Source organism: Pseudophryne corroboree, assembly GCF_028390025.1.
Source record: "Pseudophryne corroboree isolate aPseCor3 chromosome 3 unlocalized genomic scaffold, aPseCor3.hap2 SUPER_3_unloc_79, whole genome shotgun sequence".
NCBI classification, from domain to species: Eukaryota; Metazoa; Chordata; class Amphibia; order Anura; family Myobatrachidae; genus Pseudophryne; species Pseudophryne corroboree.
The window spans coordinates 74,875-215,544 of NW_026967573.1; the positions used below are offsets into that span (position 1 = coordinate 74,875).

Here is a 140,670-nt window from a genome sequence, read left to right on the forward strand (position 1 = left end):
GAGGTGGAGGGGGAGAGAGAGAGAATACTTACAACTTACCGCTCTTCATGTCCCGCCGACTCACGTCCCTCGCGCCGTCCGCCTCCTCCTTCGATAGTTATCTCCAGTACTCTCCTCCCTCTCTCTTCCCCCGAGCGCTCATGCTCGGGGGGCAGGGCTTCGCGGAATGACGCGTTTGCATCGTGACGTCACGACGCAAACGCGTCATTCCGCGAAGCCCCGCCCCCCGAGCAGGAGCGCTCGGGGGGAGAGAGAGGGAGAGGAGTAGTCACAAAGTGCTGCGGCGGGCGCCCCCGTGCGGTTGCACGGCTCGCCTGCCGCTAGAAACGGCACTGTTCCAGACATTGGGCCCAGTTCGGGTCTTTTGCCTCACAGAGGGCTAATCAGGGCTTAGGGCTGCTAGCCTGATTAGTGTGGGGGAGATTGCCTGGGGAGAGACTGCAGAATATCTGTGAGAGGAGCTTCCTTATACAAGTGAGCTATACAGTGTTTACTGGAGAACTCTGTGTTTTTGTTTAGTGATAGTTAGGAACGTCTTATGTTTAGTTAGTGCCGGGCAGGAAAGGTATTTTCTTTTGATGTTTGTTTTGTTCTGTTCAATAAAACTGGTCGTGGCCAGTTACACCCCACACTGGACTTGTGTGATTCCTCAGCTGCTATTTACCCCACGAAACGGCACTTTGTTCCCTTACAGTGTTACAACTTGGTGGAGAATGCGAGCATGCCGCTCTGCGCATAAGTGAAAGCAGCAGCTTTATGAGGCCTGCAGAAAACGGTGGTTTATGCAGATACAGCCCAGTGTGAAGTTACTGAGACTCACCCCTGAGGGTTTGATATATGTCCTGGGTGAAAGCAGCTACAAAGCCGCCTGAAAAATCTGTCGACATGGAGGAACTGCTTAAAGCCCTGCTGCAAGCTACAGCGGCTCAGCAAGAGGCCAACAGACAGCAGCAGGTGGCTATGGCGGAAAATTGGAGACTACAGCAGGAGGCCAACAGACAGCAGCAGGTGGCAATGGAGGAAAATTGGAGGCAACAGCATCAGGATAGAGAGGCCTTAGCAGAAGTGGTGCAGAGACTTGTAGTCTGGATTGGAGATGTGGCCGTCAGTGCTCCGACCAGCTCTAGTTCTATACGGGCCAGTCACATCCTGCAGAAAATGACAGAGGCTGATGATGTGTAGGCCTACCTGACCACGTTTGAAAGGACTGCCGATCGTGAGAACTGGCCGAAAGCACAGTGGGCCAGTCTGCTGGCACCTTTTTTGTCAGGTGAGCCCCAAAAAGCGTACTTTGATTTAAGCCCTGCTGAGGCTCGGGACTATGATAAACTAAAGACTGAGATCCTGACCCGCCTGGGAGTCACGCTGTCAGCACGAGCACAACGGGTGCACCGTTGGGTGTACGCCATGGAGAAGCCTCCGCGCTCCCAGATGCACGACCTTATTCAGCTAACAAAAAAATGGCTACAGCCAGAGACATTAACTGGTCCCCAGATGGTTGAAAGAGTCGTCATGGACCGCTACTTGAGATCTTTGCCCATAGTCCTGCGCAAGTGGGTGAGCCATGGAAAATTAGTGGACATGGTAGAGAGGTATATGGCAGCAGAGGAATTACTGATGACCACCCATCAACCCATAGATCCTCGACAGCGCCCTTCAGTAAAAACTGGTAAGACTGTTCCGTGGGAACACGTTGCTGGGCGGTTAAGAGAACGCAAGGCTGGAGAGACTGTAAACACTGGCCCTGGAGACAGGCCAATGGGGCTAGAACGGTCTATGTTGCCCAAACGGGTTGATAATCGTGTGGTTAAATGTTTTAAGTGTGGTATGACAGGTCATGTTATTGCCAATTGCCCAGTCATGCAAGAACCCATGCAATATGATGCTGCCTTTGAATGTCGCAGAATGTCTTTCTTTGCTAGGTTAGCCTGTACTGTGGTACCTTCACCTGTGCTGGAAAAACAAATGTGTGATGTGTTCTTAGAGGTAACCGGGTGGAGGCCTTGCTAGAGTCAGGAAGTTTAGTTGCCCTCGTGAAAGCTGGGTTAGTGAACCCCTTAAAGGTCCAGCAAATACCTATTGGGGTAACGTGCATACATGGGGATACCCAACATTATGTCACTGCTGAAGTGAATATAGAAACTTGTTGTGGGTCAGCAATGGTTAAAGTAGGACTGGTCCCCACCTTGGTGCACAAGGCCATAATAGGGAGGGATTTTCCTCATTTTGGGAAACTGTGGGAATCACGTTTATCAACAGATGTGAGAAGTAAAGAGCCAGTTGATAATACCGGTGATTGTATGGATGTACGTGTGTCTTCGGAACTTTCTCACGCTTTGCCTTTTGCCAGTTTGGCTGGGGAAGTGACAGATGGGGAGTCCAGTGAGGACCCTCTTGCTGGGAACAGAGACATAGTAGTTAGAAATGAAAGCGTTCTTGACCTGGAGGTAAAGAAGGATCTGTTTGCATCTGAACAGTTAAAGGATCCTACCTTGATAAAGGCTAGAGAGAATGTTAAGATTGTTAATGGGGAACCTGTGGTACCAGGTGACAGGGTAACGTATCCCCACATGGCCATCTGTAATGAGCTCTTCTACCACATTGTCAAAAAAGATGAGGATGTGGTGGAACAGCTGGTAGTTCCCCAGCCTTATCGGAGAACGGTACTAGATTTAGCTCATAGTCACGTTACCGCAGGACATTTAGGGGCAGAAAAAAACACTGAAAGAGTTTTACAAAGGTTCTTTTGGCCAGGGGTTTATAAAGAAGTGTCTGAATATTGTTCTTCCTGTCCTGAATGCCAGTATCATGCCCCTAGACCCCATTTCAGGAGCCCACTAGTTCCCATGCCTATTATAGAGGTCCCGTTTGACAGAATAGCCAAGAATCTTGTGGGGCCCTTGTTAAAGTCTGCTCGGGGCCATCAGTATATCCTGGTAATTATGGACTATGCCACTCGATATCCTGAGGCTGTCGCTTTACGCACTATCACAACCAAGGCGATAGCTAGGGAGCTGGTGCAGTTTTCAGTAGAGTGGGAATACCAAAAGAAATTTTGACTGACCAAGGTACTCCATTTATGTCAAGGATCATGAAGGAATTGTGCAAATTGTTTAAGGTCACTCACCTCAGGACGTCCATCTACCATCCCCAAACTGACGGGTTGGTGGAAAGGTTTAATAAAACATTAAAAAGTATATTAAAAAAGGTTGTTGAGAGAGATGGGAAAAACTGGGATTGTTTGTTGCCCTACTTGTTAATGGCCATCAGAGAAGTTCCTCAGTCCTCTACAGGGTTTTCTCCATTAGATTTGTTGTATGGTAGGCACCCCAGATGGCTGTTGGACATTGCCAAAGAGACGTGGGAAGGACAGCCCACTCCTTATAGAAGCGTTATTGAACATGTAAAACAAATGCAGGATAGGATTGCAGCCGTGGTACCTATTGTCAGAGAGCACATGGAACAGGCCCAAAGTACTCAACAGAGGGTATATAACCGGAGTGCCAAGATACGGGAATTTTCTCCCGGAGATAGAGTTCTTGTTTTGGTACCCACTGTGGAAAGCAAATTCCTAGCTAAATGGCAGGTTCCATTTGAGATTAGGGAAAAAGTGAATAAGGTTAATTACAAAGTATACCAGCCGGGAAAGAGAAAACCCGAACAAATCTACCATGTTAACTTAATCAAACCCCGGAAAGATAGGTCGTCTCTGTCAGCGAAGCCTTGCCCTTCGGTGTCTTCACCTCGGTTGCTTCCCGCATTAAAGGTGTCAGAGACGTTATCAACTGATCAGAACAATCAGGTTAAAGAATTTCTCATCCAAAATAGGGAGATATTTTCAGAGCTGCCTGGCCGAACGACCATAATAAAACATGACATTGTCACAGAACCAGGGGTCAGGGTTCATTTAAAGCCATATAGGATTCTTGAAGCTCAGCGAGAAGCTGTTTCTAAAGAAGTTAAAACCATGTTAGAACTTGGAGTCATAGAGGAATCTAACAGTGAGTGGTCCAGTCCCATAGTTCTCATCCCAAAGCCCGAAGGTAGCATACGCTTCTGTAATGACTTTCGTACGTTAAATTAGGTGTCCACGTTTGATGCATACCCCATGTCCTGTGTGGATGAGCTTATAGAAAGGCTGGGGGAACAGCCAGGTTTCTCACCACGTTGGACCTGACCAAAGGTTACTGGCAAATACCTTTATCTGATAGCGCAAAAAACAAACAGCCTTTTCGGTTGCGGAGGGGCTGTACCAGTATAAGTTGTTACCCCTTTGGGTTGCATGGGGTTCCAGCAACCTTTCAACGGGCGATGGATAAAATTTTGAGGCCTCATAGAAAATATGCAGCTGCCTATTTGGATGATGTGGTAATTCACAGTACAGACTGGGGGTCCCATTTGGTTAAAGTACAAGCAGTACTGGACTCAATCAGAGAGGCAGGGTTAACTGCTAACCCAAAGAAGTGCTGCCTCGCAATGGAGGTCAAATACTTGAGCTTCACCATAGGCAGAGGTCTAATTGGGCCCTAATTGAATAAAATGTATGCTATTCAAAACTGGCCTCGTCCAGTGAATAAAAAAACAGGTAAGGGCTTTTTTGGGAATAACTGGGTACTATAGATGGTTTATTCCCAATTTTGCGACCACAGCTGTGCCGTTGTCAGACCTTACCAAAGGGAAGCAGTCAAATATGGTGAAATGGAGCTCTGATGCAGAAAAAGCATTCCAAGCGTTAAAAGTGGCTTTGTGTTCACAACCGGTATTGATAACACCAGATTTTTCAAAAGAATTTGTGGTACAGACAGATGCCTTAGAGGTAGGGATTGGGGCTGTGCTGTCCCAAACCAGAGATGGGGAGGAACACCCTATCATTTATTTGAGTAGGAAACTCAATGAGTATGAAAAAAGGTATGCCATTGTGGAAAAGGAGGCTTTGGCCATTAAGTGGGCACTAGATACCTTGAGATATTACCTCTTGGGTAGACAATTCAGACTAGTGACAGATCATGCCCCTTTAAAATGGATGTATGTAAATAGAGAGAAGACTGCTCGTGTAACTAGATGGTTTCTAGCGTTGCAGGACTTTAAGTTTACTGTCGAACATAGACCGGGAACACAATTGGCCAACGCAGATGCATTGTCCCGCATCTTCTGTTTCGGGGCTAAAAGTGTTCCGACCCCTAGGTCGAAACAGGGGAGGGGGATATGTGACAAGAACACTGGGATAGTGTTTGAGGGCAGGTATGTTTGTCCCAGGTTCTTGTATTTTCTAGGAAAATGCTTTTGTTTTGTTAGAACCTTTTCAGTTTGCTGGAAAAGCTGGATAAGGGCCCTGAGAGAGATAGGGCGAGTTCCAGACATTGGGCCCAGTTCGGGTTTTTGGCCTCACAGAGGGCTAATCAGGGTTTCAGCTGTGCAAGAGCCTTATAGGGCTTCTAGCCTGATTAATGTGTGCAGACTGCCTGGGAAGACTGCAGGATTTCTGTGAGAGAAACATGCTTCCTGATACAAGTGAGCTATACAGTGATTGCTGGAGAACTCTGTGTTTTTTGTTTAGTGATAGCTAGGAACATCTTGTGTTTAGTTAGTGCCGGACAGGCAAGGTATTTTCTTTTGGTGTTTGTTTTATTTTCTGTATAATAAAACTGGCTGGGGCCAGTTGTACCAGAAACTGGACTTGTGTGGTTCCTCAGCTGCTGCGTGGTGCCAGTTACCCCAGGAAATGGCACCTTGTACCCTTACAGCGTTACAAAATATATATTCTAAAGTTAGATCACCTTTTGAGTTCCATGAAGAGGAAGTTTTGGCAACTCCTCAGTAAGAAGGGGAACTGGATTGGGAATGGGAGGATTCCTCAAATTAGGAGGATGATTCTCACCCCAATTCAGGGGTGTCTCTTTTGGTAGATTTGGTCCGGGAGACCTTGAATTTAAAGAAATCCAGTGTGCCAGTGGCCAGTTCAAATTCTTTCTTCAAACGGAAGAAGAAGCAGGTATCTGTGTTTCCAGGTTTCCCTCACTTTGGTGAAATTCTAGGTGAAGCACGGTTAACACCAGATTCAAAATGGAATATTCCAAAAAGGATCAAATATCTTTAGCCCTGTTTCAGAAGAAGATACTAGCCTTTGGAAAAATCCACGTATGGTGGATGCACCGATTGCTAGGTTGGTGAGGAATACAGTTATTTCAGCAGTTCAATCTGTATTCAATATGTAAATCTATTTGGACCTGAATTGATATAGACTATTTCCCAGATTACAGGTGGGAAGATTGTGGATTTACTGGTATCAAAACAAAAAAGTCCCAGGTTCAGTTCCTGTTGTCCCCAAGGCAGGGGAAGATTCCAGACCTTTCAGGGTATGCCCAGAAGTTTCCATAGAAGTGCCTTCAGAGGGTGAGGGGCTCCCAACAGCCATTGTCCTGCTGAAAAAGTCACTTTACAATCCACTTGACTATATAGGAACAGGGACCTGGCCTCTGGTGGGAGCTCCTTTACTGAGGTTCAGGGATACCTGGATGCAATCCAGCCCAGATCAATGTTTAAAGGCTCTGGTAACCAGAAGTTACAGGTTAGACCTAGAGGCTCTCATTTCATAAAGAATCTTTTACACTCTCCTTCCAATAAGTCATTACAGAAGATCGGCCATGTCGGGTTTCCTCACATAAGCCATCAATGTTTATAAGATCCTTTGTGAATATATTTAGGGTGATGTTGATAGGACAAATGGCAGGCAGGTACATTGGAAGTGTATGCCCTGAAGACAGAATCTGAGAAACTTTCAGCTTTGCTGATTGACTGGCACGTGAAATTAAGCATCTCTTAAATTGATTGAGGCTAGGAAATCTTTTCTTCTGAAACCTGCAAGGATCAATTTTAATGTTTCAAAGCAGAACGGTTTTCTTTCATGAACTAATTCAATTCCTTGAGGTTCAGAATTGTCCTGAAACCTTCTGTATTTTTTCTTTAAAAGAAATAAAAGCTTTTTGTTCTCTTTTTTTGAAAAACTGGCACTGGTTCCACAGCCTGGAAATCTGACAGGTGTCCTAAACTTTGTTTCAACACTCTCACCTGTAAAGGTAGGCTTGGCATTTTTGATTCTACAAATCCATTTCCTCTTGGAATCTTCCAAAAAACTCTATATGGTAACCGTTTGATACATTATTTAAAACCCAAATGTCTTCCACCTTTCTGCAAATTTCTGAAGCCTTGCTCCTACTGGAAGAGGGCAGTAGTAGTCATTGTCTGGCATTATTCTTTCTATATGCCAGACGAAAGGACTGCCTATACACACATATTGTCTGCCAAGCCTAGAGGTCCATGCTTCTTTAAACTATTGTCTGGATGATGAGGGTAGGGCAGTGGCTCTCAAACTGTGTGCCGTGGCACCCTGGGTGCCTCAGGACACTAGCAGGGGTGCCTCGGGTTGGTGGTCCATCACCAATTCAAATTATTTATGGTAATTGAAATAGGTTACCTACCTATCTAATCGCTCCTTCAGTGCTCTCTTCTCTGAATCTACATCCTCTTCGCTACCTCTTTCAGCTGGAGTACCGCAAGGCTCAGTCTTGGGTCCTCTGCTTTTCTCCATCTATACCTCATCTCTTGGTAAACTCATCAGCTTTTAGATTTCAGTATCATCTGTACGCAGATGATACTCAAATCTACCTATCCTCTCCTGACTTGTCCCTATCTGTACTGGGCCGTGTCACTGAATGCCTTTCTGCCTGAATGACATCTCGCCACCTCACACTTAATATTTCAAAGACAGCGTTAATTATATTTCCACCGGCCAATAGTAGGTATGAACCTGATATCTCCATCACTGTTGAAAACTCGACTATCTACCCTACCCCACAAGCCCGCTGCCTAGGTGTCATCCTTGACTCTGATCTGTCCTTTGTTCCCACATTTAATCTGTCTCAAAATCATGTTACATGCATCTAAAAAACATATCCAATATACGGCCATACCTTACACAAGACACTGCTAAAACTCTAATCCACGCTAATCTTCCTCGCTAGACGTTCATCGTCTGCTGATCCACTCTGTTAGCCCCTCCACTGGTTTACTGTATTCTACCGTATTCAATATAAAATACTTTTACTCACACACAAGGCCATTAACCAAACTACACCAAATGACATCACTTTGCTTATCTCAAAATATCTCCCAACCCAATCTCTTCGCTCTTCACAAGACCTACGTCTCTCATCCACACTCATTACTCGCTCCCACTCACGATTGCAGGACTTTCATCGGGCTGCGCCCACTCTGTGGAATGCCCTACCACGCACAATAAGACTCTCCTCTAGTCTCGAAACCTTCAAGGTTCCCTGAAAACTCACCTCTTTAGGCAAGCATATCAAATTCCAGAACCGCCCACATAACTTTCCTAAACCTTCCTATCAAACTGCATCCATTCTGCACAGTCCAAACATTCTCACATGTCTTCTCATTCTTCACTTTCCCTTCCTCTCAAACCCGGTTCATCATTGCTGTATGACCATATCATACAGCTCTCCAAGAACCTGTGCAATCTGGCAGACAACTATGTAATAGATAGCTCCTATCCTTGTATATACATGCCTATTTCCCTATAGAGTGTAAGCTTGCGAGCAGGGCCTTCCTACCTCTATGACTGTTTGTTATTACCCAGTTTTGTTATATCATTGTTATTTCCAATTGTAAAGTGCAACGGAATTTGCTGCACTGTATAAGAAACTGTTAATAAATAAATAATAAATAAATGGAGATCTCCTCCAGACTCCGACCTCTGAATTCAACCATTCTCCCTTGCACGAGGGTCACAGAGCTTGCTTAACTTGGCCAACTGCAGGGTACCTTCTTGAAGATGGTAATACTGTAGCCGGCCAGGCTCCTGATGGCATGCACCACATTTAAGAAGTTGTATGGGTGAATGGAATCTTCCATGCTCCACAATGGAGTGACCTTCATCACATGCATCAGGAGCCACCCCACCTCCCGGAGCTTATCGCGGATGTACTCGTGCTTGCTGACATCAGACCCCAGTCGGTTGTAGAGGTGCTGCCCAAACTGCATGATGCAGTGTTCCTCCTTGATCCCGGGTACGACATTATCTTAATTCATTTGGATCAACAACTTCCACGGGCTGGTGCCAACACCTGGTGGAATGGGGGTGTTGTAAGTGCACAGGGACTGGACTCTACCGGGTTTGGGATGGCCACCCCTGTTGCGAAGCAGGCACCTCTTCACATGTTACCACAGGTGTCGCCTGGAGAACAGACCTTGGCAGTCTGCTCAGTGCATGAAATCTTGCGGAGCTGCTGCTTTATCCGGCTGCTTGTATGGTAGTAAGACACCGCTGCCTTCTCAGAGAACACCGATATTATGTGCAAAGTTCCCCCCGGTGGAGAATCAGGTCCAGCTGCACAATTTTTGTCAAAGCTCAGTGCCATTGCTACCTCCGACTCACTGCGGTGGACAATTTCCACATGCTTTGCAATTTTTGAGTATGGCATCTCACAGTTTTTCTTCTTACTATATGTTCTGGAACCTTCCCCTTTTCGGTTAAGAACCTGGACTGACATGCCGTGATGCGTCTGTCAGTTCAGGCTGCCCCCTGTGGAGGAAGCCGTTGCCTCTTCCAGTGACTGTGTCCCGTGACAAGATGTTTCTTCCCCGCTGCTGTCATCTGAACTGCTCAACTGTCCAGTATCCCCATCCGCTGCTGCAGCACCAAGAGGAAAAAACAAAATAAAAAAACAAAAATGAACCTTCCCTTCAAAAAATAAAACTAACCCCCAAAAAATTAACCCCAAAATATAGGATTTTAATTACCTATCGGTAAATCCTTTTCTCGTAGTCCGTAGAGGATGCTGGGGACCATATTTATACTATGGGGTATAGACGGGTCCACCAGGAGCCATTGGTACTTTAAGAGTTTGAGAGTGTGGGCTGGCTCCTCCCTCTATGCCCCTCCTACCAAACTCAGTCTAGAAACTGTGCCCAAGGAGACGACATACTTCGAGAGAAGGAAATACACAGATAGTGGCGAGATTCATACCAGGCTCACCCAACAGGCAAATCCATCCAACATGCCGAAAAACTCAGCAACAGCTGAAACAGTACTGAAACAGTAAAGAATGCAGAACTTACCTGGGAACCAGGCAGTACTGAACTAAATAACCAATGCAGGAAAACAAAGCGCTGGGCGGGCTCCCAGCATCCTCTACGGACTACGAGAAAAGGATTTAATGGTAGGTAATTAAAATCCTATTTTCTCTTACGACCTAGAGGATGCTGGGGTCCATATTAGTACCATGGGGATGTACCAAAGCTCCCAGAATGGGAGGGAGAGCGCGGAGGCTTCTGTAAAACTGCTTGACCAAACTTGAGTCATCAGAGGCCAAAGTATTGAACTTGTAAAACTTAGCAAATGTGTTCGACCCAGACCAAGTAGCTGCTCGGCAAAGTTGTATAGCTGAGACACCCCGGGCAGCCGCCCAGGAAGAGCCCATCTTACAAGTAGAGTAGGCCTTTACAGATTTTGGACATGGCAGAATATGCATGCTGGATGGTGAACCTGATCCAGCATGCAATCAACTGCTTAGAAGCAGGAAACCCAATTTTCTTGGGATCATAGAGGACGAACAGAGTCAGATTTTCTATGACGAGCTGTCCTCTTCACATAAATCTTCAATGTCCTCACAACATCCAAGGCCTTTGAATCAAATGAGGAGTCAGTAGCCACTGGCACCACAATAGGTTGGTTGATATGAAAAGCTGACAAAACCTTAGGCAGGAACTGCGGACGATTCCTGAGTTCCGCCCTATCTTCATGTAAGACCAGATAGGGACTTTTACAGGACAAAGCCCCCAATTCCGACACGCGTTGAGCAGAAGCTGAGGCCAACAAAGTGACCGCCTTCCACGTGAGAAATTTGATTTCAGCCTCCTCTAGAGGCTCAAACCAATCCAATTGCAGGAACTGTAATACCACATCAAGATCCCAGGGTGCCGTTGGTGCCACAAAGGGAGGCTGGATGTGCAGAACCCCTTTCAAAAAGGTCTGAACCTCAGGGATGACAGCCAATTGTTTATGGAAGAAAATGGACAAAGCTGAGATCTGGACCTTGATGGAGCACAATCTCAGACCCATATCCATACCCGCCTGCAGGAAAAGGATAAAACATCCAAGTTGAAACTCCACCGCAGGAAATTTCTTGGATTCACTCCAAGACACACATTTTTTTCCAAATTTGATGGTAATGTTTAGACGTTAGCCCCTTCCTAAACTGTATCAGGGTAGGAATAACCTCGCTCAGAATACCCTTTCGAGCTAAGATATGGTACTCAACCGCCATGCCGTCAAACATAGCCGTGGTAAGTCTTGATAAGCGAATGGCCCCTGCAGCAGCAGATCCTTCCGAAGAGTTAAGGGCCTTGGATCTTCCAGCAGAAGATCCAGCAGATCCGCGTACCAAGTCCTCCTTGGCCAGTCTGGAGCAATGAGGATTAACAGAACATTTGTTCTGTTTACAAGTTAAAAAACTTTTGGAATCAGAGGAAGGAGAGGGAACACCTACACGGACGTGAACACCCACGGTGTTACCAGTGTGTCCACCGCCACTGCCTGCGGATCTCTCGACCTGGAACAGTACCTCCGCAACTTCTTGTTTAGGTGGGAGGCCATCATGGCTATGTGAGGAACCCCCCCACCAACCGGTTACCTCCTCGAACACCTCCGGATGGAGGCCCCACCTCTCCTGGATGGAGATCGTGTCTGCTGAGGAAGTCTGCTTCCCAGTTGTCTACTCCCGGGAATGAAGGTTGCCGACACCACCGCTGCGTGTCTTTCCACCCAGAGGAGGATTCTTGACACCTCTGACATTGCAGCCCTGCTCTTAGTTCCGCCTTGTCGGTTTATGTAGGCCACGTTGTCCGACTGCACCTGAACAGCCCAATCCTGTAGAAGGTGTGCTGCATGAAGAAGGCCATTGTATATGGCCCTTAGCTCCAGGATGTTTCTTGGGAGAAGGGATGCTTGATCCGACAACCTTCCTTGGAAGGTTTTCCCCTGAGCGACTGCTCCCCAACCTCTTAGACTTGCATCCGTGGTTAGAAGGATCCAGTCCTGAACTCCGAACCTTCGGAAGGTGTGGTAGTTGTAGCCACCAGAGGAGCAAAATCCTGGCTTTCGGTGACAGACGTATCCTCTGGTGCCTATGTAGGTGAGATCCCGACCACTGGTCCAAGAGATCCAGCTGAAAGGATTGAGCATTAAACCTTCCGTACTGTAGAGCCTCGTAGGAGGCAACCATCTTCACCAGAAGGCGGATGCACTGATGAACCGATACCCGGACAGTCTTTATTGAGACTTTGGAAGGTTCAGGATTCAATCTTGCTCTTTGAGCAGATGTGTCGTGAGAGCAATGGATCTTAACAACTTCTCCTTGGAAGACGCCTTGATCAGAAGATCATCCAGATACGGAATTATGTTCACCCCTTGCTTGCAGAGAACCATCATCTCTGCCATCACCTTGGTGAAGACCCTATGTGCCGTGGAGAGACTGAACGGCAGTGCCTGAAACTGATAATGATCGTCTAACAGTGCAAACCTGAGATATGCCTGATGCGGCGACTAATTGGGAATGCGGAGGAACGCATCCTTGATGTCCATGGACACCAGGATCTCCCCCTCCATCAGTCCTGAGATGACAGCTCTCAGAGACTCCATCTTGAATTTGAACTCTGTGAGATAAGGGTTCAAAGATTTTTGAAGTTCAGAATTGGCCTTACTGAACCATCCAGCATTGGTACCACAAAAAGGTTTGAATAGTAACCTTTGTTCCACTGATGAGGCGGAACTGGAACAATGACCTCGGACACTACCAATTATCGGATTGCATCCAGAATTGCTCTGTCTGACGGCAAAGCTGGCAAGCTTGATTTAAAGAAACGGTGAGGCGGAAGAGTTTGAAACTCCAGCATGTACCCCCTGGACACGCTATCTTTTATCCAAGGGTCCAGGCCAGACGTGGCTGAATTGACGGATCTTGCTCCCACCTGACCTTCCTCCAGACTGTATGATCCACCGTCATGCGGAGGCCTTGGGGGCATCAGAAGCAGGCTTCTGGTCTTGGGAACCTGCGGGAGCAGGCTTTTTGGCTTTAGCACAACCACCTCTGAAGGTGTGAGGAGGCTTGTTCTTTGTAGGGCTTGCAGGCCGAAAGAGCTGTGACGTGGCGGCCGTAAAAGGCTTCTTAGTAGCCGGTGTAGCTGAGGGGAGAAAAGGAGACTTAACCGCGGTAGCCGTGGCAATCCACGCATCCAGTGCCTCCCAAAATAGATCCTGACCTGTATAGGGTAGTTTCTCCACACTCTTCCTGGATTCCGCGTCTGCAGACCACTGGCACAGCCAGAGACCCCTGCGAGCCGAGACGGACATGGAGATCACCACAGCCATGGAACCCAGATCCTTCATGGATTCTACCAGGAACCCCGCAGAATCCTGTATGTTACGTAAAAACAAATCAAGGTCACCTCTATCCATCGTAGTCAAGTCCTCTTGCAGAGTGATTGACCACTTGGCAATAGCTTTAGAAATCCATGCACAGGCAATAGTAGGCCGTAGTATAGCCCCTGAAGCTGTGTATATGGATTCGAGCGTAGCATCCACCTTGCGATCTGCCGGGTCCTTCAACGCGGGAGATCCCAGGACTGGTAAAACTACCTGTTTTGACAGCCTGGAGACAGAGGCGTCAACATAGGTGGAGACTCCAATTTTTTTCTATCATCTTCCGGGAAGGGAAAAGCAACCAGAACCCTTTTAGGCATCTGGAATTTTTTCTCAGGGTTTTCCCAGGCTTTTTTAAATATAACATTTAATTCCTTAGATGCTGGGAAGGTGAGTGAGGCCTTCTTACTGTCCGTGAAAAAGGCCTCCTCTACCTGTTCAGGTTTGTCAGAAATATGCAACACATCCCACATGGCCTCAATCATCTCCTGCACCCCCTTAGCAAGTGATGCCGTCCCCCTCGACCCATCACCGTCTGTTGTGTCAGAGTCAGTATCCGTGTCATCCTGCAAAATTTGGGCAAGAGCACATTTCTGAGAATGTACCGCAGGGGACCCTGAGAGAGCAGTATCAGACCATACAACCATAGAGGATTGCAATACCTGAGTGACATGCTCAGTTCTTGTAACCCTTTCAGAAATCTGAGAAAAAGTCCCCCTAAGAGAGGCTAACCACTCCAGTTCTCTAGCTGGGATCTGCGCTACAACAGTGCAATCCTGATTATATGGGATGGGATCTTCCTGAGAAGATAAAGCCTCTGCAGCATATGAAACAGAGTCTGTAGACATGTTTGCTAATACACCCCACATACACACAGGGTACAGGGCAGACAGAGTTTCCTCCCCAAGAATGGCAGAGAGACACAGAGATTGGAGCCAACCCACACACAGCGCTATTATAGGTATAGGGAGACCCTAAACCAGCGCTGACTGTGTCCAATAATAGGTGACAGTCTTACACAGCCTCCCCTCCCTTCTACACCCCCCTGGTACCGTACAGATAGCTGGAGTTGCACTGAAGGGACTGTTCTTCCACTTGCATCTGACTGCAGGCAGGAAAATGGCGCTAAAACTCTGCTGGGTCCACTCTGAGAAGCTCCGCCCCCTTAATGGCGCTATCTTCCCGCTCTTCTTAGATTTTACTGGCCTGAGGATTTTGTGCTAGCTGAGATCCGCAGACCCCAAACAGGCTTTTTTGGTCAGTGTAGGGTTCAGGCGCTGGCTCAGGATGTCCCTCACAGCGCCGTGCCCAGGTACCGCTGAGCCGTCCAGGAGTGCAGTTAAAACTGTGCTCCTACCCTGATGCTGTCATCTTCACACCGACCCCCCCACTTGTTAGGGGGGACGGTGACTCACTCGCCACACTTCAGATCTGCAAGGGGGTGGCGGCATGCTGCTGGGGTGAGCGTTCCCCTGCGGTGGGGAGCGATCTGTCCCCTCTGGAGCTCAGTGTCCAGTCAGCGGAGACAGTGGCTCAGACCCCACAGGGTGGACACTGCTCCCCCCCTCAGTCCCTTGATGCAGCGAGGCTGTTGCCAGCAGCCTCCCTGTAAAATAAAAACTCTAAAATAAACTTTTTCTAAGAAAGCTCTGTAGAGCTCCCCTAGCTGTGACCGGCTCCTTCTGGCACATTTTCTAAACTGAGTCTGGTACGAGGGGCATAGAGGGCGGAGCCAGCCCACACTGTTAAACTCTTAAAGTGCCCATGGCTCCTGGTGGACCTGTCTATACCCCCATGGTACTAATATGGACCCCAGCATCCTCTAGGACGTAAGAAAAATAAACAGTATGGGAAAAATGCATGGGCTGGCAGTGGGGTTAAGCAGTATCCCAATCTGCCACTGTTGTGCCTGGGGCAATAACATAACACACACCCCCTTAAAAAAACATCCCCCCCTGCAACTATTAAGCAGGAGAGCAAGGGTACAGGCTGAGTATTAAGCCAAGGGAGGGGGGGACCGGTGGACCAGGGGAGACCCCCCCAACACCCGCGCGCCAACCGGGGAGTCCCTAGTCTAGTTCCCAGAACAGTGTATGAATGAAGTGACAATAGTGTTTTGGGTTTACATATGATGTTACATTACCACCAAGCAAATTTAATTTTGGTAATCACATATGATGCGTTCTGTTTTGAATGGTGCCAGGTGACCGCGGATGAAAGTGACCTAACCCAGAACGCGCATATCCCACCAGGAAACATTGCGTGATCTGACCTCATCCTGCTGTGATGATCTATCAGTGACCATTGAAAGACACTTTGAGAAAGGATTTATTCGAAACGTGGCATGGTTATAATACCTGGAAATACGGTGGACATAAGGTTCTTTGATGATTAATTAGATTGTTATCAAGCCCTGGCATGGAGGCAGAAGATAGTCTTTAAAAACCACTCTGAGATGCCCAAAGAAACCTTGGAGGGTGACCAGGTTACTGAACAGTGGAGTATAGAGGAGATGCAGAATGAAGAAAAAAGATTTACAAGCAAAAATACAGTTTAGAAGGAAGATAAACTGTTGCTGCAACTGGGAGAGAGTTCCATGAAATGAGGAGCTGGTGCAGCTGGGAGAGAGTTACATGTAATGAGGAGCTGGTACAGCTGGGAGAGAGTTACATGAACTGAGGAGCTGGTGCAGCTGGGAGAGTTACATGGAATGAGGAGCTGGTGCAGCTGGGAGAGTTACATGAACTGAGGAGCTGGTGCAGCTGGGAGTTGCATGGAATGAGGAGCTGGTGCAGCTGGGAGAGTTACATGGAATGAGGGTCTGGTGCAGCTGGGAGAGAGTTACATGGAATGAGGAATTGGTGCAGCTGGGAGAGAGTTACATGGAATGAGGAGCTGGTGCAGCTGGGAGAGAGTTACATGAACTGAGGAGCTGGTGCAGCTGGGAGTTGCATGGAATGAGGAGCTGGTGCAGCTGGGAGAGAGTTACATGGAATGAGGAGCTGGTGCAGCTGGGAGAGAGTTACATGGAATGAGGAGCTGGTGCAGCTGGGAGAGAGTTACATGGAATGAGGAGCTGGTGCAGCTGGGAGAGAGTTACATGGAATGAGGAGCTGGTGCAGCTGGGAGAGAGTTACATGGAATGAGGAGCTGGTGCAGCTGGGAGAGAGTTACATGTAATGAGGAGCTGGTACAGCTGGGAGAGAGTTACATGAACTGAGGAGCTGGTGCAGCTGGGAGAGTTACATGGAATGAGGAGCTGGTGCAGCTGGGAGAGTTACATGGAATGAGGAGCTGGTGCAGCTGGGAGAGTTACATGAAATGAGGAGCTGGTGCATCTGGGAGAGAGTTACATGAAATGAGGAGCTAGTGCAGCTGGGAGAGAGTTACATGGAATCAGGAGCTGGTGCAGCTGGGAGAGAGTTACATGGAATGAGGAGCTGGTGCAGCTGGGAGAGAGTTACATGGAATGAGGAGCTGGTGCAGCTGGGAGAGAGTTACATGGAATGAGGAGCTGGTGCAGCTGGGAGAGAGTTACATGAAGTGAGGAGCTGATGCAGCTGGGAGAGTTATATGGAATGAGGAGCTGGTCCAGCTGGGAGAGAGTTACATGGAATGAGGAGCTGGTGCAGCTGGGAGAGTTACATGAAATGAGGAGCTGGTGCAGCTGGGAGAGAGTTACATGAAATGAGGAGCTGGTGCAGCTGGGAGAGAGTTACATGGAATGAGGAGCTGGTGCAGCTGGGAGAGAGTTACATGGAATGAGGAGCTGGTGCAGCTGAGATAGAGTTACATGGAATGAGGAGCTGGTGCAGCTGGGAGAGAGTTACATGGAATGAGGAGCTGGTGCAGCTGGGAGAGAGTTACATGGAATGAGGAGCTGGTGCAGCTGGGAGAGAGTTACATGGAATGAGGAGCTGGTGCAGCTGGGAGAGAGTTACATGGAATAAGGAGCTGGTGCAGCTGGGAGAGAGTTACATGGAATGAGGAGCTGGTGCAGCTGGGAGAGAGTTACATGGAATGAGGAGCTGGTGCAGCTGGGAGAGAGTTACATGGAATGAGGAGCTGGTGCAGCTGGGAGAGAGTGACATGGAATGAGGAGCTGCTGCAGCTGGGAGAGTTACATGGAATGAGGAGCTGGTGCAGCTGGGAGAGTTACATGGAATGAGGAGCTGGTGCAGCTGGGAGAGTTACATGAAATGAGGAGCTGGTGCATCTGGGAGAGAGTTACATGAAATGAGGAGCTAGTGCAGCTGGGAGAGAGTTACATGGAATCAGGAGCTGGTGCAGCTGGGAGAGAGTTACATGGAATGAGGAGCTGGTGCAGCTGGGAGAGAGTTACATGGAATGAGGAGCTGGTGCAGCTGGGAGAGAGTTACATGGAATGAGGAGCTGGTGCAGCTGGGAGAGAGTTACATGAAGTGAGGAGCTGATGCAGCTGGGAGAGTTATATGGAATGAGGAGCTGGTCCAGCTGGGAGAGAGTTACATGGAATGAGGAGCTGGTGCAGCTGGGAGAGTTACATGAAATGAGGAGCTGGTGCAGCTGGGAGAGAGTTACATGAAATGAGGAGCTGGTGCAGCTGGGAGAGAGTTACATGGAATGAGGAGCTGGTGCAGCTGGGAGAGAGTTACATGGAATGAGGAGCTGGTGCAGCTGAGATAGAGTTACATGGAATGAGGAGCTGGTGCAGCTGGGAGAGAGTTACATGGAATGAGGAGCTGGTGCAGCTGGGAGAGAGTTACATGGAATGAGGAGCTGGTGCAGCTGGGAGAGAGTTACATGGAATGAGGAGCTGGTGCAGCTGGGAGAGAGTTACATGGAATAAGGAGCTGGTGCAGCTGGGAGAGAGTTACATGGAATGAGGAGCTGGTGCAGCTGGGAGAGAGTTACATGGAATGAGGAGCTGGTGCAGCTGGGAGAGAGTTACATGGAATGAGGAGCTGGTGCAGCTGGGAGAGAGTGACATGGAATGAGGAGCTGCTGCAGCTGGGAGAGTTACATGGAATGAGGAGCTGGTGCAGCTGGGAGAGTTACATGGAATGAGGAGCTGGTGCAGCTGGGAGAGTTACATGAAATGAGGAGCTGGCGCAGCTGGGAGTTACATTGAATGAGGAGCTGGTGCAGCTGGGAGAGAGTTACATGGAATGAGGAGCTGGTGCAGCTGGGAGAGAGTTACATGAACTGAGGAGCTGGTGCAGCTGGGAGTTGCATGGAATGAGGAGCTGGTGCAGCTGGGAGAGTTACATGGAATGAGGGTCTGGTGCAGCTGGGAGAGAGTTACATGGAATGAGGAATTGGTGCAGCTGGGAGAGAGTTACATGGAATGAAGAGCTGGTGCAGCTGGGAGAGAGTTACATGAACTGAGGAGCTGGTGCAGCTGGGAGTTGCATGGAATGAGGAGCTGGTGCAGCTGGGAGAGAGTTACATGGAATGAGGAGCTGGTGCAGCTGGGAGAGAGTTACATGGAATGAGGAGCTGGTGCAGCTGGGAGAGAGTTACATGGAATGAGGAGCTGGTGCAGCTGGGATGACCTGGAGGAAATCACAGGAACTATACTGGAGCTGCAGCAAGTAAAGAGTAAAAAGTTTTCCCAAATGCTGCTTCCATGGAGCTGTCTGAGACCGGTCGGAATGTTGATGCAGAGGAGATCCAAGCTGGGGATGAAGGAGACCTGGAGAGTTCCAGCTTAGTCGTGGAAAGCCATGGAGAGGTGGCTCTCCAGGAGAAAGTAGATCTGCTGGTGGGTGACAAATGTGGATCCGCTGGTGGCTGTGGTCTCTCAGGGTCTGGTCTAGGATTGGCAATCAACCATTGACGTTCAGGAATAATTGATGGTCTATACCTGACGTTAACTAGTTTTACAATGAAAGGTGGAGAGTCAGTTAGTTCCCCGCCATCAATAGTAGACATGGGCCAGATGTTTTTTCCCATCATTTGCAGACTGCTGCCGCTGTACAGAGCTGCTAAATTGTCAGCCAGCAGCCCTACCTCTTACAAATAGTGTGCTGTACCAGCTGGGAATAAGATGCCCCATCCACCTCACTGAAGTGACAGGCTCAGCTGTTAGTCATGCAGCCCCACTGCATCCACTCTGTCCATTCTTCTCCATACATGCCTTCCTGGGAGTGTGTCTCCTCGTCTCGTCATGGTTGTTAGTGAGTGTCTCTGGCACAGCTGTGTAATGTTTGTGCTCACAGCTCCGCTGCAGTAGAGCAGTGTGATGGGGTGGGAGGGGGGAAGGGGTTGCGAAATCAATGAGTGAAGGAATGGAGTAGTTGGATGGGACTCTGGCCGCTGCAGTCAAAGTGAAGTAAAATGAAAATAAAGTCATTAAACACCACACACCAGGTGGTGGGACCTAGAAGGGATCAGTGAGGGTAGGGACTCTCAAGGAAAATTGGAGTGGGATCCCACAGGTACCAAACTGGGTAAACAGCAGCTCTTAGGAAGGAAATAGGTAAGCCAGACCCTGTGGTTGACCCTTCTTTGCCTCATGTGGGTGGATCATTGGACTCTCCAGTTCCTAGGGAGTCTGTGGATTCTTCTTGCCCACTACCTGGTGGTTCTGTGGTCATCTCAGGCCATGAATCTCTCAGATACCAGGCCTCCAGATAAACATGAAATGGTCATGCAGGTGGTCCTGGGCTCTGGAACAAGCAAAGGAAAGTTGTGTCCCTTCTGAAGGGGCAATGGTGGACATTGTGAATGGTGAAGGGAAGGTTTTGTGGGCGAAGAGGGAGTTATGCCATACATCCCAGAAGTATGGGTCCTCAGCTTATATGATGTGCCACCATTAATGTGGCTTCTGTCTTGTCCGACCAAGCTTGATTTATGGGCTTTGTAATTTTTTTAAGCAGGATTAAGGCTGTTTTTTTTTATTTCTGCAGTAGACTAGAATAAGTCCAGAAGTACCACTTTCATTATACCACTGAAATGTGACAGTGACCACCGTGCCATCACTTACATGTATTCTTACACGAAACAGAATGATGGAACACTTACACGGTTTCTTTACATCTTCTGGTGTCCACTCCGAGATTAAACATTATGGCGTAATTACTCAGACGGGAATGTAAAACAGAATGAAAAAATAAGATTTTAAACCTACCAGTAAATCTTTTTCTCCTAGTCCGTAGAGGATGCTGGGGACTCCGTAAGGACCATGGGGTATAGACGGGTTCCGCAGGAGATATGGGCACTCTAAAGAACTTTTAGTATGGGTGTGCACTGGCTCCTCCCTCTATGCCCCTCCTCCAGACTTCAGTTAGAGAAACTGTGCCCAGAGGAGATGGACAATACGAGGACAGGATTTTGTAAATCTAAGGGCAAGATTCATACCAGCCCACACCAATCATACCATATAACATAGAATATACGCAACCAGTTAACAGTATGAACGAAAAAAACAGTATCAGTCAAAGACCGATTCCAACTGTAACATAACCCTTATGTAAGCAACAACTATATACAAGTCTTGCAGATTTAGTCCGCACTGGGACGGGCGCCCAGCATCCTCTACGGCAGTGGTTCCCAAACATTTTGAGTCACGGCGCCCTAGAGTATCAGTATTTTTTTCACGGCACCCCTAGGCCAAAAGTTTCTTATTGAGAAATTTTGAAAAAAATATTGAATTAAGTAAAATGTACTTATATGTCATCCTTAGGTTCAATTATGTGGTGAGGGACAGGATCCACTTCTGGTTGTCCAAATAATTTGTTTGGAAGATACCAGCACTAGTTTTGCCTATTACATTGACCATAAATATTTGAATTGGTTCTTGACCACCAATCCAAGGCACCCCTGCAAGTGTCCCGAGGCACCCCAGGGTGCCTAGGCACACAGTTTGGGAACCACTGCTCTACGGACTAGGAAAAAAAGATTTACCGGTAGGTTTAGAATCTTATTTTCTCTTACGTCCTAGAGGATGCTGGGGACTCCGTAAGGACCATGGGGTTTATACCAAAGCTCCAAACCAGGAGGGAGAGTGCGGATGACTCTGCAGCACCGATTGAGCAAATGCGAGGTCCTCATCAGCCAGGGTATACTTGTAGAATTTAGCAAAAGTGTTTGAACCCGATCAAGTAGCAGCTCGGCACAACTGCAATGCCGAGATGCCTTGGGCAGACACCCAAGAAGAGCCCACCTTCCTAGTGGAATGGGCCTTTAACGAATTAGTTACCGGCAATCCAGCCGTAGCATGAGCCTGCTGAATCGTGTTACAGATCCAGCGAGCAATAGTCTGCTTAGAAGCAGGTGCGCCTATCTTGGCTGCATACAGGAAAAACAGAGCCTCTGTTTTCCTAAGCCTAGCCGTCCTGGCTATGTAAATTTTCAAGGCCCTGACCACATCCAAGGACTTGGAATCCTCCAAGTCAGGCGTAGCCACAGGCACCACAATAGGTTGGTTCAAATGAAACGAAGACACCACCTTAGGCAGAAATTGAGGACGAGTCCTCAACTCTGCCCTATCCACATGAAAAATCAAGTAGGGGCTCTTGTGAGACAAGGCCGCCAACTCCGACACCCGCCTTGCAGATGCCAAGGCTAATAACATAACCACCTTCCAGGTGAGAAATTTTAATTCCACAGTTTGAAGATGTTCAAACCAGCGTGACTTAAGGAACTGTAACACCACGTTAAAGGTCCCATGGCGCCACTGGTGGCACAAAAGGAGGCTGGATGTGCAGCACTCCCTCCACGAAAGTTTGGACTTCTGGGAGAGAAGCCAATTCTTTTTGAAAAAATACAGATAGGGCCAAAATCTGCACCTTAATAGAGTCTAATTTTAGGCCCAAATCCACTCCCATCTGTAGGAAGTGGAGAAACCGGCCCAGATGGAAATCTTCCGTAGGAGCATTCTTGGTTTCACACCAAGATACATACTTTCTCCAGATACAGTGATAATGCTTCGCCGTTACCTAATTTCTAGCCTTTATCAAGAGTAGGGATAACTTCCTCTGGAATACGTCTCTCTGCTAGGATTCGGTGTTCAACCGCCATGCCATCAAACGTAACCACGGTAAGTCTTGGAACATGCAAGGCCCCTGTTGTAACTGGACTTCCGTGAGCATTTCCTGAAGATCCGAATACCAGGCCCTTCAAGTATTGCTTGCACTCTGATTCTCAACACTTTTGAGATGAGAGGAAGAGGAGGGAACACATAGACCGACTGAAACACCCATGGTGTCACTAGGGCGTCTACCGCTACTGCCTATGGGTCCCTTGACCTGGTACAATACCTCTGAAGCTTTTTGTTGAGGCATGATGCCATCATATCTGTTTGAGGAAGTCCCCAAAGACTTGCAATCTCTGCAAAGACCTCTTGATGAAGTCCCGACTCTCCCGGGTGGAGATCGTGTCTGCTGAGGAAGTCTGCTTCCCAGTTGTCTACTCCCGGTATGAAGACTGCTGACAGAACACTTACATGGTTTTCTGCCCAGCGCAGAATTCTTGTGGCTTCCGCCAATGCCACTCTGCTCCTTGTCCCGCCTTGGTGGTTTACATGAGCCACTGCTGTGATGTTGTCTGATTGAATCAGAACCGGTAGGTCGCGAAGAAGACACTTTGCTTGTCGTAGGCCATTGTATATGGCCCTTTATTCTGTAGATGGGACCCCGACCATTTGTCGAGTAGGTCCCACTGAAACGTCCTCGCATGGAACCTGCCGAAGGGAATGGTCTTGTAGGCTGCCACCATCTTTACCAGAACTCAAGTGCATTGATGCACCAACACTCTTTTTGGTCTTAGCAGGTCCCTGACCATGTTCTGGATGTCCTGGGCTTTTTCTATTGGTAGAAAACCCATTTTCTGTTCCGTGTCCAGAATCATGCCTAGGAAGGATAGTCGAGTCGTTGGAAGCAACTGTGAGTTTGGCAGATTGAGAATCCAACCGTGTTGATGTAACACTCTCAGGGAGAGGGACACGTTTTTCAGCAATTGATCCCTTGATCTCGCCTTTATCAGGAGATCGTCCAAGTACGGGATAATTGTGACACCCTGCTTGCGCAGGAGCACCATCATTTCTGCCATTACCTTGGTGAAAATCCTCGGGGCCGTGGAAAGCCCAAACGGCAACGTCTGAAACTGGTAATGACAGTCCTGTACTACGACACATAGGTTACCTTGATGAAGAGGAAATATGGGGACATGAAGGCAGGCATCCTTCACGTCCAGCGACACCATAAAATCCCCTGCTTCCAGACTGGATATCACCGTCCGGAGTGATTCCATCTTGAATTTGAACTTTTTCAAGTATAGGTTTAGTGACTTTAGATTCAAAATTGGTCTGACCGAACCATCCGGCTTCGGGAACACAAACATTGTTGATGTGTAGACAAGCCCCCTGGCTTGACCATATCCCCTGAAAATTTCTTCCTTTTGCGACTGCTCCCCATCCTCGGAGTCTCGCGTCCGTGGTCACCAGAACCCAGTCTTGAACGCCGAACCTGCGACCCTCTAGAACAGGCATATCCAAACTGCGGCCCTCCAGCTGTTGAGAAACTACACATCCCAGCATGCTCTGACACAGCTTTAGCATTCTCTGACAGCAAAACTGTGTCAGGGCGTGCTGGGATATGTAGTTTCACAACAGCTGGAGGGCCGCAGTTTGGACATGCCTGCTCTAGAAGGTGAGCACTCTGCAGCCACCACAGGAGAGACACCCTGGCCCTGGGGGACAGGCTTATCTTTTGATAAAGGTGAATAGTACCCTTTTCGCTGTTGGCCTAGGGGAACCTTGACAATCACTTGCTGTTGACACAGCTTTTGAATTGCATCTAATACCACTCCCCTCTCTGGGGAAGAAGATGGCAAGGCCGACTTGAGAAATTGGTGAGGGGGCACCTCTTCGAACTCCAGTTTATAACCTTGGGATACAATTTCTAACGCCCAAGGATCCATACCCGATAGGACCCATACTTAGCTGAAGAGTCGAAGACGTGCCCCCACCGGTGCGGACTCCCTCCGTGGAGCCCCAGCGTCATGCGGTGGATTTAGCAGAGGCCAGGGAGGACTTCTGCTCCTGGGAATTCGCCGAAGCAGGTGTTCTCTTACCTCTACCCTTACCTCTGGCGAGGAAAGAGGAACCCCGACCTCTTCTGGACTTATGCGACCGAAAGGACTGCATCTAATATTGTGGGGTTTTCTTGTGCTGTGGGGGAAAAGGCAAAAATGTAGATTTACCAGCGGTAGCTGTGGAAACCAGGTCCACTAGACAATCCCCAAACAAAACCTCACCCTTGTAAGGTAAAACCTCCATATGCTTTTTTGAGTTAGCATCACCCGACCATTGGCAGGTCCACAGAGCTCGCCTTGCCGAAATTGCCATGGCATTGGCCCTGGAACCAAGCAGCCCCACGTCTCTTTGAGCGTCTCTCATATACAAGACTGCGTCCTTAATGTGGCCTAAAGTCAGGACAACAATATCCTTGTCCAGGGTATCCATGTCAGCCAACAAGATATCTGTCCATGCTGCAACAGCGCTACAGACCCATGCCGATGCTATTGCCGGCCTGAGTAAAGCCCGTGTATGTGCATAAATAGATTTTAAGGTAGTCTCCTGTCTACGATCAGCAGGATCCTTAAGGGCCGCGGTGTCTGGAGACGGTAGCACCACTTTCTTGGACAGACGCATTAATGCCTTGTCCACCCTGGGCGAGGATTCCCAACGTACCCTGTCCTTTGCAGGGAAAGGATACGCCATAAGGATCCTCTTGGGAATCTGCAGTTTTTTGTCTGGAGTTTCCCAAGCTTTTTCAAATAATTTGTTCAGTTCATGAGATGGAGGAAACATTACCTCAGGTTTCTTCCCCTTAAACATGTGTACCTTGTGTCAGGAACAGAGGGGTCATCTGTAATATGCAAAACATCTTTTATTGCCACAATCATATAATGAATACTCTTGGTCACCTTAGGGTGCAACCTTGCCTCATCATAGACGACACTGGAATCAGAATCCATGTCGGTATCAGTGTCTACTATTTGTGATAAGGGATGCTTTTGAGACCCTGACGGGCCCTGTGACTCAGCCAAATCCGCGGATTGACTCCCTGCTGTTTCCTTGGACTCAGCTTTGTCCATTCTCTTATGTAATAAGGTCACATTAGCATTTAAAATATTCCACATATCATACCAATAATGTGTCGGCATTGCCGACGGAGACACCACAATCATCTGCTCCACCTCCTCCTTAGATGAGCCTTCCGCTTCAGACATGTTGACACACGCATACCGACACTCACACACACACAGGGATCTATCTATAAGAGGACAGGTCCCCAACAAGGCCCTTTGGAGAGACAGAGGGACACCCAGCGCCACTGGACACTGGAAACAATTCCCAGATATAGCACTTTTATATTATGTCAACCGTGTAATACACTCACTACGCCAAAATGTGCCCCCCCCCCTCTTTTTCACCCCTTTATCACCGTTCTGCAGGGGAGAGTCTGGGGAAACAGCTTCTCTTCAGCTGGTTAGTGCTGTGCGACCAAGCTCCGCCCCCTCTAGTGGCGGTCTTCGGTCCCGCTCAAATTTACAATTAATGGCGGGGAAAAACATATTCACTGACTCCGCAGCCTATATGTGTCTAATATGCCAAAAAAAATAAGATTTTACTCACCGGTAAATCTTTTTCTCGTAGTCCGTAGTGGATGCTGGGAACTCCGTAAGGAACATGGGGAATAGCGGCTTCGCAGGAGACTGGGCACAACTAAAGAAAGCTTTAGGACTACCTGGTGTGCACTGGCTCCTCCCACTATGACCCTCCTCCAGACCTCAGTTAGGATACTGTGCCCGGAAGAGCTGACACAATAAGGAAGGATTTTGAATCCCGGGTAAGACTCATACCAGCCACACCAATCACACCGTATAACTCGTGATACTATACCCAGTTAACAGTATGAAATATAACTGAGCCTCTCAACAGATGGCTCATAACAATAACCCTTTAGTTAGGCAATAACTATATACAAGTATTGCAGACAATCCGCAATTGGGATGGGCGCCCAGCATCCACTACGGACTACGAGAAATAGATTTACCGGTGAGTAAAATCTTATTTTCTCTGACGTCTTAGTGGATGCTGGGAACTCCGTAACGACCATGGGGATTATACCAAAGCTCCCAAACGGGCGGGAGAGTGCGGATGACTCTGCAGCACCGAATGAGAGAACTCAAGGTCCTCCTCAGCCAGGGTATCAAATTTGTAGAATTTTGCAAACGTGTTTGACCCTGACCAAGTAGCAGCTCGGCAAAGTTGTAAAGCCGAGACCCATCGGGCAGCCACCCAAGAAGCGCCCACCTTCCTTGTGGAATGGGCTTTTACAGATTTAGGATGCGGCAGTCCAGCCGCAGAATGCGCAAGCTGAATTGTGCTACAAATCCAGCGAGCAATAGTCTGCTTAGAAGCAGGAGCACCCAGCTTGTTGGGTGCATACAGGATAAATAGCGAGTCAGTTTTCCTGACTCCAGCCGTCCTGGAAACATAAATTTTCAAGGCCCTGAATACGTCAAGTAACTTGGAATCCTCCAAGTCCCTAGTAGCCGCAGGCACCACAATAGGTTGGTTCAAGTGAAAAGCTGATACCACCTTAGGGAGAAACTGGGGACGAGTTCTCAATTCTGCCCTATCCATATGGAAAATCAGATAAGGGCTATTACACGACAAAGCCGCCAATTCTGACACACGCCTGGCCGAAGCCAAGGCTAATAGCATGACCACCTTCCACGTGAGATATTTTAAATCCACGGTTTTAAGTGGTTCAAACCAATGTGATTTTAGAAAATCCAACAGCACGTTGAGATCCCAAGGTGCCACTGGAGGCACAAAAGAGGGCTGAATATGCAGCACTCCCTTTACAAATGTCTGAACTTCAGGCAGTGAAGCCAGTTCTTTCTGGAAGAAAATCGACAGAGCCGAAATCTGGACCTTAATGGAACCCAATTTTAAGCCTATAGTCACTCCTGACTGTAGGAAGTGCAGAAATCGACCCAGCTGAAATTCTTCTGTTGGGGCCTACCTGGCCTCACACCACGCAACATATTTTCGCCAAATGCGGTGATAATGGTTTGCGGTTACTTCTTTCCTAGCTTTAATCAGCGTAGGAATGACTTCCTCCGGAATGCCCTTTTCCTTCAGAATCCGGCATTCAACCGCCATGCCGTCAAACGCAGCAAGTCTTGGAACAGACAGGGGCCCTGCTGCAGCAGATCCTGTCTGAGCGGTAGATGCCATGGGTCCTCTGAGATCATTTCTTGAAGTTCTGGGCACCAAGTTCTTCTTGGCCAATCCGGAACAATGAGTATAGTTCTTACTCCTCTTTTCCTTATTATCCTCAGTACCTTGAGTATGAGAGGAAGAGGAGGGAACACATAAACCAACTGGTACACCCACGGTGTCACTAGAGCGTCCACAGCTATTGCCTGAGGGTCTCTCGACCTGGCGCAATATCTTTCTAGCTTTTTGTTTAGGCAGGACATCATCATGTCCACCTGTGGCCTTTCCCAACGGTTTACAATCAGTTGGAAGACTTCTGGATGAAGTCCCCACTCTCCCGGGTGTAGGTCGTGTCTCCTGAGAAAGTCTGCCTCCCAGTTGTCCACTCCCGGAATGAACACTGCTGACAGTGCTAACACGTAATTTTCCGGCCATCGGAGAATCCTTGTGGCTTCTGCCATCGCCATCCTGCTTCTTGTGCCACCCTGTCGGTTTACATGGGCGACTGCCGTGATGTTGTCTGATTGGATCAGTACCCGCTGGTTTTGAAGCAGGGCTCTTGCCTGACTTAGGGCATTGTAAATGGCCCTCAGTTCCAGAATATTTATGTGTAGGGAAGTCTCCTGACTTGACCAAAGTCCTTGGAAGTTTCTTCCCTGTGTGACTGCCCCCCAGCCTCGAAAGCTGGCATCCGTAGTCAACAGGACCCAGTCCTGTATGCCGAATCTGTGGCCCTCTTGGAGATGAGCACTCTGCAGCCACCACAGCAAAGACACCCTGGTCCTTGGAGACAGGGTTATCAGCCGATGCATCTGAAGATGCGATCCGGACCACTTGTCCAACAGGTCCCACTGAAAAGTTCTTGCGTGGAACCTGCCGAATGGAATTGCTTCGTAAGAAACTCCCATCTTTCCCAGGACTCGCGTGCAGTGATGCACTGAGACCTGTTTCGATTTCAGGAGGCCTCTGACTAGAGATGACAGCTCCTTGGCTTTCTCCTCCGGGAGAAACACTTTTTTCTGGTCTGTGTCCAAAACCATCCCCAGGAACAGTAGACGCGTCGTAGGGACCAGCTGTGACTTTGGAATATTTAGAATCCAACCGTGCTGTTGTAGCACTTCCTGAGATAGTGCTACCCCGACCAACAACTGCTCTCTGGATCTCGCCTTTATTAGGAGAACGTCCAAGTATGGGATAATTAAAACTCCCTTTTTTTGAAGGAGTATCATAATTTCGGCCATTACCTTGGTAAATATCCTCAGTGCCGTGGACAGCCCGAACGGCAACGTCTGGAATTGGTAATGACAATCCTGTACCACAAATCTGAGGTACTCCTGGTGAGGATGGTAAATGGGGACATGCAGGTAAGCATCCTAGATGTCCAGCGATACCATGTAATCCCCCTCGTCCAGGCTTGCAATAACCGCCCTGAGCGATTCCATCTTGAACTTGAATTTTTTTATATATGTGTTCAAGGATTTCAAATTTAAAATGGGTCTCACCGAACCGTCCGGTTTCGGTACCACAAACATTGTGGAATAGTAACCCCGTCCTTGCTGAAGGAGGGGCACCTTGACTATCACCTGCTGGGAATACAGCTTGTGAATTGCCTCTAGCACAGCCTCCCTGCCTGAGGGAGTTGTTGGCAAGGCAGATTTGAGGAAACGGCAGGGGGGGGGGGGGGGGGGGGGGGACGTTTCGAATTCCAGCTTGTACCCGTGAGATACTACTTGTAGAATCCAGGGATCCACCTGTGAGCGAGCCCACTGATTGCTGAAATTTTTGAGCCGGCCCCGCACCGTACCTATCTCTGCCTGTGGAGCCCCACCGTCATGTGGTGGTTTTGGAGGAAGCGGGAGAGGACTTTTGTTCCTGGGAACTGGCTGTATGCTGCAGCTTTTTCCCCCTACCTCTGGGCAGAAAGGAAGCTCCTTTTCCCCGCTTGCTCTTCTGGGGCCGAAAGGACTGCGCCTGATAATATGGTGCTTTCTTTGGCTGTGAGTGAATATGGGGTAAAAATGCTGACTTCCCAGCTGTTGCTGTGGAAACTAGGTCCGAGAGACCGTCCCCAAATAACTCATCACCCTTGTAAGGCAATACTTCCTTGTGCCTTTTAGAATCTGCATCCCCTGTCCACTGCCGAGTCCATAACCCTCTCCTGGCAGAAATGGACATTGCACTTATTTTAGATGCCAGCCAGCAAATATCCCTCTGTGCATCTCTCATGTATAAGACTGCGTCTTTTATATGCTCTACGGTTAGCAATATGGTGTCCCTGTCAAGGGTGTCAATATTTTCCATAGGGAATCTGACCACGCAGCTGCAGCACTGCACATCCATGCAGAAGCAATAGCTGGTCTCAGTATAATAGCTGAGTGTGTATATACAGACTTCAGGACAGCCTCCTGCTTCCTATCAGCAGGTTCCTTTAGGGCGGTCGTATCCGGAGACGGTAGTGCCACCTTCTTTGACAAGCGTGTGAGCGCTTTATCCACCCTAGGGGGTGTTTCACAACGTGACCTATCCTCTGGCGGGAAAGGGTACGCCATTAGTAATATTTTAGAAATTACCAGTTTCTTATCAGGGGAAGCCCACGCTTCTTCACACACTTCATTTAATTCATCAGAAGGGGAAAAAACCACTGGTAGCTTTTTCTCCCCAAACATAATACCCTTTTTAGTGGTACCTGGGGTAAGATCAGAAATGTGCAACACATTTTTCATTGCCTCAATCATGTAACGAGTGGCCCTATTGGACATTAGATTAGTCTCATCGTCGTCGACACTGGTATCAGTATCCGTGTCGACATCTGTGTCTGCCATCTGAGGTAGCGGGCGTTTTAGAGCCCCTGATGGCCTTTGAGACGCCTGGGCAGGCACGAGCTGAGAAGCCGGCTGTCCCGCATTTGGCATGTCGTCAAATTTTATATGTAAGGCGTTGACACTTTCACGTAATTCCTTCCACAAATCCATCCACTCAGGTGTCTGCCCCGCAGGGGGTGACATCACATTTATAGGCATCTGCTCCGCCTCCACATAAGCCTCCTCGTCAAACATGTCGACACAGCCGTACCGACACACCGCACACACAGGGAATGCTCTGAGGACAGGACCCCACAAATGACTCTGGGGAGACAGAGAGAGTATGCCAACACACACCAGAGCGCTATACAATACAGGGACTAACAATTATATCCCCTTATAGCTGCTATATAGTTATACTGCGCCTAAATTTAGTGCCCCCCCTCTCTTTTTTTTACCCTTATGTAGTTGTAACTGCGGGGGAGAGCCTGGGAGCGATCCTTCCAGCAGAGCTGTGAGGGAGAAATGGCTCCAGTGTGCTGAGGGAGATAGCCCCACCCCTTTTTCGGCGGACTTCTCCAACTTTTTCTGTAACCCTGGCAGGGGTATTTTTACACCTATATAGCCTCTGGGACTATATATGGTGTAGATTTGCCAGTCAAGGTGTCTAATATTGACCTCAGGGCGCCCCCCCCGGCGCCATGCACCCATCAGTGAACAGAGTGTGAGGTGTGCATGAGGAGCAATGGCGCACAGCTGCAGTGCTGTGCGCTACCTTGAAGAAGTCTTCTGCCCCGATTTTCCAGACTCTTCTTGCTTCTGGCTCTGTAAGGGGGACGGCGGCGCGGCTCCGGGACCGAACGATCGAGGTCGGGTCCTGTGTTCGATCCCTCTAGAGCTAATGGTGTCCAGTAGCCTAAGAAGCCCAAGCTAGCTGCAAGCAGGTAGGTTCGCTTCTTTCCCCTTAGTTCCTCGTAGCAGTGAGTCTGTTGCCAGCAGGTCTCACTGTAAAATAAAAAAACTAAAATATACTTTCTTTCTAGGAGCTCAGGAGAGCCCCTAGTGTGCATCCAGCTCAGCCGGGCACAAGATTCTAACAGAGGTCTGGAGGAGGGTCATAGTGGGAGGAGCCAGTGCACACTAGGTAGTCCTAAAGCTTTCTGTAGTTGTGCCCAGTCTCCTGCGGAGCCGCTATTCCCCATGGTCCTTACAGAGTTCCCAGTATCCACTAGGACGTCAGAGAAAGTATATATTGCTGGCCAGGGCGCCCTGCACCCATCAGTGCCTGCCTTGTGTGTAACATGCGGGAGCAATGGCACGCAGCGTTACCGCTGCGCGCTTACCTCAGTGAAGCTCAGAAGTCTTCTGACGCCTGAGACGTCTTCTTTTTTCTTATACTCACCCGGCTTCTATCTTCCGGCTCTGCGAGGACGGCGGCGCGGCTCTGAGACGAACGGCAGGGGGAGACCTGCGTTCCGATCCCTCTGGAGCTAATGGTGTCCAGTAGCCTAAGAAGCAGAGCCTATCATTTAAGTAGGTCTGTTTCTCTCTCCTCAGTCCCACGATGCAGGGAGCCTGTTGCCAGCAGTGCTCCCTGAAAATAAAAAACCTAACAAAATTCTTTTATCAGAGAAACTCAGTGGAGCTCCTGTAATGCACCCATTCTCCTCTGGGCACAGAATCTACCTGAGGTCTGGAGGAGGGGCATAGAGGGAGGAGCCAGTGCACACCCATACTAAAAGTTCTTTAGGGTGCACATATCTCCTGCGGAGCCCGTCTATACCCCATGGTCCTTACAGAGTCCCCAGCATCCTCTAGGACGTAAGAGAAATAAAAGCTATACATCTATAATTAGATGCAAACAAAAGCTTTTATTATGAAATCATACAGGGGAGTATCTGCACCATATAGATGTAACATACAACAAACCACTGCAGATGGAACCCGGGTGACTAATGCACATGATAATGTACAGGGTATATATGGACAGGATCTTGTATCAGAAAACACTCAACACTCCTTATCAAGATGAGTGTCTGCAACAAGTTAGGCAAACTAGAAGTGACAACACGTTCCAATGGCCGCCATACTGTCATGCAGCAATACAGATTGTGGAAACTGGCATTAGACATTCACATTTACACAAAGCACAAGATACAAAATAAACAGCAGAAAAAAGACCTAAGCATTTGGAATGTTTTATTTAGGAACTAAATAGAGGTACATTAATGAAAAGCGTGAGTAACAGTCATCAGTCTGCTTGTGAAGGTCTCTAGATTGGAGGCCTCTTGGACTGTGCAAGGCAGTGAGTTCCATGGTCAGGGCTGCAAAGCTAAACGTTCAACCCTTAAATGAATGACAGAGGATTCTTGGTACTGCTGGTAACAGTCCTTCATCTTTAGAAGTAAGCAAGCGGGGCAGTAAGGAGGCAGAAGCTGCTTCTAGTACCTTGGACCATGTAATGCTGGGCTGGCATCATCAACCCCTGGCGCTCAGCTAGACAACCATTTAGGATTGGTATTAGGTTCTCAGTACATGGAGCAAAAAGCAGGTCATCTGCATAGCAGTGGTAGACCAGGCCATGATGTCTGATTATATAACCCATGGTAGCATGTATATTTTATAAAGCATAGGAGATAGGATTGACCCTTGAGGAACATGCACGACAGTGATAATTATACTCCAGAAGATTTAAATGGTTCCGTGCTTGGGTAATGTCTAATATGTTCAACAAGAGCAGATTTATTTATCTCTCAGCATGAAAATGGATTCTCACTTGTGAAATCGCTGATGTTTAACAAGAACTGATTTCCATGCAAAACATTTCCCACACTCAGAACAGGAGTACGGCTTCTCACCTGTGTGACTTCTGTGATGTGTAACAAGATCTGATTTCTGTGCAAAACATTTCCCACACTCAGAACAGGAATACGGCTTCTCACCTGTGTGACTTCTCTGATGTGTAACAAGATATGATTTCGATGCAAAACATTTCCCACACTCAGAACAGGAATATGGCTTCTCACCTGTGTGACTTTTCTGATGTGTAACAAGATATGATTTCGATGCAAAACATTTCCCACACTGAGAACAGGAATATGGCTTCTCACCTGTGTGATTCCTCTGATGTGTAACAAGATTTGATTTCAATGCAAAACATTTCCCACACTCAGAACAGAAGTACGGCTTCTCACCTGTGTGACTTTTCTGATGTGGAACAAGATGTGATTTCTGTGTGAAACATTTCCCACACTCAGAACAGGAATATGGCTTCTCACCTGTGTGACTTCTCTGATGTGTAACAAGATCTGATTTACGTGGAAAACATTTCCCACACTCAGCACAGGTATATGGCTTCTCACCTGTGTGACTTTTCTGATGTATAACAAGACCTGATTTCAATGCAAAACATTTCCCACACTCAGCACAGGAATATGGCTTCTCACCTGTGTGACGTCTCTGATGTATAACAAGATGTGATTTCGATGCAAAACATTTCCCACACTCAGAACAGGAATATGGCTCCTCACCTGTGTGACTCTTCTGATGTGTAACAAGATTTGATTTATATGCAAAACATTTCCCACACTCAGAACAGGAATATGGCTCCTCACCTGTGTGACTCTTCTGATGTGTAACAAGATATGATTTCGATGCAAAACATTTCCCACACTCAGAACAGGAATATGGCTTCTCACCTCTGTGACTTTTCTGATGTATAACAAGATATGATTTCGATGCAAAACATTTCCCACACTGAGAACAGGAATATGGCTTCTCACCTGTGTGATTCCTCTGATGTGTAACAAGATTTGATTTCGATGCAAAACATTTCCCACACTCAGAACAGAAGTACGGCTTCTCACCTGTGTGACTTCTCTGATGTTTAACAAGATTTGATTTCCATGCAAAACATTTCCCACACTCAGAACAGGAATATGGCTTCTCACCTGTGTGACTTCTCTGATGTGTAACAAGTTCTGATTTCCGTGGAAAACATTTCCTACACTCAGAACAGGAATATGACTTTTCACCTGTGTGACTTCTCTGATGTGTAACAAGAGCTGATTTGTGTGTAAAACATTTCCCACACTCAGAACATGGAAATGGCCTCTCACCTGCCTTAGCTGGCTGATGGGTAATACGCTTTGTGTTCTGTGTAAAACATTTGGCATCTATAGAACAGGGAAACACTGTATCTACTCTCAGAGCTGTAACAGATGCACCAATATCAGAGTGATCAGGAGAATATTTCCCAGGATCAGGGGGATCAGCTGATAGAGCTGGATGTTTAATTGCGGTAATGGGGTTAGCTCCTGGAGAATCCTGTCTACTGTCATCTTTTATGTCACAATCCGGGGATAACATTAGATGTCCTTCTGTGATATTCCTCCTTGTGTGTCCATCTGCTGGAAATAAAATACATTAAAATATAAAATGACCCAGGGTGTTACAGATTACAATATATAATTCTATAACTGACATTTTTTTACCTGTAATCATTAAAAAACAAAAAAGCTAGGATGCTTAGACTGGACCTTGATCATGTGGGATTACTAGAGGTGACACAGACGCTTGTGTGGGATTACTAGAGGTGACACGGACGCTTGTGTGGGATAACTAGAGGTGACATGGACGCTCACGTGGGATTACTAGAGGTGACATGGACGCTCACGTGGGATTACTAGAGGTGACACGGACGCTCATGTGGGATTACTAGAGGTGACGCTTCTCTGAATCTACCTCCTCTTCGCTACCTCTTTCAGTTGGAGTACCGCAAGGCTCAGTCTTGGGTCCTCTGCTTTTCTCTATCTATACCTCATCTCTTGGCAAACTAATCAGCTCTTTTGGTTTTCAGTATCATCTGTACGCAGATGATACTCAAATCTACCTATCCTCCCCTGACTTGTCCCTATCTGTACTGGACCGTGTCACTGAATGCCTTTCTGACATCTCATCCTGGATGACATCTCGCCACCTCAAACTTAATATTTCAAAGACAGTTAATTATATTTCCACCGGCCAATAGTAGGTACCAACCTGATATCTCTATCACTGTTGAAAACTTGACTATCTACCCTACCCCACAAGCTCGCTGCCTAGGTGTCATCCTTGACTCTGATCTGTCCTTTGTTCCCCACATTCAATCTGTCTCAAGATCATGTTACATGCATCTAAAAAACATATCCAAAATACGACCATACCTTACACAAGACACTGCTAAAACTCTAATCCACGCTCTCATTATCTCCCGCATTGATTATTGCAATAGTCTCCTAACTGGTCTTCCCAAAACAAGACTCTCACCACTACAATCCATTCTGAATACAGCGGCGAGGCTTATCTTCCTCGCTAGACGTTCATCGTCTGCAGATCCACTCTGTCAGTCCCTCCATTGGTTACCTGTACTCTACCACATTCAATATAAAAATAAGAATTTACTCACCGGTAATTCTATTTCTCGTAGTCCGTAGTGGATGCTGGGGACTCCGTCAGGACCATGGGGATAGCGACTCCGCAGGAGACAGGGCACAAAAATTAAAAGTTTGACCACTAGGTGGTGTGCACTGGCTCCTCCCCCTATGACCCTCCTCCAAGCCTCAGTTAGGATACTGTGCCCGGACGAGCGTACACAATAAGGAAGGATTTTGAATCCCGGGTAAGACTCATACCAGCCACACCAATCACACTGTACAACTTGTGATCTGAACCCAGTTAACAGCATGATAACAGAGGAGCCTCTGAAAAGATGGCTCACAACAATAATAACCCGATTTTTGTAACAATAACTATGTACAAGTATTGCAGGCAATCCGCACTTGGGATGGGTGCCCAGCATCCACTACGGACTATGAGAAATAGAATTACCGGTGAGTAAATTCTTATTTTCTCTGATGTCCTAAGTGGATGCTGGGGACTCCGTCAGGACCATGGGGATTATACCAAAGCTCCCAAACGGGCGGGAGAGTGCGGATGACTCTGCAGCACCGAATGAGAGAACTCCACGTCCTCCTTAGCCAGGGTATCAAATTTGTAGAATTTTACAAACGTGTTCTCCCCTGACCACGTAGCTGCTCGGCAGAGTTGTAATGCCGAGACCCCTCGGGCAGCCGCCCAAGATGAGCCCACCTTCCTTGTGGAGTGGGCATTTACAGATTTAGGCTGTGGCAGGCCTGCCACAGAATGCGCAAGTTGAATTGTGCTACAAATCCAACGAGCAATCGTCTGCTTAGACGCAGGAGCACCCAGCTTGTTGGGTGCACACAGTATAAACAGCGAGTCAGACTTTCTGACTCCAGCCGTCCTTGAAATATATATTTTTAAGGCTCTGACAACGTCCAACAACTTGGAGTCCTCCAAGTCGCTAGTAGCCGCAGGCACCACAATAGGTTGGTTCAGGTGAAACGCTGAAACCACCTTAGGGAGAAACGGAGGACGCGTCCGCAGTTCTGCCCTGTCCGAATGGAAAATCAGATATGGGCTTTTGTACGATAAAGCCGCCAACTCTGACACTCTCCTGGCCGAAGCCAGGGCCAGTAGCATGGTCACTTTCCATGTAAGATATTTCAAATCCACCGATTTGAGTGGTTCAAACCAAATGGGATTTGAGGAATTCTAAAACTACGTTGAGATCCCACGGTGCCACTGGAGGCATAACCGGGGGCTGTATATGTAGTACTCCTTTGACAAAAGTTTGGACTTCAGGAACTGAAGCCAATTCTTTCTGGAAGAAAATCGACAGGGCCGAAATTTGAACCCTAATGGACCCCAATTTGAGGCCCATAGACAATCCTGTTTGCAGGAAATGTAGGAATCGACCCAGTTGAAATTCCTCCGTCGGAGACCTCCTGGCCTCACACCACGCAACATATTTTCTCCAAATGCGGTGATAATGCTGTGCGGTCACTTCCTTCCTGGCTTTAATCAGGGTAGGGATGACTTCCTCTGGAATGCCTTTTTCCTTCAGGATCCGGCGTTCAACCGCCATGCCGTCAAACGCAGCCGCGGTAAGTCTTGGAATAGACAAGGTCCCTGCTGAAGCAGGTCCCTTCTTAGAGGTAGGGGCCATGGATCTTCCGTGAGCATCTCCTGAAGTTCGGGGTACCAAGTCCTTCTTGGCCAATCCGGAGCCACGAGTATCGTTCTTACTCCTCCTATATTTATGTGAAGAAACGTCTCCAGGCTTGACCACACGCCCTGGAAGTTTCTTCCCTGTGTGACCGCTCCCCAGCCTCTCAGGCTGGCATCCGTGGTCACCAGGACCCAGTCCTGTATGCCGAATCTGCGGCCCTCTAACAGATGAGCACTCTGCAACCACCATAGCAGAGACACCCTTGTCCTTGGAGACAGGGTTATCCGCTGATGCATTTGCAGATGCGACCCGGACCATTTGTCCAGCAGATCCCACTGAGAAATTTGTGCGTGGAATCTGCCGAATGGAATTTCTTCGTAAGAAGTCACCATTTTCCCCAGGACTCTTGTGCATTGATGCACAGACACTTTTCCTGGTTTTAGGAGTTTCCTGACAAGTTCGGATAACTCCCTGGCTTTCTCCTCCGGAAGAAACACCTTTTTCTGAACAGTGTCCAGAATCATCCCTAGGAACAGCAGACGTGTCGTCGGGATCAGCTGGGATTTTGGAAAATTCAGAATCCACCCGTGCTGTTGTAGCACTACTTGGGTTAGTGCTACACCGACCTCTAGCTGTTCTCTGGACCTTGCCCTTATCAGGAGATCGTCCAAGTAAGGAATAATTAATACGCCTTTTCTTCGAAGAAGAATCATCATTTCGGCCATTACCTTGGTAAAGACCCGGGGTGCCGTGGACAATCCAAACGGCAGCGTCTGAAACTGATAATGACAGTTTTGTACCACGAACCTGAGGTACCCTTGGTGTGAAGGGCAAATTGGGACATGGAGGTAAGCATCCTTGATGTCCAAGGACACCATAAAGTCCCCTTCTTCCAGATTCGCTATCACTGCTCTGAGTGACTCCATCTTGAACTTGAACTTTTGTATGTACATGTTCAAAGACTTCAGATTTAGAATAGGTCTTACCGAGCCGTCCGGCTTCGGTACCACAAACAGTGTGGAATAATACCTCTTTCCCTGTTATAAAAGGGGTACCTTGACTATCACCTGCTGAGAATGCAGCTTGTGAATGGATTCCAATACCGTCGCCCTGTCGGAGGGAGACGTTGGTAAAGCAGACTTCAGGAACCGGCGAGGGGAGACATCTCGAATTCCAACCTGTAACCCTGAGATACTACCTGCAGGATCCAAGGGTCCACTTGCGAGTGAGCCCACTGCGCGCTGAAATTCTTGAGGCGACCCCCACCGCACCTGAGTCCGCTTGTAAAGTCCCAGCGTCATGCTGAGGACTTTGCAGAAGCGGTGGAGGGCTTCTGCTCCTGGGAGGGAGCTGCTTGCTGCAGTCTCTTACCCTTTCCTTTGCCTCGTGGCAGATATGAATGTCCTTTTGCCCGCTTATTCTTATGGGAACGAAAGGACTGCGGCTGAAAAGACGGTGTCTTTTTCTGCTGGGAGGTGACCTGAGGTAAAAAGGTGGATTTTCCGGCTGTTGCCGTGGCCACCAAGTCCGATAGACCGACCCCAAATAACTCCTCCCCTTTATACGGCAATACTTCCATATGCCGTTTGGAATCTGCATCGCCTGACCACTGTCGCGTCCATAAACTTCTTCTGGCAGAAATGGACAGCGCACTTACCCTTGATGCCAGAGTGCAAATATCCCTCTGTGCATCTCGCATATAAAGAAATGCATCCTTTAAATGCTCTATAGTCAATAAAATATTGTCCCTATCCAGGGTATCAATATTTTCAGTCAGTGACTCCGACCAAGCCACCCCAGCACTGCACATCCATGCTGATTCGATAGCTGGTCGCAGTAAAACACCAGTATGTGTGTATATACTTTTTAGGGTATTTTCCAGCCTCCTATCAGCTGGGTCTTTGAGGGCGGCCGTTTCTGGAGACGGTAACGCCACTTGTTTTGATGAGCGTGTGAGCGCCTTATCTACCCTAGGGGGTGTTTCCCAGCGCGCCCTAACCTCTGGCGGGAAAGGGTATAATGCCAATAACTTCTTTGAAATTAGCAGTTTTTTTCGGGGGTAACCCACGCTTCATCACACACTTCATTCAATTCATCTGATTCAGGAAAAACTACAGGTAGTTTTTTCACACCCCACATAATACCCCTTTTTGTGGTACTTGCAGCATCAGATATATGCAAAGCCTCCTTCATTGCCGTGATCATATAACGTGTGGCCCTACTGGAAAATACGTTTGTTTCTTCACCGTCGACACTGGAGTCAGTGTCCGTGTCGGTGTCTGTGTCGACCAACTGAGGTAATGGGCGTTTTACAGCCCCTGACGGTGTTTGAGACGCCTGGACAGGCACCAATTGGTTTGCCGGCCGTCTCATGTCGTCAACCGACTTTTGCAGCGTGCTGACACTATCACGTAATTCCATAAACAAAGCCATCCATTCCGGTGTCGACTCCCTAGGGGGTGACATCACCATTACAGGCAATTGCTCCGCCTCCACGCCAACATCGTCCTCATACATGTCGACACACACGTACCGACACACAGCAGACACACAGGGAATGCTCTGATAGAAGACAGGACCCCACTAGCCCTTTGGGGAGACAGAGGGAGAGTTTGCCAGCACACACCCAAGCGCTATAATATACAGGGACAACCTTTATATAAGTGTGTTCCCTTTATAGCTGCTTAAATATTATAATTATCGCCAAAAGTGCCCCCCCTCTCTGATTTTACCCTGTTTCTGTAGTGCAGTGCAGGGGAGAGCCTGGGAGCCTTCCTACCAGCGGAGCTGTGTGGGAAAAATGGCGCTGTGTGCTGAGGAGATAGGTCCCGCCCCCTTTTCGGCGGGCTCTTCTCCCGGTTTTTTCTGGATTCCTGGCAGGGGTTAAATACATCCATATAGCCCAGGGGCTATATGCGATGTATTTTTAGCCAGCTTAGGTATCTACATTGCTGCCCAGGGCGCCCCCCCCCCCAGCGCCCTGCACCCTCAGTGACCGTTGGTGTGAAGTGTGCTGAGAGCAATGGCGCACAGCTGCAGTGCTGTGCGCTACCTTAAGAAGACTGGGAAGTCTTCAGCCGCCGATTCCTGGACCTCTTCTGTCTTCAGCATCTGCAAGGGGGTCGGCGGCGCGGCTCCGGTGTCCCATCCAGGCTGTACCTGTGATCGTCCCTCTGGAGCTAGTGTCCAGTAGCCTAAGAAGCCAATCCATCCTGCACGCAGGTGAGTTCACTTCTTCTCCCCTAAGTCCCGCGTTGCAGTGAGCCCGTTGCCAGCAGGACTCACTGAAAATAAAAAACCTAACATAGGAGAGCCACCTAGATTGCACCCTGCTCGGTCGGGCACAAAAACCTAACTGAGGCTTGGAGGAGGGTCATAGGGGGAGGAGCCAGTGCACACCACCTAGTGGTCAAACTTTTAATTTTTGTGCCCTGTCTCCTGCGGAGCCGCTATCCCCATGGTCCTGACGGAGTCCCCAGCATCCACTTAGGACGTCAGAGAAATACTTTTACTCACACACAAGGCCATTAACCAAACTACACCAACGTACATCACTTCGCTTATCACAAAATATCTCCCAACCCGACCTCTGCGCTCTTCACAAGACCTGTGTCTCTCATCCACACTCATTACTCGCTCCCACTCACGACTGCAGGACTTTCATCGGGCTGCACCCACTCTGTGGAATGCCCTACCATGCACAATAAGACTCTCCTCTAGTCTCCAAACCTTCAAGCGTTCCCTCAAAACTCACCTCTTTAGGCAAGCGTATCAAATTCCTGAACCGCCCACATAACTTTCCTAAACCTTCCTATCAAATTACATCCACTCTGTACAGTCCACACATATCCTCACATGTCTTCTCATTCTATGCAATAGATAGCACCTTTCCTTGTGTACATATGCCTATTTCCCTATAGATTGTAAGCTTGCGAGCAGGGCCTTCCTACCTCTATGACTGTTATCACCCAGTTTGTTATTATTTCAAATTGTAAAGGTGAACGGGATTTGCTGCGCTATATAAGAAACTGTTAATAAATAAATAAATAAATAAATAAATAGGTGACACGGACGCTCATGTGGGATTACTAGAGGTGACATGGGCACTCATGTGGGATTACTAGAGGCGACATGGACGCTCATGTCTGATTACTAGATGTGACATGGACGCTCATGTGGGATTACTAGAGGTGACATGGACGCTCATGTCTGATTACTAGAGGTGACATGGATGCTCATGTGGGATTACTAGAGGTGACATGGACGCTCATGTCTGATTACTAGATGTGACATGGATGCTCATGAGGGATTACTAGAGGTGACATGGACGCTCATGTGGGATTACTAGAGGTGACATGGATGCTCATGTGAGATTATTAGAGGTGACATGGACGCTCATTTGGGATTACTAGAGGTGACATGGACGCTCATGTGGGATTACTAGAGGTGACATGGACGCTCATGTGGGATTACTAGAGGTGACATGGATGCTCATGTGGGATTACTAGAGAGGACATGGACTGTCATGTGGGATTACTAGAGGTGACACGGACGCTTGTGTGGGATGACTAGAGGTGACATGGACGCTCATGTGGGATTACTAGAGGTGATATGGACGCTCATGTGGGATTACTAGAAGTGACATGGACGTTTATGTGGGATTACTAGAGGTGACATGGACAATCATGTGGAATTACTAGAGGTGACATGGACGCTCATGTGGGATTACTAGAGGTGACATGGACGCTCATGTGGGATTACTAGAGGTGACATGGACGCTCATGTGGGATTACTGGAGGTGACATGGACGCTCATGTGGGATTACTAGAGGTGACATGGGCTTTGCAATAATTAAACAGCAAAGAAGAGAAAGTGCTGTCCTGTTTGCGCACTAAAATAATATATAACCTTTATTAAGTACAGTAAAGTATGTAAGATAAATCAGTGATATATAAAACACAAAAGTAAATGTATAAAGGTGAATAAAGTAATAAAAAAAACAAGTGTATTTGTTATTAAACATTGGCATGTATATTATATTGGGTGATAACTGATTCAGTGCTGGTAATCCTGTTCAGTAAGAATATATTAATATATTACACCCATACGAGGACGGGCTAAATTACACATTCAATAATATTGTGGCAGCGTTTGCTCCAGCGGAAATCTCAATGTAACATCATACTGTATGTGTAAACACTTTATGGGGGGGATCAGTTAATCGCAAAAAATTCCCTATCCATTTAGCCGCTAATAGTGGTGAAAATTCTCCATAGGTTTTACTGCAAGTTTTTTTATTTTGCGCACAAATGTCTGCGCACTGAGCAGTTGTGCGGTGTTAGGAGGAACTCGTATAAAAAGCCTTTTTAAATGTTTCCTACTGTATTGTCTTACTGACCTATAGTTTCTTACTGTATTCTCTTACTGACCTATAGTTTCCTACTGTATTGTCTTACTGACCTATAGTTTCTTACTGTATTGTCTTACTGACCTATAGTTTCTTACTGTATTGTCTTACTGACCTATAGTTTACTACTGTATTGTTTTACTGACCTATAGTTTCCTACTGTATTGTCTTACCGGCCTATAGTTTCTTACTATATTGTGTTTCTGACCTATAGTTTCTTACTGTATTGTCGTATTGACCTAGTTTCCTAATGTATTATCTAACTGACCTATAGTTTCCTTCCATATTGTCTTACTGACCTATAGTTTCCTTCCATATTGTCTTACTGACCTATAGTTTCTTACTGTTTTGTCTTACTGACCTATAGCTTCTTACTGAATTGTCTTACTGACCTATAGTTTCCTACTGTATTGTCTTACTGACCTAGTTTCTGACTGTATTGTCTTACTGACCTACAGCTTCCTACTATATTGTCTTACTGACCTATAGTTTCATACTGTATTGTTTTACTGACCTATAGTTTCTTACTGTATTGTCTTACTGACCTAGTTTCCTTCTTTATTGACCTAGTTTCCTTCTTTACTGACCTATAGTTTCTTAATGTATTGTCTTACTGACCTATAGTTTCCTTCTGTATTGTCTTACTGACCTATAGTTTCCAGGAGAAAAAAAGAAGAATGTGAAATGCCCTATAGTGGTGCACAGAATCTTATACTAAAATATAACTTTTATTGAAATATATATTAAGACCAGCGAATATTAAAAGGAAAGTTGCATACTGTAAATAGAGAAGAAATCGTGTTTTAAAATGAAAATGCTGCGCACTAGAGGTCACCAGATTCGCTCATATATTGCTAACAAAATCTATAAATGGTCAAGAGTAGAGTTCTCAAACTCGGTCCTCAGGACCCCACACAGTGCATGTTTTGCAGGTAACCCAGCAGGTGCACAGGTGTATTTATTACTCACGGACACATTTTTAAAGGTCCACAGGTGGAGGTAATATTTCACTTGTGATGCTGTGAGGAGACCTGGAAAACATGCACTGTGTGGGCCCCCGAGGACCGAGTTTGAGAACCTCTGGTCAAGAGTGTATCAGAAATATTTCATATGTGTTATATTTCATATATTAGACAACTAAGAAGGCTCCAAGAATAGGTGTCCCACAATTATATATATTCCTTCCCAGGATTCCAAATATAGGAGCGTTGAAGCCAGATTCCAGATGTCACCATATAGAACGCTAATGGTTTGCTATATGTCATGCTGAAATATCTCTCAATAGACTAATCAAAATACTAAATGTGTACTGTGTCTCTCTATATCTCACAGTTAATATACAAGCTCTGTTATAAGGTCTCAATAACACCTGTGTGTTCCAGTGGCGTGCAGTGAGGTCAGTGGCTGGTGAGGCATGCCCACTAAAGCCACAGCTATGGCCGCTGCCAGAGGCGAGATTAGACCTCGTGGAGCCCTAAGCAACACACGGATTTGGGGCCCCCTTCCTCGTACAATCCATAGCACTATATCATGTAATCACAGCCCCTGGCTGTGCCTGCTGTGCTTGTGTCTCCTTCCTGCACTACAGCAGTAGGGGGCAGATTCTGGAGCCTCCTCTCGGACAGCATGGGGACAGACTCTGCTCACCTCCATTCTCCTCCAGCAGCAGCAGGTCTCCCAACAGCTGCGCTGCTGCTTGAGTTGGAGGCTGGAGACAAGCAGTCATCCCTGGCCAGCAGTACCAGTCTAGGAATGGGCTCTACCTGGTGCAGTTTAAGAACAGGCTGCAGGCAGGGAGGGTTGGGGGGTTTGTTGGGATCCTGCACATCAGGATGACGCTGTCGGTATTCTGACCGTCGTTATCTCAAGTGCCAGGATTCTGATACCATCCCTCACAGTGGTCGAAGTGGAATTTTGAAGTTGGGATATGGAAAAGTGAAGGTTGCAATTATGTGCGCGCCGAAGGCGCATGCGCTCCGGATAAGGCGGCGTGGCCACTCACAAAGGGCGCGTGTCCTTCCATGTAGTTTACCACACCATATACCCCACAATAGTAGAACCCCTTATACTGTCTAGTACTGGTGCCCATTTCACATTATACCACACAGTATATGCGGAAATTTACATTGTAGCACACAGAATGAGACGAAATTCTTATTGCAGCACACAGAATGAGCCGAAATTCACATTGTACACACTGACTGATCCAATATTCACATTGTAGCACACTGACTGATCCAATATTCACATTGTAGCACACTGACTGATCCAATATTCACATTATAGCACACTGACTGATCCAATATTCACATTGTAGCACACTGACTGATCCAATATTCACATTGTAGCACACTGACTGATCCAATATTCACATTATAGCACACTGACTGATCCAATATTCACATTGTAGCACACTGACTGATCCAATATTCACATTGTAGCACACTGACTGAGCCGAAATTCACATTGTAGCACACTGAATGATCCAATATTCACATTGTAGCACACTGAATGAGCCGAAATTCACATTGTACACACTGACTGATCCAATATTCACATTGTAGCACACTGACTGATCCAATATTCACATTGTAGCACACTGACTGATCCAATATTCACATTGTACACACTTAATGATACAATATTCACATTGTACACACTGAATGATCCAATATTCACATTGTACACACTGAATGATCCGACATTCACATTGTAGCACACTGAATGATCCAATATTCACATTGTAGCACACTGAATGAGCCGAAATTCACATTGTACACACTGACTGATCCAATATTCACATTGTAGCACACTGACTGATCCAATATTCACATTGTACACACTGAATGATACAATATTCACATTGTACACACTGAATGAGCCGAAATTCACATTGTAGCACACTGAATGAGCCGAAATTCACATTGTAGCACACTGAATGATCCAATATTCACATTGTAGCACACTGAATGAGCTGAAATTCACATTATAGCACACTGAATGAGCCGAAATTCACATTATAGCACACTGACTGAGCTGAAATTCACATACACACTGAATGATCCAATATTCACATTGTAGCACACTGACTGAGCTGAAATTCACATTGTAGCACACTGAATGATCCGACATTCACATTGTAGCACACTGAATGATCCAATATTCACATTATAGCACACTGACTGAGCTGAAATTCACAATGTAGCACACTGAATGAGCCGAAATTCACATTGTACACACTGAATGAGCCGAAATTCACATTGTAGCACACTGAATGAGCCAAAATTCACATTGTAGCACACTGAATGAGCCAAAATTCACATTGTAGCACACTGACTGAGCAGAAATTCACATTGTAGCACACTGAATGAGCCGAAATTCACATTGTACACACTGAATGAGCCGAAATTCACAATTTAGCACACTGAATGAGCTGAAATTCACATTGTAGCACACTGAATGATCCAATATTCACATTGTAGCACACTGAATGAGCCGACATTCACATTGTAGCACACTGAATGATCCAATATTCACATTATAGCACACAGTATGAGCCGAAATTCACATTGTAGCACACTGAATGAGCTGAAATTCACATTGTAGCACACTGAATGAGCCGACATTCACATTGTAGCACACTGAATGAGCCGAAACTCACATTATAGCACACTGAATGAGCTGACAGTCACATTGTAGCACACTGAATGAGCTGACAGTCACATTGTAGCACACTGTATGAGCCGAAATTCACATTATAGCACAGAGAATGAGCCGAAACTCACATTGTAGCACATTGAATGATCCAATATTCACATTGTAGCACACTGACTGAGCTGAAATTCACATTGTAGCACACTGAATGATCCGACATTCACATTGTAGCACACTGAATGATCCAATATTCACATTATAGCACACTGACTGAGCTGAAATTCACAATGTAGCACACTGAATGATCCAATATTCACATTGTACACACTGAATGAGCCGAAATTCACATTGTAGCACACTGAATGAGCCAAAATTCACATTGTAGCACACTGAATGAGCCGAAATTCACATTGTAGCACACTGACTGAGCTGAAATTCACATTGTAGCACACTGAATGAGCCGAAATTCACATTGTACACACTGAATGAGCCGAAATTCACATTGTACACACTGAATGAGCCGAAATTCACAATTTAGCACACTGAATGAGCTGAAATTCACATTGTAGCACACTGAATGATCCAATATTCACATTGTAGCACACTGAATGAGCCAACATTCACATTGTAGCACACTGACTGAGCTGAAATTCACATTGTAGCACACTGAATGAGCCGAAATTCACATTGTACACACTGAATGAGCCGAAATTCACAATTTAGCACACTGAATGAGCCGACATTCACATTGTAGCACACTGAATGATCCAATATTCACATTGTAGCACACTGAATGAGCCGACATTCACATTATAGCACACAGTATGAGCCGACATTCACATTGTAGCACACTGAATGAGCCGAAACTCACATTATAGCACACTGAATGAGCTGACAGTCACATTGTAGCACACAGTATGAGCCGAAATTCACATTATAGCAGAGAATGAGCCGAAACTCACATTGTAGCACACTGAATGAGCTGACAGTCACATTGTAGCACACTGAATGAGCCGAAACTCACATTGTAGCACACTGACTGAGGCAAAATTCACATCTGGTGTATGACTAGGCTGCGATCACCCCCGCTGGTGGCTCATGTGGTCTATACATACATCACATGAGTCGTCAGCGGGGGTGAGCCCAGCAGTCTCAGCGGAGCCCTAGGCACAGCACTGCAGCTTCTCCCGGCCGACACTCAATGAGCCACCAGCGGGGGGTGAGCGCAGGATAGTGTCAGTGAAGCCCCGGGCACGGGCTGGCACTACAGCTTCCCCCAGCCGCCCAATACCCCAGAAACCAGGAGGCTGACTGTGAGCTGGGGGTGGAGCCATGGGCAGTAAATTCCTCAACCCGCGGCTCCACCCCCAGCTCACAGTCAGCCTCCTGGTCTGTTGCGTGTGCAACCACGGCGACATAATTATGTCAAGGCACCCACCAGCAAAAAGACAGATTGGCGCCACTGGGTGGGGGGAGTTTGGGAATTTACAAGCTACTCACCAGTCACCGGTGTCTGTCAATAGCGGCTGTGGTCTCTCACATATTCCCAGATGCTGCGGTCAAGCCTCGGCAACTTCTCCTGCGCTCCCTCCAGGTGATAGCCCAGCTCAGCTCAGCTGGCAAGCAAACGGCGGGCGGTAGTGAGGTGGAGGGGGGAGATGAGCAGCACTGGCAGTGAGCGGGGGGAGGGGTGGGAGTCCTTGGGGAAGATGAGCAGCGCTGGCAGTGAGCGGGGGGAGATGAGCAGCACTGGCAGTGAGCGGGGAGGGGCTGTGGGGAAGATGAACAGCACTGGCAGTGAGCGGGGTGGGAAGTGAGAAGCACTGGTGGTGAGCGGGGTGGGAAGTGTAAGCACTGGTGGTGAGCGGAGGGAGAGGTGGGGGCTGTGGGGAAGATGAGCAGCACTGGCAGAGAGCGGGGGGATGACCAGCACTGGCGGTGAGCAGGGGGGGGGGGGGTGATGAGCACTGGCGGTGAGTGAGGAGGGAGAGATGAGCAGCATTGGCACTGAGGGGGGGGGGATGTGCAGCACCAGCGTTTGTTTGGGGGCTGGGGGGGGGTTGGGAGATGAGCAGCACTGATGGTGAGTGGGGGGTGAGCAGCACCAGATGAGTGGGGGGGGGGGGGGAGATGATGAGCAGCACTGGCACTGAGCAGAGGGGGGGGGGGAGAGAAGATGATGATCAGCACCATGAGAGCGGGGGGGAGATGAGATGCACCAGCGGTGGTTGGGGGGGGGAGAGATGAGCAGCACTGGCACTGAGCAGGGGGAGGGGGGAGATGAGCAGAGAGATGAGCTGCATTGTTGGTGAGCGGGCGGTGAGGGGGAGATGAGCAGCACCAGGTGAGCGGGGGGGCGGGGGGGGGAGACGGGCAGCACTAGCACCAAGCGGGGGGGAGACGAGAAGCACCTGCGGTGGTTGGGGGGGGGAGATGAGCAGCACTAGGTGAGTGGGGGGGGGGGAGAAGATGATGAGCAGCACCAGCTGAGCAGGGGGGGGGAGAGAGATGAGCAGCACTGAGCAGAGGGGAGGGGGGGGGGGGGGGTGGAAGATGAGAAGCACCAGCGATGGTTTTGGGGGGGGAGAGATGAGCTGCACTGATGGTGGGGGGGAGATGAGCAGCATCAGGTGAGTGGAGGGGGAGGGAAAAGATGATGAGCAGCACCAGGTGAGCAGGGGGATGGGGCGAGATGAGCAGCACCAGCGGGGAGTTAGAGGGGGAGAGATGGGCAGCACTGGCACTGAGGGGGGGGGGGGGGTAGATGTGCAGCACCGACGGTGAGGGGGGGCGGGGGGGGGGGAAGAGATGAGCAGCACTGACAGTGAGGGGGGGGGGGATAAGCAGCACGCCATGAGATGAGAGCCACCAGCGGTGGTTGCAGGGGAGGGTAGCAATGACGGTGAGCGGGTGGGGGGGGTGGGGGGTTTGGATGAGCAGCACCAGGTGAGCGGGAGGGGGGAATGAGCGGCGCCGGTGGTGTGCGGGTGATTAGCGGCGCAGGGCACTCTACGCGGCCGCCTGGTCAGGAGAGGTCAGCACCAACGAGCGGGGGGAGGGTGCGGGGGTGATGAGCGGCGCCGGCGGTGTGACTGTGTGGGTGATGCGGGTCTGGCCGGAGGAAGGAGGATCAGACAGTACCCAATCATATCTGTCTCAGAGGAAGGGGCGTGCTTTCATATGGGCAGAAGGCACGCCCCTGTCACTGAGGCACTCACACTGGTGCCGCTGTTCCTGTTTTTTTTAATGGGCTTTTACAGCCCTCTCCTTGGCCCCCGCCCCCCGCTTCCGGACCTTTGTCATTATCTACAGGAGGCACCGCTCTCGATGCCTCTAAAAACAAATTAAACAGTTTGAAAATGTAGAAATGACTAAAATAATATAAAGCATATACTTAGGACACAGAATATGTGTCAGAAGTATCTTCTTTATATTATTGTAACAAAATCATTAATGACAGGGGAGAATGACAGGGGAGGCACTGCCTCCCCTGACTGCACGTCCCTGGTGTGCTCTCTCAGGCTTCATGAGCAGTGTTGTATCCACTGAAATAGGAGCATAAGAAACATTCAGATACAAATGTATCCACTAAAGAGAAACAATTGTTCAGCTCTGACAGTATCCAATCTTTCAGTTGTCACAAGGTTTTATCATAGCATCACTATGGCTCATTGAGAGCTGTAACAATTAGTGACAATAAGTGGTCAGAAATCTTATAACAGGATATTGCTGTACACCATATTCATTCCCTTACGTTCCTTATACTCAGATATATGTTAATGATCTAAGATCATAAGAGTAGTTTATTCCTCTATGTTATAATAGAAATGTTGAGGGCTCAGCATATTCTTATATGAATGTAGGCTTAAAATATTAATTTAAACATAGTTCATTAATGTATCATGTTATGCCTTCAGGGTGTGTGTAATAGTGAATCTTACACCTGGTACCTACATATATTAGGTGCCGTCTGCTGCCCTTTTATTTAGGAGGGTTACATATATTCAGTGAATATATAACACTTGCTGTAAATGGATCTATGATCACTATAGAGTTGTTGTAAATGTGAAACATGTCACTAGTGTCCTGACACACATCCAGCTTTTTATAGAATCATTTCTGATATAGATTTATATACACATTAAATATCTTTTGGTATGCGTATCAGGGCTTTATTATCCAGCCTTGTGAACCATTTAATACCATTCATAATACACAGTGTTATTTCGGCACAGTGAATTATTTTATCAGCGTCTGATTGTGCAGTTTCCACACTTTGCCTGGATTGAGACACTTTCAAAATAAATTATTTCTGATATAGGACATATAGACACATTAAACGTCTAATGACCATATGGATCAGAACTTTGGTGTACAGCCTTAAATATAAGGTTCAGTATGGTTCATTACACATAGTATTTTCTTGCACAGTAAGGCATTATGTTAGCAGCTGACTATGTTGTTTGCTTTCAATACTGACCTAGTTTCCTACTGTATTGTCTTACTGACCTAGTTTCCTACTGTATTGTCTTACTGACCTAGTTTCCTACTGTATTGTCTTACTGACCTATAGTCTCCTGTGGTATTGTCTTACTGACCTATAGTTTCCTACTGTATTGTCTTACTGACCTATCATTTCCTACTGTATCGTCTTACTGACCTATCATTTCCTAATCCTACTGTATCGTCTTACTGACCCATCATTTCCTAATCCTACTGTGTTGTCTTACTAACCTATAGTCTCCTGTGGTATTGTCTTAGTGACCTAAAGTTTTCCTACTGTATTGGCTTACTGACCTATAATTTCCTATTGGATTCTCTTAACGACCTATAGTTTTACTGTATTGTCTTACTGACCTATCATTTCCTAATCCTACTGTATTGTCTTACTGACGTACAGTTTCCTACTGTGTTCTTACTGACCTATAGTTTCCTACTGTATTGTCTTACTGACCTATAGTTTCTTATGTATTGTCTTACTGACCTATAGTTTCCTACTGTATTGTCTTACTGTCCTATAGATTCCTACTGTATTGTCTTACAGACTTATTGTTTCTTCTGTATTGTCTTACTTACCTATAGTCTCCTGTCGGTATTGTCTTAGTGACCTAAAGTTTCCTACTGTATTGTCTTACTGACCTATAATTTCCGACTGGATTCTCTTAACGACCTATAGTTTCTTACTGTAATATCTTACCTACCTATAGTTTTCTTCTGAATTGTCTGACTTATAGTTTCTTACTGTATTGTCTTAATGACCTATAGTTTCTTACTGTATTGTCTTACTGACCTATAGTTTCCTTCCATATTGTCTTACAGGCCTATAGTTTCTTACTGTATTGTCTTACTGACCTATAGTTTCTTACTGTATTGTCTTACTGACCTATAGTTTCCTTCCATATTGTCTTACAGGCCTATAGTTTCTTACTGTATTGTCTTACTGACCTATAGTTTCTTACTGTATTGTCTTACTGACCTATAGTTTCTTACTGTATTGTCTTACTGACCTATAGTTTCTTACTGTATTGTCTTACTGACCTATTGATGCCTACTGTATTGTCTTACTGACCTAGTCTCCTTCTGTATTGTGTTACTGACCTATAGTTTATTAATGTATTATCTTACTTACCTATAATTTCCTTCTGTATTGACTTAATGACCTATAGCTTCTTATGCATTGTCTTAGTGACCTATAGTTTCCTACTGTAATTGTCTTACTGACCTATAGTTTCCTTTTGTATTGTTTCACTGACCTATAGATTCCTACTGTATTGTCTTACTGACATATAGTTTCTTACTGTATTGTCTTACTGACCTATAGTTTCCTACTGTATTGTCCTTACTGACCTATAGTTTCTTAAGGTATTATCTTACTTACCTATAATTTCCTTCTGTATTGTCTTACTGACCTAGTCTCCTTCTATATTGTCTTACTGACCTATAGTTTCTTACTGTATTGTCTATCTGACCTATAGTTTCTTACTGTATTGTCTTAGTGACCTATAGTTTCCTACTGTATTGTCTTACTGTCCTATAGTTTCCTACTGTATTGTCTTACTGACCTATAGTTTCCTTCCATATTGTCGTACTGAACTATAGTTTCCTAATGTATTGTCTTACTGAGTTAGTTTTCTACTGTGTTGTCTTTATTAACCTATAGTTTCCTCCCATATTGTCTTACTGACATATAGTTTCTTACTGTATTGTCATATTGACCTATAGATTCCTACTCTATTGTCTTATTGACCAATAGTTTCTTACTGTATTATTTTATGACCTATAGTTTCCAACTTTATTGTCTTACTGACCTATAGTTTCCAACTGTATTGTCTTACTGACCTATAGTTTCTTACTGTATTGTCTTACTGACCTATAGTTTCCTTCCATATTGTCTTACAGGCCTATAGTTTCTTACTGTATTGTCTTACTGACCTATAGTTTCTTACTGTATTGTCTTACTGACCTATAGTTTCCTTCCATATTGTCTTACAGGCCTATAGTTTCTTACTGTATTGTCTTACTGACCTATAGTTTCTTACTGTATTGTCTTACTGACCTATAGTTTCTTACTGTATTGTCTTACTGACCTATAGTTTCTTACTGTATTGTCTTACTGACCTATTGATGCCTACTGTATTGTCTTACTGACCTAGTCTCCTTCTGTATTGTGTTACTGACCTATAGTTTATTAATGTATTATCTTACTTACCTATAATTTCCTTCTGTATTGACTTAATGACCTATAGCTTCTTACTGCATTGTCTTAGTGACCTATAGTTTCCTACTGTATTGTCTTACTGACCTATAGTTTCCTTTTGTATTGTTTCACTGACCTATAGATTCCTACTGTATTGTCTTACTGACCTATAGTTTCTTACTGTATTGTCTTACTGACCTATAGTTTCCTACTGTATTGTCTTACTGACCTATAGTTTCTTAAGGTATTATCTTACTTACCTATAATTTCCTTCTGTATTGTCTTACTGACCTAGTCTCCTTCTATATTGTCTTACTGACCTATAGTTTCTTACTGTATTGTCTATCTGACCTATAGTTTCTTACTGTATTGTCTTAGTGACCTATAGTTTCCTACTGTATTGTCTTACTGACCTATAGTTTCCTTCCATATTGTCGTACTGAACTATAGTTTCCTAATGTATTGTCTTACTGAGTTAGTTTTCTACTGTGTTGTCTTTATTAACCTATAGTTTCCTCCCATATTGTCTTACTGACATATAGTTTCTTACTGTATTGTCATATTGACCTATAGATTCCTACTCTATTGTCTTATTGACCAATAGTTTCTTACTGTATTATTTTATGACCTATAGTTTCCAACTTTATTGTCTTACTGACCTATAGTTTCCAACTGTATTGTCTTACTGACCTATAGTTTTTTTTACAGTATTGTCTTACCGACCTATAGTTTCAAACTGTATTGTCTTACTGATTTATAGTTTCCTTCCATATTGTCTTAATTACGTAGTTTCTTACTGTATTGTCTTACTGACATAGTTTTTTACTGTATTGTTTTAATGACCTAGTTTCATACTGTATTGTCTTACTGAACTAGTTTCCTTCCATATTGTCTTACTGATTTATAGTTTCTTACTGTATTGTCTTACTGACCTACAGTTTCATACTGTATTGTCTGACTGACGTATAGTTTCTTACTGTTTTGTTTTACTGACCTAGTTTCCTACTGTATTGTCTTACTGACCTAGTTTTCTACTGTATTGTCTTACTGACCTACAGTTTCCTACTGTATTGTCTTTCTGACCTATAGTTTATTACTGTATTGTCTAACTGATCTATCATTTCCTAATTCTACTGTATTGTCTTAATGACCTATAGTTTCTTACTGTATTGTCTTACAGACCTATAGTTTATTACTGTATTGTGTTTATGACCTATAGTTTCTTACTGTATTGTCTTATTGACCTATATTTTTCTAATGTATTACCTTACTGCCCTATAGTAATCTACTGTGTTGTCTTACTGACCTATAGTTTCCTTCCATATTGTCTTAATGGCCTAGTTTCCTACTGTATTGTCTTACTGACCTATAGTTTCTTACTGTATTGTCTTACTTATGGTTTCCTACTGTATAGTCTTTCTGACCTATAGTTTCTTACTGTATTGTCTAACTGACCTATCATTTCCTAATCCTACTGTATTGTCTTACTGACCTAGTTTCCTACTGTATTGTCTTAATGACCTATAGTTTTTACTGTATTGTCTTACAGACTTATAGTTTCTTCTGTATTGTCTTAGTGATCTATAGTTTCATACTGTATTGTATTACTGACCTAAAGTTTGCTTTTGTATTGTCTTAATTACCTATAGTTTCCTTCTGTATTGTATTAATGACCTATAGTTTCTTAATGTATTGTCCTACTGACCTATAGTTTCTTACTATATTGTCTTATTGACCGATAGTTTATTACTGTATTGTCTTACTGAACTAGTCTTCTTCCATATTGTCTTACTGACCTATAGTTTCTTACTGTATTGTCTTACTGACCTACAGTTTCTTACTGTATTGTTTCTGACATAAAGTTTATTACTGTATTGTTTTACTGACCTAGTTTCCTACTGTATTGTCTTACTGACCTAGTTTCCTACTGTATTGTCTTACTGACCTATAGTTTCTTACTGTATTGTCTAACTGATCTATCATTTCATAATCCTACTGTATTGTCTTAATGACCTATAGTTTCTTACTGTATTGTCTTACCTACCTATAGTTTCTTACTGTATTGTGTTTCTTACTGTATTGATTATTGACCTATAGTTTCCTTCCATATTGTCTTAATGGCCTATAGTTTCCTACTGTATTGTCTAACTGGCCTAAAGTTTCTTACTGTATTGTCTTACTGGCCTATAGTTTCTTACTGTATTGTCTTACTGGCCTATAGTTTCTTACTGACTTATAGTTTCCTACTGTATTGTCTTACTGACCTATAGTTTTATTCCTGTATTGTCTTACTGATGTATAGTTTCCTACTGTATTGTCTTACTGACCTATAGTTTCTTACAGTTTTGTATTAATGACCTATAATTTCCTAATCCTACTGTATTGTCTTACTGACCTAGTTTCCTACTGTATTGTTTTACTGACCTAGTCTCCTTCTGTATTGTAATACTGACCCATAGTTTCTTAATGTAGTCTTACTGACCTACAGTTTCTTACTGTATTGTCTTACTGACCTATAGTTTCCTACTTCATTATCTAATTGACCTATAGATTACTACTGTATTGTCTTACTGACCTATAGATTCCTACTGTATTGTCTTACAGACTTTGTTTCTTCTGTATTGTCTAACTAACCTATAGTCTCCTGTGGTATTGTCTTAGTGACCTAAAGTTTCATACTGTATTGTCTTACTGAACTAGTCTTCTTCCATATTGTCTTACTGACCTATAGTTTCTTACTGTATTGTCTTACTGACCTACAGTTTCTTACTGTATTGTTTTACTGACCTAGTTTCCTACTGTATTGTCTTACTGACCTACAGTTTCCTACTGTATTGTCTTTCTGACCTATAGTTTCTTACTGTATTGTCTAACTGATCTATCATTTCATAATCCTACTGTATTGTCTTAATGACCTATAGTTTCTTACTGTATTGTCTTACCTACCTATAGTTTCTTACTGTATTGTGTTTCTGACCTATAGTTTCTTACTGTATTGATTATTGACCTATAGTTTCCTTCCATATTGTCTTAATGGCCTATAGTTTCCTACTGTATTGTCTTACTGGCCTAAAGTTTCTTACTGTATTGTCTTACTGGCCTATAGTTTCTTACTGTATTGTCTTACTTATAGTTTCCTACTGTATTGTCTTACTGACCTATACTTTTATTCCTGTATTGTCTTACTGATGTATAGTTTCCTACTGTATTGTCTTAATGACCTAAAGATTCCTACTGTATTGTCTTACTGACCTACAGTTTTACAGTTTTGTATTAATGACCTATAATTTCCTAATCCTACTGTATTGTCTTACTGACCTAGTCTCCTTCTGTATTGTAATACTGACCCATAGTTTCTTAATGTAGTCTTACTGACCTACAGTTTCTTACTGTATTGTCTTACTGACCTATAGTTTCCTACTTCATTATCTAATTGACCTATAGATTACTACTGTATTGTCTTACTGACCTATAGATTCCTACTGTATTGTCTTACAGACTTTGTTTCTTCTGTATTGTCTAACTAACCTATAGTCTCCTGTGGTATTGTCTTAGTGACCTAAAGTTTCCTACTGTATTGTCTTACTGAGCTATAATTTCCTACTGGATTCTCTTAACGACCTACAGTTTTACTGTAATATCTTACCTACCTATAGTTTCCTTCTGTATTGTCTTACTGACATATAGTTCCTTAATGTATTGTCTTACTGACCTATAGTTCCTTAATGTATTGTCTTACTGACCTATAGTTTCTTACTGACCTATAGTTTCTTACTGTATTGTCTTTCTAACCTACAGTATCTTACTGTATTGTCTTACTGTACTATAGTTTCATACTGTATTGTCTTACTGACCTATAGTTTCCTACTGTATTGTCTAACTGACCTAGTTTCCGTCTGTATTGTCTTACTGACCTATAGTTCCTTAATGTATTGTCTTACTGACCTAGTGTCATACTGTATTGTCTTACTGACATAGTTTCCTACTGTATTGTCTTACTGACCTATAGTTTCCTTCTGTATTGCCTTACTGACCTATAGTTTCCTTCTGTATTGTCTTACTGACCTATAGTTTCTTAACGTATTGTCTTACTGACCTATAGTTTCCTACTGTATTGTCTTACTGGCCTATAGTTTATTAAGGTATTAGCTTACTTACCTATAATTTTCTTCTGTATTGTCTTACTGACCTATTCTCCTTCTATATTGTCTTACTGACCTATAGTTTCTTACTGTATTATCTATCTGACCTACAGTTTCTTACTGTATTGTTTTACTGACCTATAGTTTCCTACTTCATTATCTTACTGACCTATATATTACTACTGTATTGTCTTCCTGACCTATAGTTTCTTAAGGTATTATCTTACTTACCTATAATTTCCTTCTGTATTGTCTTACTGACCTAGTCTCCTTCTATATTGTCTTACTGACCTATAGTTTCTTACTGTATTGTCTTACTGAGTTAGTTTTCTACTGTGTTGTCTTATTAACCTATAGTTTCCTCCCATATTGTCTTACTGACATATAGTTTCTTACTGTACTGTCTTATTGACCTATAGATTCCTACTCTATTGTCATATTGACCAATAGTTTTACTGTATTATTTTATGACCTATAGTTTCCTATAGTATTGTCTTACTGACCTATAGTTTGACAGTATTGTCTTACTGACCTATAGTTTTTTACAGTATTGTCTTACTGACCTATAGTTTCCTACTGTATTGTCTTACTGACTGACCTATAGTTTCAAACTGTATTGTCTTACTGATTTATAGTTTCCTTCCATATTGTCTTAATTACCTATAGTTTCTTACTGTATTGTCTTACTGACATAGTTTTTTGCTGTATTGTTTTAATGACCTAGTTTCCTACTGTATTGTCTTACTGACCTAGTTTCCTACTGCATTGTCTTTCTGACCTATAGTTTCTTACTGTATTGTCTAACTGACCTATCATTTCCTAATCCTACTGTATTGTCTTACTGACCTAGTTTCCTACTGTATTGTCTTAATGACCTATAGTTTTTACTGTATTGTCTTACAGACTTATAGTTTCTTCTGTATTGTCTTAGTGACCTATAGTTTCCTACTGTATTGTATTACTGACCTAAAGTTTGCTTTTGTATTGTCTTAATTACCTATAGTTTCCTTCTGTATTGTATTAATGACCTATAGTTTCTTATTGTATTGTCTTTCTGACCTATAGTTTCTTACTATATTGTCTTATTGACCGATAGTTTCATACTGTATTGTCTTACTGAACTAGTCTTCTTCCATATTGTCTTACTGACCTATAGTTTCTTACTGTATTGTCTTACTGACCTACAGTTTCTTACTGTATTGTTTCTGACGTAAAGTTTATTACTGTATTGTTTTACTGACCTAGTTTCCTACTGTATTGTCTTACTGACCTACAGTTTCCTACTGTATTGTCTTTCTGACCTATAGTTTCTTACTGTATTGTCTAACTGATCTATCATTTCATAATCCTACTGTATTGTCTTAATGACCTATAGTTTCTTACTGTATTGTCTTACCTACCTATAGTTTCTTACTGTATTGTGTTTCTGACCTATAGTCTCTTACTGTATTGATTATTGACCTATAGTTTCCTTCCATATTGTCTTACTGGCCTAAAGTTTCTTACTGTATTGTCTTACTGGCTTATAGTTTCTTACTGTATTGTCTTACTTATAGTTTCCTACTGTATTGTCTTACTGACCTATACTTTTATTCCTGTATTGTCTTACTGATGTATAGTTTCCTACTGTATTGTCTTAATGACCTTAAGATTCTTACTGTATTGTCTTACTGACCTATAGTTTTACAGTTTTGTATTAATGACCTATAATTTCCTAATCCTACTGTATTGTCTTACTGACCTAGTCTCCTTCTGTATTGTAATACTGACCCATAGTTTCTTAATGTAGTCTTACTGACCTACAGTTTCTTACTGTATTGTCTTACTGACCTATAGTTTCCTACTTCATTATCTAATTGACCTATAGATTACTACTGTATTGTCTTACTGACCTATAGATTCCTACTGTATTGTCTTACAGACTTTGTTTCTTCTGTATTGTCTAACTAACCTATAGTCTCCTGTGGTATTGTCTTAGTGACCTAAAGTTTCCTACTGTATTGTCTTACTGAGCTATAATTTCCTACTGGATTCTCTTAACGACCTACAGTTTTACTGTAATATCTTACCTACCTATAGTTTCCTTCTGTATTGTCTTACTGACATATAGTTCCTTAATGTATTGTCTTACTGACCTATAGTTCCTTAATGTATTGTCTTACTGACCTATAGTTTCTTACTGACCTATAGTTTCATACTGTATTGTCTTACTGACCTATAGTTTCTTACTGTATTGTCTTTCTAACCTACAGTATCTTACTGTATTGTCTTACTGTACTATAGTTTCCTACTGTATTGTCTTACTGACCTAGTTTCCTTCTGTATTGTCTTACTGACCTATAGTTCCTTAATGTATTGTCTTACTGACCTAGTTTCATACTGTATTGTCTTACTGACATATAGTTTCCAACTGTATTGTCTTACTGACCTATAGTTTCCTTCTGTATTGCCTTACTGACCTATAGTTTCCTTCTGTATTGTCTTACTGACCTATAGTTTCTTAATGTATTGTCTTACTGACCTATAGTTTCCTACTGTATTGTCTTACTGGCCTATAGTTTATTAAGGTATTAGCTTACTTACCTATAATTTTCTTCTGTATTGTCTTACTGACCTAGTCTCCTTCTATATTGTCTTACTGACCTATAGTTTCTTACTGTATTATCTATCTGACCTACAGTTTCTTACTGCATTGTTTTACTGACCTATAGTTTCCTACTTCATTATATTACTGACCTATATATTACTACTGTATTGTCTTCCTGACCTATAGTTTCTTAAGGTATTATCTTACTTACCTATAATTTCCTTCTGTATTGTCTTACTGACCTAGTCTCCTTCTATATTGTCTTACTGACCTATAGTTTCTTACTGTATTGTCTTACTGAGTTAGTTTTCTACTGTGCTGTCTTATTAACCTATAGTTTCCTCCCATATTGTCTTACTGGCATATAGTTTCTTACTGTACTGTCTTATTGACCTATAGATTCCTACTCTATTGTCTTATTGACCAATAGTTTTACTATATTATTTTATGACCTATAGTTTCCTATAGTATTGTCTTACTGACCTATAGTTTGACAGTATTGTCTTACTGACCTATAGTTTTTTACAGTATTGTCTTACTGACCTATAGTTTCCTACTGTATTGTCTTACTGACCTATAGTTTCAAACTATATTGTCTTACTGATTTATAGTTTCCTTCCATATTGTCTTAATTACCTATAGTTTTTTACTGTATTGTTTTAATGACCTAGTTTCCTACTGTATTGTCTTACTGACCTAGTTTCCTACTGCATTGTCTTTCTGACCTATAGTTTCTTACTGTATTGTCTAACTGACCTATAATTTCCTAATCCTACTGTATTGTCTTACTGACCTAGTTTCCTACTGTATTGTCTTAATGACCTACAGTTTCTTACTGTATTGTCTTACAGACTTATAGTTTCTTCTGTATTGTCTTAGTGACCTATAGTTTCCTACTGTATTACATTAATGACCTAAAGTTTCCTTTTGTGTTGTCTTAATTACCTATAGTTTCTTACTATATTGTCTTATTGACCTATAGTTTCTTAATGTATTGTCTAACTGACCTAGTTTCCTACTGTATTGTCTTACTGACCTATAGTTTCATACTGTGTTGTCTTACTGAACTAGTTTCCTTCCATATTGTCTTACTGATTTATAGTTTCTTACTGTATTGTCTTACTGACCTACAGTTTCATACTGTATTGTCTGACTGACGTATAGTTTATTACTGTATTGTTTTACTGACCTAGTTTCCTACTGTATTGTCTTCCTACTGTATTGTCTTACTGACCTACAGTTTCCTACTGTATTGTCTTACTGACCTACAGTTTCCTACTGTATTGTCTTTCTGACCTATAGTTTATTACTGTATTGTGTTTCTGACCTATAGTTTATTACTGTATTGTCTAACTGACCTATCATTTCCTAATCCTACTGTATTGTCTTACTGACCTAGTTTCCTACTGTATTGTCTTAATGACCTATAGTTTTTACTGTATTGTCTTACAGACTTATAGTTTCTTCTGTATTGTCTTACTGACCTATGGTTTCCTTCTGTATTGTATTACTGACCTAAAGTTTGCTTTTGTATTGTCTTAATTACCTATAGTTTCCTTCTGTATTGTCTTAATGACCTATCGTTTCTTATTGTATTGTCTTTCTGACCTATAGTTTCTTACTCTATTGTCTTACTGACCTATAGTTTCTTAATGTATTGTCTAACTGACCTATAGTTTCATACTGTATTGTCTTACTGAACTAGTTTTCTTCCATATTGTCTTACTGACCTATAGTTTTACTGTATTGTTTTACTGACCTACAGTTTCTTACTGTAATGTCTGACGTATAGTTTATTACTGTATTGTTTTACTGACCTAGTTTCCTACGACCTAGTTTCCTACTGTATTGTCTTACTGACCTATACTTTTATTCCTGTATTGTCTTACTGATGTATAGTTTCCTACTGTATTGTCTTAATGACCTAAAGTTTCCTACTGTATTGTCTTACTGACCTATAGTTTTTTACAGTTTTGTATTAATGACCTATAATTTCCTAATCCTCCTGTATTGTTTTACTGACCTAGTCTCCTTCTGTATTGTAATACTTACCCATTGTTTCTTAATGTAGTCTTACTGACCTACAGTTTCTTACTGTATTGTCTTACTGACCTATAGTTTCCTACTTCATTATCTAGTTGACCTATAGATTACGACTGTATTGTCTTACTGACCTATAGATTCCTACTGTATTGTCTTACAGACTTTGTTTCTTCTGTATTGTCTAACTAACCTATAGTCTCCTGTGGTATTGTCTTAGTGACCTAAAGTTTCCTACTGTATTGTCTTACTGACCTATAATTTCCTACTGGATTCTCTTAACGACCTATAGTTTTACTGTAATATCTTACCTACCTATAGTTTCCTTCTGTATTGTCTTACTGACATAGTTCCTTAATGTATTGTCTTACTGACCTATAGTTCCTTAATGTATTGTCTTACTGACCTATAGTTTCTTACTGACCTATAGTTTCATACTGTAATGTCTTACTGACCTATAGTTTCTTACTGTATTGTCTTTCTAACCTACAGTATCTTACTGTATTGTCTTACTGTACTATAGTTTCCTATTGTAATGTCTTACTGACCTATAGTTTCCTACTTCATTATCTTACTGACCTATATATTACTACTGCATTGTCTTACTGACCTACAGTTTCTTACTGTATTGTCTTAATAACCTATAGTTTCTTACTATATTGTCTTACTGACCTATAGTTGCCTACTGTATTGTCTTACTGGCCTATAGTTTCTTACTGTATTGTCTTACTTATAGTTTCCTACTGTATTGTCTTTCTGACCTATAGTTTCTTACTGTATTGTCTAACTGACCTATCATTTCCTAATCCTACTGTATTGTCTTAATGACCTATAGTTTTTACTGTATTGTCTTAGACTTATAGTTTCTTCTGTATTGTCTTAGTGATCTATAGTTTCCTACTGTATTGTATTACTGACCTAAAGTTTGCTTTTGTATTGTCTTAATTACCTATAGTTTCCTTCTGTATTGTCTTAATGACCTATAGTTTCGTATTGTATTGTCTTTCTGACCTATAGTTTCTTACTCTATTGTCTTACTGACCTATAGTTTCTTAATGTATTGTCTTATTGACCGATAGTTTCTTAATGTATTGTCTAACTGACCTATAATTTCCTACTGTATTGTCTTACTGACCTATAGTTTCATACTGTATTGTCTTACTGAACTAGTCTTCTTCCATATTGTCTTACTGACCTATAGTTTCTTACTGTATTGTTTTACTGACCTACAGTTTCTTACTGTATTATCTGACGTATAGTTTATTACTGTATTGTTTTACTGACCTAGTTTCCTACTGTATTGTCTTACTGACCTATACTTTTATTCCTGTATTGTATTACTGATGTATAGTTTCCTACTGTATTGTCTTAATGACCTAAAGTTTCCTACTGTATTGTCTTACTGACCTATAGTTTCTTACAGTTTTGTATTAATTACCTATAATTTCCTAATCCTACTGTATTATCTTACTGACCTAGTTTCCTACTGTATTGTTTTACTGACCTAGTCTCCTTCTGTATTGTAATACTGACCCATAGTTTCTTAATGTAGTCTTACTGACCTACAGTTTCTTACTGTATTGTCTTACTGACCTATAGTTTCCTACTTCATTATCTAATTGACCTATAGATTACTACTGTATTGTCTTACTGACCTATAGATTCCTACTGTATTGTCTTACAGACTTTGTTTCTTCTGTATTGTCTAACTAACCTATAGTCTCCTGTGGTATTGTCTTAGTGACCTAAAGTTTCCTACTGTATTGTCCTACTGAGCTATAATTTCCTACTGGATTCTCTTAACGACCTACAGTTTTACTGTAATATCTTACCTACCTATAGTTTCCTTCTGTATTGTCTTACTGACCTATAGTTTCTTACTGACCTATAGTTTCATACTGTATTGTCTTACTGACCTATAGTTTCTTACTGTATTGTCTTTCTAACCTACAGTATCTTACTGTATTGTCTTACTGTACTATAGTTTCCTACTGCACTGTCTTACTGACCTAGTTTCCTTCTGTATTGTCTTACTGACCTATAGTTTCATACTGTATTGTCTTACTGACCTATAGTTTCCTACTGTATTTTCTAACTGACCTAGTTTCCTTCTGTATTGTCTTACTGACCTATAGTTCCTTAATGTATTGTCTTACTGACCTAGTTTCATACTGTATTGTCTTACTGACATAGTTTCCTACTGTATTGTCTTACTGACCTATAGTTTCCTTCTGTATTGCCTTACTGACCTATAGTTTCCTTCTGTATTGTCTTACTGACCTATAGTTTCTTAATGTATTGTCTTACTGACCTATAGTTTCCTACTGTATTGTCTTACTGGCCTATAGTTTATTAAGGTATTAGCTTACTTACCTATAATTTTCTTCTGTATTGTCTTACTGACCTATTCTCCTTCTATATTGTCTTACTGACCTATAGTTTCTTACTGTATTATCTATCTGACCTACAGTTTTACTGTATTATTTTACTGACCTATAGTTTCCTACTTCATTATCTTACTGACCTATATATTACTACTGTATTGTCTTCCTGACCTATAGTTTCTTAAGGTATTATCTTACTTACCTATAATTTCCTTCTGTATTGTCTTACTGACCTAGTCTCCTTCTATATTGTCTTACTGACCTATAGTTTCTTACTGTATTGTCTTACTGAGTTAGTTTTCTACTGTGTTGTCTTATTAACCTAAAGTTTCCTCCCATATTGTCTTACTGACATATAGTTTCTTACTGTACTGTCTTATTGACCTATAGATTCCTACTCTATTGTCTTATTGACCAATAGTTTTACTGTATTATTTTATGACCTATAGTTTCCTATAGTATTGTCTTACTGACCTATAGTTTTTTACAGTATTGTCTTACTGACCTATAGTTTCCTACTGTATTGTCTTACTGACCTATAGTTTCAAACTGTATTGTCTTACTGATTTATAGTTTCCTTCCATATTGTCTTAATTACCTATAGTTTCTTACTGTATTGTCTTACTGACATAGTTTTTTACTGTATTGTTTTAATGACCTAGTTTCCTACTGTATTGTCTTATTGACCTAGTTTCCTACTGCATTGTCTTTCTGACCTATAGTTTCTTACTGTATTGTCTAACTGACCTATCATTTCCTAATCCTACTGTATTGTCTTACTGACCTAGTTTCCTACTGTATTGTCTTAATGACCTATAGTTTTTACTGTATTGTCTTACAGACTTATAGTTTCTTCTGTATTGTCTTAGTGATCTCTAGTTTCCTACTGTATTGTATTACTGACCTAAAGTTTGCTTTTGTATTGTCTTAATTACCTATAGTTTCCTTCTGTATTGTATTAATGACCTATAGTTTCTTATTGTATTGTCTTTCTGACCTATAGTTTCTTACTATATTGTCTTATTGACCGATAGTTTCATACTGTATTGTCTTACTGAACTAGTCTTCTTCCATATTGTCTTACTGACCTATAGTTTCTTACTGTATTGTCTTACTGACCTACAGTTTCTTACTGTATTGTTTCTGACGTAAAGTTTATTACTGTATTGTTTTACTGACCTAGTTTCCTACTGTATTGTCTTACTGACCTACAGTTTCCTACTGTATTGTCTTAATGACCTATAGTTTCTTACTGTATTGTCTTACCTACCTATAGTTTCTTACTGTATTGTGTTTCTGACCTATAGTTTCTTACTGTATTGATTATTGACCTATAGTTTCCTTCCATATTGTCTTAATGGTCTATAGTTTCCTACTGTATTGTCTTACTGGCCTATAGTTTCTTACTGTATTGTCTTACTTATAGTTTCCTACTGTATTGTCTTACTGACCTATACTTTTATTCCTGTATTGTCTTACTGATGTATAGTTTCCTACTGTATTGTCTTAATGACCTAAAGATTCCTACTGTATTGTCTTACTGACCTAGTCTCCTTCTGTATTGTAATACTGACCCATAGTTTCTTAATGTAGTCTTACTGACCTACAGTTTCTTACTGTATTGTCTTACTGACCTATAGTTTCCTACTTCATTATCTAATTGACCTATAGATTACTACTGTATTGTCTTACTGACCTATAGATTCCTACTGTATTGTCTTACAGACTTTGTTTCTTCTGTATTGTCTAACTAACCTATAGTCTCCTGTGGTATTGTCTTAGTGACCTAAAGTTTCCTACTGTATTGTCTTACTGAGCTATAATTTCCTACTGGATTCTCTTAACGACCTACAGTTTTACTGTAATATCTTACCTACCTATAGTTTCCTTCTGTATTGTCTTACTGACATATAGTTCCTTAATGTATTGTCTTACTGACCTATAGTTCCTTAATGTATTGTCTTACTGACCTATAGTTTCTTACTGACCTATAGTTTCATACTGTATTGTCTTACTGACCTATAGTTTCTTACTGTATTGTCTTTCTAACCTACAGTATCTTACTGTATTGTCTTACTGACCTATAGTTTCCTACTGTATTGTCTTACTGACCTAGTTTCCTTCTGTATTGTCTTACTGACCTATAGTTCCTTAATGTATTGTCTTACTGACCTAGTTTTATACTGTATTGTCTTACTGACATATAGTTTCCAACTGTATTGTCTTACTGACCTATAGTTTCCTTCTGTATTGCCTTACTGACCTATAGTTTCCTTCTGTATTGTCTTACTGACCTATAGTTTCTTAATGTATTGTCTTACTGACCTATAGTTTCCTACTGTATTGTCTTACTGGCCTATAGTTTATTAAGGTATTAGCTTACTTACCTATAATTTTCTTCTGTATTGTCTTACTGACCTAGTCTCCTTCTATATTGTCTTACTGACCTATAGTTTCTTACTGTATTATCTATCTGACCTACAGTTTCTTACTGCATTGTTTTACTGACCTATAGTTTCCTACTTCATTATATTACTGACCTATATATTACTACTGTATTGTCTTCCTGACCTATAGTTTCTTAAGGTATTATCTTACTTACCTATAATTTTCTTCTGTATTGTCTTACTGACCTAGTCTCCTTCTATATTGTCTTACTGACCTATAGTTTCTTACTGTATTGTCTTACTGAGTTAGTTTTCTACTGTGTTGTCTTATTAACCTATAGTTTCCTCCCATATTGTCTTACTGGCATATAGTTTCTTACTGTACTGTCTTATTGACCTATAGATTCCTACTCTATTGTCTTATTGACCAATAGTTTTACTGTATTATTTTATGACCTATAGTTTCCTATAGTATAGTCTTACTGACCTATAGTTTGACAGTATTGTCTTACTGACCTATAGTTTTTTACAGTATTGTCTTACTGACCTATAGTTTCCTACTGTATTGTCTTACTGACCTATAGTTTCAAACTGTATTGTCTTACTGATTTATAGTTTCCTTCCATATTGTCTTAATTACCTAAAGTTTCTTACTGTATTGTCTTACTGACACAGTTTTTTACTGTATTGTTTTAATGACCTAGTTTCCTACTGTATTGTCTTACTGACCTAGTTTCCTACTGTATTGTCTTACTGACCTACAGTTTCCTACTGTATTGTCTTACTGACCTACAGTTTCCTACTGTATTGTCTTACTGACCTACAGTTTCCTACTGTATTGTCTTTCTGACCTATAGTTTATTACTGTATTGTGTTTCTGACCTATAGTTTATTACTGTATTGTCTAACTGACCTATCATTTCCTAATCCTACTGTATTGTCTTACTGACCTAATTTCCTACTGTATTGTCTTAATGACCTATAGTTTTTACTGTATTGTCTTACAGACTTATAGTTTCTTCTGTATTGTCTTACTGACCTATAGTTTTCTTCTGTATTGTATTACTGACCTAAAGTTTGCTTTTGTATTGTCTTAATTACCTATAGTTTCCTTCTGTATTGTCTTAATGACCTATAGTTTTATTGTATTGTCTTTCTGACCTATAGTTTCTTACTCTATTGTCTTACTGACCTATAGTTTATTAATGTATTGTCTTATTGACCGATAGTTTCTTAATGTATTGTCTAACTGACCTATAGTTTCATACTGTATTGTCTTACTGAACTAGTCTTCTTCCATATTGTCTTACTGACCTATAGTTTTACTGTATTGTTTTACTGACCTACAGTTTCTTACTGTAATGTCTGACGTATAGTTTATTACTGTATTGTTTTACTGACCTAGTTTCCTACTGTATTGTCTTACTGACCTATACTTTTATTCCTGTATTGTCTTACTGATGTATAGTTTCCTACTGTATTGTCTTAATGACCTAAAAGTTTCCTACTGTATTGTCTTACTGACCTATAGTTTCTTACAGTTTTGTATTAATGACCTATAATTTCCTAATCCTACTGTATTGTCTTACTGACCTAGTCTCCTTCTGTATTGTAATACTTACCCATTGTTTCTTAATGTAGTCTTACTGACCTACAGTTTCTTACTGTATTGTCTTACTGACCTATAGTTTCCTACTTCATTATCTAGTTGACCTATAGATTACGACTGTATTGTCTTACTGACCTATAGATTCCTACTGTATTGTCTTACAGACTTTGTTTCTTCTGTATTGTCTAACTAACCTATAGTCTCCTGTGGTATTGTCTTAGTGACCTAAAGTTTCCTACTGTATTGTCTTACTGACCTATAATTTCCTACTGGATTCTCTTAACGACCTATAGTTTTACTGTAATATCTTACCTACCTATAGATTCCTTCTGTATTGTCTTACTGACATAGTTCCTTAATGTATTGTCTTACTGACCTATAGTTCCTTAATGTATTGTCTTACTGACCTATAGTTTATTACTGACCTATAGTTTCATACTGTAATGTCTTACTGACCTATAGTTTCTTACTGTATTGTCTTTCTAACCTACAGTATCTTACTGTATTGTCTTACTGTACTATAGTTTCCTATTGTAATGTCTTACTGACCTACAGTTTCCTACTTCATTTTCTTACTGACCTATATATTACTACTGCATTGTCTTACTGACCTATAGTTGCCTACTGTATTGTCTTACTGGCCTATAGTTTCTTACTGTATTGTCTTACTTATAGTTTCCTACTGTATTGTCTTTCTGACCTATAGTTTCTTACTGTATTGTCTAACTGACCTATAATTTCCTAATCCTACTGTATTGTCTTAATGACCTATAGTTTTTACTGTATTGTCTTAGACTTATAGTTTCTTCTGTATTGTCTTAGTGATCTATAGTTTCCTACTGTATTGTATTACTGACCTAAAGTTTGCTTTTGTATTGTCTTAATTACCTATAGTTTCCTTCTGTATTGTCTTAATGACCTATAGTTTCTTATTGTATTGTCTTTCTGACCTATAGTTTCTTACTCTATTGTCTTACTGACCTATAGTTTCTTAATGTATTGTCTTATTGACCGATAGTTTCTTAATGTATTGTCTAACTGACCTATAGTTTCCTACTGTATTGTCTTACTGACCTATAGTTTCATACTGTATTGTTTTACTGACCACCAGTTTCTTACTGTATTGTCTGACGTATAGTTTATTACTGTATTGTTTTACTGACCTAGTTTCCTACTGTATTGTCTTACTGACCTATACTTTTATTCCTGTATGGTCTTACTGATGTTTAGTTTCCTACTGTATTGTCTTAATGACCTAAAGTTTCCTACTGTATTGTCTTACTGACCTATAGTTTCTTACAGTTTTGTATTAATGACCTATAATTTCCTAATCCTACTGTATTGTCTTACTGACCTAGTTTCCTACTGTATTGTTTTACTGACCTAGTCTCCTTCTGTATTGTAATACTGACCTATAGTTTCTTAATGTAGTCTTACTGACCTACAGTTTCTTACTGTATTGTCTTACTGACCTATAGTTTCCTACTTCATTATCTAATTGACCTATAGATTACTACTGTATTGTCTTACAGACTTTGTTTCTTCTGTATTGTCTAACTAACCTATAGTCTCCTGTGGTATTGTCTTAGTGACCTAAAGTTTCATACTGTATTGTCTTACTGAACTAGTCTTCTTCCATATTGTCTTACTGACCTATAGTTTCTTACTGTATTGTCTTACTGACCTACAGTTTCTTACTGTATTGTTTTACTGACGTAAAGTTTATTACTGTATTGTTTTACTGACCTAGTTTCCTACTGTATTGTCTTACTGACCTACAGTTTCCTACTGTATTGTCTTTCTGACCTATAGTTTCTTACTGTATTGTCTAACTGATCTATCATTTCATAATCCTACTGTATTGTCTTAATGACCTATAGTTTCTTACTGTATTGTCTTACCTACCTATAGTTTCTTACTGTATTGTGTTTCTGACCTATAGTTTCTTACTGTATTGATTATTGACCTATAGTTTCCTTCCATATTGTCTTAATGGCCTATAGTTTCCTACTGTATTGTCTTACTGGCCTAAAGTTTCTTACTGTATTGTCTTACTGGCCTATAGTTTCTTACTGTATTGTCTTACTTATAGTTTCCTACTGTATTGTCTTACTGACCTATACTTTTATTCCTGTATTGTCTTACTGATGTATAGTTTCCTACTGTATTGTCTTAATGACCTAAAGATTCCTACTGTATTGTCTTACTGACCTACAGTTTTACAGTTTTGTATTAATGACCTATAATTTCCTAATCCTACTGTATTGTCTTACTGACCTAGTCTCCTTCTGTATTGTAATACTGACCCATAGTTTCTTAATGTAGTCTTACTGACCTACAGTTTCTTACTGTATTGTCTTACTGACCTATAGTTTCCTACTTCATTATCTAATTGACCTATAGATTACTACTGTATTGTCTTACTGACCTATAGATTCCTACTGTATTGTCTTACTGACCTATAGATTCCTACTGTATTGTCTTACAGACTTTGTTTCTTCTGTATTGTCTAACTAACCTATAGTCTCCTGTGGTATTGTCTTAGTGACCTAAAGTTTCCTACTGTATTGTCTTACTGAGCTATAATTTCCTACTGGATTCTCTTAACGACCTACAGTTTTACTGTAATATCTTACCTACCTATAGTTTCCTTCTGTATTGTCTTACTGACCTATAGTTTCTTACTGACCTATAGTTTCATACTGTATTGTCTTACTGACCTATAGTTTCTTACTGTATTGTCTTTCTAACCTACAGTATCTTACTGTATTGTCTTACTGTACTATAGTTTCCTACTGTACTGTCTTACTGACCTAGTTTCCTTCTGTATTGTCTTACTGACCTATAGTTTCATACTGTATTGTCTTACTGACCTATAGTTTCCTACTGTATTGTCTAACTGACCTAGTTTCCTTCTGTATTGTCTTACTGACCTATAGTTCCTTAATGTATTGTCTTACTGACCTAGTTTCATACTGTATTGTCTTACTGACATAGTTTCCTACTGTATTGTCTTACTGACCTATAGTTTCCTTCTGTATTGCCTTACTGACCTATAGTTTCCTTCTGTATTGTCTTACTGACCTATAGTTTCTTAATGTATTGTCTTACTGACCTATAGTTTCCTACTGTATTGTCTTACTGGCCTATAGTTTATTAAGGTATTAGCTTACTTACCTATAATTTCCTCTGTATTGTCTTACTGACCTATTCTCCTTCTATATTGTCTTACTGACCTATAGTTTCTTACTGTATTATCTATCTGACCTACAGTTTTACTGTATTGTTTTACTGACCTATAGTTTCCTACTTCATTATCTTACTGACCTATATATTACTACTGTATTGTCTTCCTGACCTATAGTTTCTTAAGGTATTATCTTACTTACCTATAATTTCCTTCTGTATTGTCTTACTGACCTAGTCTCCTTCTATATTGTCTTACTGACCTATAGTTTCTTACTGTATTGTCTTACTGAGTTAGTTTTCTACTGTGTTGTCTTATTAACCTAAAGTTTCCTCCCATATTGTCTTACTGACATATAGTTTCTTACTGTACTGTCTTATTGACCTATAGATTCCTACTCTATTGTCTTACTGACCAATAGTTTTACTGTATTATTTTATGACCTATAGTTTCCTATAGTATTGTCTTACTGACCTATAGTTTGACAGTATTGTCTTACTGACCTATAGTTTTTTACAGTATTGTCTTACTGACCTATAGTTTCCTACTGTATTGTCTTACTGACCTATAGTTTCAAACTGTATTGTCTTGCTGATTTATAGTTTCCTTCCATATTGTCTTAATTACCTATAGTTTCTTACTGTATTGTCTTACTGACATCGTTTTTTACTGTATTGTTTTAATGACCTAGTTTCCTACTGTATTGTCTTACTGACCTAGTTTCCTACTGCATTGTCTTTCTGACCTATAGTTTCTTACTGTATTGTCTAACTGACCTATCATTTCCTAATCCTACTGTATTGTCTTACTGACCTAGTTTCCTACTGTATTGTCTTAATGACCTACAGTTTCTTACTGTATTGTCTTACAGACTTATAGTTTCTTCTGTATTGTCTTAGTGACCTATAGTTTCCTACTGTATTGTATTACTTACCTAAAGTTTGCTTTTGTATTGTCTTAATTACCTATAGTTTCCTTCTGTATTGTATTAATGACCTATAGTTTCTTATTGTATTGTCTTTCTGACCTATAGTTTCTTACTATATTGTCTTATTGACCGATAGTTTCATACTGTATTGTCTTACTGAACTAGTCTTCTTCCATATTGTCTTACTGACCTATAGTTTCTTACTGTATTGTCTTACTGACCTACAGTTTCTTACTGTATTGTTTCTGACGTAAAGTTTATTACTGTATTGTTTTACTGACCTAGTTTCCTACTGTATTGTCTTACTGACCTACAGTTTCCTACTGTATTGTCTTAATGACCTATAGTTTCTTACTGTATTGTCTTACCTACCTATAGTTAATTACTGTATTGTGTTTCTGACCTATAGTTTCTTACTGTATTGATTATTGACCTATAGTTTCCTTCCATATTGTCTTAATGGCCTATAGTTTCCTACTGTATTGTCTTACTGGCCTATAGTTTCTTACTGTATTGTCTTACTTATAGTTTCCTACTGTATTGTCTTACTGACCTATACTTTTATTCCTGTATTGTCTTACTGATGTATAGTTTCCTACTGTATTGTCTTAATGACCTAAAGATTCCTACTGTATTGTCTTACTGACCTATAGTTTTACAGTTTTGTATTAATGACCTATAATTTCCTAATCCTACTGTATTGTCTTACTGACCTAGTCTCCTTCTGTATTGTAATACTGACCCATAGTTTCTTAATGTAGTCTTACTGACCTACAGTTTCTTACTGTATTGTCTTACTGACCTATAGTTTCCTACTTCATTATCTAATTGACCTATAGATTACTACTGTATTGTCTTACTGACCTATAGATTCCTACTGTATTGTCTTACAGACTTTGTTTCTTCTGTATTGTCTAACTAACCTATAGTCTCCTGTGGTATTGTCTTAGTGACCTATAGTTTCCTTCTGTATTGTCTTACTGACATATAGTTCCTTAATGTATTGTCTTACTGACCTATAGTTCCTTAATGTATTGTCTTACTGACCTATAGTTTCTTACTGACCTATAGTTTCATACTGTATTGTCTTACTGACCTATAGTTTCTTACTGTATTGTCTTTCTAACCTACAGTATCTTACTGTATTGTCTTACTGACCTATAGTTTCCTACTGTATTGTCTTACTGACCTAGTTTCCTTCTGTATTGTCTTACTGACCTATAGTTCCTTAATGTATTGTCTTACTGACCTAGTTTCATACTGTATTGTCTTACTGACATATAGTTTCCAACTGTATTGTCTTACTGACCTATAGTTTCCTTCTGTATTGCCTTACTGACCTATAGTTTCCTTCTGTATTGTCTTACTGACCTATAGTTTCTTAATGTATTGTCTTACTGACCTATAGTTTCCTACTGTATTGTCTTACTGGCCTATAGTTTATTAAGGTATTAGCTTACTTACCTATAATTTTCTTCTGTATTGTCTTACTGACCTAGTCTCCTTCTATATTGTCTTACTGACCTATAGTTTCTTACTGTATTATCTATCTGACCTACAGTTTCTTACTGCATTGTTTTACTGACCTATAGTTTCCTACTTCATTATATTACTGACCTATATATTACTATTGTATGGTCTTCCTGACCTATAGTTTCTTAAGGTATTATCTTACTTACCTATAATTTCCTTCTGTATTGTCTTACTGACCTAGTCTCCTTCTATATTGTCTTACTGACCTATAGTTTCTTACTGTATTGTCTTACTGAGTTAGTTTTCTACTGTGTTGTCTTATTAACCTATAGTTTCCTCCCATATTGTCTTACTGGCATATAGTTTCTTACTGTACTGTCTTATTGACCTATAGATTCCTACTCTATTGTCTTATTGACCAATAGTTTTACTGTATTATTTTATGACCTATAGTTTCCTATAGTATTGTCTTACTGACCTATAGTTTGACAGTATTGTCTTACTGACCTATAGTTTTTTACAGTATTGTCTTACTGACCTATAGTTTCCTACTGTATTGTCTTACTGACCTATAGTTTCAAACTGTATTGTCTTACTGATTTATAGTTTCCTTCCATATTGTCTTAATTACCTATAGTTTCTTACTGTATTGTCTTACTGACATAGTTTTTTACTGTATTGTCTTACTGACCTAGTTTCCTACTGCATTGTCTTTCTGACCTATAGTTTCTTACTGTATTGTCTAACTGACCTATAGTTTTTTACTGTATTGTCTAACTGACCTATAATTTCCTAATCCTACTGTATTGTCTTACTGACCTAGTTTCCTACTGTATTGTCTTAATGACCTAGTTTCTTACTGTATTGTCTTACAGTCTTATAGTTTCTTCTGTATTGTCTTAGTGACCTATAGTTTCCTACTGTATTGTATTAATGACCTAAAGTTTCCTTTTGTGTTGTCTTAATTACCTATAGTTTCTTACTATATTGTCTTATTGACCTATAGTTTCTTAATGTATTGTCTAACTGACCTATAGTTTCCTACTGTATTGTCTTACTGAACTAGTTTCCTTCCATATTGTCTTACTGATTTATAGTTTCTTACTGTATTGTCTTACTGACCTACAGTTTCATACTGTATTGTCTGACTGACGTATAGTTTATTACTGTATTGTTTTACTGACCTAGTTTCCTACTGTATTGTCTTACTGACCTAGTTTCCTACTGTATTGTCTTACTGACCTACAGTTTCCTACTGTATTGTCTTACTGACCTACAGTTTCCTACTGTATTGTCTTTCTGACCTATAGTTTATTACTGTATTGTGTTTCTGACCTATAGTTTATTACTGTATTGTCTAACTGACCTATCATTTCCTAATCCTACTGTATTGTCTTACTGACCTAGTTTCCTACTGTATTGTCTTAATGACCTATAGTTTCCTTCTGTATTGTATTACTGACCTAAAGTTTGCTTTTGTATTGTCTTAATTACCTATAGTTTCCTTCTGTATTGTCTTAATGACCTATAGTTCTTATTGTATTGTCTTTCTGACCTATAGTTTCTTAATGTATTGTCTTATTGACCGATAGTTTCTTAATGTATTGTCTAACTGACCTATAGTTTCATACTGTATTGTCTTACTGAACTAGTCTTCTTCCATATTGTCTTACTGACCTATAGTTTTACTGTATTGTCTTACTGACCTATAGTTTCATACTGTATTGTTTTACTGACCTACAGTTTCTTACTGTAATGTCGGACGTATAGTTTATTACTGTATTGTTTTACTGACCTAGTTTCCTACTGTATTGTCTTACTGACCTATACTTTTATTCCTGTATTGTCTTACTGATGTATAGTTTCCTACTGTATTGTCTTAATGACCTAAAGTTTCCTACTGTATTGTCTTACTGACCTATAGTTTCTTACAGTTTTGTATTAATGACCTATCATTTCCTAATCCTACTGTATTGTTTTACTGACCTAGTCTCCTTCTGTATTGTAATACTTACCCATTGTTTCTTAATGTAGTCTTACTGACCTACAGTTTCTTACTGTATTGTCTTACTGACCTATAGTTTCCTACTTCATTATCTAGTTGACCTATAGATTACGACTGTATTGTCTTACTGACCTATAGATTCCTACTGTATTGTCTTACAGACTTTGTTTCTTCTGTATTGTCTAACTAACCTATAGTCTCCTGTGGTATTGTCTTAGTGACCTAAAGTTTCATACTGTATTGTCTTACTGAACTAGTCTTCTTCCATATTGTCTTACTGACCTATAGTTTCTTACTGTATTGTCTTACTGACCTACAGTTTCTTACTGTATTGTTTTACTGACGTAAAGTTTATTACTGTATTGTTTTACTGACCTAGTTTCCTACTGTATTGTCTTACTGACCTACAGTTTCCTACTGTATTGTCTTTCTGATCTATAGTTTCTTACTGTATTGTCTAACTGATCTATCATTTCAAAATCCTACTGTATTGTCTTAATGACCTATAGTTTCTTACTGTATTGTCTTACCTACCTATAGTTTCTTACTGTATTGTGTTTCTGACCTATAGTTTCTTACTGTATTGATTATTGACCTATAGTTTCCTTCCATATTGTCTTAATGGCCTATAGTTTCCTACTGTATTGTCTTACTGGCCTAAAGTTTCTTACTGTATTGTCTTACTGGCCTATAGTTTCTTACTGTATTGTCTTACTTATAGTTTCCTACTGTATTGTCTTACTGACCTATACTTTTATTCCTGTATTGTCTTACTGATGTATAGTTTCCTACTGTATTGTCTTAATGACCTAAAGATTCCTACTGTATTGTCTTACTGACCTACAGTTTTACAGTTTTGTATTAATGACCTATAATTTCCTAATCCTACTGTATTGTCTTACTGACCTAGTCTCCTTCTGTATTGTAATACTGACCCATAGTTTCTTAATGTAGTCTTACTGACCTACAGTTTCTTACTGTATTGTCTTACTGACCTATAGTTTCCTACTTCATTATCTAATTGACCTATAGATTACTACTGTATTGTCTTACTGACCTATAGATTCCTACTGTATTGTCTTACAGACTTTGTTTCTTCTGTATTGTCTAACTAACCTATAGTCTCCTGTGGTATTGTCTTAGTGACCTAAAGTTTCCTACTGTATTGTCTTACTGAGCTATAATTTCCTACTGGATTCTCTTAACGACCTACAGTTTTACTGTAATATCTTACCTACCTATAGTTTCCTTCTGTATTGTAATACTGACCCATAGTTTCTTAATGTAGTCTTACTGACCTACAGTTTCTTACTGTATTGTCTTACTGACCTATAGTTTCCTACTTCATTATCTAATTGACCTATAGTTTCATACTGTATTGTCTTACTGACCTATAGTTTCTTACTGTATTGTCTTTCTAACCTACAGTATCTTACTGTATTGTCTTACTGTACTATAGTTTCCTACTGTACTGTCTTACTGACCTAGTTTCCTTCTGTATTGTCTTACTGACCTATAGTTTCATACTGTATTGTCTTACGGACCTATAGGTTCCTACTGTATTGTCTAACTGACCTAGTTTCCTTCTGTATTGTCTTACTGACCTATAGTTCCTTAATGTATTGTCTTACTGGCCTAGTTTCATACTGTATTGTCTTACTGACATAGTTTCCTACTGTATTGTCTTACTGACCTATAGTTTCCTTCTGTATTGTCTTACTGACCTATAGTTTCTTAATGTATTGTCTTACTGACCTATAGTTTCCTACTGTATTGTCTTACTGGCCTATAGTTTATTAAGGTATTAGCTTACCTACCTAGAATTTTCTCCTGTATTGCCTTACTGACCTATTCTCCTTCTATATTGTCTTACTGACCTATAGTTTCTTACTGTATTATCTATCTGACCTACAGTTTCTTACTGCATTGTTTTATTGACCTATAGTTTCCTACTTCATTATCTTACTGACCTATATATTACTACTGTATTGTCTTCCTGACCTATAGTTTCTTAAGGTATTATTTTACTTACCTATAATTTCCTTCTGTATTGTCTTACTGACCTAGTCTCCTTCTATATTGTCTTACTGACCTATAGTTTCTTACTGTATTGTCTTACTGAGTTAGTTTTCTACTGTGTTGTCTTATTAACCTATAGTTTCCTCCCATATTGTCTTACTGACATATAGTTTCTTACTGTACTGTCTTATTGACCTATAGATTCCTACTCTATTGTCTTATTGACCAATAGTTTTACTGTATTATTTTATGACCTATAGTTTCCTATAGTATTGTCTTACTGACCTATAGTTTTTTACAGTATTGTCTTACTGACCTATAGTTTCCTACTGTATTGTCTTACTGACCTATAGTTTCAAACTGTATTGTCTTACTGATTTATAGTTTCCTTCCATATTGTCTTAATTACCTATAGTTTCTTACTGTATTGTCTTACTGACATAGTTTTTTACTGTATTGTTTTAATGACCTAGTTTCCTACTGTATTGTCTTACTGACCTAGTTTCCTACTGCATTGTCTTTCTGACCTATAGTTTCTTACTGTATTGTCTAACTGACCTATCATTTCCTAATCCTACTGTATTGTCTTACTGACCTAGTTTCCTACTGTATTGTCTTAATGACCTATAGTTTTTACTGTATTGTCTTACAGACTTATAGTTTCTTCTGTATTGTCTTAGTGATCTCTAGTTTCCTACTGTATTGTATTACTGACCTAAAGTTTGCTTTTGTATTGTCTTAATTACCTATAGTTTCCTTCTGTATTTTATTAATGACCTATAGTTTCTTATTGTATTGTCTTTCTGACCTGTAGTTTCTTACTATATTGTCTTATTGACCGATAGTTTCATACTGTATTGTCTTACTGAACTAGTCTTCTTCCATATTGTCTTACTGACCTATAGTTTCTTACTGTATTGTCTTACTGACCTACAGTTTCTTACTGTATTGTTTCTGACGTAAAGTTTATTACTGTATTGTTTTACTGACCTAGTTTCCTACTGTATTGTCTTACTGACCTAGTTTCCTTCTGTATTGTCTTACTGACCTATAGTTCCTTAATGTATTGTCTTACTGGCCTAGTTTCATACTGTATTGTCTTACTGACATAGTTTCCTACTGTATTGTCTTACTGACCTATAGTTTCCTTCTGTATTGCCTTACTGACCTATAGTTTCCTTCTGTATTGTCTTACTGACCTATAGTTTCTTAATGTATTGTCTTACTGACCTATAGTTTCCTACTGTATTGTCTTACTGGCCTATAGTTTATTAAGGTATTAGCTTACCTACCTAGAATTTTCTCCTGTATTGCCTTACTGACCTATTCTCCTTCTATATTGTCTTACTGACCTATAGTTTCTTACTGTATTATCTATCTGACCTACAGTTTCTTACTGCATTGTTTTATTGACCTATAGTTTCCTACTTCATTATCTTACTGACCTATATATTACTACTGTATTGTCTTCCTGACCTATAGTTTCTTAAGGTATTATTTTACTTACCTATAATTTCCTTCTGTATTGTCTTACTGACCTAGTCTCCTTCTATATTGTCTTACTGACCTATAGTTTCTTACTGTATTGTCTTACTGAGTTAGTTTTCTACTGTGTTGTCTTATTAACCTATAGTTTCCTCCCATATTGTCTTACTGACATATAGTTTCTTACTGTACTGTCTTATTGACCTATAGATTCCTACTCTATTGTCTTATTGACCAATAGTTTTACTGTATTATTTTATGACCTATAGTTTCCTATAGTATTGTCTTACTGACCTATAGTTTTTTACAGTATTGTCTTACTGACCTATAGTTTCCTACTGTATTGTCTTACTGACCTATAGTTTCAAACTGTATTGTCTTACTGATTTATAGTTTCCTTCCATATTGTCTTAATTACCTATAGTTTCTTACTGTATTGTCTTACTGACATAGTTTTTTACTGTATTGTTTTAATGACCTAGTTTCCTACTGTATTGTCTTACTGACCTAGTTTCCTACTGCATTGTCTTTCTGACCTATAGTTTCTTACTGTATTGTCTAACTGACCTATCATTTCCTAATCCTACTGTATTGTCTTACTGACCTAGTTTCCTACTGTATTGTCTTAATGACCTATAGTTTTTACTGTATTGTCTTACAGACTTATAGTTTCTTCTGTATTGTCTTAGTGATCTCTAGTTTCCTACTGTATTGTATTACTGACCTAAAGTTTGCTTTTGTATTGTCTTAATTACCTATAGTTTCCTTCTGTATTTTATTAATGACCTATAGTTTCTTATTGTATTGTCTTTCTGACCTGTAGTTTCTTACTATATTGTCTTATTGACCGATAGTTTCATACTGTATTGTCTTACTGAACTAGTCTTCTTCCATATTGTCTTACTGACCTATAGTTTCTTACTGTATTGTCTTACTGACCTACAGTTTCTTACTGTATTGTTTCTGACGTAAAGTTTATTACTGTATTGTTTTACTGACCTAGTTTCCTACTGTATTGTCTTACTGACCTACAGTTTCCTACTGTATTGTCTTTCTGACCTATAGTTTCTTACTGTATTGTCTAACTGATCTATCATTTCATAATCCTACTGTATTGTCTTAATGACCTATAGTTTCTTACTGTATTGTCTTACCTACCTATAGTTTCTTACTGTATTGTGTTTCTGACCTATAGTTTCTTACTGTATTGATTATTGACCTATAGTTTCCTTCCATATTGTCTTAATGGCCTATAGTTTCCTACTGTATTGTCTTACTGGCCTATAGTTTCTTACTGTATTGTCTTACTTATAGTTTCCTACTGTATTGTCTTACTGACCTATACTTTTATTCCTGTATTGTCTTACTGATGTATAGTTTCCTACTGTATTGTCTTAATGACCTAAAGATTCCAACTGTATTGTCTTACTGACCTATAGTTTTACAGTTTTGTATTAATGACCTATAATTTCCTAATCCCACTGTATTGTCTTACTGACCTAGTCTCCTTCTGTATTGTAATACTGACCCATAGTAGTCTTACTGACCTACAGTTTCTTACTGTATTGTCTTACTGACCTATAGTTTCCTACTTCATTATCTAATTGACCTATAGATTACTACTGTATTGTCTTACTGACCTATAGATTCCTACTGTATTGTCTTACAGACTTTGTTTCTTCTGTATTGTCTAACTAACCTATAGTCTCCTGTGGTATTGTCTTAGTGACCTAAAGTTTCCTACTGTATTGTCTTACTGAGCTATAATTTCCTACTGGATTCTCTTAACGACCTACAGTTTTACTGTAATATCTTACCTACCTATAGTTTCCTTCTGTATTGTCTTACTGACATATAGTTCCTTAATGTATTGTCTTACTGACCTATAGTTCCTTAATGTATTGTCTTACTGACCTATAGTTTCTTACTGACCTATAGTTTCATACTGTATTGTCTTACTGACCTATAGTTTCTTACTGTATTGTCTTTCTAACCTACAGTATCTTACTGTATTGTCTTACTGACCTATAGTTTCTTACTGACCTATAGTTTCATACTGTATTGTCTTACTGACCTATAGTTTCTTACTGTATTGTCTTTCTAACCTACAGTATCTTACTGTATTGTCTTACTGACCTATAGTTTCCTACTGTATTGTCTTACTGACCTAGTTTCCTTCTGTATTGTCTTACTGACCTATAGTTCCTTAATGTATTGTCTTACTGACCTAGTTTCATACTGTATTGTCTTACTGACATATAGTTTCCAACTGTATTGTCTTACTGACCTATAGTTTCCTTCTGTATTGCCTTACTGACCTATAGTTTCCTTCTGTATTGTCTTACTGACCTATAGTTTCTTAATGTATTGTCTTACTGACCTATAGTTTCCTACTGTATTGTCTTACTGGCCTATAGTTTATTAAGGTATTAGCTTACTTACCTATAATTTTCTTCTGTATTGTCTTACTGACCTAGTCTCCTTCTATATTGTCTTACTGACCTATAGTTTCTTACTGTATTATCTATCTGACCTACAGTTTCTTACTGCATTGTTTTATTGACCTATAGTTTCCTACTTCATTATATTACTGACCTATATATTACTACTGTATTGTCTTCCTGACCTATAGTTTCTTAAGGTATTATCTTACTTACCTATAATTTCCTTCTGTATTGTCTTACTGACCTAGTCTCCTTCTATATTGTCTTACTGACCTATAGTTTCTTACTGTATTGTCTTACTGACCTATAGTTTCTTACTGTATTGTCTTCCTGAGTTAGTTTTCTACTGTGTTGTCTTATTAACCTATAGTTTCCTCCCATATTGTCTTACTGGCATATAGTTTCTTACTGTACTGTCTTATTGACCAATAGATTCCTACTCTATTGTCTTATTGACCAATAGTTTTACTGTATTATTTTATGACCTATAGTTTCCTATAGTATTGTCTTACTGACCTATAGTTTGACAGTATTGTCTTACTGACCTATAGTTTCCTACTGTATTGTCTTACTGACCTATAGTTTCCTACTGTATTGTCTTACTGACCTATAGTTTCCTACTGTATTGTCTTACTCATTTATAGTTTCCTTCCATATTGTCTTAATTACCTATAGTTGCTTACTGTATTGTCTTACTGACATAGTTTTTTTACTGTATTGTTTTAATGACCTAGTTTCCGACTGTATTGTCTTACTGACCTACAGTTTCCTACTGTATTCTCTTTCTGACCTATCATTTCCTAATCCTACTGTATTGTCTTACTGACCTAGTTTCCTACTGTATTGTCTTAATGACCTATAGTTTCTTACTGTATTGTCTTAGTGACCTATAGTTTCCTACAGTATTGTATTACTGACCTAAAGTTTTCTTTTGTGTTGTCTTAATTACCTATAGTTCCTTACTGTATTGTCTTAGTGACCTATAGTTTCCTACAGTATTGTATTACTGACCCATAGTTTCCTACTGTATTGTCTTACTGACCTATAGTTTCATACTGTATTGTCTTACTGACCTATAGTTTCCTACTGTATTGTCTTACTTACCTATAGTTTCACACTGTATTATCTTACTGAACTAGTTTCCTTCCACATTGTCTTACTGACCTAAAGTTTGCTTTTGTATTGTCTTAATTATCTATAGTTTCCTTCTGTATTGTCTTAATGACCTATAGTTTCTTATTGTATTGTCTTTCTGACATATACTTTATTAATGTATTGTCCTACTGACCTATAGTTTCTTACTATATTGTCTTATTGACCTATAGTTTCTTAATGTATTGTCTAACTGACCTATAGTTTCCTACTGTATTGTCTTAATGACCTATAGTTTCTTACTGTATTGTCTTAGTGACCTATAGTTTCCTACAGTATTGTATTTACTGACCTAAAGTTTTCTTTTGTGTTGTCTTAATTACCTATAGTTCCTTACTGTATTGTCTTAGTGGCCTATAGTTTCCTACAGTATTGTATTACTGACCCATAGTTTCCTACTGTATTGTCTTACTGACCTATAGTTTCATACTGTATTGTCTTACTGACCTATAGTTTCCTACTGTATTGTCTTACTTACCTATAGTTTCACACTGTATTATCTTACTGAACTAGTTTCCTTCCACATTGTCTTACTGACCTAAAGTTTGCTTTTGTATTGTCTTAATTATCTATAGTTTCCTTCTGTATTGTCTTAATGACCTATAGTTTCTTAATGTATTGTCTAACTGACCTATAGTTTCTTACTGTATTGTCTTACTTACCTATAGTTTCCTACTGTATTGTCTTAATGACCTATCATTTCCTAATCCTACTGTATTGTCTTACTGACCTAGTTTCCTACTGTGTTGTCTTACTTAACTATAGTTTCCTTATGTATTGTTTTACTGACCTAATCTCCTTCTGTATTGTAATACTGACCCATAGTTTTTAATGTAGTTTTACTGACATACAGTTTTACTGTATTGTCTTACTGACCTATAGTTTCCTACTTCATTATCTTATTGACCTATAAATTACTACTGCATTTTTTTACTGACTTATAGTTTCTTCTGTATTGTCTTACTGACCTAGTTTCCTACTGTATTGTCTTACTGACCTATAGTTTCCTACTGTATTGTCTTAGTGACCTATAGTTTCCTACTGTATTGTCTTACTGACCTATAGTTTCCGACTGTATTGTCTTACTGACCTATAGTTTCTTACTGTATTGTCTTACTGACCTATAGTTTCCTTTTGTATTGTTTTACTGACCTACAGATTCCTGCTGTATTGTCTTACTGACCTACAGTTTCCTACTGTATTGTCTTACTGACCTATAGTTTCTTAATGTATTGCCTTTCTGATCTATAGTTTCTTACTGTATTATCTTACTGTACTATAGTTTCCTAATATATTGTCTTACTGACTTATAGGTTTCTACTGTATTGTCTTAGTGACCTATAGTTTCTTCTGCACTGTCTTACTGACCAATAGTTTCTTACTATATTGTCTTACTGACCTACAGTTTTACTGTATTGTCTTACTGACCTATAGTTTCCTACTTCATTATCTTACCGACCTATAAATTAACCATTATCTTACTGACCTATAAATGACCTATAGTTTCAAACTGTAATGTCTTACTTATTTATAGTTTCCTTCCATATTGTCTTTCTGACCTATAGTTTCTTATTGTATTGTCTAACTGATCTATCATTTCCCAATTCTACTGTATTGTCTTAATGACCTATAGTTTCTTCTGTATTGTCTTAGTGACCTGTAGTTTCCTACTGTATTGTCTTAGTGACCTATAGTTTCCTACTGTATTGTATTACTGACCTAAAGTTTCCTTTTGTATTGTCTTAATTACCTATAGTTTCTTCTGTATTGTCTTATTGACCTATAGTTTCTTAATGTATTGTCTAACTGAGCTATAGTTTCCTACTGTATTGTCTTACTGACCTATAGTTTCATACTGTATTGTCTAACTTGAACTATAGTTTCCTTCCATATTGTCTTACTGACCTATAGTTTTACTGTATTGTCTTACTGACGTACAGTTTTTACAGTATTGTTTTACTGACCTAGTTTCCTACTGTATTGTCTTACTGACGTACAGATTCCTACTGTATTGTCTTACTGACCTAGTTTCCTACTGTATTGTCTTACTGACCTATAGTTTCCTACTGTATTGTCTTACTGACCTATAGTTTCCTACTGCATTGTCTTACTGACCTACAGTTTCCTTCTGCATTGTCTTACTGACTTAGTTTCTTCTGTATTGTCTTACTGACCTACAGTATCTTACTGTATTGTGTTTCTGATCTATAGTTTCTTACTGTATTGATAATTGACCTATATTTTTCTAATGTATTGCCTTACTGACCTATAGTTTCCTACTGTGTTTCCTTCCATATTGTCTTAATGGCATATAGTTTCCTACTGTATTGTCTTACTTTTAGTTTCCTACTGTATTGTCTTACTGACCTATACTTTCTTTCCTGTATTGTCTTACTGATGTATAGTTTCCTACTGTATTGTCTTAATGACCTAAAGTTTCCTACTGTATTGTCTTAATGACCTATCATTTCCTAATCCTACTGTATTGACTTACTGACCTAGTTTCCTACTGTGTTGTCTTACTTAACTATAGTTTCCTTATGTATTGTTTTACTGACCTAATCTCCTTCTGTATTGTAATACTGACCCATAGTTTCTTAATGTAGTTTTACTGACCTACAGTTTCTTACTGTATTGTCTTACTGACCTATAGTTTCCTACTGTATTGTCTTACAGACTTTGTTTCTTCTGTATTGTCTAACTAACCTATAGTCTCCTGTGGTTTTGTCTTAGTGACCTAAAGTTTCCTACTGTATTGTCTTACTGACCTATAATTTCCTACTGGATTCTCTTAATGACCTATAGTTTTACTGTAATATCTTACCTACCTATAGTTTCCTTCTGTATTGTCTTACCTACCTATAGTTTCCTTCTGTATTGTCTTACTGACCTATAGTTTCCTACTGTATTGTCTTACTGGCCTATAGTTTCCTACTGTATTGTCTTACTGACCTACAGTTTCCTTCTGTATTGTCTTACTGACAGTTTCCTACTGTGTTGTCTTACTGACCTACAGTTTCCTACTGTATTGTCTTACTGACGTATAGTTTCCTTTTGTATTGTTTTACTGACCTACAGATTCCTACTGTATTGTCTTACTGACCTACAGTTTCTTACTGTATTATCTTACTGTACTAGTTTCCTAATATATTGTCTTACTGACTTATAGGATTCTACTGTATTGTCTTAGTGACCTATAGTTTCTTCTGCACTGTCTTACTGACCAATAGTTTCTTACTGTATTGTCTTACTGACCTATAGTTTCTTATTGTATTGTATAACTGATCTATCATTTCCTAATTCTACTGTATTGTCTTAATGACCTATAGTTTCTTCTGTATTGTCTTAGTGACCTATAGTTTCTTATTGTATTGTATAACCGATCTATCATTTCCTAATTCTACTGTATTGTCTTAATGACCTATAGTTTCTTCTGTATTGTCTTAGTGACCTATAGTTTCCTACTGTATTGTCTTAGTGACCTATAGTTTCCTACTGTATTGTCTTAGTGACCTATAGTTTCCTACTGTATTGTCTTAGTGACCTATAGTTTTCTACTGTATTGTCTTACTGACCTATAGTTTCCTACTGTATTGTCTTAATTACCTATAGTTTCCTACTGTATTGTCTTACTGACCTATAGTTTCTTCTGTATTGTCTTAGTGACCTATAGTTTCCTACTGTATCGTCTTAGTGACCTATAGTTTCCTACTGTATTGTATTACTGACCTAAAGTTTCCTTTTGTATTGTCTTAATTACCTATAGTTTCTTCTGTATTGTCTTATTGACCTATAGTTTCTTAATGTATTGTCTAACTGACCTATAGTTTCCTACTGTATTGTCTTACTGACCTATAGTTTCTTACTGTATTGTCTTACTGACGTATAGTTTTTACAGTATTGTCTTACTGACCTATAGTTTCCTACTGTATTGTCTTACTGACCTACAGTTTCCTACTGTATTGTCTTACTGACCTATAGTTTCTTAATGTATTGTCTAACTGACCTATAATTTCCTACTGTATTGTCTTACTGACCTATACTTTCATTCCTGTATTGTCTTACTGATGTATAGTTTCCTACTGTATTGTCTTAGTGACCTATAGTTTCCTACTGTATTGTCTTAGTGACCTATAGTTTTCTACTGTATTGTCTTACTGACCTATAGTTTCCTACTGTATTGTCTTAATTACCTATAGTTTCCTACTGTATTGTCTTACTGACCTATAGTTTCTTCTGTATTGTCTTAGTGACCTATAGTTTCCTACTGTATCGTCTTAGTGACCTATAGTTTCCTACTGTATTGTCTTAGTGACCTATAGTTTCCTACTGTATTGTCTTAGTGACCTATAGTTTTCTACTGTATTGTCTTACTGACCTATAGTTTCCTACTGTATTGTCTTAATTACCTATAGTTTCCTACTGTATTGTCTTACTGACCTATAGTTTCTTCTGTATTGTCTTAGTGACCTATAGTTTCCTACTGTATCGTCTTAGTGACCTATAGTTTCCTACTGTATTGTATTACTGACCTAAAGTTTCCTTTTGTATTGTCTTAATTACCTATAGTTTCTTCTGTATTGTCTTATTGACCTATAGTTTCTTAATGTATTGTCTAACTGACCTATAGTTTCCTACTGTATTGTCTTACTGACCTATAGTTTCTTACTGTATTGTCTTACTGACGTATAGTTTTTACAGTATTGTCTTACTGACCTATAGTTTCCTACTGTATTGTCTTACTGACCTACAGTTTCCTACTGTATTGTCTTACTGACCTATAGTTTCTTAATGTATTGTCTAACTGACCTATAATTTCCTACTGTATTGTCTTACTGACCTATACTTTCATTCCTGTATTGTCTTACTGATGTATAGTTTCCTACTGTATTGTCTTACTGACCTAGTTTACTACTGTATTGTCTTATTAACCTACAGCTTCTTACTTTGTCCTAATGACTTATAGTTTCCTACTGTATTGTCTTACTGACCTATAGTTTCTTACTGTATTGTCTTACTGACCTATAGTTTCTTACTGTATTGTCTTACTGACCTATAGTTTCCTTCTGTATCGTCTTAGTGACCAACATGGATGCTCATGTGGGATTACTAGGAGGTGACACGGACGCTCATGTGGGATTACTAGAGGTGACACGGACGCTCATGTGGGATTACTAGAGGTGACACGGACGCTCATGTGGGATTACTAGAGGTGACACGGACGCTCATGTGGGATTACTAGAGGTGACACGGACGCTCATGTGGGATTAGTAGAGGTGACATGGACGCTCATGTGGGATTAGTAGAGGTGACATGGACACTCATGTGGGATTAGTAGAGGTGACATGGACACTCATGTGGGATTAGTAGAGGTGACACGGACGCTCATGTGGGATTACTAGAGGTGACATGGACACTCATGTGGGATTACTAGAGGTGACATGACGCTCATGTGGGATTACTGGAGGTGACATGGGCTTTGCAATAATAAAACAGCAAAGAAGAGAAAGTGCTGTCCTGTTTGTGCACTAATAAATAATATATAACCTTTATTAAGTACAGTAAAGTATGTAAGATAAATCAGTGATATATTAAACACAAAGGTAAATGTATAAAGGTGAATAAAGTAATAAAGAAACAAGTGTATTTGTTGTTACACATTGGCATGTATATTATATTGGGTGATAATTGATTCAGTGCTGGTAATCCTGTTCAGTAAGAATATATTAATATATTACACCCATATGAGGATGGGATAAATTACATTCAATTATATTGTGGCAGAGTTTCCTCCAGCGGTAATCTCAATGTAACATCATACTGTATGTATAAACACTTTATGGGGGGGATTCAGTTAATTACAAAAACTCCCTATCCAATTAACCTTAAAAGGTATCCAGATGTATGACCTGTTTATACATGAAGATATTGATTATTGTATTATAGGGTGTAATGACTTGGTCACCATGGTGACTGCCCAGCCAGGTAAGCTATCCTGTGTCTCTTTGGCAGTGTTGCTGTGTGACCTACAGGAAGTCCCAAGGCTGACACCCCACACTGCCCCCTCTCTCACTGGAGGCCATGAACAGCTGAAGGGGCTCTGACATCACAAATGACTGCAAGGGGTTAATAGCGACCAGTTTTATTGCCCCGAGATGCAAAACCCCTGTCAATGTGATGGAGTCGGCTTTATTCTAACCTTGTCTTTGTCAGACAGCCAGGCACCAAAATCTGCAGGGGTAAGTGGGGAAAAACAGACTGTTCTGTAGCCAGTCCCTTCATTCATATCACCCAAAGCTAGGCCTCAACGGTGTCACCCATCAGGTAAAAGCAGAGGTCTTATAATGGCAAACCGAGGACTTTATATGTTATCTCAGATCACTTCCTGAAACCTGAGATACTGGAACTGTGGAGTCTTGGTTCCTGTCCAGGGTACTCCTCAGGCCAAAGTGGTTTGGACATGGTAAGGTTCTCAGAGTGTGGTTAATACTGCTGGCCATTCTGTATGTAGTGTATATAGATTGTATTTACTGATGTTACATGTATATCCTGTGTGTGTAATATAGAGGTATCGTTTGTATCTTTGCTATTGTGTGTCCTGTGTGATCTGTAGGACTTGGAGAAGGAACCAGGTGTTAGTTTGGCACATACATAGACCTAGGACCTTCACATTTGGTGGCAAGCAGTGGGTATTGCACAACTACACCTTCCCATTTGCCGATATGGAAGATGGACACCTATTAACCAGCTGGCAGGGGATCTATGAGGACTGTGTCCAAGAGGAGATAACCATGGATGGGGTATTATTGTCCTACTTCCTGACCACCAGTGGAGGGTGGCATCATGCCCCAGGCTGACCAGTATATTCAGCTGACAAGACAATTATGAATTATTGTTCCCACTTAGCAATTTAGAGAGTGAGGAGCTGAAATCTGAGAGCTGGTCTGTACCTTGTGGATTAGAAAGGACACGTGTATCAGAGGCTGATAACCCAAGATCAGAGCAGGAACTAGATGGGGATATGTTGCGCTACTGTAAGCCCCATAAAAGTTTTGTGGACTGTAACTATGTCAGCACTAGGAGACATCCAAGCAAATGCTGATACAGTGGATGTTAGGAGACAACACTTGCACCCCAGTCTTCTCTGTGATGTAGAAGACTCAAGTCTAGCCAGCATAGCACAGAGGAGAGAAAGGGATAATGCACCTGGGGTCATGAAGGAGATGCCAGCAAGACTAAGAATAGCATTCAGCCAGGCCCTCAGCCGGTCAGGCTGGGAGAGGTGAGCGATCTGGGGAAGATGGAGGATCCCCCAGGTGACATCCAGCAATAATCACTGAGGGGGCAACAGTGATGTAAGGCCCAAAGGATGGGGTAGGGGCTGTTGAGGGGATAGCATAAGAAGATCTGCAGATACCCCTTGCAGCCAACTTGTGCTGTTGGTAACTGCAGACGAAGGTCCTCAACCGTTGCCTACCACTGCCAGGTTTCTGGATACGGGCCTGCTGATGCAGATTACGCTCCATGGAAAAGTGATTTATAGTAAAAGGACTGAGTTCCCAGTGCTTGGAGGGTTATATTATTGCCATATGTATCCTGTTTCTGATGGATGATGGAACCATCAGTATATGGACTAGAGCGGCAGGGATGTAAGGAGCATGAAGAGAGTTCCCTTTGTAAATTCTCCATACAGGGAAGTTACCCATTGCAATGGCTGACATGGAGGATGAAGAGGGAAAACACTGCTGTCTCCAAGCTTGCGGAAACCATTTCCAATATCCATATGCATGCCTGGCGAGGGTACAAAGGGAACCCCTGTACTGGACCTCAAAGTGCCAAGGGGTCCCAAGCAACAAGATCACTAGACAAATTCAATTTGTAACACGCTGGCCGGCAGAGCAAAAAATAAGAATTTACTCACCGGTAATTCTATTTCTCGTAGTCCGTAGTGGATGCTGGGACTCAGTCAGGACCATGGGGATTAGCGGCTCCGCAGGAGACAGGGCACAAAAATAAAAGCTTTAGGATCAGGTGGTGTGCACTGGCTCCTCCCCCTATGACCCTCCTCCAAGCCTCAGTTAGGATACTGTGCCCGGACGAGCGTACACAATAAGGAAGGATTTATGAATCCCAGGTAAGACTCATACCAGCCACACCAATCACACCGTACAACCTGTGATCTGAACCCAGTTAACAGTATGATAACATCGGAGCCTCTGAACAGATGGCTCCCAACAATAACAACCCGATTTTGTAACAATAACTATATACAAGTATTGCAGACAATCCGCACTTGGGATGGGCGCCCAGCATCCACTACGGACTACGAGAAATAGAATTACCGGTGAGTAAATTCTTATTTTCTATGACGTCCTTGTGGATGCTGGGACTCCGTCAGGACCATGGGGATTATACCAAAGCTCCCAAACGGGCGGGAGAGTGCGGATGACTCTGCAACACCGAATGAGAGAACTCCAGGTCCTCCTTAGCCTGGGTATCAAATTTGTAGAATTTTACAAACGTGTTCTCCCCTGACCACGTAGCTGCTCGGCAAAGTTGTAATGCCGAGACCCCTCGGGCAGCCGCCCAAGATGAGCCCACCTTCCTGGTGGAATGGGCATTTACAGATTTAGGCTGTGGCAGGCCTGCCACAGAATGTGCAAGTTGGATTGTGCTACAAATCCAACGAGCAATCGTCTGCTTAGACGCAGGAGCACCCAACTTATTGGGCGCATACAGTACAAACAGCGAGTCAGATTTCCTGACTCCAGCCGTCCTTGAGATATATATTTTTAATGCTCTGACAACGTCCAGCAACTTGGAATCCTCCAAATCGCTAGTAGCCGCAGGCACCACAATAGGCTGGTTCAAATGAAATGCTGAAACCACCTTAGGGAGAAAATGAGGACGCGTCCTCAGTTCTGCCCTATCCGAATGGAAAATCAGATATGGGCTTTTGTACGATAAAGCCGCCAATTCTGATACTCTCCTGGCTGAAGCCAGGGCCAGTAGCATGGTGACTTTCCATGTAAGGTATTTCAAATCCACCGATTTGAGTGTCTCAAACCAATGGGATTTGAGAAAATCCCAAACTACATTGAGATCCCACGGTGCCACTGGAGGCACAACCGGGGGCTGTATATGTAGTACTCCTTTGACAAAAGTTTGGACTTCAGGCACTGAAGCCAATTCTTTCTGGAAGAAAATCGACAGGGCCGAAATTTGAACCTTAATGGACCCCAATTTGAGGCCCATAGACAATCCTGTTTGCAGGAAATGTAGGAATCGACCCAGTTGAAATTCCTCCGTCGGGGCCCTCCTGGCCTCACACCACGCAACATATTTTCTCCAAATGCGGTGATAATGTTGTGCGGTCACTTCCTTCCTGGCCTTAATTAGGGTAGGAATAACTTCCTCTGGAATGCCTTTTTCCTTTAGAATCCGGCGTTCAACCGCCATGCCGTCAAACGCAGCCCCGGTAAGTCCTGGAATAGACAAGGTCCCTGCTGAAGCAGGTCCCCTCTGAGAGGTAGAGGCCACGGATCTTCCGTGAGCATCTCTTGAAGTTCCGGGTACCAAGTCCTTCTTGGCCAATCCGGAGCCACGAGTATTGTTCTTACTCCCCTTTGCCGTATAATTCTCAGTACCTTTGGTATGAGAGGCAGAGGAGGAAACACATACACTGACTGGTACACCAACGGTGTTACCAGAGCGTCCACAGCTATTGCCTGAGGGTCTCTTGACCTGGCGCAATACCTGTCCAGTTTTTTGTTTAGGCGGGACGCCATCATATCCACCTTGGGTTTTTCCCAACGGTTCACAATCATGTGGAAAACTTCTGGATGAAGTCCCCACTCTCCCGGGTGTAAGTCGTGTCTGCTGAGGAAGTCCGCTTCCCAGTTGTCCACTCCCGGAATGAACACTGCTGACAGTGCTATCACGTGATTTTCCGCCCAGCGAAGAATCCTTGCGGCTTCTGTCATTGCACTCCTGCTTCTTGTGCCGCCCTGTCTGTTTACGTGGGCGACTGCTGTGATGTTGTCCGACTGGATCAACACCGGCTGACCCTGAAGCAGAGGTTTTGCCAGGCTTAGAGCATTGTAAATCGCTCTTAGCTCCAGTATATTTATGTGAAGAGACATTTCCAGGTTTGACCACACTCCCTGGAAGTTTCTTCCCTGTGTGACTGCTCCCCAGCCTCTCAGGCTGGCATCCGTGGTCACCAGGACCCAGTCCTGTATGCCGAATCTGCGGCCCTCTAACAGATGAGCACTCTGCAACCACCACAGCAGAGACACCCTTGTCCTTGGAGACAAGGTTATCCGCTGATGCATCTGCAGATGCGATCCGGACCATTTGTCCAGCAGATCCCACTGAAAAATTCTTGCGTGGAATCTGCCGAAAGAAATCGCTTCGTAAGAAGCCACCATCTTCCCCAGGACTCTTGTGCATTGATGCACAGATACTTTTCCTGGTTTTAGGAGGTTCCTGACAAGTTCGGATAACTCCCTGGCTTTCTCTTCCGGAAGAAACACCTTTTTCTGGACAGTGTCCAGAATCATTCCCAGGAACAGCAGACGTGTCGTCGGGGTCAATTGAGATTTTGGAAAATTCAGAATCCAGCCGTGTTGCTGAAGCACTACTTAGGTTAGTCCTACTCCGACTTCCAGCTGTTCTCTGGACCTTGCCCTTATCAGGAGATCGTCCAAGTAAGGGATAATTAATACGCCTCTTCTTCGCAGAAGAATCATCATTTCGGCCATTACCTTGGTAAAGACCCGAGGTGCCGTGGACAATCCAAACGGCAGCGTCTGAAACTGATAATGACAGTTTTGCACCACGAACCTGAGGTACCCTTGATGTGAAGGGCAAATTGGGACATGCAGGTAAGCATCCTTTATGTCCAGGGACACCAGAAAGTCCCCTTCTTCCAGATTCGCTATCACTGCTCTGAGTGATTCCATCTTGAACTTGAATTTTTGTATGTACAGGTTCAAAGATTTCAGATTTAGAATAGGTCTTACCGAGCCGTCCGGCTTCGGTACCACAAATAGTGTGGAATAATACCCCTTTCCCTGTTGTAGAAGGGGTACCTTGACTATCACCTGCTGAGAATACAGCTTGTGAATGGCTTCCAATACCGTCGCCCTGTCTGAGGGAGACGTTGGCAAAGCAGACTTTAGGAACCGGCGAGGGGGAGACATCTCGAATTCCAACCTGTAACCCTGAGATACTACCTGCAGGATCCAGGGGTCCACTTGTGAGTGAGCCCACTGCGCGCTGAAATTCTTGAGTCGACCCCCCACCGCTCCTGAGTCCGCTTGTAAAGCCCCAGCGTCATGCTGAGGGCTTTGCAGAACCCGGGGAGGGCTTCTGTTCCTGGGAAGGAGCTGCTTGCTGCACTCTCTTACCCTTTCCTTTGCCTCGGGGCAGATATGACTGTCCTTTTGCCCGCTTGTTCTTATAGGACCGAAAGGACTGCGGCTGAAAAGACGGTGTCTTTTTCTGTTGGGAGGAGACCTGAGGTAAAAAGGTGGATTTCCCGGCTGTTGCCGTGGCCACCAAATCCGATAGACCGACCCCAAATAATTCCTCCCCTTTATACGGCAATACTTCCATATGCCGTTTGGAATCCGCATCACCTGACCACTGTCGCGTCCATAAACTTCTTCTGGCAGATATGGACATCGCACTTACCCTCGATGCCAGAGTGCAAATATCCCTCTGAGCATCTCGCATATAAAGGAAAGCATCCTTTAATTGCTCTATAGTTAATAAAATACTGTCCCTATCCAGGGTATCAATATTTTCAGTCAGGGAATCCGACCAGACCACCCCAGCAATGCACATCCATGCTGAGGCGATGGCTGGTCGCAGTAAAACACCAGTATGTGTGTATATACTTTTTAGGGTAGTTTCCAGCCTCCTATCAGCTGGAACCTTGAGGGCGGCCGTTTCAGGAGACGGTAACGCCACTTGTTTTGATAAGCGTGTCTTATCAAAACAGCCTTATCCACCCTAGGGGGTGTTTCCCAGCGCGCCCTAACCTCTGGCGGGAAAGGGTATAATGCCAATAACTTCTTTGAAATTAGCAATTTTCTATCTGGGTTAACCCACACTACATCACATACATCATTCAATTCCTCTGATTCAGGAAAAACTACAGGTAGTTTTTTCACACCCCACATAATACCCCTTTTTGTGGTACTTGCAGTATCAGAGATATGTAAAGCCTCCTTCATTGCCGTGATCATATAACGTGTGGTCCTACTGGAAAATACGTTTGTTTCTTCACCGTCGACACTAGATTCAGTGTCCGTGTCTGGGTCTGTGTCGACCGACTGAGGTAAAGGGCGTTTTACAGCCCCTGACGGTGTCTGAGACGCCTGTACAGGTACTAACTGGTTTTCCGGCCGTCTCATGTCGTCAACAGATTTTTGTAATGTGCTGACATTATCCCGTAATTCCATAAACAAAGCCATCCATTCCGGTGTCGACTCCCTGGGGGGTGACATCACCATTACCGGCAATTGCTCCGCCTCCACACCAACTTCGTCCTCATACATGTCGACACACACGTATCGACACACAGCAGACACACAGGGAATGCTCTAATGAAGACAGGACCCCACTAGCCCTTTGGGGAGACAGAGGGAGAGTTTGCCAGCACACACCCAAGCGCTATAATATATATGGGAACAACCCTATAGAAGTGTTGTATCCTTATAGCTGCTTAAATATAGTAATATCGCCAAAAAATGTGCCCCCCCCTCTCTATTTTACCCTGTTTCTGTAGTGCAGTGCAGGGGAGAGTCCTGGGAGCCTTCCTCACAGCGGAGCTGAGCAGGAAAATGGTGCAGTGTGCTGAGGAGAATAGGCCACGCCCCCTATAACGGCGGGCTCTTCTCCCGGAGATTGTGATATATGGCAGGGGTTAAATACATCCATATAGCCTCAAGGGCTATATGTGATGTATTTTAGCCATAAAAAAGGTATTATACATTGCTGCCCAGGGCGCCCCCCCCAGCGCCCTGCACCCTCAGTGACCGCTGGTGTGAAGTGTGCTGACAACAATGGCGCACAGCTGCAGTGCTGTGCGCTACCTCATGAAGACTGAAAAGTCTTCTGCCGCCTGTTTCTGGACCTCTGGACCTCTTCATCTTCGGCATCTGCAAGGGGGGTCGGCGGCGCGGCTCCGGGACCGGACTCCATGGCTGGGCCTGTGTTCGATCCCTCTGGAGCTAATGGTGTCCAGTAGCCTAAGAAGCCAATCCATCCTGCACGCAGGTGAGTTCACTTCTCTCCCCTAAGTCCCTCGATGCAGTGAGCCTGTTGCCAGCAGGACTCACTGAAAATAAAAAACCTAATAACTTTTTCTAAGCATCTCTTTAAGAGAGCCACCTAGATTGCACCCTGCTCGGACGGGCACAAAAACCTAACTGAGGCTTGGAGGAGGGTCATAGGGGGAGGAGCCAGTGCACACCACCTGATCCTAAAGCTTTTATTTTTGTGCCCTGTCTCCTGCGGAGCCGCTAATCCCCATGGTCCTGACGGAGTCCCAGCATCCACAAGGACGTCAGAGAAATATGAAAAAACAAACAAAAGTGTCTCACCCATAGTGCTCATGTGTCTCACCCATAGTGCTCATGTGTCTCACCCATAGTGCTCATGTGTCTCACCCATAGTGCTCATGTGTCTCACCCATAGTAAGCATGCGTCTCACCCATAGTAAGCATGCGTCTCACCCATAGTAAGCATGTGTCTCACCCATAGTAAGCATGCGTCTCACCCATAGTGCTCATGTGTCTCACCCATAGTGCACATGTGCAAAAATGGGATTTTAATACCTACCGGTAAATCCTTTTCTCTTAGTCCGTAGAGGATGCTTCAAGAACCATGGAGTATAGACGGGATCCGCAGGAGACATGGGCACTTTAAGACTTTAAAAGGGGTGTTAACTGACTCCTCCCTCTATGCCCCTCCTCCAGACTCCAGTTATAGGAACTGTGCCCAGGGAGACGGACATTTAGAGGAAAAGGATTTATTTAATTTTAAACTAAGGTGAGATACACACCAGCTCACACCTCAAACACGCCGTACAACATGGCAGTCAACAACAACGCATGCAACGGCATGACCAACCTCAGCCACAGACTGACTGTACTTAACTCAACATGAGAGTAACCATAACCAATAACTGCAGGACAGTACGCACTGGCACGGGCGCCCAGCATCCTCTACGGACTAAGAGAAAAGGATTTACCGGTAGGTATTAAAATCCTATTTTCTCATACGTCCTAGAGGATGCTGGGGATGCTTCAAGAACCATGGGGTTTATACCAAAGCTCTAGAAGGGGCGGGAGAGTGCGGATGACTCTGCAGCACCGATTGACCAAATAAGAGGTCCTCCTCAGCCAGGGTATCAAACTTGTAAAACTTCGCAAAGGTGTTTGATCCTGACCAAGTAGCTGCTCGGCAAAGCTGTAATGCCGAGACCCCTCGGGCAGCCACCCAGGATGCGCCCACCTTTCTGGTAGAGTGGGCCTTAACCGATTTTGGTAACGGCAATCCTGCTGTAGAATGAGCCTGCTGAACCATATTACAGTTCCAGCGTGCAATAGTCTGCTTGGAAGCAGGAGCCCCCAATCTTGGTGGGAGCATACAGGACAAACAGAGCCTCTGTTTTCCTAATCTGAGCCGTTCTGGCGACATAGATTTTCAAAGCTCTGACCACATCGAGAGACGTCGATTCCGCCAAGGCATCAGTAGCCACTGGCACCACAATAGGCTGGTTTACGTGAAACGATGAAACCACTTTTGGCAGAAATTGCTGACGAGTTCTCAACTCCGCTCTATCTACATGGAAGATTAAATAGGGGCTTTTTAGTGAGACAAAGCCGCTAACTCAGACACTCGCCTTGCGTATGCCAAGGCCAACAGCATGACTACTTTCCAAGTAAATAATTTCAACTCAACCTTACGTAAAGGTTAAAACCAATGAGATTGCAGGAATTGCAACACCACATTAAGATCCCATGGTGTCACTGGGGGCACAAAGGGAGGTTGGATGTGCAGCACGCCTTTCACGAGAGTCTGAACTTCTGGAAGGAGGCCAATTATTTTTGAAAGAAAATGGATAAGGCCAAAATTTGTACTTTAATGAAGCCTAACTTTAGGCCCGCATCCACACCTGCTTGCAGAAAATGGAGAAAACGCCCCAGCTGGAATTCCTCTATAGGAGCCTTCTTGGATTCACACCAAGACACACATTTTTTCCAAATACGGTGATAATGTTTCGCCTTCACTTCTTTTCTAGCCTGAAAAAGTGTGGGAATGACTTCACTGGGAATACCTTTTCGGGCTAGGATTTGGCGTTCAACTGCCATGCCGTCAAACGCAGCCGCGGTAAATCTTGACACACGCACGGCCCTTGCTGTAACAGGTCCTCTCGTAGAGGAAGAGGCCAGAGATCTCCTATGAGTAATTCCTGAAGATCCGGATACCAGGCCCTCCTTGGCCAGTCTGGAACAATGAGTATTGCATGAACCCTTGCTCTTCTTATGACCTTTCACACTTTTGGAATGAGTGGAAGTGGAAGGAACACATAGAACGGTTGAAACACCCACGGTGTCCACCGCTATTGCTTGAGGGTCCCTCGACCTGAAACAATATCTCTGAAGCTTCTTGTTGAGGCGAGACGCCATCATGTCTATTTGAGGAATTCCCCAACGACTTGTCACTTCTGCAAAGACCTCTTGATGAAGACCCCACTCTCCTGGATGGAGATCATGTCTGCTGAGGAAGTCTGATTCCCAGTTGTACACGCCTGGAATGAAGACCACTGACAGAGCGCTTGCATGTCTTTCTGCCCAGCGGAGAACTTTTATGGCCTCTGCCATTTCCGTTCTGCTCTTTGTTTCGCCCTGGCGGTTTATATGCGCCACTGTTGTTATGTTGTCCGACTGAATCAAGACGGGCAGACCGCGCAGAAGATGTTCCGCTTGCAGAAGCCCGTTGTAGATGGCCCTTAATTCCAGAATGTTTATGTGCAGACAAGCTTCCTGGATTGACCATTTTCCCTGGAAATTTTCCCCGTGTGACTGCTCCCCAGCCTCGGAGACTTGCATCCGTGGTCACCAGGATCCAATCCTGAATCCCGAACCTGTGACCCTCTAGGAGATGAGAGCTGTGCAGCAACCACAGAAGGGAGATTCTGGTCCTGGAGGACAGGATTATTTTCCGGTGCATGTGTAGGTGAGACGCGGACCACTTGTCCAACAGATCCCACTGAAACACCCTGGCATGGAATCTGCTAAACTGAATGGCCTCGTAGGCCGCCACCATCTTCCCCAGCAACCGAGTGCATTGATGAATCGACCCTCTTGCCGGTTTCAGAATCTGTTTGACCATGTTCTGAATTTCCAGAGCCTTTTCCACTGGAAGAAAGACTCTCTGCAATTGTGTATCCAGAATCATACCCAGGAATGACAGCCGTGTTGTCGGAACCAACTGTGACTTTGGCATGTTTAGGAGCCAACCATATTGTTGCAGAATTGTCAGGGAGAGCGTCATGTTCTGCAGTAATTGCTCCTTAAATCTCGCCTTTATCAGGAGATCGTCCAAGTACGGGATAATTGTGACTCCCTGCTTGCGCAGGACTACCATAATTTCCGCCATTACTTTGGTGAAAATTCTAGGAGCCGTGGACAGACCAAACGGCAACGTCTGAAACTGATAATGGAAATCCTGCATTTCAAAACTCAGATAAATGGGAACACGCAAGTAGGCATCCTTTATATCTACCGACACCATAAAATCCCCCTCCTCCAGACTGGAGATCACTGCCCGGAGAGATTCCATCTTGAATTTCCTTAGGTAGAAATTGAGGTATTTGAGGTTCAGGATAGGCCTGACTGAGCTGTCTGGCTTCGGGACCACAAACAGGCTGGAATAAAAGCCTTCGCCCTGTTGCGACAGGGGAAACCTGACAATGACCTGATTTAGACACAATTTTTGTATTGCATCGCATACCACCTCCCTGTCCTGAAGAGAAGCTGGTAAGGCCGATTTGAAAAATTGGTGAGGGGGGGGGGGGGGGAACGTCTTGAAACTCTAGCTGGGACACTATTTCCAAAACCCATGGGTCTAGGGCCGAACGAGCCCAGAACGGACTGAAGAGTTTGAGACGTGCCCCCACCGGTGCCGACTCCTCCAGAGGAGCCCCAGCGTCATGCGGTGGATTTGGTAGAAGCCGGGGAGGAAGTCTGCTCTTGGGAACTTGCCGCAGCCGGCGACCTTTTTCCCCTTCCTCTTCCCCTTGAAGGAAGGAAGTCTCTCTGCCTTTTTTGTACTTACTGGGACGAAAGGACTGCACCTGATAGTGGTGCGTTTTCTTTTGTTACGCAGGAACATAAGGTAAAAATTACGACTTACCCGCGGTAGCCGTAGATACCAGGTCAGTGAGACAGTCACCAAACAAGACACCACCTTTATACGGCAAAGACTCCATAGCCTCCTTAGAGTGAGCATCAGCATTCCATTGATGAATCCACAATGCTCACCTGGCTGAGACTGCCATGGCATTGGCCCTCGATCCCAAGAGGCCAATATCCGTTGCAGCTTCCTTTGGGTAGGCTGCAGCATCCCTGATATGACCTAGTGTCAAAAGAACGCTATCCATATCCAGAGTATCTATATCAGATGACAAGTTATCTGCCCATTTTTCAATAGTGCTACTCACCCATGCCGATGCCACAGCAGGTCTGAGCAGCGTACCCGTAGTGACATAAATGGATTTTAATGTATTTTCCTGCTTACGATCCGCAGGTTCCTTTAGGGCTGCCGTTTCGGGGGACGGCAGCGCCACCTTTTTGGACAGCCGTGACAGAGCTTTGTCCACAGTGGGGGGTGACTCCCACTTTTCCCTATCCCCCGAGAGGAATAGATATACCGCTGGAATTCTCTTGGGAATTTGAAACTTCTTGTCAGGAGTTTTCCAAACCTTTTCACAAAGAGCGTTCAGTTCATGAGAGGGAAGAAACATTACCTCAGGTCTCTTTCCTTTATACATACAGACCCTTGTATCAGGTACAGCAGGGTCCTCAGTGATATGTAACACGTCTTTTATCGCCACAATCATGTACTGAATGCTCTTGGCCAGTTTTGGATTTCGTCTGGCATCACTATAGTCGACACTGAAGTCAGAGTCCGTGTCGGTATCTGTATCTGCTCTCTGGGTAAATGAACGCTTTTGTGAACCCCAGAGAGTCTGAACCTGGGACAACACATCCTCTACGGATTTTTTCCATGCCTGGTTCTGAGAGCCACATTCGCATTCAAAGCACTCAAAACATTTACCCAATCAGGAGTCGGCGGTGCTGACAGGGTCACTCCCACAGCCGTTTCTTTCCAGCCTCCTCCTGAGAAGAGCACTCAGCCTCAGACATGCCGACACACGTGCACCGACACCCACAAACACACTGGGCATATAGGGGACAGACCCACAGTAAAGCCTGTCAGAGGAACACAGGGAGTTTGCAGCTCACAACCCAGCGCCTAGCCCGGTTCTGAACATCTTTATATAAAGCCCCAGACCTAGTAGCGCTTTTATATTATATTAAATAGCACCAAAATAACTGTGCCCCCCCCCCCCCCTGTTTTGCACCGTTACTTGTACAGCAGTGAAGAGGAAGGCCAGCATCTCTGCAGCTCTGTGGAGAGAAAATGGTGCTGGTGAGAGCTGGGAGGTCTAAGCCACGCCCCCTCTATGGTGCGCTTCAGCCCCGCTATCTTTTTACATTTTTACACTGGCAGGGGACCGGATTCAGTGCCTAGGCACCTGAAAACCACTTTTCCCAGTCATATTGAGGGTTTACATGCTGCCCAGGGTGCCCCCCCCCCCAGCGCCCTGCACCCTGTAGTGCCACTGAGTGTGGGAGCATGGCGCGCATCACGGCCGCTGTGCTGTACATCAAAGCCGTCAGTGAAGTCTTCTGCTCATCTTCTACTCACCTGTCTTCTGACTCTGCAAGGGGGGTGACGGTGGGCTCCGGGAACGAGCTAATGGTGTCCTGTAGCCTAAGAAGCAGAGCCTTGAAACTCACAGAAGTAGGTCTGCTTCTCTCCCCTAAGTCCCATGAAGCAGGGAGCCTGTAGCCAGCAGGTTTCCCTGGAAATAATAAACCTAACATAAGTCTTTTTCTGAGAAACTCTGGAGAGCTCCTCAGTGTGCATCCAGTCTCACTGGGCACAGATTCTAAACTGGAGTCTGGAGGAGCGATATAGAGGGAGGAACCAGTTCACACCCCTTTTAAAAGTCTTAAAGTGCCCATGTCTCCTGCGGATCCAGTCTATACCCCATGGTTCTCGAAGCGTTACCAGCATCCTCTAGGACGTATGAGAAAACTCTCTACATGTGATATTTGTCATGGATAGACTTGTGTTAGAAACACCCAACTGAGAACAAGGCTGATGGCGGAGGAGGGTGTAGGATAAGAGATTGCTGTAGTGACTGAGCAATGAGAAAATGTGACTTGTGTAATAAGTGTTTATTACTCACCTGTGCTGATATCTGTAGGGATCTCCTCCTCCTTACGCTGCTGATCTCCCCTCACATACGTCTCTTCTTCTCCCTCTATATCTTCTGCCTTTATATCAGTCACATACGTCTCTTCTTCTCCCTCTATATCTTCTGCCTTCATATCAGTCACATACGTCTCTTCTTCTCCCTCTATATCTTCTGCCTTTATATCAGTCACATGCGTCTCTTCTTCTCCCTCTATATCTTCTGCCTTTATATCAATCACATACGTCTCTTCTTCTCCCTCTATATCTTCTGCCTTCATATCAGTCACATACGTCTCTTCTTCTCCCTCTATATCTTCTGCCTTTATATCAGTCACATACGTCTCTTCTTCTCCCTCTATATCTTCTGCCTTTATATCAGTCACATATGTCTCTTCTTCTCCCTCTATATCTTCTGCCTTCATATCAGTCACATACGTCTCTTCTTCTCCCTCTATATCTTCTGCCTTTATATCAGTCACATACGTCTCTTCATCTCCCTCTGTATCTTCTGCCTTTATATCAGTCACATATGTCTCTTCATCTCCCTCTGTATCTTCTATTTTAATATCATACAGACGTTCTACCTAAAAAAAACAAAAAACACTATAATGACATCTGCACAGTCAGATTAGACTGAGGTGAAACAGTATAGTATCAGTGTATAAGACACACACAGCTCCTCTACAGATCATACAGTGACAGTCACTTTGGTATATTGGTGAGACCCTAAATCCCACCTACCTGATCCTCCTGTGGGATCCTGTGATTCTCCTCTGTACAATTCTGGGAATACAGAGGATGGGGACATCTCTCTGGGGTATCTCTGTTACTGGGCCCATCTGTAGGAGACACACAGTGACTGAGTACAGTGTATATATGTGATTATAAGGTGATGTGTGTATAAAGGGGCCCCCATACATGCTCTCCCCTGTACAATACAGGACAGTCTCCTCTTACCCAGTGATGTGAGGGGCCGGTGATTCTCCATCATCACGTCCTTGTACAGACCCCTGTGTTCCTCTATATACTCCCCCTCCTGCATGGAGACATAGACAGTGACATCTTGACACCTTATAGGAACCTGACACACACAGTGATAGAGTCATCACCCAGACACGTCCCCTAGTGTTACTGTATAATGTCCCATTCCCAGCAGTCACCTCTCCAGTCATCACCCAGACACATCCCCTGGTGTTACTGTATAATGTCCCATTCCCAGCAGTCACCTCTCCAGTCATCACCCAGACACATCCATTGGTGTTACTGTATAATGTCCCATTCCCAGCAGTCACCTCTCCAGTCATCACCCAGACACATCCATTGGTGTTACTGTATAATGCCCCATTCTCAGCAGTCACCTCTCCAGACATCACCCAGACACATTCCCTGGTGTTACTGTATAATGTCCCATTCCCAGCAGTCACCTCTCCAGTCATCACCCAGACACATCCATTGGTGTTACTGTATAATGCCCCATTCTCAGCAGTCACCTCTCCAGACATCACCCAGACACATTCCCTGGTGTTACTGTATAATGTCCCATTCCCAGCAGTCACCTCTCCAGTCATCACCCAGACACATCCCCCGGTGTTACTGTATAATGTCCCATTCCCAGCAGTCACCTCTCCAGTCAGCAGCTGACTGATCTTGTTGGCGAGTTCCAGGATTTTCTTTTCAATGTGTCTCACGTGTCAGTGAGTGAGGTGGAGGCACCGGGATGAGGCTCTGGGTACTTCTTCTTCCTGACACACGGGGAGGGCTGCTCGGTGTCTCACCCTCAACAGATGTCTTCTTCACTACTGTGTAACCCTGCGAAATGGGGGAGACGTCACTGTGACACTCCCAGATCCCCTCACCTCCCCAGTCATGTCCCTGTATGATCACAATGGATAAAAGTGATGTCACTGTGACGCTCCCAGACCTCCTCTCCTCCCCAGTCATGTTCCTGTATTATTACTATAGATATGTGATGTCACTGTGACGCTTCCAGATCCCCTCACCTCCCCAGTTATGTCCCTGTATTATTACTATCGTGCCAATGGACACGCTCATCCCAACACAAACATACAGTGCACCTGTCCTGTAATGGGCACACTTACCTCTGCATTATGGTTACCTCCTTTCTACTCAATGTACCTACTAAACATGCACACCAGGGACGTGCGGTGAGGTACATTTCTCAAGAGGCACTGGCTAGTACCAGAGCCAGATTTACACACAATATACGAGTCCAAGGATTATACATAGGTGCAGCAGTATATACATGTGGGCATTACACACGTGGGCAGCGGTATACACACGTGGCCATTACACACAGGGGCAGCGGTATACACACGTGGCCATTACACACAGGGGCAGCGGTATACACACGTGGGCAGCGGTATACACACGTGGCCATTACACACGTGGGCAGCGGTATACACACGTGGCCATTACACACAGGGGCAGCGGTATACACACGTGGCCATTACACACAGGGGCAGCGGTATACACACGTGGCCATTACACACAGGGGCAGCGGTATACACACGTGGCCATCACACACAGGGGCAGCGGTATACACACGTGGCCATCACACACAGGGGCAGCGGTATACACACGTGGCCGTTACACACAGGGGCAGTGGTATACACACGTGGCCGTTACACACAGGGGCAACGGTATACACACGTGGCCATTACACACAGGGGCAGCGGTATACACACGTGGCCATTACACACAGGGGCAGCGGTATACACACATGGCCATTACACACAGGGGCAGCGGTATACACACGTGGCCATTACACACAGGGGCAGCGGTATACACACGTGGCCATTACACACAGGGGCAGCGGTATACACACGTGGCCATTACACACAGGGGCAGCGGTATACACAAGTGGCCATTACACACAGGGGCAGCGGTATACACACGTGGCCATTACACACGTGGGCAGCGGTATACACACGCTGGCATTACACACGTGGGCAGCGGTATACACACGTGGCCAGCGGTATACACACGTGGCATTTACACACGTGGGCAGCGGTATACACACGTGGCCATTACACACGTGGGCAGCGGTATACACACGTGGCCATTACACACGTGGGCAGCGGTATACACACGTGGCCATTACACACGTGGGCAGCGGTATACACACGTGGCCATTACACACAGGGGCAGCGGTATACACACGTGGCCATTACACACAGGGGCAGCGGTATACACACGTGGCCATTACACACAGGGGCAGCGGTATACACACGTGGCCATTACACACAGGGGCAGCGGTATACACACGTGGCCATTACACACAGGGGCAGCGGTATACACACGTGGCCATTACACACAGGGGCAGCGGTATACACACGTGGCCATTACACACAGGGGCAGCGGTATACACACGTGGCCATTACACACAGGGGCAGCGGTATACACACGTGGCCATTACACACAGGGGCAGCGGTATACACACGTGGCCATTACACACGTGGGCAGCGGTATACACACGTGGCCATTACACACAGGGGCAGCGGTATACACACGTGGCCATTACACACAGGGGCAGCGGTATACACACGTGGCCATTACACACAGGGTCAGCGGTATACACACGTGGCCATTACACACAGGGGCAGCGGTATACACACGTGGCCATTACACACAGGGGCAGCGGTATACACACGTGGCCATTACACACAGGGGCATCGGTATACACACGTGGCCATTACACACAGGGGCAGCGGTATACACACATGGCCATTACACACAGGGGCAGCGGTATACACACATGGCCATTACACACAGGGGCAGCGGTATACACAAGTGGCCATTACACACAGGGGCAGCGGTATACACACGTGGCCATTACACACGTGGGCAGCGGTATACACACGTGGGCAGCGGTATACACACGTGGCCATTACACACGTGGGCAGCGGTATACACACGTGGCCATTACACACGTGGGCAGCGGTATAAACACGTGGCCATTACACACAGGGGCAGCGGTATACACACGTGGCCATTACACACAGGGGCAGCGGTATACACACGTGGCCATTACACACAGGGTCAGCGGTATACACACGTGGCCATTACACACAGGGTCAGCGGTATACACACGTGGCCATTACACACAGGGGCAGCGGTATACACACGTGGCCATTACACACAGGGGCAGCGGTATACACACGTGGCCATTACACACAGGGGCAGCGGTATACACACGTGGCCATTACACACAGGGGCAGCGGTATACACACGTGGCCATTACACACAGGGGCAGCGGTATACACACGTGGCCATTACACACAGGGTCAGCGGTATACACACGTGGCCATTACACACAGGGGCAGCGGTATATACACGTGGCCATTACACACAGGGGCAGCGGTATACACACGTGGCCATTACACACAGGGGCAGCGGTATACACACGTGGCCATTACACACAGGGGCAGCGGTATACACACGTGGCCATTACACACAGGGGCAGCGGTATACACATGTGGGCATTATACACATGTTCAGCGGTATACACATGTGGGCATTATACACAGATGCAGCGGTATACACATGTGGACATTATACACAGGTGCAGCGGTATACACATGTGGACATTATACACAGGTGCAGCGGTATACACATGTGGGCATTATACACAGGGGGAGTAGTATAAATTTGGTGAGTGCGGGTAAGGTAGGTGGAGGGGGGGGGGCACTGCCTCCCCTACCATAGAATTTTTACTTCTGACTACAGAAATGATTAGAATAATACAAAGATTATATTTATATGTTCTTTGTATTTTACATATACTGTATAAAGTGAAAACTGTGGTGTATACGTTAGTATGACAGGAAAAGCTCTGTCTCCCCGCAAGTCACTGATACATAGGTACACCCAACCCCGAATGTGTGGAGCGTTCTACCCTCACTTCTGCTGTGCACACTTATCCCACCACAACCTGTGATGTGTGCACCTATCAGTCACACATCCTACCCCCAATGCTGCCACCATTCACGCACCCCTCCCCCATGCAGCCACCGGTCACTGGGTGACAGGGTACAGGCAGCGGGTGGAAGGGTACAGGCAGGGGGCGGCAGGTGATGAGCAGGAGGCATTAGGAGAATGTCAGGGGCAGCAGGTGAGAGGGCATTAGGAGAATGTCAGGGGCAGCAGGTGAGGGGGCATTAGGAGAATGTCAGGGGCAGCAGGTGAGGGGGCATTAGGAGAATGTCAGGGGCAGCAGGTGAGGGGGCATTAGGAGAATGTCAGGGGCAGCAGGTGAGGGGGCATTAGGAGAATGTCAGGGGCAGCAGGTGAGGGGGTATTAGGAGATGAGGGGGCATTAGGAGAATGTCAGGGGCAGCAGGTGAGGGGGCATTAGGAAAATGTCAGGGGCAGCAGGTGAGGGGGCATTAGGAGAATGTCAGGGGCAGCAGGTGAGGGGGGCATTAGGAGAATGTCAGGGGCAGCAGGTGAGGGGGCATTAGGAGAATGTCAGGGGCAGCAGGAGAGGGGGCATTAGGAGAATGTCAGGGGCAGCAGGAGAGGGGGCATTAGGAGAATGTCAGGGGCAGCAGGAGAGGGGGCATTATGAGAATATAAGGGCAGCAGGTGAGGGGGTATTAGGAGAATATAAGGGCAGCAGGTGAGGGGGTACTAGGAGAATGTCAGTGGCAGGAGAGGGGGCAATAGAAGAATATAGGAACAGTAGGTGAGAGGGCATTAGGAGAATGAATGGGCAGGTGTGGGGGCATTAGGAGAATGTCAGGGGCAGCAAGTGAGGGGGTATTAGGAGAATATAAGGGCAGCAGGTGAGGGTGTATAAGGAGAATGGCAGGGGCAGCAGGTGATGAGCAGGGGGTATTAGGAGAATGTCAGGGGCAGCAGGTGAGGGGGCATTAGGAGAATATAGGGGCAGCAGGTGAGGGGGCATTAGGAGAATATAGGGGTTGGTGAGAGGGAATTAGGAGAATATAGGGGTTGGTGAGGGGGCATTAGGAGAATATAGGGGTTGGTGAGGGGGCATTAGGAGAATATAGGGGTTGGTGAGGGGGCATTAGGAGAATATAGGGGTTGGTGAGGGGCCATTAGGAGAATATAGGGGTTGGTGAGAGGGCATTAGGAGAATGTCAGGGGAAGGAGAGGGGGGATTAGGAAAGGTTGAGGGCAGGAGAGGGGGTATTAGGAGAATATGGGGCAGATGAGGGGGCATTAGGAGAATTTCAGGGGCAGCAGGTGGGGGCGCATTAGGAGAATGTCAGGGGCAGCAGGTGAGGGGGGCATAAGGAGGCAATAGGGGCAGGTGGGGGTAATAGGAGAATATAGGGGCAGCAGGTGAGGAAGTATTAAGAGAATGTTAGGGGTAGGAGTGGGGGTATTAGGAGAATAGAGGGGCAGCAGGGGAGGGGGCATTAGGAGAATATCAGGAACAGCTGGTACGGGGGTATTAGGACGTCAGGGGTAGCAGGTGAGGGGGTATTAGGAGAATATAGGGGTAGCAGATGAGGAGGCATTAGGAGAATGTCAGGGGCAGCAGGTGAGGGGGCATTAGTAGAATGCAGGGGCAGCAGGTGAGGGGCCATTAGGAGAATGCAGGGGCAGCAGGTGTGGGCCCATTAGGTGAATGCCAGGGGCAGCAGGTGAGGGGCCATTAGGAGAATGTCAGAGGCAGCAGGTGAGGGGGCATTAGGAGGGATTGGGGGCAGGAGAGGGGGTATTAGGTGAGGCTGGGGCAGGATGGAGGTATTAAGAGAGGATGGGGGCTGGAGACGGGGTATTAGGAGAGGTTAGGGCAGGAGAGGGGGTATTAGGAGAGGTTAGGGCAGGAGAGGGGGTATTAGGAGAGGTTGGTGCAGGAGATGGAGTATTAGGAGAGGATGGGGGCAGGAGAGAGGGTATTAGGAGAGGTTGGGGGCAGGAGTGGGGGTATTAGGAGAGGTGGGGGCAGGAGAGGGGTATTGGGAGAGGATGGGGCAGGAGAGGGGTATTGGGAGAGGATGGGGCAGGAGAGGGGGTATTAGGAGAGGATGGGGGCAGGAGAGGGGGTATTAGGAGAGGATGGGGGCAGGAGAGGGGGTATTAGGAGAGGTTGGGGCAGGAGAGAGGGTATTAGGAGAGGATGGGGGCAGGAGAGGGGGTATTAAGAGAGGATGGGGCAGGAGAGGATGGGGGCAGGAGAGGGGGTATTAGGAGAGGATGGGGGCAGGAGAGGGGGTATTAAGAGAGGATGGGGCAGGAGACAGGTGGGATGAGAGGACATTACCGGGAGGATGAGGCGGCAGGAGAGATCACACGGAGGATTGTGTACCGGAAGTGGGCGGGGCGGTATTTCCGAGCCATCGCCTGCATAGCGCATGGGATTATGGGTAGTGACTACCACGGTAACTCAGCAACCAGGAGTAGCCCCGCCCACTTACTGCCCATTGGCCGCAGCCTCCAGTCACTGCCCTGCCCTCTCATAGGCCGCAATGATCCGTCACTCATTTACCTCCCGCCCACTCACTGCCCATAGGACTTAGCTGCTCGTCACTCACCAACCCGTCCTGCACCGCCCACTCTCCCGCCCATTGGCCGATGTATCCTGTCACTCTCCTCCCTAATGGCCGCGGGCACGCCCACTCTCCTGCTCATAGGCCACAGCTTTCAGTAACTGTTACAGCCAGCCCCGCCCTCTCTCAGTCTCATAGGCCGCAATGCCCCGTCACTCATTTACCTCCAGCCTCGTCCACTCACTGCCCATAGGACGCATCGGCTCGTCACAGAACCACACTGCCCCGCCCACTATCCCGCCCATTGGCTGCCGTATCCTGCCAATTGCCGGAGGCCAAGCCCACTCTCCTGCTCATAGGCCGCGGCTTCCCGTCACAGTTACACCCAGTCCCGCCCTCTCACCCTCTCATAGGCCGCAATGCCCCGTCACTCAACTACTTCCTGCTCCGCCCCCAGCATGCTGCCTCCCTTCTTTCAGCCATCATTAGCCCCGCCTACTTTCTAGCCTGGCTCCCTGTGACGTCATAATCAGCGCTAGCTCAGACTAAGCCAACATGGCGGCGCTCATAGTATATATTATATTGCCTCGTACCACATTCTATATTACTCCGTTGTAGTCGCTCCTCCAGCTTGAAACTGAGGATAACCCTAACTGAGGTGTAGACTTTCTTAATCAGGCGGAGCTTCAGCACCTTACAGAAGAGGAACATGGTCAATTGATTAACCCAATGAAGAAGAAATCATAGGAATTGAGGAATTATTAAATCTTTACCTCTTGGTAAGTCACCTGGCTCAGAAGTGCTGATTATTATAATCTGCTGCTTCCCTTAGTAACTCCCCACCTATTCTCACTATATAATTTTATTCTATCCGGCCATGTTGCTTCTGCAAATTTCAACACATCTCGGATAATTATCCTTTACACACCTGGCAAAGATCCTGCTTTAGTAACTTCATATCGTCCTATTTCAATACTTAATCAGGATCTAAACATTTTTTCCAAATTGATGGCACAAAGCCTACAACTAATTTTATTCCGCCTAATCCACTCATCACAAACTGGTTTTATCAGACGCAGACACTCTGTTCTGAATATACATACCCATATGGCAGCTATGACGCACACCCACCACGCCAAAGCAACACAGAATATTGTAGTCAGCTATGACGCACACCCACCACGCCAAAGCAACACAGAATATTGTAGTCAGCTATGATGCACACCCACCACGCCAAAGCAACACAGAATATTGTAGTCAGCTATGACACCCACCCACCACGCCAAAGCAACACAGAATATTGTAGTCAGCTATGACGCCCACCCACCACGCCAAAGCAACACAGAATATTGTAGTCAGCTATGACGCACACCCACCACGCCAAAGCAACACAGAATATTGTAGTCAGCTATGACGCACACCCACCACTCCAAAGCAACACAGAATATTGTAGTCAGCTATGACGCCCACCCACCACGCCAAAGCAACACAGAATATTGTAGTCAGCTATGACGCACACCCACCACGCCAAAGCAACACAGAATATTGTAGTCAGCTATGACGCACACCCACCACGCCAAAGCAACACAGAATATTGTAGTCAGCTATGACGCCCACCCACCACGCCAAAGCAACACAGAATATTGTAGTCAGCTATGACGCCCACCCACCACGCCAAAGCAACACAGAATATTGTAGTCAGCTATGACGCACACCCACCACGCCAAAGCAACACAGAATATTGTAGTCAGCTATGACGCCCACCCACCACGCCAAAGCAACACAGAATATTGTAGTCAGCTATGACGCACACCCACCACGCCAAAGCAACACAGAATATTGTAGTCAGCTATGACGCACACCCACCACGCCAAAGCAACACAGTATATTGTAGTCAGCTATGACGCACACCCACCACGCCAAAGCAACACAGAATATTGTAGTCAGCTATGACGCACACCCACCACGCCAAAGCAACACAGAATATTGTAGTCAGCTATGACGCACACCCACCACGCCAAAGCAACACAGAATATTGTAGTCAGCTATGACGCACACCCACCACGCCAAAGCAACACAGAATATTGTAGTCAGCTATGACGCACACCCACCACGCCAAAGCAACACAGAATATTGTAGTCAGCTATGACACCCACCCACCACGCCAAAGCAACACAGAATATTGTAGTCAGCTATGACGCCCACCCACCACGCCAAAGCAACACAGAATATTGTAGTCAGCTATGACGCACACCCACCACGCCAAAGCAACACAGAATATTGTAGTCAGCTATGACGCACACCCACCACTCCAAAGCAACACAGAATATTGTAGTCAGCTATGACGCCCACCCACCACGCCAAAGCAACACAGAATATTGTAGTCAGCTATGACGCACACCCACCACGCCAAAGCAACACAGAATATTGTAGTCAGCTATGACGCACACCCACCACGCCAAAGCAACACAGAATATTGTAGTCAGCTATGACGCCCACCCACCACGCCAAAGCAACACAGAATATTGTAGTCAGCTATGACGCCCACCCACCACGCCAAAGCAACACAGAATATTGTAGTCAGCTATGACGCACACCCACCACGCCAAAGCAACACAGAATATTGTAGTCAGCTATGACGCCCACCCACCACGCCAAAGCAACACAGAATATTGTAGTCAGCTATGACGCACACCCACCACGCCAAAGCAACACAGAATATTGTAGTCAGCTATGACGCACACCCACCACGCCAAAGCAACACAGAATATTGTAGTCAGCTATGACGCACACCCACCACGCCAAAGCAACACAGAATATTGTAGTCAGCTATGACGCACACCCACCACGCCAAAGCAACACAGAATATTGTAGTCAGCTATGATGCACACCCACCACGCCAAAGCAACACAGAATATTGTAGTCAGCTATGACGCACACCCACCACGCCAAAGCAACACAGAATATTGTAGTCAGCTATGACGCACACCCACCACGCCAAAGCAACACAGAATATTGTAGTCAGCTATGACACCCACCCACCACGCCAAAGCAACACAGAATATTGTAGTCAGCTATGACGCACACCCACCACGCCAAAGCAACACAGAATATTGTAGTCAGCTATGACGCACACCCACCACGCCAAAGCAACACAGAATATTGTAGTCAGCTATGACACCCACCCACCACGCCAAAGCAACACAGAATATTGTAGTCAGCTATGACGCCCACCCACCACGCCAAAGCAACACAGAATATTGTAGTCAGCTATGACGCACACCCACCACGCCAAAGCAACACAGAATATTGTAGTCAGCTATGACGCACACCCACCACTCCAAAGCAACACAGAATATTGTAGTCAGCTATGACGCCCACCCACCACGCCAAAGCAACACAGAATATTGTAGTCAGCTATGACGCACACCCACCACGCCAAAGCAACACAGAATATTGTAGTCAGCTATGACGCACACCCACCACGCCAAAGCAACACAGAATATTGTAGTCAGCTATGACGCCCACCCACCACGCCAAAGCAACACAGAATATTGTAGTCAGCTATGACGCCCACCCACCACGCCAAAGCAACACAGAATATTGTAGTCAGCTATGACGCCCACCCACCACGCCAAAGCAACACAGAATATTGTAGTCAGCTATGACGCCCACCCACCACGCCAAAGCAACACAGAATATTGTAGTCAGCTATGACGCACACCCACCACGCCAAAGCAACACAGAATATTGTAGTCAGCTATGACGCACACCCACCACGCCAAAGCAACACAGAATATTGTAGTCAGCTATGACGCACACCCACCACGCCAAAGCAACACAGAATATTGTAGTCAGCTATGACGCACACCCACCACGCCAAAGCAACACAGAATATTGTAGTCAGCTATGACGCACACCCACCACGCCAAAGCAACACAGAATATTGTAGTCAGCTATGACGCACACCCACCACGCCAAAGCAACACAGAATATTGTAGTCAGCTATGACGCACACCCACCACGCCAAAGCAACACAGAATATTGTAGTCAGCTATGACGCACACCCACCACGCCAAAGCAACACAGAATATTGTAGTCAGCTATGACGCACACCCACCACGCCAAAGCAACACAGAATATTGTAGTCAGCTATGACGCACACCCACCACGCCAAAGCAACACAGAATATTGTAGTCAGCTATGACGCACACCCACCACGCCAAAGCAACACAGAATATTGTAGTCAGCTATGACGCACACCCACCACGCCAAAGCAACACAGAATATTGTAGTCAGCTATGACGCACACCCACCACGCCAAAGCAACACAGAATATTGTAGTCAGCTATGACGCACACCCACCACGCCAAAGCAACACAGAATATTGTAGTCAGCTATGACGCACACCCACCACGCCAAAGCAACACAGAATATTGTAGTCAGCTATGACGCACACCCACCACGCCAAAGCAACACAGAATATTGTAGTCAGCTATGACGCACACCCACCACGCCAAAGCAACACAGAATATTGTAGTCAGCTATGACGCACACCCACCACGCCAAAGCAACACAGAATATTGTAGTCAGCTATGACACCCACCCACCACGCCAAAGCAACACAGAATATTGTAGTCAGCTATGACGCACACCCACCACGCCAAAGCAACACAGAATATTGTAGTCAGCTATGACGCACACCCACCACGCCAAAGCAACACAGAATATTGTAGTCAGCTATGACACCCACCCACCACGCCAAAGCAACACAGAATATTGTAGTCAGCTATGACGCACACCCACCACGCCAAAGCAACACAGAATATTGTAGTCAGCTATGACGCACACCCACCACGCCAAAGCAACACAGAATATTGTAGTCAGCTATGACGCACACCCACCACGCCAAAGCAACACAGAATATTGTAGTCAGCTATGACGCACACCCACCACGCCAAAGCAACACAGAATATTGTAGTCAGCTATGACGCACACCCACCACGCCAAAGCAACACAGAATATTGTAGTCAGCTATGACGCACACCCACCACGCCAAAGCAACACAGAATATTGTAGTCAGCTATGACGCACACCCACCACGCCAAAGCAACACAGAATATTGTAGTCAGCTATGACGCACACCCACCACGCCAAAGCAACACAGAATATTGTAGTCAGCTATGACGCACACCCACCACGCCAAAGCAACACAGAATATTGTAGTCAGCTATGACGCACACCCACCACGCCAAAGCAACACAGAATATTGTAGTCAGCTATGACGCACACCCACCACGCCAAAGCAACACAGAATATTGTAGTCAGCTATGACGCACACCCACCACGCCAAAGCAACACAGAATATTGTAGTCAGCTATGACGCCCACCCACCACGCCAAAGCAACACAGAATATTGTAGTCAGCTATGACGCCCACCCACCACGCCAAAGCAACACAGAATATTGTAGTCAGCTATGACACCCACCCACCACGCCAAAGCAACACAGAATATTGTAGTCAGCTATGACGCACACCCACCACGCCAAAGCAACACAGAATATTGTAGTCAGCTATGACACCCACCCACCACACCAAAGCAACACAGAATATTGTAGTCAGCTATGACGCACACCCACCACGCCAAAGCAACACAGAATATTGTAGTCAGCTATGACGCCCACCCACCACGCCAAAGCAACACAGAATATTGTAGTCAGTTATGACGCCCACCCACCACGCCAAAGCAACACAGAATATTGTAGTCAGCTATGACGCCCACCCACCACGCCAAAGCAACACAGAATATTGTAGTCAGCTATGACGCCCACCCACCACGCCAAAGCAACACAGAATATTGTAGTCAGCTATGACGCCCACCCACCACGCCAAAGCAACACAGAATATTGTAGTCAGCTATGACGCCCACCCACCACGCCAAAGCAACACAGAATATTGTAGTCAGCTATGACGCCCACCCACCACGCCAAAGCAACACAGAATATTGTAGTCAGCTATGACGCCCACCCACCACGCCAAAGCAACACAGAATATTGTAGTCAGCTATGACGCACACCCACCACGCCAAAGCAACACAGAATATTGTAGTCAGCTATGACGCACACCCACCACGCCAAAGCAACACAGAATATTGTAGTCAGCTATGACGCACACCCACCACGCCAAAGCAACACAGAATATTGTAGTCAGCTATGACACCCACCCACCACGCCAAAGCAACACAGAATATTGTAGTCAGCTATGACGCACACCCACCACGCCAAAGCAACACAGAATATTGTAGTCAGCTATGACGCACACCCACCACGCCAAAGCAACACAGAATATTGTAGTCAGCTATGACGCACACCCACCACGCCAAAGCAACACAGAATATTGTAGTCAGCTATGACGCACACCCACCACGCCAAAGCAACACAGAATATTGTAGTCAGCTATGACGCACACCCACCACGCCAAAGCAACACAGAATATTGTAGTCAGCTATGACGCACACCCACCACTCCAAAGCAACACAGAATATTGTAGTCAGCTATGACGCACACCCACCACGCCAAAGCAACACAGAATATTGTAGTCAGCTATGACGCACACCCATCACGCCAAAGCAACACAGAATATTGTAGTCAGCTATGACACACACCCACCACGCCAAAGCAACACAGAATATTGTAGTCAGCTATGACGCACACCCACCACGCCAAAGCAACACAGAATATTGTAGTCAGCTATGACGCACACCCACCACGCCAAAGCAACACAGAATATTGTAGTCAGCTATGACGCATACCCATCACGCCAAAGCAACACAGAATATTGTAGTCAGCTATGACGCACACCCACCACTCCAAAGCAACACAGAATATTGTAGTCAGCTATGACGCACACCCACCACTCCAAAGCAACACAGAATATTGTAGTCAGCTATGACGCACACCCACCACGCCAAAGCAACACAGAATATTGTAGTCAGCTATGACGCACACCCATCACTCCAAAGCAACACAGAATATTGTAGTCAGCTATGACACACACCCACCACGCCAAAGCAACACAGAATATTGTAGTCAGCTATGACGCACACCCATCACGCCAAAGCAACACAGAATATTGTAGTACGCTGTGATGGGTCAGTTGGTCGCATCTGTTACGCGTTTTTCAATTCCAGGGGTTTGGCTCAGAATTTCCCCATATATGTAAAACACTTTACGAAAGCGGCCAGCTAGATACAAACGGATCTCTGCCGTGAGACCATTACAGCACCAGCCATCAGCGGCTTTGCCGTCTTATGCTGTTACTGCTAGCCGAACGGTACACGTCCCTTGCTGGGAAATCCCCTACACATCACCATCGTATGGTCAACTGACGACTACTTCAACGGAGAATAAGTATTCCAGCAAGTCCGTCTTCTAATTATCATCGTGGCATTAACTACAAATCTATACATTCACCTCGTGCAAATGCATACAGGACTCTGCATTTAATCCCAGGAATCAGGACGGGGGTAATTATTACTGCTTGTTTTGCCTCTATTAATTATAAGTTAGTTACTGTGGAGCCTTCTGTGGACATTCATATAATTTCTCACTGGGATGCCAGTGTCAGAATCAATTGACATTCTCTATAGAGAGCTTTTTATTTAAGATATCTGGTTTGCACTTTAGATACATTGTATGCTGTATAAACAACACGTTCACAAAGATAGATGTTTCTGTTTACACATGCAAGAGGTGGAAACCTGATTTTTAAACTGCTATATATTTATGTATTGTTTGTTTTATGTGTGTTTGTGTTAATAAATGTCTGATAAAATATTTTCCTTACAAAAAAGGTCAAGCCTCATTGAGTCAATTATTCTCCTTGCTAGACTGCACTCAGTGAATCAATTAATTAATTCTTAGTGAATTCTGGAGCGCAGAGCATTTTTTCTTTATTTTGAAGCTACAACAGGTCACAGATCTGGGGGCATGAATTTACCTTGTCTGCGGAGATACTCATTAGCGGCCAATTATCTCTTTGCTATGGACTGGATAGGCCAAACTAATAAATACACTCATTTCTCTTATGTCCTAGGGGATACTGGGAATCTATTTAGTACCATGGGGTACTGACGGGTCCACTAGGAGCCATTGGCACTTTAAGAAATTGATAGTGTGGGCTGGCTCCTCCCTCTATGCCCCTCCTACCAGACTCTGTTTAGAAAATGTGCCCGGAGGAACCGGTCACAGCTAGGGGAACTCCTAAGAGTTTTATGCATTTATTTTCTGAATTTGTTATTTTCAGGCAGGACTGGTTGGCACCAGCCAGTCTGCTTCATGGGACTTAGGGGGGGAATGGCCCAACCTCTCTGTGTTAATGGTCCCATTCCCCGCTGACATGACACTGAGCTCCTGGGGGAACTCTTTGCAAGCTCCACCACGGTGAGCGTACATACCCGCAGCACGCCACCACCATTGGCAGCGGGGATGGCAGTGGCTGGTGAGACACTACAGCAATAATGTCCGCCGAGTCCCGCCGATAATACCGCCGCCGAGCCAATGCTCACTACTGCCCCTGAGCCGATGTCTACTGCTGTCACCTTCCCTGATGCCCGCTACCCCCGCCACTAATGGCCGACACCCCTGCCAATTGATTACAAAATCACCCACCATCAAATGCCTCGGAACCCCCCCACTAATTTGCATACAATACCAGACTGATGCCAATGCCCGCAGCCTGCCTGCTCATCAAACTTGTGATGAGCAGGTGGCTAATATATTGTACATGTTTACAAAATAAAATAAAAACTAGTTTTTGGGACTGGGGAGGGAGTGGAAGAAAGTCATGAATGCAATTGTGTTGTACAGGGCTTCCACGGAGTCTGGCAGAGTAGGCCAGAGATGGGCAGTGAAAATGAGGTGGCCACAAGGTACAGGACTGGACAGAGTCGCCCCGACTATTTTGATGCCCTAGGCAATATTCTTGCTGGTGATCCCCCCCGGAGATAGTGGGTGACTGGGACAGGGTGACATGGAGATAGTGGGTGATGGAGGTAGTGGATGACATGGTGAGGGTGACAGTGAGACATTGGGTGACAGGGAGGTAGCGGGTGACGGAGGTAGTGGGTGACAGGGAGACATGTTTAGGGTGACAGGGTGACGGAGATAATGGGTGATGGAGGTAGTGGGTGACAGGGAGATAGAGGGTGACAGGGAGACATTGGGTGACAGGAAGATAGCGGGTGACATGGTTAGGGTGACAGGGAGATAGAGGGTGACATGGTCAGGGTGACAGGAAGATAGTGGGTGACACGGGTGGTCTTCTGTATGCCGAATGTCGGGATCCCGGCGCACAGTATACTGGCAACTATTCTCCCTCGTGAGGGTCCACGACCCCCCTGGAGGGAGAATAAAATAGTGGCTCCTTTGCGCTCGCCACGGTGTCAGTATGCCGGTGGTCGGGCCCCCAGCGCCGGTATGCTGGTCGCCGGCATACTGTACGACACCCGGTGACACAGTGGGTGATAGAGGTAGTGGGTGACAGCCAGGCTCCTCAAACAACCCCCCCATCTCATCACAGGGGGCATCCCTGCTGCACAGGTAGCCTACTGCCCCCACAAGCCACAGGTGATGCCTCACACTACTCAGGCAGATTCCCTTCCCCCGCAGTCACAGATGAGGCACAGGCCGTCCCCCTCCCATCGCAGGGGAAGCATCCCAGCGGCACAGGTGCAGCGGGTCTCCTCCCCGTCCCCTTCCCCGCTCACCTTTCTGAAGGTCCGCATATCGGCATAGTGGCCGGGCCGCCTCCGGGACTGGATGCGCTCTGGCTGCACGCAGGGAGATTTCTAAGCGGCTAGTTGTCTGGCCGGCGGCGCCCTCCTCTAACCACGGTGCCGGGGGCGGGCTGTGGAATGGACTGGATGGTGGGCAGGCGGGGACGGCTCCTCCCTATGGTAAGAAAAAAAAAAACCAAGATGACAGGGCGGACACTTGCCTTGGTGTCTCCCCCAGAGCCGCCACTGCCCAATCACTTCTTTCTTATTGACAGGCGCGTGCTTTACTATGGGATGAAAGCACGCCCCTGTCAAAGGTGCCGCTTTCATTGATTTTTTGAATGGGCTCTTTCTGCCCCGATGTTAGGCCCCGCCCCCCGCTCCTTTACTACTGACAGCGGAAGGCACCGCTCTCGGTGCCTCCAAAACACTATTTAAACTATCTATTCAAAGCTAAAAATTATTAAAATAATATAGAGGCTAAAACAGATACATAAAACAGAATATGTGTCATAAGAATGTTCTTTGTATTATTTTAATCATGTATTACAGGGGAGGCACTGCCACCTACCTCCCCTGCCTGCACGTCCCTGGCTGCCACCCCTAACAGAGACAGAAGAATGAAGAGTACTAAGCCGACGTCCAGGTTAGCAGGTCGCGGGCCATTATGGCGGCATGAGGGTACGGAGCTATGCGGCTTCTAAATGGGGCTGACTGCGTCTCCCGCAGTGTACAGACGCTGAATAGCGGACACAGTACCCAGATCCATAAAAAGAGTCTGCCTCCATTTTATGCACAGAGACACATACATCCAGTATAAAGAAGAGCGGGAAGACCGCGTGCCATTGAAGGGGCGGGGTTTCATCATGATCGGATCCAGCAGCTCACCGCGCCATTTTCCCTACTGCACCTATACAGACGCTGACTGACAGGGATGCGCAGCTCCTCCGGAGAGGATCCAGATTACTTCAGCGGTACCAGGCCGTCATAGCAGGGGAAGCGAATATTAGTGTACTGAGTCCCCAATCTGGGTACTTAGTCTGCGACCCGGCTAAGCTTGGCATTAGCTATAAGGGCGCCGTGTGCTGGTTCCATAATCTCTGTGTCTCCCTGGAAGGGCTCTTTGTGGGTTAATTGTGCATTTAACACGTGTGTGTGTGTGTGTGTGTGTGTGTGTGTGTGTGTGTGTGTGTGTGTGTGTACGGTCACTATTACAATGTCAGGCATAAAGTGTGTTTCATGTAAGGCACAGCGCTCCTGTTCCCCAGATGGTTCACTAGTGAATACTTAGTGTAGTGTCCAGCGGTGCAAGTACAAAACATGTCTTATAAGTACTGTGTGCGCGCGCCCAAAAAATGGGTGTGGCCAAATGCCACATGGGGCATGGCCATGAAAATGGGGGGTGATACACATATGGGGGGAGGGGCGGTTACACATATGACCCCAATAGTGCCAGATACACGTTGCCCCACAGTGCCGGATAGACATTGCCCCACAGTGCCAGATACACATTGCCCCACAGTGCCAGATACACATTGCCCCACAGTGCCGGATACACATTGCCCCACAGTGCCAGATACACATTGCCCCACAGTGCCGGATAGACATTGCCCCACAGTGCCAGATACACATTGCCCCACAGTGCCAGATACACATTGCCCCACAGTGCCAGATACACATTGCCCCACAGTGCCAGATACACATTGCCCCACAGTGCCAGATACACATTTCCCCACAGTGCCAGATACACATTGCCCCACAGTGCCAGATACACATTGCCCCACAGTACCAGATACACATTGCCCCACAGTGCCAGATACACATTGCCCCACAGTTCCAGTTACACATTGCCACACAGTGCCAGATACACATTGCCTCACTGTGCCAGATACACATTGCCCCACAGTGCCAGATACACATTTCCCCACAGTGCCAGATACACATTGCCCCACAGTGCCAGATACACATTGCCCCACAGTGCCAGATACAGAAATGCCCCCACTGTCAGGTGTACATTGCCCCCCCAGTACAGATACAGAAATGCCCCCACAGTGCCAGAAATGCCCCCACTGCCAGATACACATGTCCCCCCAGTGCCAGATATGCCCCCTGTGCCAGATACACATGTACCACAGTGCCAGATATGCTCCCAGTGCCTGATACACATGTCCCCCAGTGCCAGATATGCCCTTCAGTTCCAGATACACATGTCCCCCCAGTGCCAGATACAGAAATGTCCCACAGTGCCAGATATGCCCCCAGTGCCTGATATGCCCCCAGTGCCAGATACACATATCCCCCCAGTGCCAGATATGCCTCACTGCCAGATACACATGTCCCCAAAGTGCCAGATATGCCCTCAGTGCCAGGAACACATGTACCCCCAGTGCCAGGTATGCCCCCAGTGCATGATATGCCCCCAGTGCCAGATACATATGTCCCCCAGTGCCAAATATGTCCCCAGTGCCAGATACACATGTCCCCCAGTTCCAGACATGCCCCAGTGCCAGATACAGAAATGTCCCACAGTGCCAAATATGCTCCCAGTGCCAGGTATGCCCCCAGTGCCAGATACACATGTCTCCCAGGGCCAGATATGCCCTCAGTGCCAGATATGTCCCCAATGCCAGATACACATGTCCCCCCAGTTCCAGATATGCCCCCAGTGCCAGATATGCCCCCAGTGCCAGATGCACATGTCTCACAGGGCCAGATATGCCCCCAGTGCCAGATATAGAAATGTCCCACAGTGCCAGATATGCCCCCAGTGCCAGATACACGTCCCCCAGTGCCAGATATGCCCACAGTGCCAGATACACATGTCCCCCAGTGCCAGATATGTCCCCAGTGCCAGATACACATGACCCCCCAGTGCCAGATATGCCCCAAGTGCCAGATACAGATATGCCCCCCAGTGCCAGATATGCCCCCCAGTGCCAGATACACATGTCCCCACAGTGCCAGATATGCCCCCCAGTGCCAGATACACATGTCCCCCCAGTGCCAGATATGCCATCAGTGCCAGATACACATGTCCCCACAGTGCCAGATATGCCCCCCAGTTCCAGATACACATGTCCCCCAGTGCCAGATCTGCCCTCAGTGCAGGATATGCCCCCAGTGGCAGATACATATGTCCCCCCAGTTCCAGATATGCCCCCAGTGCCATGATATGTTCCCAGTGCCAGATATGCCCCCAGTGCCAGATACACATGTCTCCCAGTGCCAGATATGCCCCCAGTGCCAGATACACATGTCCCACAGTGCCAGATATGCTCCCAGTGCCAGCTATGCCCCCAGCGACAGATACACATGTCTCCCCAGTGCCAGATATGCTCCCAGTGCCAGCTATGCCTCCAGCGACAGAAACACATGTCCCCCCAGTGCCAGATATGCCCCCAGTGCCAGATACACATGTCTCCCAGGGCCAGATATGGCCCCAGTGCAAGATATGCCCCCAGTGCCAGATACACATCCCCCAGTGCAAGATATGCCCCCAGTGCCAGATACACATGTCCCCCCAGTGCCAGATATGCCCCCAGTGCCAGATACACATGTCCCCCCCAGTGCCAGATATGGCCCCAGTGCAAGATATGCCCCCAGTGCCAGATACACATCCCCCAATGCAAGATATGCCCCCAGTGCCAGATACACATGTCCCCCCAGTGCAAGATATGCCCCAGTGCCAGATACACACGTCCCCCCAGTGCCAGATATGCTCCCAGTGCCAGATATGCTCCCAGTGACAGATACACATGCCCCCCAGTGCCAGATATGCCCCCCACTGCCAGATACACATGTCCCCCCATTGCCAAATATGCCCTCAGTGCCAGATACACATCCCCCCAGTGCCAGATATGTCCCCAGTGCAAGATATGCCACCAGTGCCAGATACATATGTCCCCCCAGTGCAAGATATGTCCCCAGTGCCAGATACACGTCTCCCAGGGCCAGATATGCCCCCAGAGCCACATACAGAAATGTCCCACAATGCCAGATATGCTCCCAGTGTCGGATATGCCCCCACCGACAGATACACATGTCCCCCCAGTGCCAGATATGCCCCCAGTGCCAGATACATATGTCCCCCCAGTGCCAGATATGCCCCCAGTGCCAGATATGCCCCCAGTGCCAGATATGCCCAGTGCCAGATATGCCCCCAGTGACAGATACATATGCCCCCAGTGCCAGATACACATCCCCCAGTTCCAGATATGCCCCCAGTGCCAGATACACATGTCTCCCCAGTGCCAGATATGCCCCCAGTGCCAGATACACATGTCCCACAGTGCCAGATATGCCCCCAGTGCCAGCTATGCCCCCAGCAACAGATATACATGTCACCCCAGTGCCAGATATGCTCCTAGTGCCAGCTATGCCCCCAGCAACAGATACACATGTCCTCCCAGTGCCAGATATGCCCCCAGTGCCAGATATGCCCCCAGTGCCAGATACACATGTCTCCCAGGGCCAGATATGCCCCCAGTGCCAGATACACATGCCCCCCCCAGTGCCAGATATGGCCCCAGTGCAAGATATGCTTCCAGTGCCAGATACACATCCCCCAGTGCAAGATATGCCCCCAGTGCCAGATACACATGTCCCCCCAGTGCCAGATATGGCCCCAGTGCAAGATATGCCCCAGTGCCAGATACACACGTCCCCCCAGTGCCAGATATGCTCCCAGTGCCAGATATGCTCCCAGTGACAGATACACATGCCCCCCAGTGCCAGATATGCCCCCCAGTGCCAGATACACATGTCCCCACAGTGACAGATATGCCCCACTGCCAGATACACATGTCCCCCCAGTGCCAGATATGCCCCCAGTGCCAGATACATATGTCCCCCCAGTGCCAGATATGCCCCCAGTGCCAGATATGCCCCCAGTGCCAGATATGCCCAGTGCCAGATATGCCCCCAGTGACAGATACATATGCCCCCAGTGCCAGATACACATCCCCCAGTTCCAGATATGCCCCCAGTGCCAGATACACATGTCTCCCCAGTGCCAGATATGCCCCCAGTGCCAGATACACATGTCCCACAGTGCCAGATATGCCCCCAGTGCCAGCTATGCCCCCAGCAACAGATATACATGTCACCCCAGTGCCAGATATGCTCCTAGTGCCAGCTATGCCCCCAGCAACAGATACACATGTCCTCCCAGTGCCAGATATGCCCCCAGTGCCAGATATGGCCCCAGTGCCAGATATGCCCCCAGTGCCTGATATACGTCTCCCAGGGCCAGATATGCCCCCAGTGCCAGATACACATGTCCCCCCAGTGCCAGATATGGCCCCAGTTCAAGATATGCCCCAGTGCCAGATACACACGTCCCCCCAGTGCCAGATATGCTCCCAGTGCCAGATATGCTCCCAGTGACAGATACACATGCCCCCCAGTGCCAGATATGCTCCCAGTGCCAGATATGCCCCCCAGTGCCAGATACACATGTCCCCACAGTGACAGATATGCCCCACTGCCAGATACACATGTCCTCCCAGTACCAGATATGCCCCCAGTGCCAGATACACATGTCCCCCCAGTGCCAGATATGGCCCCAGTGCAAGATATGCCCCCAGTGCCAGATACACATGTCTCCCAGGGCCAGATATGCCCCCAGTGCCAGATACACATGTCTCCCAGGGCCAGATATGCCCCCCAGTGCCAGATACACATGTCCCCACAGTGACAGATATGCCCCACTGCCAGATACACATGTCCTCCCAGTACCAGATATGCCCCCAGTGCCAGATACACATGTCCCCCCAGTGCCAGATATGGCTCCAGTGCAAGATATGCCCCCAGTGCCAGTTACATATGTCCCCCCAGTGCCAGATATGGCCCCAGTGCCAGATACACATCCCCTAGTTCCAGATATGCCCCCAGCAACAGATATACATGTCCTCCCAGTACCAGATATGCCCCCAGTGCCAGATACACATGTCCCCCCAGTGCCAGATATGGCTCCAGTGCAAGATATGCCCCCAGTGCCAGTTACATATGTCCCCCCAGTGCCAGATATGCCCCCAGTGCCAGATATGGCACCAGTGCCAGATATGGCACCAGTGACAGATACACATGTCTCCCAGTGCAAGATATGCCCCCAGTGCCAGATACACATGTCTCCCCAGTGCCAGATATGCCCCCAGTGCCAGATACACATGTCCTCCCAGTACCAGATATGCCCCCAGTGCCAGATACACATGTCCCCACAGTGCCAGATATGGCCCCAGTGCAAGATATGCCCCCAGTGCCAGATACACATGTCTCCCAGGGCCAGATATGCCCCCAGTGCCAGATACACATGTCCCCCCAGTGCCAGATATGGCCCCAGTGCCAGATACACATCCCCCAGTGAAAGATATGCCCCAGTGCCAGATACATTCGTCCCCACAGTGACAGATATGCCCCACTGCCAGATACACATGTCCCCCCATTGCCAGCTATGCCCTCAGTGCCAGATACACATCCCCCCAGTGCCAGATATGCCCCCAGTGCCAGATACATATGTCCCCCCAGTGCCAGATTTGTTCCCAGTGCCAGATACACGTCTCCCAGGGCCAGATATGCCCCCTGTGCCAGATACAGAAATGTCCCACAATGCCAGATATGCTCCCAGTGCCAGATATGCCCCCAGCGACAGATATACATGCCCCCCAGTGCCAGATATGCCCCCAGTGCCTGATACAAATGTCCCCCCTGTTCCAGATATGCCCCCAGTGCCAGATACACATGTCCCCCCAGTGCCAGATATGGCCCCAGTGCCAGATACACATCCCCCAGTGAAAGATATGCCCCAGTGCCAGATACATTCGTCCCCACAGTGACAGATATGCCCCACTGCCAGATACACATGTCCCCCCATTGCCAGCTATGCCCTCAGTGCCAGATACACATCCCCCCAGTGCCAGATATGCCCCCAGTGCCAGATACATATGTCCCCCCAGTGCCAGATTTGTTCCCAGTGCCAGATACACATGTCTCCCAGGGCCAGATATGCCCCCTGTGCCAGATACAGAAATGTCCCACAATGCCAGATATGCTCCCAGTGCCAGATATGCCCCCAGCGACAGATATACATGCCCCCCAGTGCCAGATATGCCCCCAGTGCCAGATACAAATGTCCCCCCTGTTCCAGATATGCCCCCAGTGCCAGATACACATGTCCCCCCCAGTGCCAGATATGGCCCCAGTGCAAGATATGCCCCAGTGCCAGATACACGTCTCCCAGAGACAGATATGGCCCCAGTGCCAGATACGCCCCAGTGCCAGATATGTCCCCAGTGCCAGATACACATGTTCCCCCAGTTCCAGATATGCCCTCAGTGCCAGATACACATGTACCCCCAGTGCCAGGTATGCCCCCAGTGCAAGATATGCACCCAGTGCCAGATACACGTCCCCCCAGTGCTAGATATGCTCCCAGTGCCAGATACACGTCCCCCCAGTGCCAGATATGCTCCCAGTGCCAGATACACATGTCCCCCCAGTTCCAGATATGCCCTCAGTGCCAGATATGCCCCCAGTGCCAGATACACATGTACCCCCAGTGCCAGATATGCCGCCAGTGCCAGATACACATGGTCTCCCAGGGCCAGATATGCCCCCAGTGCCAGATACAGAAATATCCCACAGTGCCAGATATGCCCCCAGTGCCAGTTATGCCCCCAGTGCCAGATACACGTCCCCCCAGTGCCAGATATGCTCCCAGTGCCAGACATGCCCTCAGTGCCAGATACAGAAATGTCCCCCAGTGCCAGATATGCCCCCAGTGCCAGATATGCCCCCAGTGACAGATACACATGTCCCCCCGTGCCAGATATGCACCCAGTGCCAGTTATGCCCTTAGTGCCAGATACTCGTCCCCCCAGTGCCAGATATGGTCCCAGTGCCAGATATGCCCCCAGTGCCAGATACACATGTCCCCCCGTGCCAGATATGCCCCCAGTGTCAGATACACATGTCCCGCCAGTGCCAGATTTGCCCCCCTGTGCCAGATACACATGTCCCGCCAGTGCCAGATATGCCCCATTGCCAGATACACATGCCCCCCAGTGCCAGATATGCACCATTGCCAGATACACATGTCCCCCCGTGTCAGATATGCCCCCCAGTGTCAGATACACATGTCCCCCAGTGCCAGATATGCCCTCAGTGCCAGATACACATCCCCCCAGTGCCAGATATGCCCCCAGTGCAAGATAGGCCCCCAGTGCCAGATACATATGTCCCCCCAGTGCCTGATACACATGTCCCCGCAGTTCCAGATATGCCCCCAGTGCCAGATATGCCCCCAGTGCAAGATAGGCCCCCAGTGCCAGATACATATGTCCCCCCAGTGCCAGATACACATGTCTCCCAGGGCCAGATATGCCCCCAGTGCCAGATACACATGTCTCCCAGGACCAGATATGCCCCCAATGCCAGATACACATGTCCCTTTAGTGCCAGATATGCCCATACTGTCAGCTACATGTCTCCAAAGTGCCAGATATGCCCCCAGTGCCAGGTATACATGTCCCCCCTTCACCTGCTGCTCACCGCTGCTGCTGTCCTGTTCATGTGTGTGAGGGGAGGAGAGCACAGCGTGCGCCTCTCCGGCCCCTCAGTCTCCGGGGGTGGTGCGGGTGTCTACCTTCAATTCAGCGCCCATCAGTGAGCCAATCAAAGCTCGCGGTCCGGCAGCCAATCAGGAGCCTTGGCTGCTGGTCCACGAGCTCTGATTGTCTCATGGGCTGTCGCCGAATAGAAGGTAGACACTGAGGGGCAGGAGACATGCACACTGCGCTCTCCTCCCCTCGCAGCAGCGGCGGTGAACAACAGTAGAGGGAGGGAGCGGCAGCCCGTTGGTGGTGGGTACAGCGTACCCACGGCGAAAGTCTTAAGGGTACACCGTACCCACCCGTACCTGCCCACTTGCACCGCTGGTAGTGTCCCTTTCCAGGCTAGTGGGGCAGAACCAGTATGGCTGGACTCCATTAAGGGAATGATTTCCTGCATTTCTATTAAGTTATCTCGAAATGAGTAAGAGACGCAAAAGTTAAAGCAGTCTAGGGATGAGTTGGTGAAAAAAGACTCAGTACCCATGCCGGCGTCTCAGTCCCTCGCCATTTGTCCGCAAAAACGTACTTTGGCCCATGTCCTGCAGTATGACTATGATATGGGGTCAGACATGGAAGAGGGTGAGGTGGTCTCAGAGGTGGGGGAGGGTACTCTGTCACTGGGAATAGAAGCTCTCATAGAAGCTATCAGAGAGGTTCTGCATCTCCCTGATAAAGTGACAGAGGAGAGTGAGAAGAAATCCTCAGCCACTTTTCCTGCGTCAAAGGAACTAAATACCCTGTTTGAAGAACCGTGGGTTAATCCTGATAAAAAAAATCAAATCTCTAAACGATTGTTATCATCTTTCCTTTTTCCTCCTGGGGATAGTAGATTAGGGAAAAGGGAAAATTGATATCTTCTGCACTAGTCTTATGATAAATTGAAAGAAATCATAGAGGATATAGAGCGAGAAAGTATAAGACCAGGAGGGGGAAGGGGGGAAAGAAGAAAGAGCGATATGCGCGACTGGAGAGAAGAACCCAAAGAACAGAGAAGATATCGGAAATGACATCTGACAATTTACAAATCATATATTTGACAGAATCCTTACACCCAACCAGATCTCCATGTTACCCAAAGGACTCTCTTTTTCCCCCACAAATAAACCTGACAGATTCGAGTGTGAAAAATTATTTTGAAGACATTTAAAAAAAATAGGGAATCCTTTTGTGAACAGGCTCGCAACTATATTAACTATGGAAGATCAATCTATGCTAAGAATACTAGAGGAACTTGACACTGAGAATGAAGGAGACCCTCATGAGTTACAACTCTTTGATGCATCTAAAATCAAGAAGAAGTCAACTTTTTTCCCGGACTACAAAATCTGTCCTCCAGTCCAAGTTTATTTGGACCTAGTATCCAGGGATTTAGATACTCTTTTCAATTAACATCATTTTCATCAATTGTGCAATGACAATTTATCAAAGGATGAAAGATTTGCTCTTAAAGATATCTCCAAATAGCATGATATCATCATCAAGCCCTCAGATAAGGGAGGCAATGTGGTCCCATGGCCAAGAACTATGTATATAAAGGATTTGAATAAACAACTGAGAGACCATTTGTGTTATAAACCCATGACCTTTAATCTGACCTCCAATTTTCAAACTCAGTACAACATCATCTCACAAGCAGTGGGCCAAGGTACCATTTCCAGAAAGGACTTTGACTTTCTGAGAAATGACAAGCCCATAACCCCAACACTATACTTACTCCTGAAAGTCCATAAAAATGAGACTACCCCACCAGGAAGACCAATAGTCTCTGGCGTAGGAAGCCTTACTGAGAAAGCAAGCATATATATTGATCAGTATTTGTGACAATTTGTGCTATAATTGCCTTCCTACGTCAGGGACACAATGGATGTCTTAACAAGACTTCAAAACATTACAGTGACTCCTGGTACTTGGCTAGCAACTTATGATATTGAGAGTCTGTATATTAGTATTGACCATACAAAAAGAATAGAAGTGGTCAATTTCTTTCTGGACATGAGTATACAACATGACTTCAATGCCTTTCTTCTCTCCTTATTGGAGTTTATACTTACCAAAAATTATTTCACATGTAACGAGCGGTACTATCTCCAGGTTAGAGGCACATCCATGGGGAGACCTTGTGCCCCCATGTATGCTGGCCTCGACCTGGGATGGTGGGAAAGGGAGATGGCCTTCCAGGACAGTCATGTGAAATATACCGATCATATTATACTCTATTTGAGATAGATTGATGATGTCCTTATCCTTTGGGATGCGGATCAGAGTCTACTGGAGGAATTCATAGCTGTCCTCAACAGGAATGACCTGAATCTGAAGCTTACGGGTAAAATGAGCCAGGATGCAATCAACTTTCTAGACCTTACTATAAGTATTGAGCATGATGGGTCAATTTCAACAGACATGTTAGAAAGAAAACAGCTACCAATAGCATTTTGCATTCAACTGGCTCACATTTACCAACAACTATCAAAGGTGTACCTAAGGGTGAATTGTTACGCACAAAGAGGAACTGTTTGAATTCAATTAACTTCTCTGTGAGAGAACAACTGGTAGATAGATTGAAACACAGAAGTTATAGTAAGAGGATCACCAAAACAGCAAAATGTGATATCAAAACCTACTCCAGAGAGTCCTTACTCGTACCTAAGATTAAAATTCCAAAGGAAGAGCCAGTAAGATATATCGGCACGTTTAACAACAAATGGCATGAGATTAACACCATTTTACAAAAACATTGGTCAGTCTTAAAAACGAATAATGATATTAACAAGATCTTACCTCAAAAAGTACAAACTAGCTGGAGGAGATCCCGCAATTTAAAAGACATATTAGTCGGGAATCACCTATCATCCCCCCAAAAAAACAATTCATCACAAAAATGGCTCCTTTTGCTGCAGGCAATGTAACGCCTGCCAATACATGATCCCTAAGACCGATTACTATGATGGATATGGCAGAAAGTGGAATATCGACAGTTATATTGATTGCACCACATCAGGAGTGATGTCCCCGGAAACATAATATACATCGGCAAGACGATAAGACCTCTGAAAGTAAGATTACTTGGGCACGTTGGTAGCATTAGGAATGCTAGACAGGATAAGATGAGATTCAAATCATTGACCCCAGTAGCTAACCACTTTCTGCAACATCACAACAGGATCCCGAAGGGTCTTCAGGCCTTTGGTCTGAAACCTTTTAGGACAGATATTCAAAGTGGTGACATTGACGGAAATCTCCTCAGATTTGAGAGCAAAATTTTATTTTTTATGGGATGTCAATATCCTAAAGGACTGAACGAAAGTAACAGTTACCCTTTTTGTGATTATAGAAGGGAACATCAGCAATTGGTTTTCACGTGGGTTACATCTTTGTGGTTGGATTCCTCTTGCTTGATTTTTTATTGATCTTGTATGAACAAATATAACCAAGATCCTCTCAGTAATTATTATTATTATTTTTATCAACAGCAACTGGAAGTTTTTGAAAAGGACAGTATTTGGGAAACACCAACTATGAACTTACCATACTTTTGATTCATATATTGAGATCTATGGCGAGGATCCGTATTGGATCAAATACTCACCAATTTTGGTCTGAGTAGATATAATTAAGTTTTACCCAGTATTCATCTCTATTATCAGTGACTGTATACATGAGTCGCTGATTTTCATTCATGAATACCTAGTAAATATTGGCAATCATGCATCGAGAGGGCCTTAATTTAGCTCCACACTATATATTTTTGTTAAAAGGAAAGTTTGAAAACAATCACACCCTGATGTTTCCCCATATATGAAGAAGTGCATATGGGGAGGATTTAGATTTCAAATATTGGGAAATGTGGAGGCTCATAGGTGTCTCAATTGGGAAATTTCTGTCCTGAATCAAAGTAACAGATATCCGTTATCTTTACAACAATGTATGAAGATAGTAACAACTCACTTTGTAAGCAGGATGTAGATCTATATGCTATATATTGGATATTGATCTCTATGATACATACCATTCTAGAATAGTTAAAATGTACTATTTATTTAATTTATGTTAGCGAGTCATACCTGAGATCCATCCTAGGATCATCATTTTGCTGTAGAAGAAGGACATGATTATAGAATTAAACAGGTATCACAAGTAAACAATTTGAGGTAAACATCAATATAATCATACATTACCATGGACGACATTAACCATCCACAGAATACACAGTAATACACATTAGAGATCCAGGCAATTTATTAAATTGTTTTGTGCACAATTAATATATATATATATTTTCTTTACTTCATAGTCACAATGGTTTTATTTGTTTCACCTTTCTTTGTGTTTATTTATCTGATTACTCACAACACTAACTATATATATATATATATATATATATATATATACATACACACTGCTCAAATAAATAGAGGGAACACTTAAACAACACAATGTAACGCCAAGTCAATCACACTTCTGTGAAATCAAACTGTCCACTTAGGAGGCAACACTGATTGACAATCAATTTCGCATGCTGTTGTGCAAATGGAATAGACAACAGGTGGAAATTATAGGCAATTAGCAAGACACCCCCAATAAAGGAGTTGTTCTGCAGGTGGTGACCACAGACCACTTCTCAGCTCCTATGCTTTCTGGCTGATGTTTTGGTCACTTTTGAAAGCTGGCGGTGCTTTCACTCTAGTGGTTGCATGAGACGGAGTCTACAACCCACACAAGTGGCTCAGGTAGTGCAGCTCATCCAGGATGGCACATCAATGCGAGCTGTGGCAAGAAGGTGTGCTGTGTCTGTCAGCGTAGTGTCCAGAGCATGGAGGTGCTACCAGGAGACAGGCCAGTACATCAGGAGACGTGGAGGAGGCCGTAGGAGGGCAACAACCCAGCAGCAGGACCGCTACCTCCGCCTTTGTGCAAGAAGGAACAGGAGGAGCACTGCCAGATCTGTGCAAAATGATCTCCAGCAAGCCACAAATGTGCATGTGTCTACTCAAACGATCGGAAACAGACTCCATGAGGGTGGTATGAGGGCCCGACGTCCACAGGTGGGGGTTGTGCATATAGCCCAACACCGTGCAGGTCGTTTGGCATTTGCCAGAGAACACCAAGATTGGCAAATTCGCCACTGGCGCCCTGTGCTCTTCACAGATAAAAGCAGGTTCTCACTAACCACATGTGACAGACGTGATAAATTGATAATGCTTAATATAACACTCAATAAATCTTTTTCAGTTACACCCTGATATTTTCTCGAGATATTTAACGTAATAAGCTGACAGACTGAACGGTATATATTTGCTTAATAGAAAAGGCATGTATTTAGCTGCAACTGTTATAACATAGGAGATAGTAACTGAACAGCTACATTGTATAATTATTATACCGGATCAGCCACACTCTAACAACTGCCTGAAATATTCAGCGTGAGAAGCTGACAGGCAGGACGGTGCATACACGCACAATTGAAAAGGAACAAATGAGCTGTAATTGTCAAACCATATGAGACAGTGACTGGGAATTTAATAACTGCATTGTTAGAACCAGTGTGTCACAATGCATCCCAATTACTAGTAGCAAGCCCATTCTAATTGTCTATTAGTAATAAGTCGGACAAAAGTGTGGCATTATCGTCTTAACCGCATCTCCATACATTAATTATAGTGTTACCAACAACTATGGCCAGCTTCACAACCTTATACTATACTACACTGAATAAGACAGTGACTGGGAACTAAACATCTATAACAATCAATGTGTCAAAATGTATATCAAGTAACTATGAGCAATAAGCCCATTTGATACTTTAGTTATAAGAATGAGATACAAGTGTCTGAGAACTGAATATTAACACTGTAAACAACACAATATAAAGTATTTCCTGATGCCGGTGATATAATTTAACAGTGTCAGACACTATTAACTCAACTATTATTGAGGAGTTAATAATATAACTATTATATATTGAGGTGGTACACAAATTTGATAAACCCTTAATCTTTGGGAACCTAACTACTATATAATTTATGATACACTAATATGGCTGGTTCAGTGTACACATGAATAGCTACGGCTACAGAATAATGGTTCCAATATATACCCTCATATCAGTTGTCTGACATTGCAATATGCCCTCCTATAATTTGGTCACATAACGTCAATCAATCTATAGGGAACCCTAGAGAGTAAGAATAAACATCCAGTAGTCAACCACTTATCTGAGGTTGGTTCCATGAAGCGTTCACACACATATAAGAATATACAAATTTAATAAAGAGTGACACATATATTGATATCAGTAATTTTACTCATTGTGTATTGTTTATAATTTTTGTCTTGTAATTTTTCACATCATCAGGCAATTCTAATTATATGGCAATAAAAATTAAATTTTAAATATGCTTACCTTCTTTCTCTGACGTCCTAAGTGGATGCTGGGACTCCGTAAGGACCATGGGGAATAGCGGCTCCGCAGGAGACTGGGCACAAAGTAAAAGCTTTAGGACTAGCTGGTGTGCACTGGCTCCTCCCCCTATGACCCTCCTCCAAGCCTCAGTTAAGATTTTGTGCCCGGCCGAGAAGGGTGCAATCTAGGTGGCTCTCCTGAGCTGCTTAGAAGTAAAAGTATACTTAGGTTTTTTATTTTCAGTGAGTCCTGCTGGCAACAAGGGGAGAAGAAGCGAACTCACCTGCGTGCAGAGTGGATTGGGCTTCTTGGCTACTGGACATTAGCTCCAGAGGGACGATCACAGGTTCAGCCTGGATGGGTCCCGGAGCCGCGCCGCCGGCCCCCTTACAGAGCCAGAAGAGCGAAGAGGTCCGGAGAAAAGCGGCGGCAGAAGACGTTCCTGTTTTCAGATAAGGTAGCGCACAGCACTGCAGCTGTGCGCCATTGCTCTCAGCACACTTCACACTCCGGTCACTGAGGGTGCAGGGCGCTGGGGGGGGGAGCGCCCTGAGACGCAATAAAACTTGATAAAAACCTTATGTGGCAAAAGAAATGCATCACATATAGCTCCTGGGCTATATGGATGCATTTAACCCCTGCCAGTTTTCCAGAAAAAAGCGGGAGATAAGGCCGCCGAGAAGGGGGCGGAGCCTATCTCCTCAGCACATAAGCGCCATTTTCTTTCACAGCTCCGCTGGAAGGACGGCTCCCTGACTCTCCCCTGCAGACTACACTACAGAAACAGGGTAAAACAAGAGAGGGGGGGGGGGGGCACTATTGGCAGCTAATATATAATACAGCAGCTATAAAGGGAGTAACACTTATATAAGGTTTTCCCTGAATATATATATAGCGCTCTGGTGTGTGCTGGCAAACTCTCCCTCTGTCTCCCCAAAGGGCTAGTGGGGTCCTATCCTCTGTCAGAGCATTCCCTGTGTGTGTGCTGGGTGTCGGTACGATTGTGTCGACATGTATGAGGAGGAAAATGATGTGGAAGCAGAGCAGTTGCCTGTGTTAGTGATGTCACCCCCTAGGGAGTCGACACCTGACTGGATGGTTGTATTTAAAGAATTACGTGACAATGTCAGCACTTTGCAAAAAACTGTTGACGACATGAGACAGCCGGCAAATCAGTTAGTGCCTGTTCAGGCGTCTCAGACACCGTCAGGGGTGCTAAAACGCCCGTTACCTCAGATGGTCGACACAGACCCAGACACGGATACTGAATCCAGTGTCGACGGTGAGGAGACAAACGTAATGTCCAGTAGGGCCACATGTTATATGATCACGGCGATGAAGGAGGCATTGAACATTTCTGACACTACAAGTACCACAAAAAAGGGTATTATGTGGGGTGTGAAAAAACTACCCGTAGTTTTTCCTGAGTCAGATGAATTAAATGAGGTGTGTGATGAAGCGTGGGTTTCCCCCGATAAAAAACTGCTGATTTCTAACAAATTATTGGCACTATACCCTTTCCCGCCAGAGGTTAGGGCGCGTTGGGAAACACCCCCTAGGGTAGATAAGGCGCTCACACGCTTATCAAAACAAGTGGCGTTACCGTCTCCTGATACGGCCACCCTCAAGGAACCAGCTGATAGAAGGCTGGAAAATATCCTAAAAGGTATATACACACATACTGGTGTTATACTGTGACCAGCAATCGCCTCGGCCTGGATGTGCAGCACTGGAGTGGCTTGGTCGGATTCCCTGACTGAAAATATTGATACCCTGGATAGGGACAGTATATTATTAACTATAGAGCATTTAAAGGATGCATTACTATATATGCGTGATGCACAGAGGGATATTTGCACCCTGGCATCAAGAGTGAGTGCGATGTCCATTTCGGCCAGAAGGGCGTTATGGACGCGACAGTGGTCAGGTGATGCTGATTCCAAACGACATATGGAAGTATTGCCGTATAAAGGGGAGGAGTTATTTGGGGTTGGTCTATCAGACCTGGTGGCCACGGCAACGGCTGGAAAGTCCACCTTTTTACCCCAGGTCACCTCTCAGCAGAAAAAGACACCGTCTTTTCAAACTCAGTCCTTTCGTTCCCATAAGAACAAGCGGGCAAAAGGCGAGTCATATCTGCCCCGGGGCAGAGGAAGAGGGAAAAGACTGCACCAGGCAGCCTCCTCCCAGGAGCAGAAGCCCTCCCCCGCTTCTGCCAAGTCTTCAGCATGACACTGGGGCTTTATAAGCGGACTCAGGCACGGTGGGGGCCCGTCTCAAAAATTTCAACGCGCAGTGGGCTCACTCGCAAGTGGACCCCTGGATCCTGCAGGTAGTATCACAGGGGTACAAATTGGAATTCGAGACGTCTCCCCCTCGAAGATTCCTGAAGTCTGCTCTACCAACGTCTCCCTCCGACAGGGAGGCAGTATTGGAAGCTATTCACAAGCTGTATTCCCAGCAGGTGATAATCAAGGTACCCCTCCTACAACAGGGAAAGCGGTATTATTCCACGCTGTTTGTGGTACCGAAGCCGGACGGCTCGGTGAGACCAATTTTAAATCTAAAATCCTTGAACACTTACATAAAAAGGTTCAAGTTCAAGATGGAATCACTCAGAGCGGTGATAGCGAATCTGGAAGAAGGGGACTATATGGTATCTCTGGACATCAAAGATGCTTATCTCCATGTCCCAATCTTCCCTTCTCACCAAGGGTACCTCAGGTTTGTGGTACAAAACTGTCATTATCAGTTTCAGACGCTGCCGTTTGGATTGTCCACAGCACCCCGGGTCTTTACCAAGGTAATGGCCGAAATGATGATTCTTCTTCGAAGAAAAGGCGTCTTAATTATCCCTTACTTGGACGATCTCCTGATAAGGGCAAGGTCCAGGGAACAGTTAGAGGTCGGAGTAGCACTGTCTCAGGTAGTGTTACGTCAGCACGGGTGGATTCTAAATATCCCAAAATCACAGCTGATTCCAACAACACGTCTACTGTTCCTGGGGATGATTCTGGACACAGTCCAGAAAAAGGTGTTTCTCCCGGAGGAGAAGGCCAGGGAGTTATCCGAGCTGGTCAGGAACCTCCTAAAACCAGGCCAAGTGTCAGTGCATCAATGCACGAGAGTCCTGGGAAAAATGGTGGCTTCTTACGAAGCGATTCCATTCGGAAGATTCCATGCAAGAACGTTTCAGTGGGATCTGCTGGACAAATGGTCCGGATCGCATCTTCAGATGCATCAGCGGATTACCCTATCTCCAAGGACAAGGGTGTCTCTTCTGTGGTGGTTACAGAGTGCTCATCTTCTAGAGGGCCGCAGATTCGGCATTCAGGATTGGATGCTGGTGACCACGGATGCCAGCCTGAGAGGCTGGGGAGCAGTCACACAGGGAAAAAACTTCCAGGGCTTGTGGTCAAGCATGGAAACGTCTCTTCACATAAATATTCTGGAACTAAGGGCCATTTACAATGCCCTAAGTCAAGCAAGGCCTCTGCTTCAGGGTCAGTCGTTATTGATCCAATCGGACAACATCACGGCAGTCGCCCACGTCAACAGACAGGGCGGCACAAGAAGCAGGAGGGCAATGGCAGAAGCTGCAAGGATTCTCCGCTGGGCGGAAAATCATGTGGTAGCACTGTCAGCAGTGTTCGTTCCGGGAGTGGACAACTGGGAAGCAGACTTCCTCAGCAGACACGACCTCCACCCGGGGGAGTGGGGACTTCACCCAGAAGTCTTCCAACTGATTGTAAACCGTTGGGAAAAACCAAAGGTAGACATGATGGCGTCCAGTCTCAACAAAAAACTGGACAGATATTGCGCAAGGTCAAGGGACCCTCAGGCAATAGCGGTGGACGCTCTGGTAACACCGTGGGTGTCCCAGTCGGTGTATGTGTTCCCTCCTCTGCCTCTCATACCAAAAGTACTGAGAATCATAAGAAAGAGAGGAGTAAGAACTATACTCGTGGCTCCGGATTGGCCAAGAAGAACTTGGTACCCGGAACTGCAAGAGATGCGCACGGAGGATCCGTGGCCTCTACCTCTAAGAAAGGACCTGCTCCAGCAGGGACCTTGTCTGTTCCAAGACTTACCGCGGCTGCGTTTGACGGCATGGCGGTTGAACGCCGGATCCTGATGGAAAAAGGCATTCCAGATGAAGTCATCCCTACCCTGATCAAAGCCAGGAAGGATGTAACCGCAAAACATTATCACCGCATTTGGCGAAAATATGTTGCGTGGTGTGATGCCAAGAAGGCCCCCACAGAGGAATTTCAACTGGGTCGTTTCTTAAATTTCCTGCAAGCAGGACTGTCTATGGGCCTAAAATTAGGATCCATTAAGGTTCAAATTTCGGCCCTGTCGATCTTCTTCCAGAAAGAACTGGCTTCAGTGCCTGAAGTTCAGACGTTCGTCAAGGGGGTACTGCATATACAGCCTCCTTTTGTGCCACCAGTGGCACCTTGGGATCTCAATGTAGTTTTGGGGTTCCTAAAATCACATTGGTTTGAACCACTCACCACTGTGGACTTGAAATATCTCACACTGAAAGTGGTCATGCTGTTAGCCCTGGCTTCAGCCAGGCGTGTCTCAGAATTGGCGGCTTTATCATATAAAAGCCCTTACTTAATTTTTCATTCAGACAGGGCAGAATTGAGGACTCGTCCTCAATTTCTCCCTAAGGTGGTTTCAGGTTTTCACATGAACCAACCTATTGTGGTACCTGCGGCTACTAGGGACTTGGAGGACTCCAAGTTACTGGACGTAGTCAGGGCCCTGAAAATATATGTTTCCAGGACGGCTGGAGTCAGAAAATCTGACTCGCTGTTTATCCTGTATGCACCCAACAAGCTGGGTGCTCCTGCTTCTAAGCAGACGATTGCTCGTTGGATTTGTAGTACAATTCAGCTTGCACATTCTGTGGCAGGACTGCCACAGCCAAACTCTGTTAAAGCCCATTCCACAAGGAAAGTGGGCTCATCTTGGGCGGCTGCCCGAGGGGTCTCGGCTTTACAACTTTGCCGAGCAGCTACTTGGTCAGGGGCAAACACGTTTGCTAAATTTTACAAATTCGATACCCTGGCTGAGGAGGACCTGGAGTTCTCTCATTCGGTGCTGCAGAGTCATCCGCACTCTCCAGCCCGTTTGGGAGCTTTGGTATAATCCCCATGGTCCTTATGGAGTCCCAGCATCCACTTAGGACGTCAGAGAAAATAAGAATTTACTTACCGATAATTCTATTTCTCGTAGTCCGTAGTGGATGCTGGGCGCCCATCCCTAGTGCGGATTGTCTGCAATACTTGTATATAGTTATTGTTACAAAAAAATCGGGTTGTTTATTGTTGTGAGCCATCTTTTTAGAGGCTCCTAAGGTTATCATACTGTTAACTGGGTTCAGATCACAGGTTGTACAGTGTGATTGGTGTGGCTGGTATGAGTCTTACCCGGGATTCAAAATCCTTCCTTTATTATGTACGCTCGTCCGGGCACAGTATCCTGAGGCTTGGAGGAGGGTCATAGGGGGAGGAGCCAGTGCACACCAGCTAGTCCTAAAGCTTTTACTTTGTGCCCAGTCTCCTGCGGAGCCGCTATTCCCCATGGTCCTTACGGAGTCCCAGCATCCACTACGGACTACGAGAAATAGAATTATCAG

The 140,670-nt window shown here is 44.4% G+C and overlaps 1 protein-coding gene across 1 annotated transcript; it reads right to left on the bottom strand.

Moving 5' to 3' along the window:
• Positions 1-32,699: 32,699 nt before the first annotated feature.
• LOC134984734 (zinc finger protein 260-like) lies at positions 32,700-103,589 on the bottom strand. Its single transcript, XM_063950236.1, has 3 exons — positions 103,493-103,589; positions 102,748-103,335; positions 32,700-34,923 (listed from the first exon to the last, which is right to left on the bottom strand). Exons 2-3 carry the CDS (start codon positions 103,175-103,177, stop codon positions 33,290-33,292), a joined length of 2,064 nt encoding a protein of 687 aa, XP_063806306.1. The 5' UTR covers positions 103,178-103,335; positions 103,493-103,589; the 3' UTR covers positions 32,700-33,289.
• Positions 103,590-140,670: the final 37,081 nt, after the last annotated feature.

Bases quoted from the DNA above. Each gene is read 5' to 3' on its own strand.
- LOC134984734 (XM_063950236.1), bottom strand. From the start codon at position 103,177: ATGAAGGCAGAAGATATAGAGGGAGAAGAAGAGACATATGTGACTGAT. The intron at 34,924-102,747 runs GTGAGTAATAAA...TATTTCCAGCAG, and splicing joins CCCTACAGATATCAGCACAG to ATGGACACACAAGGAGGAAT.